At 41.9% G+C, this 112779-nt stretch overlaps 5 protein-coding genes across 5 annotated transcripts; 3 read left to right on the top strand and 2 right to left on the bottom strand.

Moving 5' to 3' along the window:
- Nucleotides 1-1395: 1395 nt before the first annotated feature.
- On the bottom strand, nucleotides 1396-9384 carry LOC119657580 (2-amino-3-ketobutyrate coenzyme A ligase, mitochondrial). Its single transcript, XM_038064560.1, has 7 exons — nucleotides 9191-9384; nucleotides 2852-3060; nucleotides 2686-2787; nucleotides 2403-2610; nucleotides 2155-2335; nucleotides 1717-2087; nucleotides 1396-1617 (listed from the first exon to the last, which is right to left on the bottom strand). Exons 1-7 carry the CDS (start codon nucleotides 9234-9236, stop codon nucleotides 1463-1465), a joined length of 1272 nt encoding a protein of 423 aa, XP_037920488.1. The 5' UTR covers nucleotides 9237-9384; the 3' UTR covers nucleotides 1396-1462.
- Nucleotides 9385-17337: 7953 nt separating this feature from the next.
- LOC119654423 (ribonuclease kappa-B) lies at nucleotides 17338-26586 on the bottom strand. The gene is made up of 3 exons (XM_038059818.1): nucleotides 26426-26586; nucleotides 26184-26300; nucleotides 17338-18156 (listed from the first exon to the last, which is right to left on the bottom strand). Exons 1-3 carry the CDS (start codon nucleotides 26492-26494, stop codon nucleotides 18058-18060), a joined length of 285 nt encoding a protein of 94 aa, XP_037915746.1. The 5' UTR covers nucleotides 26495-26586; the 3' UTR covers nucleotides 17338-18057.
- A 538-nt stretch (nucleotides 26587-27124) lies between these two features.
- On the top strand, nucleotides 27125-36642 carry LOC119654414 (UBX domain-containing protein 6). Its single transcript, XM_038059806.1, has 8 exons — nucleotides 27125-27266; nucleotides 27338-27478; nucleotides 27537-27664; nucleotides 34750-35101; nucleotides 35397-35491; nucleotides 35563-35986; nucleotides 36226-36374; nucleotides 36430-36642. Exons 2-8 carry the CDS (start codon nucleotides 27419-27421, stop codon nucleotides 36530-36532), a joined length of 1311 nt encoding a protein of 436 aa, XP_037915734.1. The 5' UTR covers nucleotides 27125-27266; nucleotides 27338-27418; the 3' UTR covers nucleotides 36533-36642.
- A 3712-nt stretch (nucleotides 36643-40354) lies between these two features.
- On the top strand, nucleotides 40355-42337 carry LOC119646665. Its single transcript, XM_038047195.1, has 2 exons — nucleotides 40355-40892; nucleotides 40952-42337. Exons 1-2 carry the CDS (start codon nucleotides 40748-40750, stop codon nucleotides 41857-41859), a joined length of 1053 nt encoding a protein of 350 aa, XP_037903123.1. The 5' UTR covers nucleotides 40355-40747; the 3' UTR covers nucleotides 41860-42337.
- Nucleotides 42338-47574: 5237 nt separating this feature from the next.
- Nucleotides 47575-111942, top strand: LOC119657789 (farnesyl pyrophosphate synthase-like). Its single transcript, XM_038064876.1, has 8 exons — nucleotides 47575-48119; nucleotides 101194-101285; nucleotides 101379-101449; nucleotides 101621-101761; nucleotides 110624-110827; nucleotides 110898-111055; nucleotides 111152-111378; nucleotides 111449-111942. Exons 1-8 carry the CDS (start codon nucleotides 47920-47922, stop codon nucleotides 111628-111630), a joined length of 1275 nt encoding a protein of 424 aa, XP_037920804.1. The 5' UTR covers nucleotides 47575-47919; the 3' UTR covers nucleotides 111631-111942.
- The last annotated feature ends 837 nt before the right edge of the window (nucleotides 111943-112779 follow it).

The following is a 112779-nucleotide window of genomic DNA, read 5'->3' as shown; positions in this document are numbered from 1 at the left end:
GTCAAGGAGTATTTGGCCCGCTTATAATATAGCCCGGTCACAAGAGCTCCTGTCCAAGACGGGTGCAAATGCATTCAAGATTGCGGGGGTCTGCACGGGGCACTGGCTTATAGGGGACCATGCCACCAGGCCCGGCATACCCTACAATTCGCATTGCCGAGGCTGCGTAAAAGGAAGGGAAACCCTCATGTACTTTCTCTGCGATTGCCCAGCTCTAGCTAGAGTCAGCCTGCGGACACTGGGTAAACCATTCTTTTCGGGACCTCAGAGAGATTTATAGCTGCGGGGTGGGGGAGCTGCTTTTCCTCGTGAATGCTACGGTCTGGTTTTTAAGATCCGAGCCGGCTAGACTCTACCTCCCTGCTCTCATGACAGCAGTCACGGTCTTCGGAGTTTGTGGCATCAAAACGGCGCACCACAGCGCTAATTGTGCTCCTCGGAGCTTCCACTGATACCTCCTACCTACCTACCCATCTTTAGCACAGCTTAGAAATTTGGCATTATAAGCAATAGTATAATACACAATTTTAGAGTTTGAAGGAAATATAACTATTATTAACAAAGTTATAGAAGGTCAAAGTTTTGTAATACACGTGCATTTATCGCAATCTACCGCGTGTCATCATAAAAAGTGAGCTCATATGAATGACGCAGTTGGATATATCAATGTACGAATGGAAAAATGTGCATAGATAATTTCTCACACAAGATGAACACTAAACCTCTATACCCGAAGCGTCGAGCTTCCGGAATTCCGAGTTGTTTATATTAGCATTTCTTAAAGTTATAATTTTACCTAAATGCAAAAACACTCCCTAGCATTCTTGAGAAATGCCACTAGGACCCTACGACTATTCAAAGAACATTTAAAACCAAAACCACGTCATTTAATCACCTTCTCCGTTTCTGAGCGAACTCAGAAATCACAAAAGACCTCCTCCTCCATCAGCAGACACGAAGCAAATTCCCTAATCAGCTAACTTGCGAGTTCACTTCCACTAGGCTGCCCAAATTTTTCCGGCACAGATAATGAGCCCAGAGTTCATCATCAGCTGGGACAACAACAAAAGCTACTTCGATTCTTTCTATAATGTATATCTAACTGGCCTCTTTCCTTTCTAGAATCTACATCTAACCGGCCTCTTTCCAGAAACGCAAATCCCCCAATTGCATTTGCATGCACAGCATTTCGCCTTAATCTGAAACAAAAACTTCTAGCATAGCACTATCAGGTCTATGGTGAGAACAACAACAAAAAAGTTAATGATCATGTTTGAAATATTTGAACATTTCTTTGTTAGTTTTTGGGGGAAGGGGGACAACAATTTACAGATTTGGGCGAGTTGGACAGATATTAAGATTTGAATCGTTGCAGAAAAAGTACAAAAAACTATAAAAAGTAATAAATGCTGTCTATTTATCAAATATACATAGTTATTTTTATTTCTTTATAAACAAAGATTTAAATGACTTTCAACTCCTTTCCAACTTCTATAAATGCCGCAATACAGTGATCAATCTCTTGTGGTGCATGAGCAGCAGAGATCTGTACTCGGATACGGGCTTTGCCCTTAGGAACAACAGGGTAACTGAAGCCGATCACGTAAATTCCTCTTTCTAAAACAAGAAAAAAAAACATGTCATCGTGGAGTACTCTTAGGTATAAATTAACATCGCTTCCACTGATTTATCATTAATTGAATCATTTAAGCTTACCCAACATTTTATCAGCAAAAGTACTGGCTAGCCTTGCATCACCCAACATCACTGGGCAAATGGGATGATCCTCTCCTGCTATCGTGAAACCTGCCTTAGTCATTCCATCGCGAAATCGTTTTGTATTGCTTTGAACTTTTTTAGAGAGTTGATCGGAATGCAAGAGCATGTCCATTACTTTGATACCAGTGGCGACAACCGGTGGAGGAAGTGAGTTCGAGAAGAGATAAGGTCGTGATTTTTGTCGCAATAGATCAACTAGTTCTTTTGGACCGGTGGTGTAGCCTCCAGATGCACCACCTAGAGCTTTACCTAAAGTTGAATTGATGATATGGACACGTCCTTGGATTCCTTGGAATTCTTCAGTACCACTGTTTAAAAAAAAAAGGAATTCTTAAGAAAGGGATTCATATAAGTTTAAATTCCTCGTAAACGAACCGTCCTGTGCTTCCGAAGAATCCAGTGGCATGGCACTCATCTATGAATACCAAAGCGTTGTATTTGTCTGCCAAGTCACAAATCTTGCGAAGGGGTGCAATATTGCCGTCCATCGAAAACACTCCATCAGTAGCAATTAGTTTAATGCGGGCATCACAGGATTTGAGTAGATTCTCCAGATCTGTTTGAATATTAGCCTCAACTAGAACATATTCTCCCAAATCTTACGATAAAGGTTCATTCCTTACCATTCATATCACGATGCTTGTAGCGGAACTTCTTCGCCTTGCACAATCGAATTCCATCGATAATGGATGCATGGTTCAGTTCATCGGAAAGAACAGCATCGTCCGGAGTCAGAATAGCTTCGAATATCCCAGCGTTGGCATCAAAGCATGATGCGTATAGAATGGTGTCTTCTCGCCCATGGAATTTTGAAATTTTTTGTTCAAGTTCCTATGAAATTAAAAAGTGGGGAGGAGATAGGGGTTGGAGTTATAAATCAATTTTATTTAAAGCAAAGTTAGCCACCTTGTGAATATCCTGAGTTCCACAAATGAACCGAACAGAGCTCAACCCCGCTCCATATTTATCCAGAATGGATTTACTGTATGCAACAATTCCTTCATTACTCTGCAAATTAGATCTTTTTTCATTATTATGAACTTCATTTATTTGCCAAATCCTAAAAACGCACCGACAGTCCCAAGTAATTATTAGCGCAAAAGTTCAAAAGACGTGTCTCTCCCCCGGCAACTGTAATAGATGTTTTTTGCGGAGACGTTATTATCCGTTCATTTTTGAAGGTTCCCGCCTGTCGAATGTCATCTAATTGTTTTCTTAAAATATTTCGGAAATCTTTTGCGGCTGCTGATGTGCTGGCAAAGCATTTTTGGCTTATGCCACCTGAAGAAAAATGGCAAAAATATATTTCTTTTTTGTGGTGGTTTCAAGTCGTTTAAGTTATTTGTTATACTAGAACATGAGCGAATTCTAATAATACATTTAAAATGCTTCAAATAAATATTAAAGTTGGTCAATAAATATGAGGAGTTGCGTAGAGAGAGAATATTCATTCTGCACTGAAAATATCTGTCTAAGTTTGAGCTGTAGTTTGAGCGATGTGGAAAATTTTAAGATAGAATTACTGACCACACACAAAAGGACAAGAAAAAAGCGTCCCTCACTCAACGTAGGTTTATTATATTAAACAACCTTGGGCCTCTCTATTATACTTGTCAATAAATCAGGAATATACTTCCAATGAGCCAAGCCTCTGAAGTGGTCCTCATGACTCTCAAACAAATTCTTGGTCTGGTAGTCGAGATAACGAACAATAACCCGTGCCACTCTTTGATGTATCAACAACTCGGGAACCGTATTCTGGGCGTTTGAGGTATGAAAGGTTTTGTGGATTTTTTACGTAAGAACATTTGAGCACACGATGATCCCATAGCTCTTAGTGTGTATGCTGGGAATATGCCCGATTTTGAATTCGATTTGATACTGACGTTTCCTTAGGAAGCAGTAATTTTACGCGAAAGAGACAACCTTGACCTACTAACCTAAAAGTAATAATAGGAGGTCAAAGGGTAGCGCGAAACGTAGATTAGTACTCATGATGGAGCATAAAACCTGAGAAACGCCTGCTGAACCAACACCAACAGCTCTACTACTAAACCCTATCTCCACCTCCACATTTTGACCGCTGGGAGCCCTTTCTTAACAAAAAGTTGCAGACGGAGAAGAATGGAGGCGAGTCCCCCGCACCCTACACGGAAAACCAACGTTACGAAGCGACAGAACGAGCCTCAGACAGTATGGACTTTACAACGGCGAACCCGGCAACGACAAAGGAATAACGATTTGCGCATTTTCTCATAGAACGTGCGCTCCCTGTACAGAGATGGGGCTGCCAAGCAGCCAGCCGATACCCTGTCCCAATATAGGGCTGATGTAACAGCTTTGCAGGAGATGCGTTGGACAGGGACCGGTTTCCTGGAGAAGAGTCACTACACCATATATTATAGTGGCCATCTAGTAAACCATATGCTCGAAGTAAGTTTCCAAAAAATGAAACCTGCTGTTATCATAAGTAAAAGGCTATGCACACTGCGCTGGCGTGGAAAATTTAGAGACACAAGCCTCATAAACGATCACGCCCCTACAGAGGAGACTGTAGAGTCGGAGAAGGATACCTTCTACGAAGCAGTTGAGCGGACTCTCGAAGCCTGCCCCAAGTATGATATCAAAATCATACTTGGAGTTTTCAACAGTCAAGTAGGGACAGACTCCGTATCCAGACGATACGTCGTCCCATAGCTTATATAGGGATACCAATGATAACGGACTGGTTGTTGGAAGTACCTGGTTTGCGCGGAAAGCGGTCCACAAACATACATGGACCTCTCCAGATGGGACCACCTTCAACCGAATTGACCACGTATTGATTGAACGCCACCTTTCAACCTTGATGAATGTAAGAACATATATGGGGGCCAATATAGACTCGGATCACTATCTCGTTGGCATAGTGCTTCTAGCTCGAATAACAACCCCACCCAGAATCCCCTCTGACAATCAGATGAGAGTTAACACTGAAGTGATCCACAACACTGCCCTCCGCAACAGCTATAAGAGGGAAATGGATGCGCAATAACTGCAGTCAACAGAGATCCTGGAAATGAAGTATCAACAAATGATCTTCACAATCACCTGAAGAATGTTATCATAAATACGGCCACAAACAGACTTACCCCCAGTTGCAAAAAGAGTCGGAACGGCTAGTTTGACGATGAATGTAAGCTAGCAATGGAACGGAAGAATGTTGCTTACCGAGTAATGTTGCATTCTCAAAGGACGCGGGCATGCGCGGAGACTTATCACGAACTCCGGTGAGCGGTGACTTCACAGATGGAAAAGGAAGCCTGGGAGAACCAACAGGTCTGTGAACTCGAAAAGTACAGGGAGCAGCCGCACCAAGCGCGGAAGTTTTACCAACAAATCCGCAGGATAAAGCCTTACACACCTCTATGCCCACCTTGCCGAGACAAAGAGGGAAATCTGATTTCCGACAGAATGGGCATATTGGAGCGATGGGTTGCGTATTTTGATGAACTGCTCAAGAACCAAAATATCGTCGAGTTGCCACCACCAAGCATAGAACAGACAGTCCGTGCAATCCACTGCTTTAAAAACCATAAGGGCCGATGGAATTACAGCCGAATTGGTTAAATATTGAGGCGACCGACTACACCAAGTGGTTCATCAACTTATGCTCAAGGTGTGGGACAGTGAATCAACGCCTGACGACTGGCAACGAGGCATTATCTGGGCGTATCACGCAGTGCAGCATTTATAGATGTATCACGTTGCTGAGTACCATCTATAAGATATTCTGCGCTATCTTGCAAGGCCGGATAGCGCCATACGCCTAGAAAATCATTGGTCCATATCAAAGAGGCTTCACTCCAGGCAAATCAGCAACAGATCAGATTTTCTCTGTGCGGCAAGCGCTGAAAAAACTGTTGGAATATGGACATCAGTTGCATCATCCTTTCATCGAGTTTAAAACTACCTATGACAGCATAGCCAGGATAAAACTACACACGGCCATGAGAGAATTCGGTATCCCAACGAAATTTATAAGACTGACTAGGCTGACCCTGACCAATGTGCGAGGCCTATAAAAGCAGCACAACGGTCTAAGACAAGGGGATGCCCTATCATCACCAGGTTAAAGAGGACGCTCTTTAGAGTTTACCTTCATCCAGACCAAGCAGGCGGGGCGAGATCTTGGGCTGCACATTAATAAAGGCAAGACGAAGTACACGGTGGCAACGTCAGCGCCATAAACCAAAGAACCAACAACATCGAATCACACTGGTTAAACGAGAACGATAAAGATAGGAGACTACAACTTTGAGACCGTTGAAAATTTCTCCTCATTTCTCGATGAAATTCTCGCATGGTTGTTGGCTGCCAACAGCGCCTATTTCCGCTTACAAAAACTGTTTCGCTCGAAACCTCTCATGATGAAAGCTCTTACTCTACATGACAATGATCTTGCCAGCCCCTATGTAGCCTTGGAGACCTGGGTCCTTAGCAAGAAAAATTGCAAACTCTTGGCCGAGTTCGAGAGAACTATCCTCCGAAGAGGATGGACGATTCGGCAGTCTCTATAATGGTGAAATCTATGAACGATACCATGACCGTCTGATTGTGGATAAAATCCGGCTCCATAGGTTGCGATGGGCGTGTCACCTAATTCATATGGGTGAGGATGATCCTGCCCGGAAAGTCTCAGATGGAGCGATGGCGTAGGTCAGGACGCCAGCGAGATTTTAGAGATATCTAATTGGTAGAAATCGGCGCAAAACCAGGATGTCTGGAGTTCCTTGCTAAGGCAGGCCTAGACCAGATACTGGTTGTCGCATCGTCGCCGATGATGGATTCTTATCCCAGGCTGGGATTTCCTTTCTAAGACCCTGAATTATTTAATATAATATTTAAAAAGAATTAATTAGAAATTCGAACAGAGTGAAAAGAACTTTATGGGGCGATAAATTTTGAATTGAACACTACGATACCTGCTGAAAACTGAACGATATAAGTATCTCGAAACAATGCTTTCAACCAACGATGAACTGCACTATGAAATTGCTTCAAGTATCTGCGCAACTTGGATGCAGTGGCGTTTCACAACTGGTGATGTTTACAAGAATTTCCGATCAAAATTCTTTCCCGTTCGTTACATAATTGACCAGCTGTAACGCTCCAATGTTGGCAAGGTCATAAAGTTATTGCAGCAAACAGCAGCCGCATAAACAGATATGCTGCACAATACTTCCGCTGAAGCAACATGTTCCGCATTCCTACACACACGATCGACGACCTTGCGTGTATTTACTCCCGTATGATGTTTACATACTAAGAGAAGTTATAAGAGTTCATACTGCATAATGAACTCGGTCGTCGCAGCTTAAACCGAAAACGAACGAGCGAGTACCAACAACCAAGTTAAATAAAGTTAAATAAAAGTATTCTTTGGAAAGTGCACCTAGAAGAGTTGGTTATTATTGGTAAGAAACATATTCTAACGTGTTCCCTTTCAGCAGCGGCGTCCAGGGAGGTTCAAGAGCTTCATAAGAGAAGCTCAGGAAAACAACAGAATGCGGATGCACAATCTCAGGGCGTGAAGCTAGGCGAGATTTGCTAACGCAAATCAGGATTTTCACGGGCCGGATCAGCATTCACTACTTCTCCCAAACAGGTGATCTTGGTGGTCAACGCATCAAAAAACGCTTTAAGTAGAAAATCTGCCGCATTGCCGTCCGCAGTGTCGTCTTTTATGGTTCTGAGTACTGACCAACTACCAAAGCCAATAAACGGCGCTTCGCAGTAATGGAGAAGATGTTGCGCTTGATTAGTCGCATAACGCACTAAGATCACATCCGAAATGAGGACAAGAGAATTCGCGCTGATGAAAACTCACTACTTAAATTGACCTGATCATCGAAGTCGACAAGAAACCATCAGGGTGATTGAAGCAACAACGGTGACCTGCTACGCTAGATGGTGTATTGAGAGCCTCTCCACCTCACCCAGCCTAACCTTATGATCGAGAAAAATGGTGAATTCCATCTAGGCGAGACGACCCGTTTACTGGATAGGACCAAAGACTAAAGGAGAAGTTGGATTTATTTCGTATTTTACTGGTCACACCATTGACCCAACAGCTTTCATTTAACTGGCTATAAGTTATTTTTTAGGATAAGTGAGGGATCCCAAGTCCACATCCACTTGATGTTGGACCGGACCAAATGGAGAGCAACTTACTCACACGTTTATTGGTCCACGGATCCCTCGTTTGGGGCATGGCACCCAAGCATTTAAAAATATACAGACAAACGGTTTCGTCCAGGGCAGAGGCAGCTTGTCAGACGCTGCCTCACCTCTGCCCAGGGATACGTGGACCAATAAACGTGAGAGTAAGTTGCTCGCCATTTGGTCCGGTCCAACTTCAAGTGGATGTGGACTTGGGATCCCTCACTTATGCTAAACAATAATTTAGCTTTAGCCTAGCTTGGGCTCAAATTATTGGCGGTTTCACTTGGATATAGTGCGCACCCTTGGCGTGTTTTTCCGAAGCGCGGAGCGTTTTCCATCTGTTGCCACTCACGGTCACGCTGCTCCCAGGGCAGAGGTGAGGCAGCGCCTGACGAGTTGCCTCTACCCTGGACGACACCGTTTGTCTCTATATTTTTGGCTCCAAGTTCTTTTTATTCTCGTACATGAATTGTGAACTATATAGACAATGATTGCATAATGCGATTGATTCCATGCCGCACTCAAACTTTTACTAGAGTAGGAGAATTGTTAAATTAGTTCAAGACGGTGCGAAGGTACCCGCCTAATCGTAAGGGAGAATATGTTAAACACAAGAAAACTATTCCCAATGATAAGCATTTATCTTCATGTGTTATTTTGGATATGTTACACATATTGATAGTCGAGTACATAAAACGCACAAATCAGCTCACTTTCACGTGACTACTACTTCCAACTAAATTAATGTAAGAGCTGTCTATACAACCCTTTCCAACCTCTCACAATCTATCATCCCTGATAAACAAACCACGTGGATCAATATGCATTTGAACATTTATCAGTGGAGATAACATTGGCATAGTTTTTACTCATCCGCAATCAACTGGACAATATCCCTTTTGTGTCTCTGCTACGAACTTAATAAGGATAAAATAACTCGAGTAGTTCTGATAAGGGTGCACCCTCCCAGCACTTCGAATTTTAGATTCATTCTTTTGAATATCAACGAAGTCAACTTAGAGTTTGTTGACCCACCGTGCATCAAAACACTTCACTGCATAGTACACTAAATTGGTTGCTTCCGGCCAATTTAAACGACAAATTCTCTCTGGAACATCTCATCTCGACTTTAGTGCTGAGTATCTTTCTTAATAATAATGAACACAAAACGCCAATTAGCGAAAATTATAATAAGAACTTGCTTGACCTTCAACTACGCCACACCAAATTTTCGACAGAAGCGGCATTTGCATTCACTCTGCTTATGACTTTCACTTTCAATAAGGACTACAGCAGCACAACGTCTGTATGGCGGTTCGGACACGATTATGACTTCTGCGTTCCTCCCACAAGTTCCCCGATTTCCTGGCACCAGAATGCATGCGTGCGGAATCATGGGGGCTCGCCCCGCACAATCGAGTATTTTGCGTTGCTGCCTACACGTACAGTCACATCTCGTCATGTTAATTTATTTCTAGCTTGGGGAAGTTCGTTTCCATTGTGATATGTCCACCTCAAGAATCACAAAATATAATATTTGGTTTTAGGGTAGTATCGCGTGTAGTTCACGCACGTCTCGTCAGATATTTTCGTTTTGAATTTTTTGACGAGTTCATGGAAATATATCGTTGCCAGGGAATCTATCATACCTTATGGCAACGTGAGGTATTTTTGTAGTTATTGAGAGCTAAAATATGAAGAGAAGATATTTATTAGGAAGCATTTATCTTTTTGGCTTCATTTCAGATCTTTGTTGAGAAAAAATGATTTTTGAGGCTTTTTTACGAGTTAATCCAACTTTAGCAAGAGTGCGTGTGATCAAGCCGGCAGAAGAGAGATGCGGACTCCCTCACCGCTGGCTCTCCACTCTCGTGGCAAGTTCTAGAAAGGCCGCGGAGAGCGGCGGCGGCATCATCCACCCGCTCGTATCAACAACCTTCGAAATAAACTTCGAATTCTGTTAATCTTGCCGCGCCATATCACTCCACCTTCAGATGAAACCTAGGGGGTTTCAGCAAGAGAACCCGGAACTACGTTCTCCATCATACCGCGAAGCGAACGCGACGTTCTTTTGGGGCGCACACGGGTTTCAGCCTGGATAGGGAGACCGCCTTTTTGTGTCCTCCGATCTCGAACTGAAAGAAATGATCTCCCCGCTCGAGAACACGATACGGGCCTTCATATGGATGCTGCAGCAACTTCCGGATGGCATCCGTCCTGACCAGGACGTGCGTGCACGTGTCCAGTTCCTTGGGCGCACAGGTAGGTGCGGACAAATGTCGGGTGGGAGGTGTAGCTTTGATGTGTCGAAGATTGTCCCTCAGCAGACGCAGCAATCCCGACTCTGTGAGACCCGATCTCTTGTCGAAGACCGAATCACTTGGGAGCCTAGGGTTCTCCCCTTTTACCAGCTCCGCGGGGCTGGCAGCTAATTACTCTCGGCGGGTTGTTCGTAGGCCGAATAGGACGAGAGGCAAGACTTGAGTCCAGGACGGATCGTCGCGAACCATAAAGGCGGGTTTTAGCGTCCGGTGCCAACGTTCTAGCATCCCATTGGATTGCGGGTGGTATGCCGTAGTCCACTGGCGTTTGAAACCCAGGAGTTTGCCTAACTCCGAGAAAAGGGTGAACTCAAATTGCATTCCCTAGTCAGTGATAATCACCGCAGGGATGCCTAAGCGAAGGATCCACTATCGACAAAAGGCTTCGACACAAGATTGCGCAGTACTGTCGTTCAGAGGTATTGCCTCAGGCCACCGCGTAAACCTGTCGATGATTGTAAGGCAATACTTGTAACCGTGCGAGTCTCGCAAAAGTCTTACTACGTCGAGGTGTATGGTGTGGAACCGCTTGGTAGTGCGGGGGAATGAGACCACCTCTTTCCTTACATGCCTGGTAATTTTACACTTCTGGCATGCGATGCACTCTCTGGCCCAGGAATTGACATCCTTATTCATGGAGGGCCAAAAGTATTTCTCGGTGACTAGCCGATTTGTTGTCCTGATACCTAGATGCGCTAAGCCGTGAACCGCGTGGAACATTTCTTTGTGAAAGGTGGCCGGAATGTATGGCCGGGGTCCCTTTTCCGAGTATTCGCAGTGTGGAGAGAGAGGTTCGAGCCGAAGATGGGCAACTCCCGAAATTTGTATTTGGGGTTGGATTTGAGGCTCTGAAGTACTGTGTCACCCTCCTGCGCCTTGGCGATAGCCAAGTCGAGTGAGGTGGGGATGTTACCTTCGGAGACACGAGATAAAGCGTGAGCAACTATGTTGTCCCTGCCGGACACGTGCTGTATGTCGGGTGTGAACTAGCTTATAAAGCTCAGGTGTCGAAACTGACGAGGGGACGCTTTGTCGGGCTTCTGTTTCAAAGCATACGTGAGAGGCTTATGGTCCGTGAACACTGTGAACGGCCTGCCTTCTAAGGAGAAGCAGAAATATTTAATGCTCAACGGCGAGCAGTTCTCGATCGTAGGCATTGTAGTTCCGTTGAGCAGGGCTTAACTATCTGGAGAAGAAGCTCAACGGCTACCAGACTTGGTTGACCTTTTAGTGAAGTGCAGCACCTACTGCAATGCCAGAGGCATCAATAAAAACGGCTAAGCGTGCATCTTGTCGAGGAAATGCCAAGAGTGTAGCATCAGCCAGTTGTTGTCGGAAGTTGTGAAACGCGCGGACAGCCTCTTTAGACCACACAATCTCTCGTGTGTCTTTTGTTTTGGGCCTAGACAAGTGCGCGTTCAAAACGGAATGGAGTTGGGCGGAATTGGGCAGGAAACGACGATAGAAGTTTAACATTCCCAAGAACCTCCCCAAATCCTTCACGGTTTTCGGACGCAGGAAACTTGAGATCGCTTGCACCCTGTCTGGATCGGGCTGTATTCCGTCAGGGGAAATGAAGTGGTCTAGAAATCTCACCTGCGTCTGGGGGAACTTGCATTTTTCAACGTTTAGGACTAGACTAACCCGGCCTCAAGAAGACGTTTAAAAATGCACTCGAGATGGGCTAAGTGCTCAGACTCAGTGGAAGAAGCGACGAAAACATCATCCTAGTACACGAAACAGAAATCGAGGTTTCGCAAGACCGAGTGAATGAACCTTTGAAAGGTTTGCGCCGCATTGCACAACCCGAAAGTCATGCGCGTGAACTCGAAGAGTCCTAAGGTTGTGCACATTGCCGTCTTTGGAATGTCTTCAGGAGCTACAGTGATTTGGTGATAAGCCTCGGTTAAATCTAAGGTCGAAAAGATGCGGCAGTTTGCGAAATGATGCGCAAAGTCGTGGATGAGTGGAATAGGATATCGGTCTGGAACAGTCTGCGCGTTTAGCCTTTTGTAATCCCCACAGGGACGCTATTCGCCATTTGGCTTAGGGACCATATAAATTGGGGAAGACCAACAGCTGTCCGAACGTCTGCAGATACCCTGTTGCATTAGTTGTTCAAACCGTGCAATGGCCAGCTTCTGGGGTGGTAGGGGACGCACCTTCGAGAAGATCGGGGAACCAGTGTTGTTAATGTGGTGTTGCACATTGTGATTCACTGGTTTAGAGGGACTACACTTTTGGAGAAGTGGTAATGTCTTCTAAAAGTACGGAAAGGTTGTTACCTGGGTGAGATGCCATTTGGCCTCACGAATTAAGGTTGGTCGTGGGATCTATAAGAGACTTGTTTTGTAAGTCCACCAGCAACCCATAGTGACACAAGAAGTCTGCGCCTAGTATGGGGAAGCTGACATCCGCCAGGATGAATCGCTACGACAATATCCGTACAATTGGTGGCTTTCTCGCCGAATCTACGATGGTACCAACAAATACTTCAGTCCGTAGGTTGTTCTGACGACCTACTACCCGATCGCCCTTTTCGAGCAGAAGACCGCGAGCGAACTGGCGACCTGGCGCCCGAACGCTGAGCGTCCAGCGTCGCCCGCATTTCAGTCATACTGGCTGCTAAGGCGGCTATCTCACGCTTCAGCTCGCCAACTTCGTCCGATGGCTGCTGAACGGCCGCTATGGTCGGGCGTGCGTGCACCTTGTCGGCCGCAGCTGCCAGTGCCTCCAAAGTACCGGAGATGCACGCGAGGACCGCTTGGGCGCCCTCCGGGAGTCGACGCAGCCAGAGAGACTTGATATCAAGTCATCGTCGATCTTGTTCCCACCCAATTACCTCATTTCGCAAAGCAATTGGCTGGGAGTTCGATCGCCCAACGTCAAACCTACCAGCAAGTGATCCAGCTTAGCTGACTCACTTACCGACAGACGCTTGATTAACTCAGTGTTCAGAAGAGTGTAAGAGGCAGACTTTACTACGTCGGCCACCAGCAGGATGGACTCCTCATCCAGACCGACTATCGCGTAGTCAAACCGAGTCGCGTCCGCCGTTATTCCGGACATCTGGAACTGTGCTTCCAGATGGACGGACCACAGCTCCGGGTTCCGCCCCCAAAATGGGGAGACGCACACGGCGAGGGCGGTCACTTGAGGGGCCGATGGGCCTGCCGCGTCTTTATTGTCCACAGACATCTCCAAAAGCTAACGCTTCGACGCGAGTTTCTTTCCAAGACGCGGCAATACCGAATTCTGCAAAGCCCTAATTTGACCACAGCAGGCCGCACCCACAAATGTCCGCATGAGCGAAAAAGAAAAACCAATGACGCATCCCGCAGCGGACGCTTAATGCGCAGACCGAAAAGAACAACAGCTCGCTAAAAGAGTGGAAATCCCGCGAAGAAAAATTCCAAAAACACGTCGACACCGTCTCTTGCAGCGGTGTAATTTTTATTCTTATATACAGTCGAACCTGGATATAAGGAACTTGGATATAAGGAAAACTTCTTTAAATGGAACATTTTTTCGTGCACCTTCAATTTTCAAAGAAACAATAACATTTTTCAATTTTTCGAACTTCTATATATGGAATAGAAAACCTCTTTATAAGGAATTCATTTTTTTTCCGGAGCCTCTATAAATGGAAATTTTTATGTTATTCAGTTGTCATGACCTCTATATATGGAATTTTCCCCTGAACGACAAAAAGGGAAGGTCTTTTTTTTTTCTTAGAATCGTGCAATTTTCTATTGTGACACGTTTTGAAATTTTTTGTTTATTCAAAGTTTAATTTGAAACTCGGTGATAGTGGTGACGATTCTTTCACTTGCAAATTAAACCTTTTACTGTTCCTTTGCCGCTATAACTTTTGTTTCTTTTAATAATAAAAGGCTGTCATGTCCGAAAACAAGAGAAAAAATTTAAGTTTAAGTGAGAAATTGAAATTGATAAAGGAGTTTGAAAACGGAAAAACTCGGAATGCAATATCCGCGGAATATTTCGTGCCGCTGTCGACATTGTGTCGTATTTTAAAAGAAAGCGACAAAATCAAACAAGAGTGTTCTGAAGGACATGGCAAAATAAAAAGAAATCGTAATTCGGAATATCCGAATCTGGAACAGTGTTTAGTGGAGTGGTTGAAACAGTGCCAAAGCAAGAATGTACCTGTAAATGGACCGATTTTGAAAGAAAAAGCTGAAGAATTTGCTAGGAAGTTGACGATTGGAGGTTTTTGCGCCAGCAACGGTTGGTTGGATGGCTTTAAAAAAAGAAATGATCTTATTTTTAAAAAAATTTCTGGTGAAAGTGGTGCTGTAGACATCAACGCATGTAGCCAGTGGATAAACGATCTTCCCGCTTTGCTGGGAGATTATTCTCCTAACGACATTTTCAATGCAGACGAAACAGGGCTCTTTTTTAAATGCTTGCCAGATAAGACCTTTACCTTTAAGGGAATTTCGTGTCATGGTGGGAAGTACAGCAAGGAACGTGTCACTATTCTTTTATGTGCGAACATGACTGGCACTGAGAAATTACCCGTTTTTCTTATCGGCAAGTCAAGGAAACCCAGATGTTTTGCAGGTGAGTAAAAGATTCTTCGTTCGCTGTTACTATATAAATGACATTAACAGAATAAAGGTTATGAGTCGATAGTTAAAATACTATAGATTTTTTTCTGTTTTAGGCGTGATAACTCTTCCTGTTGAATACAAAAACAATAGCAAAGCATGGATGACTGCAGCACTTTTTTCGGAATGGCTTAAGAAAATCGATATTCAGATGCGCCTCGAAAATAGGAAAATTTTACTTTTTATCGATAATTGTACTGCCCATTACAGCTCAGATGAACTACAACACATAAAAGTTGTCTACCTACCTCCAAACTCCACCAGCAAGCTGCAGCCCCTAGATCAGGGAGTGATTCAAAATTTTAAAATTAATTATCGTCGGGAGGTTGTTCGCCATATTTTAACAAATCTCGAAAGCAACGGTAGCTTGGAAATAAACGTTCTCATCGCAATGAGATTTGTGAAAAAAGCATGGTTATCTGTAACCCAGACCACTATAGCTAACTGTTTTAGGAAAGCAGGGTTCAGGATAAATGGTTTACAAGAGCCCCAATATTCCGAATGGGACTCTTCACATGAGGAGTTACGGCCTTCATTCCAAGAGTGGTCTGAATTAACTTCCAATGCCGGTGAGAGGGTACCTAGCTTCGAAGATTATGTAAACGTCGATGAAAATATCGAGGTTACAGGAGAGCAAACAGTCGACGACATTGTGAGCACCCTCCAAATGTGTGACACCAATGAAAACGATAGTGATGAAGATCACGGCGATACTCTTGAAATAAAACTTGTAAAGAAGAGGGAAGCGTTAGAGGCACTGCATACTTTAACAAAATTTTTTGAACAGCGTGAAACCGAACCAAAGATATTCGAAAATATTATCGCTCTTGAAAGAAACGTTGAAAATGTGGTCACTGATAAACAAACAAAAATATTTGATTTTTTCAAAACTTAATATCTATGAGATAGACACTCATTCCATTTATGTATTCGACTGATTACAGTGACGACTTATGAAATAAAGAATCTTTGATATTGATATACTCTTTTTAATTTTATTTATCATGCGGATTATTTATTTGTATTTAAATGAAAACTCAAAGTTGCTGTAATACTAAATACACCAGGTGATTTTAAAAACCTGGATAAAAGGAATTTTTTGCTGAAAGCCTCTGTATAAGGAAAACTGGATAAATGGAAAACTTGTTTATAAGGAATTTAAGTGAGTTTCCCTTGCAATTCCTTATATCCAGGTTCGACTGTAGTAATATTTCTAAGGACTACTTAACTAGCTCTACTAACAAGCGAAGTCAAAGAATACATAATCTAAATACTTTTTACCAAAAATATCAACCAAAATCCAAGAAAAATTGCGAACTCTTGGCCGCGTTCGAGAGAAGAATCCTCCGAAGAATTTTTGGCCCCCTACATGAGGATGGACGATTCCGTAGCCTACACAATGACGAAATCTATGAGCGATACCATGACCGTCCGGTTGTGGATAAAATCCGGCTCAATAGGTTACGGTGGGCGGGTCACTTAATCCGTATGGATGAAGATGATCCCACCCGGAAAGTCTATAAGGGCAATATCTATGGTAGGAAAAGAAGACGAGGCAGACCCTGCCTAAGATGGAGCGATGGCGTGGGCCAGGACGCCAGACAGCTTTTAGGGATATCGAATTGGTGGACCTCGGCGCAAAACCGGGATGTCTGGAGTTCCTTATTAAGGCAGGCCTAGACCGGATACCGGTTGTTGCGCCGTTGATGATGATGATGATCAACCAAAATCTGGTGCTGTTGCAGCCGCTGATACCGATCCCATAGCATCCGGTTTTTTTTTCCTCTCTTGTCTCACTCCAGGTTTGGAGCAGTTTCAGATGACGTGAATGCCGGCGACAGGCGCGGGTGATTCGATTCACCGGGGCGGAGTCTTGCGCTTGAGATCTGGGGCTGCCACGGTGGAATTGGAGAGTTGATTCACTTGACCAGCCAGTTCCAAGGGGTCACCAATTTTCAAGTTAATCCAACTTTAGGTAAATTCACTAACTTTAGTGTTAATCCTCTATTCCGGTTCAAGTCACTTTTCGGATTAATTCTACACCGAAAGAATTCTAAATGCGTTGGAAAAACAATATCTTTTTTATTTCACAAAAATGAGAAAAAAACTATTCTGGTTCATGACGCAGAGCAGACTGCGCTTTTTTTTAAATTCACTTGATATCTTTTAAATTTCATTAAGCAAGAGTGCGTGTGATCACGCCGGCAGGCGGACTCCCTCACCGCTGGCTCTCCGCTCTCGTGGCGAGTTCTAGAAAAGCCGCGAAGAGCGGCGGCGGCATCATCCACCCGCTCGTATCAACAACATGCGAAATAAATTAATGTAATAAATGTTAATCCGGATAAAAAAGCAAGCAACCACTATTTGTGGCTACAAAGTTGGCAAATAAAACTCCAGCGTTATTTTCTAAATATGAATAACATTTATTATGAATATATCGCTAAACAATTTACATCAGTTTCTTTTATTTTCAATTTAGATCTTCCTTGAAGTGTTTCGTATGTCCATACTCATGACTTTTTACAATTGCAAAACGTGATATAAGAGGAATGTGGCTGCACAGATGATTTAACGTGTTACGGGATGAAAATCAAACCAAAGCGCATAACAAACAATCAAAACAGTCGAAAGATAGATTAAAAGATTAAAATAGTTTTTACACCTTAACTTATTCTTATGTGCTGATCATGTGAAACTACCAACGCACGGGGACAAACAACAAACCATAAATAACTGATAATACGTGGAAACTTTGTGTTACGCTGCTTCATAAATACTCGCATTAAATATCATTTCCAATATACATGTTGAACGCTGTATCTTTTATATAAGGGCCTCAATAAGGACATTAGTTTAACCGATCCTTGTAATTTTTTAATGCATTTTTAACGCAGTGTTTGGTGCGTTTACTCCAACCCCTACCATACAGAAGCTATCATTGGAAAATTGTTTAAAACTGCAACAGGAGTAATAATAATCTTAGTTTCCGGTTGTCTTTGGGTTCCTTGCAAATTCAAAAAATGTTTGACACGTCGATTGTTACGGTGTAAGGGTAATTTTTTAGCTTCTAACTTTTCCTTCTATTTTGATATCTATAATTAAAAATACTTAGGAGGAATTTTTTAAGCGGTGGAACTACGACTGTTTGCGTAAAATTGTTGTCCGGAGAGGATCAATGTAAATACGTAGATACATGCTGCAATCCAACAGTTGAAAGCATTCTGAAAGATAAAAGGAAATTGGAAGAAGTTTTTAAGAATGTGTTAAAGATTTATACGGTTATAAAATACAGTAATGGGTAAAAAAATTCGGTCAGTTAAGTGTGCCCTACTTGATCTCGCGTAAGTCCGTCATTTGAATGTGAATTGACAAACAGCTTTTTTGTTGTATAAATACAGATGTGAAGAAAGCACCGTTAGATTGTAGTTTTTCGCAGTGGTTCTGAAGTGCATTAATTAAAAATAATGGCAAAAACGCGTAAGATGAATGATATCGACAAAGGAGAAATAATTGCCTTATTCCATGAAAAATATAGCACACGATAAATAGCGGTTGTTGTGGGCTTTAGTCAGTCCTCTGTAGCTGACTTTTTGAAAAAATTCCGGGCCACTGGGTCTACTGCCTGAAAACAGGGTTCTGGAAGGACGAGACAGACTACATCAGCCGAAGACAGACTGATGGGGAGATTCTGTCTGCGCGATCGGTTCAAAAGTTCATCGGACATTAAAAAGAGCTCAAGGATACCATTGGGATAGAAATTGATACATCAACGGTTGCCGTTCGCAGTGTCGTTCTTTATGGCTCTGAGTATCAAGTTAGTTCAGTGGGGAGTGTGTATTCAGACCAAAGTACGCCAGCCGGTGAGCAGGATGATCTGCGGCTGCTATTCGTTTTATGATGTGGAAGGACTTTCATTAATTGATGAAATACTCAATGGTCCAGCCTATAAACGAATTTTGGAGGAGCATCTGATATTTTATTTAAGAGCAATATCAGTATTCAAGTGAGGTCGTCTTACAGGACGATTCTGCGCCCTGTCACAGGTTCCACATTGTAAGTAATATTTTTTTCCTTTCTGTAGCTGTTTTATACGAAATATTGAAAGTTTCCCAATTATTTGACCAGTTTTGCTTTGGAGGTGCGCAACTTTCTGGCCGAAAACTCAGTAAAGCAGCTGACTTGGACCGGGAACAACCCGAATTTAAACCCCCTAGAAAACTCGTGGGCACTAGTGAAGAAAAAGGTAGCTAAATAGAAGCTGAAAAGTCAACATGAGCTGGATTTTATCCTCTTAAGGACGTGGAATGATGAAATTGACCTACAAATTCTGCATAATCTCATTTCATCAACGCCAGCGAGGATTAGAGCCGTAATTACGGCAAAAGGAGATGCAATGAAATTCTAATTAAACTTTCATGAAGTTATTGTTTAGTTATTAAATAAACAAGAAAAAAATATTGTGATACGAAGAGTTTTGTGATTGATATTATATGAAACATAAACCAAATTCACCTATTTTTCGTAGAGTAGACTAATTTTCAATAAAAGTCCTTCCTGAAAAATTTTACATAGGTTTTTTCTCCAAAAACTACTTTTAATACGAAATATCAATACAAAAAACTCTTATATTTATTTTTTTGACTAGCTCGATATTTTTTCTCAAAAATCAGATTATCTTACTGATCGGATTTTTTTGCCCAATACTGTATATACACAATTCGCTATCCTAGTTACAGAATTTTAAAATTGAGGATATGAAAGTCAGAGTGGTGCAAACCTAAATTCTTGATAAACTGAGATAACCAACAGAAGAATCCGGCAGACTTTAACAATACTTTTTTTTTTACCAAAAACTCTGGTGAAAGTATAAAGTGTACCGAATCCTTGCTGAGAGAGGCATCCCTAAACATGGGCCTTTGCTGGATGTTTAGATGTTCGCTTCAAAATCGTCTCGTCTTGACCAAGTTCACTTCCGGCAATTGCTAATTGTAAAAGTCGATTCGTCTTTTTCCTTGGGCCCGCTTATGCGTTTTTCGATATGCTTCCCTGACAGTGCAGATTTCGTGGTCGTACATTTGTGAGAAATATCAGATTCTCGAAGTCTTTGCTTGATTGTGTGTATTGACACCTCAATGTCTTTTTCCGAAATTTTTCCCTTGCTGTATGCAAAGATAATGTTAGAACAACCAGAACATCGAGGAGTTGGAGATCCCGTCAACTGAAGACGACGGACAAATGCTCCCACCACCAAGCATAGAAGAAACAGTCCAATCTACTGGGTTAAAAACCATAAGCCGCCAGGAACCGATAGAATTACAGCCAAATTGATTAAATATGGAGGCGACCGATTGCACCAAGTGGTTCAACGAATGGTCAAGGTATGGGAGGTAAGGTATGCCTGACGACTGACAATGAGGCATCATCTGTCTCATACATAAAAAGGGGGATATCATGCAGTGCAGCAATTATAGAGGTATCACGTTGCTGAGTACCATCTATTAGATATTCTCCGTTATCTTACACGGCCGGATAGTCCTATACGCTCAGAACATCATTGGCCCATACCAAAGAGGCTTCACTCCACGCAAATCAGCAACAGATCAGATCTGCGGCAAGGGATGGAAAACTGTTGGAATATGGACATCAGTTGCACCATCTCTTCATCGAATTTAAAGCCGCGTATGATAGCATAGCTATGGTAAAACTGTACATGGCCATGAGAGAATTCGGTATCCCGACGAAATTAATAAGACTGACTAGGCTGACCGTAACCAATGTGCGAGGCCAGATAAAAGCAGCAGGATCACTCTTGAGACCATTTAACATCAATAACGGTCTAAGACAATGGGGTGCTCTATCATGCGTCCTCTTCAACCTGGCCCTGGAGAAAGTGATTTGCGATGCAGATGTAAATGCGAGAGGCACCATCCTCTTCAAGTCCATCCATCTACTGGTCTACGCTGACGATATTGACATTATGGGAAGAACAAGCCGAGTGGTACAGTCTACCTTCATCCACATCGTGCAAGTGGCGCGAGATCTTGGGCTACACATTAATAAAGGCAAGAAAAAGAAGAACGAACAAACGAAATCTTTTAAATGCTGATGGGGGCTTAGTTAGTTCATATTAAGTAGAAACGACTTGTTTGTACATTGATTGTCTTTATTATTATTCTATTTCTTTTTCATTTAAAAAGAAGGAAAATTATTCCCTTGAATCAGTGAGCTATTACTTATCCTATATGCACATTTCAGTAACAATTTGCTACCTTCATCAATGGGCTGTGAAGCTATTTAGATACGCGCTCTTCAACTTCCTCTATCCTAAAACATTTTTTCGCAGGATACCAACAATTTTGGCAGTCACATTATGCGGCCCCGGAAAAGAATTGAAGAAGGACTGAATACAATTATTAAGATTTATGTATCCAGAATTGGATGATCAATTCTGATACGCACCTAATTTTTAACAAGAAATAAGATGGAGGTTTCACATATTGACCTAAAAACTCAATATATGACTGGCTAAGACATCGATTTCTTTTATCCTGTATTTGGGGCATAAGCTCAGACAGGATCGAAATGGAAATGGTTTCGACGTACGTAACATAGAAGCGCATTGGTTATCACTTTGAAAAATGACAAAACACTTCACTCAAAGAGCGCGCTCACTAGGAACGACACAGCAGATTAGCTAACGCCCACAGGCAGAATATTGCCAAATTTATCTCGGAAAAATGTTTGTTTCAAAACAAACATGTGTCAGAAACAAATTCTTTGTTTGTCTCCGCCAAGATCAACAAAGCTTCCAATTTTTTACATTCAACGATCCGCCTACACGTTTCCGTATGGATAGAGATACAAGTGGTCACTCCGAGAATCCTAATTAGCACAGTAATGCGTCGTTTTGATGCTATAAATTCCTGAGACGATGGCTACCATATGCAGACACGGGAAGCAAAGAGACCCGAAGCTTTTACGAGGGAAGGCAGCTCTCCATGAAATATCTGATGGTCTCCCTACCTCTCCGCAACTTTGAACATGCCAATCTAACGTATGCCGAATCTGATATTTTCATAATCAACCAGGTCTTGTACTGCCCTTTTCTTCATCCACGCCAAAAATAAAGGCACTTCTGATGGTGATCCAAAGCCCATCAATATTCTCGGACAAGTTGTTTACAGCGACTGTCGTTTGCGCAGGAAGAAAATTTTGATACTGATAGACAGCAGAATCTTTCGTGATGTGGTATACACTTCTGAAATCCTTGCGTTATGCGACATCTTCCGCTTACCTGGCCAACGCAATAGCAAATTCACTCATGTCATGGCGCTCTAGTGAACTTCTCGGGATTTCGTTCGGTGTAGAAGTTCGAGTCATCACGCTCGCCAACACTCGCAGCGAACAATAGAGCCTTCGACCTTTTCCGTTCATCGATCCGCAATCAGCCATATTCCGGCGACCTGTGCAGCACCCAAGAAAAGAGTATTTTTAATGGCGGACCAACCCTTATCGATACTCTCACGCGGATCACTCATTATATCTGCCGTCCGATAAACAATATAGCTCTCCCACTGTCGAGCGATAGCTGGGTCATACAAGCGGTCGACGTTGAACTTAGGGGGAACTGCTCCCCAACCCTGCGAGAAGTGGCTGACGCAACACGCAAACGAATGTAAGCGACCATTAGATGGTGATCTCTTTCCAGGCCGATGTCAGCGTCTCTCTTGTTACGCACATCCAACAGACAACTCCAAAATTGACTGCTGATGGCGTCGGCCAGTTGAAACCAAGCAAGGTGTTGTCAGATCCTGATTCTGCAGCAAATACCCTCAGACTTGTGAGAATTAACGATGAGGGCCCACCGACTGAAATAAGCAATGACCCTATTGGTTAGGTATTTGAGAGAGACAGGCTAGTAGGGGCCCAGTGAACAGGGGCTGTACAACAACTGGCTTGATATATTGTTGCTATTAAGTGTTGACAACGCTCCCCGAATGTTTGAACCAGAAACACGGCCGTTACTTTTCGGAAAGTTCAAGCAAGTTCCATAATTGGATTTTCTGAGAACACACTGCCCCGGATGGGCGAAAGTTAGGGTCGTCAGATGTTTGTCGAAGAATTTCCATATGGACGCAAGACCGCACCTTTAGTGGGCGCTTCCTTGATGAACACCAACAGAGACACGAAGCGATTTTGATACATCCGCCACAATTCAAACTTTACTTTTCGAAGCGTGGTAGAGAAATTGAGTGAGCATACCAAATGAGTTCGTCTGGCAGTGGATGCAAAGCCTTTTTAACACCTTTGTCGTAACTAAGAGGTACGGCAACCGAGGTGTACAGCGCAACTTCACGCTTGAGCTCTGACCGCGATGTAGGCATAACCACAACCACCATGAAACTCCCACAAGGGAGCCACCGCAAATAACCGCGCCGAGAATACATTCTTCAGGAATTCTCCTGGAGCATATGCTCTCAGACGGCCATTGCGGTTCCCATGGTACCAGATAACCTCCGGTGAGGCTTAGTGCTAAGGGCCACTTCAGATGAGTCCCTTGAAGATTCGGGTCTGATCGCCCCCCTCGAGTATGTGAGGACGGCACTCCCCAACAGGCTGACTGAAATTAGCTCGAAGCGGAGAACCGCAACGAAACCTTTCCATCAGTGAGACGTCAGAAGACACTAACACCAAACACACAACACTGGTGGCTGTCTACCACAGCCATTCGCACATCATACTGTAGGCGAAGGCGTCGAGGAACGAACACATTGAAGTGCATCACTGCCAGCAAGGCACTAGCTAAAATCATACATACCGTTCACCACGTGAACGCTTATGCCGTTTAGATTGCGTATGTCACAGTACGCTGTACAGACACAGAGGACATGGAACCAGCCCTCGGAGTCAACCCTACACAGAACACAACCTTGACTGGAAGCAAGGTTCCGCGAGAAGCTACCATGCCCCGTCAAGAGGAAGCCCATCTCAAGCCCGAAATCCACGACGGAACTTCCTCTGACAGACACACTTACTAAGCCTGTTTGCAGCAAAGCCGGACTACCTCCAGGTCAAGAGGAGGAACACCCAACGAGACCGTACGACATACAGGAAAACACGCTAACAATGCTACTCACTGACAAGCATAGAACAATTTCCTGCCCTGTGCCGTCATCGCAAAATCATACAACATAGGGGACCCGTACGTAGAACATGCAAGGAAGAGTCCCACAATATGGATCTTGTAGCTCTCTTGCTTAGACCCCAATCACACCTCAACATACACACCAATTTAGTCACTCGTGGATTGAGCTCACGCAGGTGCGGACCCAAGGACATGTGTTCTGCGACCGTCACTCCCAAGTATGTCACTTTCTGTCGCTATTTCAATGAAACTGTTCCATTGAGTTTAACCAAGGGCGGACGATGTAGGCGGCGTTTCAGCATCATCGCGGCTGTTTTATCCATTGAGACCACGACACCGACTTTAAGAGACCACGCGTTAACGATGTACATGTACTCAGAACCCCGCTGCTTGAGCTCAAGTCGACTGTTCCCCTCAACAAAAATGAGGAGATCATCCGCGACGCAACACATTCAACAACTATGGAAATGGACCTGCGATAGACCCCTGTGGGCAGGCGCGCTCCACATTCACCCACGCATACAAACACTATCACGCCAAGTCAGCATAAATTTACCGTTCACTTTGATGTCGACCATGTCGTGACTATGTTTCCCTCAGCATATCCGGTAGACCCTTCCCCAAGGGTCATCACTACTCTCACCAACGAATCGCGTCCAGTCTTCTTCCTTAGACTGCCTCAACAGATCTTTATAAGACGAGACACCTCGCCGCGGCGCGGCTTTTCGAATCTTTTCCTCAAGCGACGGACTTCCCTCCGCTTAATAGGAAGAGCATTCGTCCACCATGTGACATGCTTTCGAGCTCTTCATTCGGGATTCGTAGACATACAATCATTGACGCTACACATCCACTTATTCAACTGTTCAACCTTTTTATCCACAGACAAGAGGACAAACTCAAAGAGGGGAGAGCGGGCGGGTAAATCCTCCATCCGAGCAACATATTCCACCCAGTTACACCCACGAGTATTCCAACGCGTCAGCATAAGTGCGGGGGGTCCACATTCACATTCGCACCCCTATTGACCAGCACGACCTCAATAGGAGTGTGGTCACTAACATTACACCCATCCAACAACCTCCATGACTGGACAAACGCCTTTCCTGCTGCATTCACACACGTAATGTCTATATCACTGAGTTGCGCTTACAAGTGGAACTGCTCCAAATGTCGGCAATGATTGTGGAAGTGAAGGATGAGCAAATTCTGCAGTTGAACTCTACTCGAAATATTCTCGCCATCTATCCATCGCAGCTCGACAGTTGCTAAGCAAAGTACCGTTCTTGTCATTAACGCAACAGAAGTGTTCGATATCCTGTGTGCGTTCGTTTCTGCTCTTGGCAAGTCGATACAAATCTCTCTCACCATCCCGAGTGTCCAGTTTATCGTAAAGATTTTTATAATGGTCCGCTCGGGTGACAGCGATCGCTTTCTTTGCTTCCCAGTTGGCATTCTTATAAATGTTCCAATTGGTCAGCGTTTTATCGTCGAGTACTAATCCATTAAAACAAAATCAGTATTGACTGAGATAACCGAATAATTGAAAATATATCTATTTTCGATAAGACCTTTCGCCAATCTTAGTGAAGAATTGCTCGCGCTGGAGGAAGAAGTTTTCAAGCTTAAACTTTTAAGGAGAAAGTCACATCCATTTTTACCGGCTATACGTACGACGATTTTGCAGGGAATACACCCTTGATGAGATTATATTGTGTTAATGTTCATGATTCATATATTGAACAATCTTTCCGACTTTACATCCAAAGACTGCAATATTCTAAGTTTCTCATCTCCATAAATCACATCACGTGTATTTGATTATCGAGAGAAGTTGATTTGAATGGAATCAATGGGAGAACATCGCACTTCGAAGCGATACATCCCAATCCGATTGGATATAAAAATTATCCAACGTGAAAATCGACTGCAATAAAAAGCGACTCCACAACGTTCAATATGCCGTGACTATTCTTGGGCAAGTAGAAAGGGGACGATTCCCGATACTACAACGACCACGATATCGAGTACAGCCTACTCCACCAAAAACCCAATTTCTTCTTATCGAAGGTCGAACTTATCTAAAATGGAACTTCCACTCACCTGATTGTATGCATTATTTACGTTCGTGTAAAACTGCTCCGGGTTCTCATACTCGAACTCAGGCAGGTCCTCAATCAAGGCAACGCTATGAATGTAGTAAAATACACCCATCAAAACCTGTAAGATTTCAACCGAAGGTTACTAAAATTGTACAAAAAATTCTCATGTCTCCGTCTTAGTCATGACGTCCGGCGGACATAAAATCCTCAATCCGCGACTATAGAAGCAATAAAATAGCTTACCAACTGCACTATTCCCCAAACGGATACGATGAGTCCGCAAAGTGATAGTTTTGGACCACAAATTTTCATTTTGGAAGGGATTTGGGTGTAATTTTTCAGCACAGAAGAAAAACGTCCGTCCGTCACAAGGTATCGAAACGTCAGGCGGAGAATTGATCATGTGACAGTTGGTGGAAATTTTCGGTGATAGGAGTGAAGTGGTTTGCGAGTGAATTGGATTCCAATTGATTGGGTAATGCTACTTTCCCTACTTTCTTTGTAACTTTATACAAGAAGATATATTCATAATAAAGTTTGTAAATTGGAAGGAAATATGTCCAGGTTGACATTTAATGTGGATTTGACCAATATGTACTCCTTTACATAAATATAAATAACTCCTTCTGTTCATCAATTCACGGGCTATTCTGACACCTGTCCTGATTGTGAATACCCCCGCAGTGGACTTTTGTTGAAATCTCTTGGATTTACCTCATTTTTTCTCTAAATCAAAGTTCGACTGTTAACACCGTTGTTTTCATTGATTCTGCGATTCGATATAAATCACCAATGAATTTAGATGTTGTGTATAATTTGATAAATTTGAATTCAACCCTTGACGCTCTGGGAATTTACACAGAAACAATTTTGGGTGCCGTTCTAAGCGCGAGTTTGTCACTGAAATCGACATTGCTATCAGCTGTCCGTCCGCTCAGCAGCTCTGTTCCGATTGTTGAGTTTACGGAACTCCAGTTTACTCTTCTGAAAATCATAATTAGCATTTTCTTCTTGAATATATTCCTAATTTTGGTGTATTGGCGAAAATACGGAGAGATAATTACGGATCGATTTATCAGGCCGAGTATGTTGCGTATCGCATTGATCACCGATTTCGTATCGCGAGGACATGATGTGAAATTCATTTATTTGCAGGCACCCTAAAGGAGATCGAGGAGCTGAAGTTATCTGTCGCGAAGCTTAAACTACCGAAGGAACACTCGCCTCGAATTTAGGATGTCGGCAGAGAAGATAAAGCGATTTTTTCAGAAGAAAAAGGAGGAGGCGAAATTCAAGGTGTGCCTGTGACCATATTGTTTATTTTTCGAATAATAATAGTTTTGTTTGGATTTAGCTGAGTATTGGAGGTCAAGGTCATAAACTCAACGCTCCGCCACCGAATCCATCCACGTCGCAGTCGCGCAGAACCAGCAAAGATGCTTACAAGCCACCAAAACGAAAGGAGCTCAGTGCGGAAGCCAGGTAAGTGCTGTCCCGAATTTATTTCGTATTCTGCATGCCTTCTTGCGTAGATCGTTTATTATCATCAACAATTAGTGGGTAGAGATTTCTCTCAGCGTTTGACCTATTGCAATTATTTGGGAGCATCTTTTCTCTGGAGAATATTGTGTTAAAGTTGATTTGTGTTTCGAGACTATGAGTCACGTCACCAGCCACGGAATATATAAGCTAAAGTAAATTGAATTAATATATTGCTCTGGAATATCTTACTAAACGTTTCTGAATCATTGACTTGTTTATTTAGCTGCTATGGTTACAACTTGCAAGTCTGTTCTTGTTACTTGCAAACAGAGTTGGGCAAAATCGTAATCATGATTATGATTACGATTGTAATCAGCAAGTGGGAATGATTACGTGATTTTAATCATAATATATGATAGTAATCACGGCGACGGAGACGGTGTTACGTTTTACTTCCTTAAACCGCGTACCACACATTGATTATAAAGGAGGAGGGTTTGAGACAACGTACTTCGTACTATCCTCAGTAAAACCAAAATAAAACGCTGACATCAGATAGAGATAGATAAAGTACAGTTCGATTATGCTAAATCCTACTTGATATCTTTTGGTAACAGCTGCCGCGACAGGTCCACCAAGAAAATCTAGCCAATGTCGTTAAAAACAAAATGATCGGATCGAGTAACAACGAGCCTCGGAGAAATGCCAGTGCGTCCACCTCAGTCGACGCGGCAGGACGGGCCCCAGTCCTATCGAGAATTGCCCATTTCGCATGACGCGTGGACGGCATAAGGGCGTAATTAAGTTACTCCGAGCAAAACCAATACGTGCCTGCATGCTAATTATTATGCATGCATATTAGAACCTTCACTGGAAAGACCGAGGAATTCGCAAGAGCTGTATAATGGTACTTTCCGAACCCGGATTGATTTTGGAACCAGAGACCAGAGGACTTTGCTTCATGGAGCGATTTTGCTAACTTTTTGCAAACAAAAAAGGAATTCCTTCTTAAAAATTATGCACAAACAATGCCGGCAAGAGCTCCTACATATATAATTTATTTAATATTTTGGCACTGAACCTAAGCGACACCACATTTTTCTCATATTTGGGTTGCTTTATCAGTCTGCAAACGTAAATATTTTCTATAACGTCATCAAACTTTTAGCATCCCAGCTGCTGATTCTGAAGTTGGTTTTTTTTAATACACGGAGGTGCTAAACAATTTTAGAAAGACACATCCATTCCAGCTCTCCGGTGCGAACGTCAAAGCTGACATGGATGTAGCGTGGGATTCACACCCACCAAAAAAGCACCCCCACCTATCCCCTGCCTTTGCCCCACGGGACCACCTTTTTGGCATTACTTCGCTGGGCGGGCTTGCCTTCCGCAGGCCTTCTGACTCTTCTGACTCTGCAGTCTTCTTTGCTTCCTTCAGCAGCTCCATTCTGTCTTTAGGGCACAACCTCTCCATTTCTTTGCGCCCTTCAGAGTTTATGAGACTCCTCTCTTGTCGTTCGTCGGTGATCTGCTTACGTTCCTGATGGGCCCATCTGCCTCCGTCCATACAGGCATCACATCTCTCTCGCTAACAGGTCAATAGGGACCATTCCCGCGATTACGAACACCGCATCATTCAAACTAGTTCGAAATGTGCTGCATACCCTCAGGCAGAATTTATCTTCCTTCAGTTCTGTATGTTGTCCAAAGCCTCAGTCCATACAAGCGACGCGTACAACAATATGGACCGCACGACCCCAACTATCAGCAGCCTGCTACACTGTTTTGACCCACCTACGTTCGGCATCATCCTGGACAGGGCCGTGGTGGCCTTTGCAGCTTTTTCACAGGCGTACGATATATGCCCTTTGAAATTCAACCTAGCATCGAGAGTCACGCCAAGGTATTTGATGGTCGGCCTTAAGACGAGCATATGGCTTCAAACCCGCAAACTGATCGCCTTTCTTTTCGGGCGATTTGTAATGAGGATTGCCTCCGTCTTTTCCTCCTCCTTAGTCCGGCTCTCTGGAGCCATGATTGTCTCGGTGGGGTAAACCTCCACATCCTCCCGGAGTTTTGAAACGATCGCTATCATCATCATCATCAACGGCGCAACAACCGGTATCCGGTCTAGGCCTGCCTTAATAAGGAACTCCAGATATCCCGGTTTTGCGCCGAGGTCCACCAATTCGATATCCCTAAAAGCTGTCGGACGTCCTGACCTACGCCATCGCTCCATCTTAGGCGGGGTCTGCCTCGTCTTCTTTTCTACAATAGATATTGCCCTTATAGACTTTCCGGGCTGGATCATCCTCATCCATACGGATTAAGTGACCCGCCCACCGTAACCTATTGAGCCGGATTTTATACACAACCTGACGGTCATGGTATCGCTCATAGATTTCGTATTTATGTAGGCTACGAAATCGTCCATCCTCATATAGGGGGCCAAAAATTCTTCGGAGGGTTCTTCTCTCGAATGCGGCCAAAAGTTCGCAATTTTTCTTGCTAAGAACCCAAGCTCCGAGGAATACATGAGGACTGGCAAGATCATTGTCTTATACAGTAAGAGCTTTGATCCTATGGTGAGACGTTTCGAGTGGAACAGTTTTTGTAAACTGAAATAGGCTCTGTTGGCTGACAACAACCGTGCGCGGATTTCATCATCGTAGCTGTTATCGGTTGTGATTTTCGACACTAGATAGGAGAAATTATCAACGGTCTCAAAGTTGTATTCTCTTAACCTTATTCTTCCTGTTTTGTTGGTTGGTTGGTTTTCGGTGCTGACGTTGCCACAATATACTTTGTCTTGCCTTCATTGATGTGCAGCCCAAGATCTCGCGCCGCCTGCTCGATCTGGCAGTTTGTACGTCACGGGTCGTTCTTCCCATGATGTCACCGATATCGCATAGGCCAGTAGTTGGGTGGAATTAAAGAGGATCGTACCTCTTGCATTTATCACGGATCACTTTCTCGAGGGCCAGGATATAGAGGACGCATGATAGGGTATCCCCTTGTCGTAGACCGTTGTTGATGTCGAATGGTCTTGAGAGTGATCCTGCTGCTTTTATCTGGCCTCGCACATTGGTCAGGGTCAGCCTAGTCAGTCTTATCAATTTCGTTGGGATACCGAATTCTCTAATGGCCGTGAACAGTTTTACCTTGGCTATGCTATCATAGGCAGCTTTAAAGTTGATGAATAGATGGTGCAATTGGTGTCCATATTCCAACAGTTTTTCCATTGTTTGCCGCACAGAAAAAATCTGATCTGTTGCTGATTTGCCTGGAGTGGAGCCTCTTTGGTATGGGCCAATGATGTTCTAGGTGTATGGGATTATCCGACCAGGAAGATAGCTGAGAATATCTTATAGACGGTACTCAGCAACGTGATACCTCTATAATTGCTGCACTGTGTGATATCTCCCTTTTTATGTATGAGACAGATAATGCCTCTTTGTCAGTCGTCAGGCACTGATTCGCTGTCCCATACTTTGAGCATCAGTTGATGAACCACTTGGTGTAATTGGTTGCCTCCATATTTAACCAATTCGGCGGTAATTCCATCGGCTCCTGGCGACTTATGGGTTTTAAGCCGATGAATTGCACGCGTTCTTTCAGAATGCAACATTACTCGGTATGCAGCATTCTTCCGTTCCGTTGCTAGCTTACATTCATCGTCAAACCAGCCGTTCTGACTCCTTTTGCGGTTGGGGCCAAGTATGTTTTTGGCCGTATCAATGATAACGTTCTTCAGGTGGTTTGTTGATGCTTCATCTCCAGGTCCTCTGTTGACTGCGGTTATTGCGGCATCCATTTCCCACTTATAGGTGTCGCGGAGGGCTGTCTTTAGAATGGCTTCAGTGTTAACTCTCATCTGATTGTCAGAGAGTATTCTGGGTGGTGTTGTTATTCGAGCTCGAAGCACCATGCCAACGAGATAGTGGTCCGAGTCTATATTGGCCCCCCCTATATGTTCTGACATTCATCAAGGTAGAGAGGTGGCGGCGTTCAATCAGCACATGGTCAATTTGGTTGAAAGTGGTCCCGTCTGGAAAGGTCCATGTATGTTTGTGGACCGCGTTCCTCGCAAACCGAGTCCGCAGTCCGTTATCATTGGTATCCCTATGTAAGCTATGGCAGCCGACGTATCGCCTGAATACGGGCTCCGTACCTACTTGGCTGTTGAAATCTGATGTTATGATTTTGATATCATACTTAGGACAGGCTTTGAGGGTCCGCTCAACTGCCTTGTAGAAGGTATCCTTCTCCGAATCTGCCGTCTCCTCTGTAGGGGCGTGTATGTTTATGAGGTTATATTTTAAAACTTGCCTCGCAAACGCAGAGTGCATAGCCTTTCGCTTATATTTTTCAAGCCGATAACACAGGTTTCATTTTTGGCTGACCAAGAAACCTACTCCGAGCGCATGGTTTACTGGATGGCCGCTATAATATATGGTGTAGCGGCTCTTCTCCAGGAAACCGGTCCCTCGTATCTCTTGTAACGCTGCTACATTAGCCTTATATTGGGAAAGGCTATCGGCTAGCTGCTCAGCAGCATTTGGTATGTACAGGGAGCGCACGTTCTATGAGAAAATGCGCAAATCGTTAGTCCATTGCCGAGTTCGTCGTTGTAAAATTCATCCTGCCTGAGGCTCCTTCCGCGGCTTCGTAATATCGGTTTTCCGTGTAGGGTTGTCAGTCCTACCCAACCCCCAACCTGGAGGACCAGTTGGTACATTTTGTCCCGTCTGCAGTTTTTCATAAAGAAAGAACTCCCAGCGTGCAGGTTGAGATAGGTTTTGGCAGTAGAGCTGTTGTTGTTGGTTCAGCACGCGTTTCCCACGTTTTATGCTCTATCGTGGGTACCAATCCACGTTTCGCCCTGGGACCTATACTACCCTTTGACCGATCAATATGACCAGGTCATCTGCAAAACCGACCAACGTGGCCTTCTCTGCTACGGTTCCAAAGCAGAGGGCCCAACACCGCTGTGATGAAGTATTCATTGGGCCCGTCGTCCCTCCCGTACCAGAGAGCTCTTTGCGACAGCTAACTCTCGATTAGCTTAGCCAAGTAACCAGATGCATTAATTCTGGCCAATGGCGCGAATTGAATGTATTTTTTACATCCACCGTTGCCACGGCACAACATTTGCCAGAAAGAATTGCCTCTCGAGCCAGGTCCACCACTCTTCCCACCGCGCCAACAGTAGAGTGAGCTTTCCGGAACCCATGTTGTTCAACCGCCGATTGGCGTGGATGACAGAAATGGTGTCTTCCACGCCAATCGTGGAAGCTGGATTCTATCTAATGGATCTGTTGCTCAGCATCCCCAGTGCATCTTCGGCAATGGATATCTTCCTCTCTGACTGGAAAATCCCAAGACATGTCACCGTGGGACACACAGGTTAAAATGGATTTGATAGATCACGTCCTTGCTACGTAGAGTGCAAAAATAGATCCTAATGATTTGGAATGGTAGACGGCACAACACCAGGGTTATACAGAGAAAATGCGTGGAAATGATTGGACGGTGTATTTTATTGTTTTCTTCAGTGCTATATGTCTGGGACGTATAGCACGATATATGCATAGTAAAATAAAGTGCTACACTTCTGCATGGTTTGAACCAGACTCTGTGAGAGTCCCAGGACATCAAGGGAAGCCGTAAGGAATTTAGGTACAATAACTGTAACTGACAATATTATGGGAACTTCTTCTTCACATATTTCCGTTCAATGTTACTATTATTGGGGATAGCAACATCAATAACGTACGCGGGACGACCCGTTTTGTCAATTAATAGCACGTCAGGCTTGTTGTGCGATATGTGGCGATCAGTTAGAACTTGCCGGTCCTAATACATGCTGTAAGCAGAACTATCAAGCACTGTTTGCAGCTCATATCGGTAAACCGGACATGTTCTCGTGATCAGTCCATGCCTGTATGCAATGTTTTGACGAATCACCTTACATACTTACATACTGCATTACGCCTGTTGGTGTATTGCATCGGTGCCATAACAGTGCAGTCAGAAATGAGATGGTCCAACGTCTCTAACGCCGAACCACATATTCTGCACTGGTCGTTCTCCACCCGCTCTTTCAAGATGAGTTTTTTATAACCTCGGGTGACGAGGACGCCGTCCTAAATAGCACACATGAATACCTCCGCCTCAGCAAAGAGCTCCCCAGCATACAGCCATCTGTTCGACAAATGCAAATCCATTCGACTTCCATTCATCGATCCGCTCTTGGTCCGACTTCACCCCACTCATAGGATTGAAAGATCGATCCTTAAATTCCACAGTCTACCTTACTCTAGCATCATTCAGTAGCCAGGATTCAGTGCTATTCAAAACTAAAGGGGACTCAACGAATCCCCCTGGAAGATACCTCTCCGTATACGGATGGGCTGTGAGGTATTGGCACCCCCAGATGAACACGCTGATGGTGGTATGCCACCTTTCCATGGCTGACGCCAAAAACTTTATTAGTTTCGGATCAATGCGATACAGGCGTAAGAGATCGATAAGCTAGGTATGCGGTACGCTGCCGAAAGCCTTGGCATAATCGTTATAACAACTAAAGAGTGTCTTTGGCCTCTAGATGCTTGTCTTACAACTACCGAGTCGATAGTGAGTTGCTCTTTGCAACCCCTTAACCCAACTCGGCAGCTCTTCTGCTCCTCGGACAGAACGTTGTTGGTCTCGGGGTGCGCATTGACCTTTCCACTAATAATAGACGTTATGAATTTGTAGAGGGTTGGCAAGCAAGTAATCGTTCTTGTGTCGGCGGCGTCCTGAATTGTTTTGGGACAAGGTAGATAATTCCCACAGTGAGGCAGGGTGGAAATTCCTCTGGCGGACTAACGATCTTATTTACGCTATGTGCCTGTAAATTTACAAATGTAACACGTGTCATTTGTTACCTCCTCCAGATGATTCATTACTATATTTTTACCAGTTGAGCATAATTCATACTGTGTGTGGGCTGCTTTGTTGTTTAGCGTCGTATTACCTTTCAAGCTTGCAAAAAAAAGCTATACAACCTTTTATACAATAAATCTATTTCTCCTCATTTCCAGAGCCGCTGCCGAAGCTGCGATGGCACGTATACAAAAGAAAGATACCCGCGAATTCAATACATCTTTAGTAGCGATAAAAGCCCAAGTAAAACGTGAACTGGAAGCTGAACGAAAACTGAAGGAGGAAGCTGCAGCAAAATTGGCTGGAGAATCAAAAGATAATGCCAATCAATCGGAGAATAAGAATCTTGCTTGTCAAGGTGTTTTCTTCCGATGTCCCTTAATAAGTGAAGAAATTTTACCTAAGAAAGAATGGAAAGCCAAAATTAAGGAGTTTCTATTTGAGCAGCTGGAATTAGAGCGAGGTCTGACGGCATGTTTGATTATACAAAATTGTAATGTGAAAGAGAAGGTAAGAAAAACTCGAAATGTTTCTACTCAGGTGCTTGTCTTAAATAATAATTTTATTTGACACTATACACAGTGTTTCGTAACTGGCTTACGAGCTAACTTCTGTTGAAAATATAACCTACGTTGTCCAGGGCAGCAATTATAAGATATCTCTGTGGTATCATTTAACGAGTCACACTGATACTGGATCCATTTTTTGTAATCACTGGAAATATAGTTTAGGGATTGATGAGGGAATCTCAATTAAAATTATCCATGAAAAATCAACTTCAAAATGCCCCATTTTATCCTTTCAGGCTGAAGCATGTGTGGAAACATTAAATAAGTACGTTGAAAATTTGATCAACCATCCCGACGAGGAGAAGTTCCAAAAGATTAGGATGAGTAATCGGTACGGATACATTGTCTTCCCTTCTGCGTGTAATTCACAGCTTCACTAACATTTTACTACCCCTTCTACAGGATATTCTGTGAGAAAGTTCGGCACGTTGAGGGTGCCATTGAATTCCTCAACGCTGCAGGATTCATCGAGAGTGAAATTGATGGGGAACCATTCTTTGTTTGGTCATCAGAAAATATGGAAGGTGGCATGGATTTATCGGTCCTGCAAGATGCCCTCAATTCAGCTGAACCAATCGCTTTAGAACTAGATCGTAACATTCAAGTCCTTTTACCTTCCCAAGCTCGACGCTGTGAGCTTCCAAATGATTTCTACCGTATTACACCGGAAGAAATTAAACGCGAACAGCAATTGAGATCTGAAGCAATTGAAAATGCTCAAATTCTAAAAACAAAAGCAATGCGTGAGCGAGAAGAACTGCGAACTATGAATAAATATCGGTTCGCATTGATACGCGTTAAATTTTCAAATGGGGTTTATCTGCAGGTGAGTGATTTTGGAAGATAACATAAAAAGTTTAGTAGTTTTGGGAAAAAGTTCTCATAGTTGATATTAAAATCGAAGCGCACGGAGCCTTAACCGCAATGTCCAATAAGATTAGGAAACAGTATTTTTGTTTCTATTCTGTTCCGCAATTCGACTGTACAATTACTTAGAAACTATATATCCTTCTTTTCCCCGTTCCCAGTGTTCAAATTGTATATCAATCAATCCTTTTTCCACAGGGAACATTTAATGTCTACGAAAAACTAAGTGATGTCTATGAATTCGTGCAATCCTGCTTATATAATGAAGCGATAGAGTTTAGTCTGAATGCACCGGCAGGGATTAGATTTACAGACGATGATATCGATAAATCACTTTTTGATTTAAGGTAATTCGATTCCATTTTGTATCCGATACGTTAGATAAATAACTTTCTGTTTCAGGCTGATTCCAAACACAGTTCTCATTTTCACAAGTGATAGTCCGCCTCAACAAGACGGTCATTATTTGAAAGATGATCTGCTTATGCTTATACAATCTATATAATTGTGGCAAATTGCAGAAAACCTATGTCATGGCCGTGTTTGCATTTGGTTTAATACTTTTCTGTTATCCTTTTTTTTCAAATGCTGAAATATATTTATTCCATTTATAAATATCGTCGTCGCACTATCAAATTTGAAATATACTTATTTCACTAAAATACGATTGTGTTTTTCTTTTTAATTTGTTTATTGATTTATTAAGTAATATAATTCATTACATTAATGCTGGGTGTGATGTCGTTTCATTTCGTAGCGTTCAAGTTAGATAGCCTTAGAAAACTACCAACTATCGCAAAATTTGAAAATATGGGTGTTGCTAAGTTGCTTCGACTACTACTCGTTCAATTATAGGTTAACGGTGGTTGATATCCTAGTACTCTGCCTCCTTGGATAAATTAGTTGAGCGTTAATTCTTGACTAAATTATTTAGTAATATTGCTTTAAAGAAATAATAAAATGAGAACGCCACCTTTTCCGGTCTTTCTGATACTCGTTTCTCTGTGTCCTCCTTACAGGCTGCTTCGCTTCACCTTAGTATCTCCACGGATAGAATGAAGGGAGGTTCCTTAATAACTGCCGTGGGTCGGGTATGACCGTTGCGGCAGTATGATTCCGCCTGCGCGATTTGTTTTAGCCAACATCACAATATACCCGACATGACTTAATTACGCACTTGTTGGGCCGGTTGAGCAGATTATTGAATTTGCGTACGACGTGCTCGAGGACGACTCTTACAAAACGCTGAAGGAACAATTCATTAAACACCCGTCATTGAGTGAGGTGGCCAAGCTTAACCACTTACTTACAGGGCTAATGCTTGGTGCCTGTACGCCAAGCCAATTGCTATGCGAAATTAAACAGTTGGGTGGTGACAAAGTCGGCCCACGCGTTACCCGTGCTACGCAAGGTGTCTGATAAGGAAAGCTAGGTGGCTCTACTGCAGCAAATGTTGGCAGCGCTAAAAGCCACCGTTTCTAAATTGACACAGGAAATCGGTGCTTTGCGCGTGGAAAATAGCGGAAGATTACGGTCTAGGTACGCCTCCCGAAAAGCGCAATCGGGTAGTAGGTCATCACTACCCTCAGTAAGTACCGGGGTACGCTACTATCACCGTATATATGTATATATTGCTGCCATTTACTCCTCAGTGGGGTACGGCGCTTTAATCCCACGTACAGGCCGTCGTTCGCAATTCACTGAAATGCGGTTCAGTAGTAGATCTGCAGAAACTGCAAATCCAGCAATGAATAATTCTGCGAAAAAACTTCAAGATTCCGTTTGAGTGCTTTGATGGCCGCAATGATTTTTGCTTTTCCTGCTTGGAGGAACACTCCGTATCCGCATGCTGCGATTACTAGCCATCTCATGCACATCACCGAATCCACATCGTCAGCTGATCTTAATCGTGGATGATGAGTCGATCATTAGCGTTCTTCACAGGACCATCGAAGGGTTTGCGACTACGTGCACCTTCCTTGGTGATGCGGTATAAACTCCATCATTGCGTTCTGCAGCATCTTCCGCTTCGCTCACCAGGGCAACCACAAATTCTCGTTTGTCGCGGCGCACATTAATTTGAAGTTTCCGGTATTTCGCAGGGTTTCACAACTCGAGCGCATCACACTCGTCAATACTCGCAGCAGACCCCAATCCCTTCTGTTCATCGATCCGCTTCCAGGATTCCGTAGTCAGCCAAATTTTGTCACACCCCTTCGAGTTGTTGCCGATGACTTGCGTAGCACCCAGGCGGCCCAATACTCATCAATATTCTCAGACAGTGTTTCTGATACCTGATCAGCAAGATAGCTCTCCCACTGTTGAGCTGGATCATATAAGTGCACCGTTTTGATGCCCCAAACCCCTAAAATCATGATTGCTGTGGAAAGAGTAAAGGTGCAGAGCCCAGCCGGCTCAGATCTTCAGAGCGAGCCCGTAACATTCGCGGAGGTAAGCTCTCCCACCTTGAAGCTAGAGATTTCCTCAAAGAATGGCTTACCTATGTACCTCGAGGGTTTGCCAAGAGCCGAGTCCCGCCTGACCCGCCTCTATGCCTATGCCTCTATGTTCCTATGATCTGAAACCCAGAGGAGGGTGACCTTGAGCGTGCCACCCAGACTGTTCAGGGCGTTCCTGTACTGCCCCAGCTGGAGAATGTCGCTACTTAGTACAAAGCCTTAATGGCCGTTTGTCTGTCGGTGAGAATGGCTTTATTACGCTTGGGGCTCGGGCAATGCCCAAATGTCGTCATACGGGAGGAAACCGTACGACTCAGCTGCATAATAATGTGTTACAACCTTGAAACACGTCGATGGTCTTCCACTCTGCCCTGGTTGGAAAGTCTACAGAAGAATACTCGTGAAGTTCGGCTTGTGTATGGCGTAGTCAGTGGGGGTTGTCCTGAGTTGCCGGGATGCTTTGTCTAAGAGGTCACCCATACTAACTACCTCGTGGAGACCGGTTTCTGTAGATTTGTCTTTGAAGTAGTTGCGCTGAGACTTGGAGAAGGACGTTCTTTTCATAATCGTCCTTAAGTGTATGTTCAGGACGCGCTCTAGGGTCTTCAAGACGAAAGAGGTGAGTTTGATTGAAAGTCCAAAGTCCTTCGTGAACTGATGGTCGTAGTTCAATATGAAAACCGGGACTGGCATTATGTCACCCGAGCTCTGATATTTATATGCAGAGAAGCTGTTTATAGCCCAGCCGAGTTTACTCTCGGTTATTACCTATTTAATAGTCTCATATGACTGGGACTGCATATCCTTAAAGCAAGGCTCTGACCCATAGTCCTCCTCGATGGCGGAGAACTGCCTCTGTACCAGCAACTAAAGGGTTTCACCAGGAAATTTCGACCAGGAGCCTTCCGACTTTTTAAGAAAGGATGGGCTCCTGTGTCCGGATAGCTGAGCGGTTAGAGCACAAGGCAGCAGTGAGATTTGTATCGGTATTGTGGTTTCACGTCGGATACCAGTCGACTCAGCTGTGAGTGAGTACCTGAGTCAAATCAGGGTAATAATCTCGGGCGAGCGCAATGCTGACCACATTGCCTCCTACAGTGTACCGTTACGGTCTTGAATGAAGTGCTCTAACACACTTCAAGGCTCTGATCCAAAATGGATTGTTGCGCCAACAATTATATTATTATTATGGGCCCCTATGTTCCTTAAATGGAATCTTAATAGATCTCGCAGATTTGCGGGTACTTTCAATGTTCTGACAATAATCCAACTAGGACCGCCTGTTCCTCGATGGCCGACTTGTACTTCTTTAAGCAGTCCTAGTACCACCTAGACCACCTCCTTGGTCGACTTCCTGAGGCTGGACAGACCCTCACTTCACTACAATGGCAATGTCTCCTTGCTGCATTTAGCAGTGCACGAGACTTTCAAGGTGATTTGGAATGCCTTTTCCAGAGTCCCGACCTCCGACTCCGGTTCGCCTGATGTACCAATGTTACCAATTTGCGCACCGGAAAGGTTTTTCTTGCTAACTTGCCCAAACTTCTTCCAGTCGATCCTCTTGGGGTCCCTGGAAGGGTAGGAGATCAGCATGGTTTAGACTGAAAAGTATCCAACTGTCATCTGGTAAGGATTTCTATTCAGACACTCTCCCTAAAAATTTCATTATTACATAGACAAGATAGATTTTGCAGTATCTTTGTTTGGTTCTGACAGGAAAAATTCTGTGTGCCAGCATTCCTTAGGGAAAGCCTGCTCTCAGATATTCCATTTTAAATATATCTTCCCGCCCATCAGTCGAACCACACTATTCACTTTTCGTTCCACATCTACCATTGCTCAGAATCACCACCGGTCGAAACGTCAAACCTTCCCTTCATCCACTGTCAGACGTCATATCATTGGCAAATTTGTTTTGTTTGTGCTGCAGTCACTCATGTTTGTAAACAATTTCGTCAAGATTTCTGTTGATTAATTTCGCGCAATTCCTAACTCATTCTATTTACGTTTCAAGTTGTAAGTTCCTTTCTAATCACCGTTGACGTCATTGAAACTTTGGACACTGCCATTAAGGCGGAATTGCCGCGATTCGTGATTTTCGTCCTAAAGCAGATGGAATTCGAAGGCGGTATGCGTTTAGTTGTAATTTTCGGGCTTTTCTTGTCATGCTGTAGTAGGAAAAGAGCTTAAAATGAGATGATTGGCGTGCGCAATAAAGTATAAAACGAGAACGTTCCCTGCGCGCAAAATTCTAGTGAAACATGGACGAGGAACTTATCAAGGAAGTGGAGCAGCACGCAGTTATCTACAACCGGCAGAAGTACTTCCTGAATAACGTTGGGCCTGGACAGTATGAGACTAAAGACGAGGCGTGGAGTACAATCGCTCATAAGTTGGGAACAGACGGTACGGCGGGTGCGGCTAACCTTGTTAAGTTGTAATCAGTTTTATGTTTTTTTTTGTAGTTGAGACCTGCAAAAAACGATGGAAATATCTGCGCGAACGATACGTGCAGCAGCTCAAGCAAGGCATCCCGCCGACCTACGAACACCTTTCCCGCCCTTATCTTGAGAAAATGAAGTTTCTCGACCAACACATTCAACCGAGGAAGTCATATAGGAACATGTCGAGCTTTTTGCCGTCACCGAATGCGTCTTTTGTCGAATATATGGATTCACGGTCGAATGGCTCCATGCATAACAACAGTACCCCATATCCAAACTATCACGAAAATATGGTATCTAATATTAAGGTCGAACCAACAACATTCCAAAACTTTGCATCTGCAAGCAGCGGTACCTCCCCCACGGATCAACATAACCCACCATCATCTCATCATCCCCCCAATTCGAGCACTGCTTCGTCAGCAACCCACCCAAACCCGCAATCTAATCATTCCGGTCCGCATTCCAGCGATAACCGCGAAAACGATGTCATCCCACGCATTCCATCGTCATCTTCGTCCCTTAAATCCCCACTGTCCTCGCCTCAAGCGTCCGGTCATCAAGATATGAATGAAAGCATGAAACGAGCGCGGTTAGCTACGAATCCGATTCCGCGACGAAATGAAGATCCAGACGACTCGTCAGATAACGATGAAGGTCCTCCGCACCCATCGCTTCAGCAACGACAGCAGCAGGAATTGCTCATGAATGAAACATTGCGACGGAGGAACTGCCGGAATGATCCCTCACAGCCACCGAGTAATGATTTCCTCTATTCATTTTACCAAAGGTTCATGCCGCCGAATCAGATGAGATGTTCGGAACAACTTCTCGGGGAGCTAGTCACCTCAGAGCTCCTGAAGATGAGCAAGGAGAAGCGCAAGATTGCGCAGCGACGCATTCTGGAAGTTTTGTTTTTCGATGACTGATAGCGGGGGAACGATATCAGTTCTGAGGAATTTGATATGCAAATGATTAGGCACACACAATTCAATTGGTCACAAATGGTTTGGAATCGTCCCAACGAGTGCACGTTGGGTTTGTTTTAGTCCTTGTTCATGCGGGTGGGTTTCAAACGTTATTCCGCGCGATCTTATCACGTTGTAGATTTCCATTCAGACTTTTTTTCCGTTAAAGTATTCTGCACCGCTTTTATTTCGAATTGTGTGAGAAAATGCTCCCCAAAAGTTTACCATATTTAAATGAAAATTAGCTTTGTTACCGTCGATTTCGTTCTTTATTCGATTAAGTATGTATTTTAGGAATAGCTGAAAGTGTTACAAAAATGTAAAAGTCAGAAATATATTTAGATATTGTGATGATTCTTGTGAATTAGGTTACATATGAACATATATGTGAAATGCGACAGACATGTCGAAATAAAACGATGAAAGCATTTTATACAAGGCTTGATTCATTTTTAATAATTCGGCCCTAATCATGGAGCGAAGATGCATTCAACTTTCAAGCCTATTAATTGGAATTACACGCACTCCTGCGGCGGTCGAGTGGATAAGGTACTACTTTCTCAGAGCCCAGGACTCGTCCTGTGTCTTCAGCGTGCTTGGATGGCTTCCTGGTACGATGAGTGGCGCATTTTCAAAGTGATCAGGATCAGGATGAAGTCCCCGCAGCATTTTTTCAAGCCTCACATCTAGTGAAATTCGATGCAAAATTTCGGAGCGCCAAAATAACCAGCACCTAAAGAAATTAATATATAAAAAGGTACTTCAAGAGACAAGAAAAGAATCAATTTCTTCACGGAAAGAATTTTTTATTTTAGTACAAAATTATGTATACGAAGCAAAGCAATGAGGTTAGAGTTTTCAAATTGGGTGACAGCAACAATATGGTTCTGCCCATTGAACTGGGGTTTAATTATTCACTCAAAGTATTCCCTGCTTATCGTACTAGCCCCTAAAAAAGAAAAAAAAAATAGGGTTAGCAATAAATTAAGATGTTTTTTTCTTGCTATCCAAATGTTACCAACGTCAATTGGCACATTTATAAGAACGCCAACCAGGAAGCAAGGAAAGCCATCACTGTTACCCGAAGAGCCCACTATAGACATTTTTATGATAAAACTGAACATTTGAATCGACAAGAGAGATTTCTATCGATTTATCAAAAACCAGTACCAGGGCACAATGGATGTTGAACATCCCTATTGTGCTTATAACAAGAACGGTACATTGCCTAATAATCAACAAACCGCGACAGACAGATGTCGGAGATACTTCGAGCAGATTTCAACAGAAAAATTTGCTCATCCAGCGCTTTCCCCAAGCATCAATGACATTTGGAGAAAGTCCATCTGTCAGTGCCAGTTTTAGTGAAAGAGGCAATCAAAGGAACGGACACGTCGCAGCTGATTTCTGGAGATCAAAGAGCTGGGAGTCAATACTCTGACTTAGTGAGTTCTTTAATCGCATCATTTAGGGATTAGAACACCATCTGATTGGCAAGAAAGTCATACTTTCCAATATAAAAAATGAAAAGCAGCCCAGCACAAGTTTCTAATTACTACAACGAGAGGAGTCCCTGGTCCATCCGCCGGTCGAGTTCAATCGCGCAACAGGACTACAGCTGCCATAAATTTCACCGTGCGTTCGGTTCAGCCACGGGTCTAAATTGTCGATGAGCCGCGCGGTCCATCTGCCCCTTTGCTCATTTTGCCAACAGTAACGGTAAGGGTGCGTTGACGTTCTTCACATATTCGCCCTTACGGAGGTAGATAGCTTTACACTGCTTGGCGAGGAGGGCATCAGAGATCGCGATCATCATCACGGTCGGTTCTGAGACAGTGCGATAAGCAGACGCCACTCGCAAAGCTCCCGTCTCGGCACTTGAGCAAGGCGTATACGATGCACCTCCTTATCAACCGCATCAGCCCATACCTCCGCGTCATAGAGCAAAACCGGCTGCCTTGTTCCCATACATTCGCCATTAGTCGACTTAAAGCCCAGACTCCAGCTGCAGCCCTGTCCGCGATTTGCTCGAAGAAATTCATCTTCGAGTCGAGCATTAAACTAAGGTATTTAGCCACTGGTTTTGACTCTATAGTCAACTCGCCGATCGAGATGGGACGCAGGATCGGGATACTCTTTCTAGTCCAGATGATTACTTCGGTTTTTTCTAGCGCAAGGCTGAAACCATGAGCACTCATCCGCCTGCTCATCCGTCGTATCATTATGCCAAGTCTGCTTCGCGCCGTTTCAACAGTGCGTCCGGCAGCAACGTCGCCTGCATAACCGACCAGGCGCGACTCTTTAGATATGTCGAGTCTCCGCAGATCATCGTAGGAAGCGTTCGAGAGGTCCGACCCTAAGATGGAATTTTGTGCTACTCCCGACGTGATTTCCTTCCTTCTCTGGCCCTTTAGCGTCTCATAGAGCAGATAATCCCTCAATATCCGCAAGAGATAATTGAAATGTGATTTCTGATGTGCCTAGCATATCTGTCCATCATCCAATTCAAGGCATTTCTGCCATCAAGCGTTATGAGGAGCACTATCCGTCGAGATCAGTGGCTGTTCTTGTTTTTCATAGTGAGAACCGCTTCTTCGAGCTCTCTCATGAAAAGGGGCAATCCTCAACGCTTCCCGCGCTATTGACATCAACCCGTACAAGATGTCTGGGGAATAATGCCCGTACAATGCGGTCCATCTCGTCGGTACTTAGTATGCAGGGTTTCCGCATAGCCCCGATTTTGCGGGTGACAACCTTATAGCCAAGTCCCCACGGGTCCTAATTCACCTCGTTGACCAGGTTCTGCCAGGCGTGAGTTTTGCTCCTTGATTGATACTGTGCCTTTGTGGCGTATGTCTCCTCGTTGGCGTGTAAACGTTGTGCCAAACAGCGGAGCTTATGACACTCCCTCTGTAAGACGGCAATTTCTGCCGCCCACCACTACATAGAAGGCTTGTCACGGCTGGAGCCCCTTCGAGGCATGGAAACCTCACACGCCGTTATTATCAGGTTCATTCCCTCTAGCGCGGCTCCGCTTGCTCCAAGAGCTTCGACGAACTTCTCGATGTTCGCCCTCGTAACGTTCCACAGGCAGGGGCAGCTACGGATTGGTGCCCGCCGGAAAGTAGCATCAACTACTGCAATGTACTGGTGATCACTTTCCGTCCAGGACTCGCCACCCGTCCACCAATGGTGCCAGAGATTCCGACGCAAAAGTGATGTCAGGGATGATTCCTTCAAAACCTGGGCACCGAAACGTTGGCGTGGATCCGGTGTTTAAAGCTACGACCCAGATTCTTGCCATTATTTCCAGAATCCCTTTCCCTCTGGAGTCTGGTTGAGGCATGCCCCATTCAAGGGCCCTAGCATTGAAATCACTGCCTACCAAGATTTGCCCCTCCGTGCTCGAAATGGCGTTCTCTAGAACATCAGGCCGCTGCCGAAAGTCCAGCATCGTCTCATTCGGCATTAGGTAAATGTTAAAAAACGTTATTCCTAAAGACCGAATCCAAACAAAGCCATTCTCTCGGCCTTGGGCAAGAACACGAAGTCGAACGTCGTCCCGAACCCAGATGGCAGCGGTACTCGATAAGTCGAGATCCCATGAAGCCGATTCCCTCTTTCGGTATTGGTCGCTTTAGCAGTAGATCAGCGAACTGTACTAGCAACTGTGAGCGGTTGCACTCCGTTGTAAAATGCGGATCATGCCATTCGCGCCCTAGCCCTTTCCAGTTCTGCTCTAACGATTGGACACCGTCCTGAGCCCGCGGTCTACGCGACGCTCTCACCGGACGCGCTAAAATCCCCGCAGAGAATGCAACTTTCCCTTTCATTGTAGGCCTTCGCTTGGTGAACTACCACGCCGCATCTCCGGCATGCTGCCCTCCTGTCCGGTCCCTTGCAAGTTGCTGACGTGTGTCCATGGTCCAGACACCTGTAGCACTTGATGGGATCATCCAATTTTGCATTTCTCGCTGCTAACAACCACAGCGAGTTTTTGGCCTCGAAAATTTACAGAAGTGATACCTATCCGGGCATTGGTTACCTTTGGACATTCATGCTTTATGGCCTCCTCCACTTCGACCTTTTCTGTGAGGCAGTCAAGATCTCATATTTCCAGAGAGTACAAAGGCTCTAGGCTAAAAACAAAAGCCTGCTACCCCAATAACTCCTTGATCGCTTCGCAGAACGCACTCTTGCTAGTCGTCTTCGGGCCTAGTTTAACGAGGACTCCGCCACCCCTCGTTTTCCGTATGGAAGACCCCTTTGCTCCGTTGTCTTCGGATTTCATTATGTAGCACTAAGGATTTTCGCAAATGTCTTGCTTTCCGTCGGCTTAATGAGCAGAGCCGACGGTCTAGTCCTTCTTCATTTGCTCGTCTTTTCGGCTACTGGCTTTTAGTTTGCAGCCTTCTTATCTTTGGACAGACGAGTCTCAGGCGGCGTAGTCAATTGTTTCCTTTTATCCTTCTTCACCTTCTTTTTTTAGACCGTGAATACTACTTTGATAAAGTCTCCTTTAGGCACACCGTTCCCGCACCGTCAATCGCACCACTTGGTAAAGCTTCCTCTTTATTTGGGAGTCCCGGTGTCACATCGGGTATGTCAGCTCTCGCTGCTTCTTTCGTTGGTCGCGCATCGTGTGCAAGGGAGCGGGCCGGAATAGTCAGGAACGGGGGACACAGCCCCTACTCCAGTTCCCTGAGGCCTGACCTACGTTTAACTGATCCCGGAATTCACAGACGAATCAGCGCTCGCTCGGGGCAATGCGGCCTACTAACACCGGGTCAATGCACACTACGCGATCAGGGTCCCGAAGGGGCTGGCTCCTGATACACGTCACAACTACCACCTTGGCAGAGCTAGGTTCACATCACCCCATCGACGTCGACAAAGAGCTATTGACGGCTCCGGAGACTCCCGGTGTGTCCCGACGTGTACTGGTCAATCGCGATTCACTCTTTACTGAGAGGTTTCCTCAAGGCTACTACTTAGGACGCAGGTACACTGTCAGCTAGGGGGTGTCGCCCCGCCGACAACCCGTGAGGGCAAGTCTGAAGGGGTAGTGGTAGAAAAAGAAGACTTAGTAGACTCTGCATCAGATGGAACGATGGCGCAGGCCCTGGACTCTAGACAGTTTTTAGAGATATCAAATTGGTTGATACGGGCAAAAACCCGGATGTCTCGAGTTCCTAACTAAGGCAAGTCCAGACCGGATACCGGTTGTAGCGCCGTTGATGAGGATGATTCAATCGAAGTTGAGCTGAGTGTTAGCAAATCACAGTGCAAATTCTAATAGTGATATTTAACTTGAAATATCTAGAAATCGATCCAAATATACTGAAATTATGCTAAACTCCCCATCTCAGACCCCCACCCCATCTATCATCTATAAGAAGTAAAACACGTATGTGTTGGCTGAATAAATTATAATTAAACTCAATTAAATATTTACAGCCTAACAGCATTAAAACCTAAACAGGAACGTAAAGAAATTCAAACAAATAAATCTTACTTATGATGAAAGCACGATCGTATAGAATTATTCAAATTCAACCACCACAGGGAAATTCCCCAAGAGTACCAATTCGCGGTTGGCACGCCTGTCAACAAAATGTAAACAACAATTATTTACCATCTGGCACTCCACCTGATCGGCTACTGCGAAACTGACAAAAGTCGGTGAGTGCGGAGGAACAACAAAAGTCGTGAGTCGCCTCCAGTGGAAATCAGACCGCAATTAGATTCGAACGGAGACCAGTCGGAGAAAACCGGGTCGCTATTTTTAGCAGTGAATGCCTAGCACAAATCAATCGAGTGGACGCAATCGTGATAAGTGAAATCAGTGCAGCGACGTTTTTGTGTCATCTTTTCAGAACGCAATTTGCTCAAATTTTTGTGATAAGAAAAATACAATTGGCGCCCGCGATAGTACTTTAAGACCTGTCGGAACATTTTCTGGAGCGACAAAGATTCCCGAGTCGTAATTTAGTTTTCTCGTCGCTTTTTACTTCCGTAAACATGTTGCTGCGAAGAATCAACGTACAGCAGGCGGTTAAGTCGTTGGTGCAGAATCGCGAAGGGTTTGCGGCGGCCGCGGTTAACGCGAAACGTTTCATTTCGACCAGTGAAGGTGTAAATTCCGATTTCGTTACCAAGAAAGAGCCGAAAATTTCACCGAGTGAACTTGATCAGCGCCAGAAGCTGAAGAAAACCATCAGGTGAGTCTGTGTCCGGTTGGCATTCGGAAGCATGGAACCGATAGATTCTGGGTCGGACGGCGGGTTTCAAGTAGAATTTGTTGTTGTCGTCGGCATTCTTGTTGTTGCTCTTGGGCGACGGCAAATCAGATGATGGAGGTGTGCTTGTTACAGAAAATCCATCAGAGCCATGTCGCTGATCACGTAGGCCACTTTATCTCGTCCATTAAACTTTCCGCGATAGATTTGCGCTAGTAGTTTTATTCATGGTGGTCATCCTGAGATTATCTAGAACTTGGAAATTTATTTAATGAAAGATGACTGAGGGGCAAACGAAAAGTAAAAGTTCTGCTTGCAATGCAGTGGCGGAGTGAGTGATTGCCTCAGACTTCATTTGGGGACCAGGGCAGGCATGTCTTCACTAACCAAGGGCTCCCTTCGAAGGGCTTTGTATAGTATGAAAAGGAATGAATTAAATTCATTTATTCTCTTTTTGAGAGAGGCTCATAACATCCGAGATTCTCTGGAAATTCTGTGGACTTTCTACTTTAGTTACCCCCGAATAATAAATATTTTTACTAAGTGCAGACGAAAATTTCTGAGCATATTATCTGAAGGTCGCGATTTTTTGGTCCAAATCATGATATTGACATTATCAGGGTTATCTGCGTATTTATTTTATGATGATGGCATTGCAAAGTTGATAAACATCGAGAACCGCATTTGTTTATATTTAGGGGCCTCACCGAATTTATGCTAAAAAATGTTTGCTGCGATCGAAATTTGAGTTTCATAAAGGTAGGAAAATATTTTATGATCAATTCGTGGATGATCTGGTGTTCTGGAGGTTTGATGCGAGACGAAGTTCATTGAATATTTGAGTCTGAATACCTTCCTAAGATGTACAAACGTGGAAGCCCCGGAGAATTTCTATAATTGTATTAGATATTTCTTTTAAAAAGTTCCACTGCTGTTTTTTAATATTTAAATTTGAAGACAATGAGTCCAATACCCAATGACTTATTTCTTTGATCGAAGTTAGTAGTAACAAGCCGGCAAACCGGAAGCTTGACGCTTCAGGTATAAAAGGTTTTGTGTTTCCCTATGTGAGGAGCATAACGTAGTTCTCCATTGGCTTATAGCATTGACCCGAGATGTTGAAATCGCTCAGTTCTGAGCAGGTTACTGCCACTGCCAGAACTGAGCCATTTAAATATCTCGAGGGGCAGGTTACTGCCATTGCCAGAACTCAGCGATTTAAATATCTCGAGTCTATGCTATCTGCCAATGGAGAACTGCGTAATGAAATTGTTTCACACATTAACGCAACTTGGATGAAGTGGCATTCCCCAACTGTAATCGACGTATCAGCGCACATCCCAAATCTAAAATTTACTGCAATGTCGTCTGGCTGCCGCTCTCAATAGTTCTGATTGTTGGCCGACTATAAAGGACAATGAACGGCGTCTTGCGGTAATGGGGACGAAGATGTTGCATTGCACTGGTGGCGTGACACGTTTTGATCACGTCTGAAATGAGAATATCCGCGATCGTTATGGGTTTGCACCGATCGTGGAAAAACTGCGAGACAGGCGTTTTCGATGGTGTGGTCACGTAATTCACGCTAACGAGAATTCAACAACGAGTATTGGTCAGAACATCGAAGTCAATGGTAAGCAAACAAAAAGCCGGCCAAAACAACGGTCGCTTGATACACTGGATGGGGATTTGAAGGTCGCGATTACATCTGGATCAGGCATTTGATAAAATAAAATGACGAAACCGATCACGACGAGCCGACCCCGCTTGTGAACTGAAGGCTGAAGAAAAAGAAGAAGATGTGAGGAGCGATGAGCCTGACAGTTCCGTGTCACATAATTAAAAATTCTATTGGCATCTATTTTTTAGAAAGTAATTTAAATAAATCATTTGATGGAAAGCACTGTATTGATAATAGTCAACCTCGTATGCTTCACACTCTATACTAGATATTGTTCTCTATGCGGGTACGAAATTCGGAAGTCCTAAGATGATTTAAGAGTGGTTTTTCAGTAAATTTCTAAAAGTTGGTAATATGCTATTAGTAAGTGTATTTGAGCAGATATCGGAATGGGCGTATTTTCAGGCCTAGATTTCATCTAGGCGCACCACCCTGATTTTTTTCGGATTTTTAGGTTGGGTAGTTTCCAAAAATGAGTCCTGTCTCACTTTAAGTGCGGACATTTTGGCTCCTTACTCACGCACTTTGCAATTCACGCCAAAACTAATGCCAGTTTCGAAAAGTACAAATGGAGACCTTTCATTTGATATCCTATGCGACTATATCCGGTGAAAAAAAATTTTGAATCTCCCCTTTACATGTATGGGGAGCCCCCCTTTAAATTCCACCTAAATTCATGCCACTCGCTGTATGCGTGGGTTTTCATAGTTCCCATCCGTCCACCAAATTTCGTTCGGATCGGTTTAGCCGTTTTGGAGAAAAATGCGTGTGACAGACAGACAGACATTGAATCGATTTTAATAAGGTTTGTTTTACACAAAACCTTAAAAAGTCTGGAGGAAATTATCGTTTCCTCGTTCGCGTCACTTAGGTGCTCGCTGAAAGGTAGGCGATGGTCCAGCATATATCTGGACTCTATCATATGCTCTCCCGTACGAAATTTTACAACTTCTTCCAAGGTACGACCAGTAGCCTCAGTTTTATACTCTGCTAACTATCCCCCGTTCCTTGATCAGTCTGATAGATGTCTGACTTGCCCAGGCAAGGTCTTCAAAATGTTTTTCTACTACTACAAAAACGGCATAAAGTATGCCAGCTGCTCCCCCAGGTTAGAGGTTGGATCAGGCTGATAACTCTACATGGGAAAGCTACCTGTTATGAAGCTGCGGAAGGAGCCTCGGACTGGATTGACTACGCAATGGATTCGGAGAAGAAAAAGGACAAACGAGTTGTCCAAATTCTCAAAGAACATTTGGTGGCTTATCTTGATTCGTATTTCCGGTCAAATCAATAACCGATTTGCTGGTGTCAATTGGCTGTTTTGTCGATAGTTAGACAACTTTCCAAAATTCATAATAACAAGGACGAACGATTTGTAGAATTCTCGTTCCAGTATTAATCCTTAATTTTCGAAAGACGCATGGGTCTGTACGGGAAAAGTTGAAGTCTCCATGACAAAGAAAAGATTCCATCATAGTTCAAGTCTCGGGTAACTTCATTAATCTTTCCGGTCTAAACTCGGCTCTGCTACCTTATTTTCCATTGCGAGGGATCCACCATAATACTGATATCGTGTCCACTGTCTTGGCCTAAGCAATCCTTCATAAAGGTTACTTATCCGTTGTTTCAGCAGATTACCCGGGCATCTTCCTCATTTTTGTTTATTCAGATCCCCAGTCTGTGTAACCTACCCTTGCCTGCCTGTTTTTTGAAATTGAGGGTGGCTTGAGTTCGCCATTCATTTGATGGAGGACCCTGCCAATTGGCTTCTCTTTTTGGGCTAGCAACCAAAGTTAAAAAATATGCAGACGACTATGGTTTTGTCCAGGCTTTGCTGTCTCGTGTCCGTCTCTCTGTCACACGTATTTTTCTCGAAGACGGTTATAGCGATTCACACCAAATTTGGTGGAAAGGTGGGAATGTGAACGCTCGCGCATACAGTGAGTTACATCGTTCTACATTGAATTTAAGGAGGGGGAGGGGGGGGGGTCTCCATACATGCAAAAGGGGGATGTACATTTTTTACCCACCAAATATAGTCATGTGAGGTATCAAATTTTGACATGTGTTGGAAAAACGGTGGCTTGATACGCTGGATGTGGATTTAGAAGCCTCGAGATTGCATCCAGATCAGGCATTCGATAGAGCCAAATGGCGAAATCGATCACGACGAGCCGACCCCGCTTGTGAATGGGACAAAAAAGAATATTTACATAGACTTTTTAAGGACTTCGAATCGGTTAACTACCCTCCTCCCCTTTCGGTAGACACACTGGTTCACTGGTATTCTACAAATAAATTAGCATTAAACATTATCTCCCACTCTCTTTGTTTTCCTCCACTTTTGGTGTCCATGCTTTATTGTGTCGGAGATTCATCCATCGGCATAACTTTTGACCATAAAATCCATTTCGATAGATAGTGTGGGCATATGTAATCGCGCTTCCACGATGTCGGGCTTCATATTGGGTACCTCCTCTGACTTTGACTCGGTCCAACCCTCCTTAGCCCTTTGCGACTTTCTTTAGTATAGCATTCTTGAGTAGTGCTCCGTCATCTGGCCAGGGTCCCGCAACTGTGATTGTCTTGCCATAAAGAAAGTGCAAGGCCATTTCATTTGATCTCCTTTTTTTTAAAAAGGAACTTCCTTGATCTATCCTGGCCGATTCCACTTTCTTAATCTTAAAACTCTGCGAAGTTTGAAGTTCAAGTATGAGATGCCTTTTGTATGTATGTGTATACTGTATCTAAAAGCTAAGACCAGTTTTTATTTATTTCAAGATGTATTCATTTATTCTTGTAAATATGTTTCCTCGCCTCTAAATTAATCCCCTTCTGACACAATACACTCACGCCAACATATTTTTCAATCCTCGAAACGAGAATTAAAGTGGCCTAACGAGATGGCTTTCAGAACGCGTTTTGATGGTCACCGAAGGCATTCTTTATCATCCTGAGTGTCTCAGCACTTAAAATTTTGCATTTATGCTGACAAAATTTAATGCAATTTTTTGCTCAATAGGGTTAGACATTGCAAAAATCGCAGAATGCACTTTTAGCGTTGTACAAAACTAAGCGTAAAACAAAAAGTAATGTTGTTTAGGAGAGTGCGGGATCCTAAGTCCGCATCCACTTGATGTTGGACCGGACCAAATGAAGAGCAACTTACTCTCACGTTTCTTGATCCACGGATCCCGCGTTTGGGGCATGGCACCCAAGCATTTAAAAACAGGGACTAACGGTTTCGTCCAGGGCAGAGGCAACTCATTAGACGCCGTAAGGGGCAACAGATGGAAAACGCTCCTTTATGTAGTAATGATTGCTTTGATGTCCGGTTTATCTGAGCGGTTTAAATTGATAACTGGCCCTACTTTTTGGAGACAGTAGTATACCCTCTTCCTCGTTTGAAGATGATCCAAAATGGTTTCAGCTTCCTGTTTTCCAGAGCGCAATTGTAATGTCTTCAATTCGTTTTATTAATTCTCGCCTCGCGTTGGCCGTTGGTATTGGTAGAGGGAAAAATCGTCTAGTTTATATCTGTGTTTCCCCGACGTACCTATTTAGGTGACCGGCTATGATGAGGACCCCATTCATTATTCCATTTTCAGTAAAGCATCTTCTGTTACGTGTCACATTATTGCCAGGGACAATTAGGATCGGGTAACATCTAAAAACGATTGGGAAATGCTTCATGTCAAGACTCCATATACACAAAAGTTCTATTCAAACTTAATTAGAATTAGAGAGAGCCTTGAATGTAATATCTTCAAACAAAATGACTCTTAATGACTCATCAAGGCTAATCCAAGCGATCAAATCTCCTCTTACTCAAATTATACTCCTTTTGGCTTTGTCCTTTTCTTGGAAAAGTGTATCATAATAGTCAAATGATTACGCAAGCTAAAGATGTAGGTTTGGACATATAGGATAGTGAGAAGCTGTTATTTTCTATTTTGTATGCGAGCCCAACTTTCCTTCCTTTTGAAAGGTTTATTAACTTTGTAAGAGTTTTTTTGCGAGCTTGCACGGCTTGGAGCTGCTACCGACATTGTCTCGTTTCATCGTCCTCAAGCTAACCCTTTAAAATCGAAGAAATGTCCCCACCTAAAGACTTCATCTATTAATGTCAGTTCTATTGACAAAGATTTGAATTTAGGGGATTTAATTAATTTGGAACCCTATCTTCTGCCTCGGTCGGTTTAGTTGCCATCAGCAATTTGCAAAAAAATATTGAACTGGAAGCAGTTGGGGACAATGACAGCAATGTTGGGGAAGGTTGGGGAAAGGAGGAAGGTGTATTGTGTATTGTAGTTATCTGTGAATTCATTAGAGTAGGAACACTGTTGGACACTTATTAGGAACTAATCTGAGAGTGCTCTTTAAAATTTGGGAAAATAAAATTGGAATTTTTCATAAAGGATATTAAATTTTAATTATGAATTTGCAAGGGCTGGATTTAAGATAAGAGCCGCAAATTAAAGAGTAATAAATTTGTAAGTTAAGAATTTACTGATAGAGTAGATTTTTAAGGGAATTTTAGCAGAAAAAAAAATGTTGCTGGTTACCTTAATGCTTAGCAGATTAAGAAAATTCCGTCGCTGCTGATCTTTTGTCCTTAGTTAAGAAAGACAAAAATGGCTTACCTGGCAGTTTCTGCTGGTACTAAGGGTACATCAATCAATTCTGTCGCCTGAGGTGTTAGGTAGACGCGTCTAAATCAAATTCGCAATTCGTCTAGGCCCTATAAGCTGCTCTGCCTTCTTATCATTTTCCACCGACTTCGATTCCCAGGCTAATCTTAGCTAGTGAGTTCAGCTTAGTGCGAGTAACATCCATATTATAGAAGGCGCCTCTCGCAATCCTTCCAAGATGGCACTCATTAATAAGAATGTCGAATGATATTGAACTTCGATTCCAAGGTAAAAGCAGATTCAGCCCCAGGATCTGAATTTCCAAGCAAAATTCCATTAAATATAGATTTGCGGAAGCATAATTCGTCTTCCTGTATTATTTGGGCTTCGAACGTGGAGCAATGAAAAAAGACGTGTTCTGCGTCCTCTGCAATATTTGGGCACTTGGGGCAATATGGCGAATCATCACGCCCAAATCGATGCAGATATGCTCGATAGCCTCCGTGTCCGCTCAAGAATTGAGTTAGGACAAAACTTACTTCGCCGTGAGGTCGCTCAATCCATTTCCGGAGTAGGCGTGCAACAACCGTCACACCAATATCGTCTGCGAAACCAATGGAGGCCACACCAGCAGGAAGGTCTATGGTCGTACTTCGTTATACATAATAATCCACAAGAGTAGCCTTAGGACAGACCCTTGTGGAACTCCGCATGGTATGATTTCGTTCCTTCATCTGATTCGCATCATAGAATCCTATCGATTAAGTCGGCAACGATAAGCACCCGGTACTTCGCCACGCCTAAGGTGATTGAGGACTCAAGTATCTTGCTCCATCTAGCGGAATTGAAGGCATTCTTCACATCAAGTGTAATCACTGCACAACATTTGCCCTCGTCAAGTGCGGTCTTACCTGTGTTAGCTACTAGGACAAGTGCATCTGTTGTAGACCTCCTCTTTCGAAAACCGAACTGATTGTCGGAGAGACCATCGGCAATTCGAAGTAATCTGTTATAGATTACTCGTTCGAATAGTTTGCTATTAGAAGGCATATTGGCCTGTAAGACGAAACTTCACCCAAAAGTTTGTTTGGCTTGGGGACTAGTATTAATTTCTGCTTCTTCCATTGTGTAGGAAATGCTTCTTTAAGGCATGTGGAGAACGCCTCGGCAAACATATTTGGAGCTGTCTGTCTGGCTGCCCGTCATACGCATTTTTCTCGGAGACGGTTGTAGCGGTTAACACGAAATTTGGTAGAAAGGTGGGAACTGTGAACGCTCACCCATATAGTGAGTTACATCCTTTACATGCAGAAGGGGGCCCCCCCGGTGTAAATTTTTTTTCATCAAATATAGTCAATCAAATTGAAGGTCTCGGTTAGTACTTTTCGAAACCTTAGTTCAATCTAAGTTTTGACATTTGTTGGAAAGGTGGGGAGTGCGGAGGTTTGAAAGTGATTATTTCATTAACGGAGCCATTCTCAGAAAATGCTTAGCCGAAAAAATCTGAAAAAAGTCAAGAGGCTGCCACTGTATGCCTAAGCCGCAAAAATACCCTCCATACCGATACCTATTCAAATAAAGTTAATAATAGTACATTATTATAATTTTTAGTAATTGTCAGGAAAACCCCCCTTAATTTCCTCCTAGAATCACGAAATTTTGCAGCCATGTAGGCTACAGCATAGAGCAGTTCCTACCAAATTTGGTAAAAATCGAACTATTACTAACAAAGTTATAATAGGTCAAAACTGTCGCTTCCTTGCAAATTCAAGACTTTAATGTCAATATTACTTGAAAGTGGAAATTCTCACATACTATAATATATATACGTGCTACGTACTAATGGGACAAATGCACACTCAAATGTGTTTCTACAAGAAATACACAAAACCTTTCATACCTGAAGCGTCTAGCTTCCTGTTTCCCGACTTGTTATTCATTAACGAAGGATATTTAACAAACTGAGGAAACACCGATGATTTCCTGTTAGCTAACTTGGCGTTTTTGAACTGCATCCAAGTCCCCAAGCGATTTTCAAAGTAGTAGCCTATAAATAACGCCAGAAGGAAGTGAAAGAGGAAAGCCAACTTTTCGCTAATACTTTACGATTCTCATGTTAATAAAATTCAAACTAGTTTTCCATTTTGTGTGCCCTCGATTCCGGTTAGGTAGACGAATGCATACTAACAGCTCAATCTCATCGATTCATCTGTTTGTGCATTGTTGTTCTGGGTTGTAATGCGCTGATGAGTTTGTTTACTTTTATTATGGTGGATTATTCTGATCGCGTTCCGCCATTCCATTTGATATCCTCAAATAACAAATTTGCAAGGCTATTATCAAGTCGTTGCTCCTGATTTTAAGAGTTAGGTCTCGTAGTGGTTATTATAGTAATGGCAGAGCTCTGAGTAGAGATCTGTTTTTGTATAACACTTTTTTGGGGACTGATTTCAGGGAGCTCGCCTCACTGGGCGCAATTTTCTGTTACATTGTATCTGTTTTTCTGCAGATAGTTTGCTTCTTGGGAAAGATTGACTCCTTCTCTTGTTGGCACATACATCTTTTATGTACCATGAATGAAGTACTGAAGCGGATAATGACTGCCCTTGGTACAAAATTTGCTCACGGTTTAGTCATAAGGGCAGAGGTAACAACCCGACAGATGCTACCTCAGCTCTGTGGTTGTGAATCATATCGGCCGGCACGTCGTAGGTTCAAACCTTAGTTGGCCTAAGACTAGATGAAATTTGTTTGAGGATTTGAACTGGTGCTGAGCCAATTTATGAATTAAAACAGTGGATACTTACCCTAAGCGAGTGATCCGTGCATTAGAATGTAGGAGAAGAAGGTGTGGTTTGCCATCAAGTAAATGGCGACTTAGGACTAATTAAAATTCACCAACAAAGTTTTGTCTGGGTAACTGATGGCCTGGAGGCTTTTCAAATTGGCAGTCTGATTTCTGCGAAGCAATCTATTGAAACCATTTGGGGTGGAGCCTACTTTTAATGCCGGACACTGTCCGTACAGCGTTGGTTGCAGCTGAAGCATTTGTTAAGATATTGTCAAAATGAAGTTTAACAGTGAGAGAACTGGTTACCGTTCCGCCAAAAAAGTTGATATGGCTGGTGTGTGAGATCAGGGGGTTCCCTACTTTGATACTGAGTTCTTCCTTTTGATGTTTGACAAATCTGATGATGCGGGACTTGTCGATGTTGATGGGGTGCACTAATTTGTTGCACAGGCTGATTAATTGATTGTCTTTCAATTGAAGTTTGCTGACTGATAATTCTCTTATTAGACGTAATGATGAGGAAGTCGTCAGCAAATTGAGAGATTGCTGCTGTGGCGTCCACAATAGCGTGTAGACTGGATGTATAGACATTCAATAAAACAAGGCTAAGGAAGCTGTGTGTGGCAATTGTCGAGTGTGCGCTCATGCAGGAAGTTTAGAATCCACGTCGAAATGTCTGTAGGGATAGGATGAGATTTAAACCTACATTTCAGTTGGTTTAGCTCAACCTTTTCATAGGCATTTTGAATGCCAAAAAATGGCTGATACGTGCAATGCTATCCATTCCTGGAGCGGATGAGGAAACGTGTTCGGAAAGCACTTTCATCAGGTCCGATAATGAGAAAGGTTGGGGTACACTAGCCCTAGTTGGTTCAGACGGAGGCAGCCGCGACGATGGATGGTATTGAGCCCTTAGCATACCAAGGTATTGACGTTTTAATCGTCATTCCATGCGAATTTTGATTGAGTTTCCTGTCAGGAGTTCCTTGAGAGGCTTATTTCCTCAATTTTCGAGTCCAGTGCTGATGTTCGGCCTCGCGGACTTAGGTCTAATCTAAAACTCCTTGGATTAGATGTAGCAGGAGAAGCTTTGTACGCTGTTTTACGTTGAAAAAGAATTTTTGGGACGGGTTATACCAGCCCTTTGGTTTCCTAGATTGTTTTTCAGTGCGAAGGGTGGCTTTCCGTACTTCAGACTGCATTCATGAGGTGATACTGTGCATTTCTGTGGGAAGTTTTATGTTTTCTAAATTGTTTTTTAGTAAACTGCATATATGTATAAAGGATTCTGACCTTTGGGTGGTAAAAGTGGTTGAGATTAGGATAGGCCTGTGTTAGCTGTTGCTGGTATTGACTGTGTATCCCACATCCATCGCAAGTTGGTTACTGACTTGACTGGAAATGCATGGATGTAAGGAATGCATCAAATTTAGCCAACTGAAATCGAATTGGAAGGTTCCTTCCGACGGATATTCGCGGTTATTTTGTTACTTTTGTCGATAGCCACTCGCAGGAAAGACGATTTTGGTACGATGGACTCAAGGATTATATTATCTCCGCGGGTGTCAAATATGTTTTTCTATTATCCCCCTATTGTGGGACAATAGGGTAAAGTGATGTACCCAACCCAAACCAAGCCGCAATTGTGGAAAATGTCAAAAATAGCATTGATTATAGTTAGAGTGGTTTTGTAACTAACCGAAGCAAAAACGGAAACAATAACATTCAATGACACTATGGGTCAGGTGAGGGTAGTGTCGAACATACTAGGTATGCGGTATACTTTTAGATTGCTCAGGCCTGAGCAGGGGAGTGGAGAATGAGGCTGGAACTAAGGGGATAATAGACGGGCACGCAAAATTTTCACCACGGGCTCAGATTTTCCCTCTACGGTCCTAATAGTCAAACTTTTTCTTAATATCTACTATATATTGCTGAATGTGGGAATATTTATACATCACGCTGACAACATTTCATACTTTCAAAGTCTCTGTTTTCGGTCTCTCATGCATGTAAACAATTGTAAAAGTGAATAGAACAAAAGAAAATATGTCATCTATAGAATAATTTAATGTGGTTAACATTAAATTATTCTTCAATTGTGAATTCAATCTATGATTTAAATTTTTCCGCGAAGTGATTGTCACGAAATCAAATCCAATTATAACCACCTTCCTGTGTTATTCACTTTATCAGCTATTATCCATAGAACCCAAAGCATGAAAATCTAATTTGCTTAACAATTCTTTTGACTTTAAATCTTTTGTATCTCATGTGGAAGGCAATTATCGTTTTTGTATCTATCGTTTAGAATTTCAGGAAAAAAAAATAAATGTCAAAGTTTAAGTGAGATTAGAATTTAGTTATGCAATTATTTTCATTTTTATTCTATAAATTGTTGCAAAGAGTAGGTCTGTATGTTGTTTTTATAAAAACGTTCCGCCAAAATCTCTATTGAACACGTTCAATTTTAAGTATGTAAGCAATAAAGCAATATTAGCAAACTATGGCAATTTATTCGCTACTGAAAACGTCAGTGCAGTGATTATTTCATTGTTTTGAATATTATCAAATTGCCAGATTATTCACATTCGAGGGAAGCTGCGGAAGCTATTTTTAATTTGCAGTTATTATGGCAACGAATTGCAATAAGATAAGGTCCATGCATAGGTCTAGATTGGCACGACAACGATAAAAAAACGGAAACTGGCACGTATTCTCTCCTAATGTGAAAGGCTCTACAATTTTCTTATGTAGGAACTTGTTATAGATTGTTATTATGCATGTGGCCATGTGATTCCTATTAGGCCACAATAGATCAGACCATTTCCTGCTTTTTTTAGACTATATGAAATTTCTACCGAAAATACTACTTTGGCTGATTGTAATAATATTAGAATTAGCACCAAATTTTCCAAAGTTGTGTATAAGGTTGGGAAGAAAGTTAATCCGGTATTTAACCTTCTAATTTTGCGTAGATGTCGGGACTTTCATGCTCAGATTGGTAATCGTTATGTGAAAGCCTGAGACTTCTAAAGCTCCTCTTACGTGAAACCCTGGGACTTCTATAATAGGAGTCTCTACACGTTGTTCTAAAAACTTGTATGAATTTCTTTGTAATCATATTTCTGTATTGCGTAGTATACTAATAGAAACTCATTCTGTAACTTTTATAAAAACTTTTTATTTGCACTTATTTATGCTAGATTTAACTGCACTCAAATTGCGCTTACGAATGACGCGTATTGCTCTAATTCTAGGACTGAAGTAGTTTTGAGAACTACCTTCGTTGAACACTCCAGGAAAGAGCTCCATTGCTTTGCTAGAAAACTACTATAATCTTGGAGCTTCTTACAGATATTCGAGTTACCTATTGTCAAATATTCTAATTCAATATTCGCCCTATTATATAATTTTGTGTCCTCGGTTACTGTAATTACTACGAATTTTAATTGGTATGAGACATCACGTTCAAAATGGGTTTCGTCACAATGCGCACCGCGTAAACTTGTTTGTCCCGAAATATTGCTGTTCAGAGGTGGTGAGGAGGCAGGCGGGGTAGCAATCTTGTCGGTTGAGTCCATACCAAATGATCAAAGGAGGAGCACCTGGAAACAGTGTATACACATCGGCTTGCTGGTCATGATGCAGCAGACGAATGCTCTGAGCCCTGAACCGAACAGACTCGCAGTCTACCCGAGATTCATCTGAAGTGGCTCCTGCCACGAAGCCTCACCAGGAATAATTTAGTACCATGAGGGCCGGGGTGGTGCTCTGGGAGTATATGTCTCGGGAGAATCCCTGGGGATATATTCTCAGCCCAATTTTTGGTGGCTGTCGTTTTGCCCATATCGCGGACAGACCTCCGTTTGGGTCCAAGCGTGGAGTTGCGCTGTACAACTCAGGCGTCGCACCAATTGTTTGCGGTAGATGATTTTTGTAGGCCTTGCATCCTCTGGTATGAATGCTGAGTTTGCACTCAGAATAAATCAGTATCGTTGTGCCAGTCCGAAGAGGACCGTGGCATTAGGTCGACATAATTGGAACTCACGTGAAACCACCAGGACTTAACTGTCCGAAAACCTTACGAGTGTGGTTTTTTAAATGGTGCTCGACTCCAAAATTCTTGCCCAGTCTGCTGACGGTTATTGATATTCAGCATAATAAAATTGTACTTTTATATTAATAGTTAAATTCGAACCTGTTTGAGAGAAACTCTTCTAAAACTTCGCTTTTCTGCACTAACTTGCGCAGCTTGCAAATCGTGCTAGCCGGAAAATAGAAAAGTTGACCCTGAACGTCGGGTCTCAGCCCACGATGTAGCAATTTTACCAATTTTGCCTCTTTTAAAGAATTTTTTAGCCTATTGGCCAACTAACAACTTTGTAATAGCTGTCGAAGTCTCCGCATGGACATTTGGTGTGGTTTCCCATTAGTTCAAGGAGAATCCTTCAACTGCTGTCGAAGAACTTCATGAAAAGAGATTCACTAGATTCGTCCGACAGACTGGTCATGGTCCCAGTATGGATCTGCTGTGCGGTGTCTGAAAAGGATGTGTACGTAGGTACACTGCAGACCGAAATGTTCTAGTAGCGTTGAGCGTGTCAAATCCTCCATTTAGAAGAGGAACTGGTTGATTGGCAAAGATCTAGAAGTGTCATCAAATACCAGCTCCAGGAGACCATACAGGGTAGACACGATCCGCTAAGAAAGTATTAAGGAGTCGTGCCTGCCATCGTAAGGCGAGGAGTCCGTAGATCCGAGCCTGTCGTAAAGTCCATATAAGGTATCGGATCCGGAACTATCATCGTCCCTGTAAAAGTTAATATTTTGTCCATCGCCATGTCTGTCGCATAATTGTGCATCATGAGTTGTTGGTTTTATAAGTTCTGAGAACGAGATCTGTTGCACTTTTCGAAGCATACATTTTAAGCCTTCACTCTCCTATGTTTCACTCAATATCAGCAATAACATCAGTTTCGAAACGTACTAATTAGGTCCTATTTTTTGGTATCCCACATGACCCTCCTTAAACTCAAGAGAAAATGGTGCCACTTGCTATATGTAAAGGGATTTATAGACCATATGTTCTCACCAAATTTCGTGACAATAGTTTCAGCCGTTTCCCAACAAGTCGGGTGTGACAGATAGGCAGACATTGAATCGATTTCAATAAGGTTTTGTCTAGGATTTAGATCTCTTTCCCTTCGAGGTATCTATCTAGTTAGCTCAATTGTAGTAATTTAAAGCTATACTTAAGCTGTAGCTTAAGAGCCAGCATTGTTTCTGCTTCCACTGAATAGTTTCGAAGCTTATGGGGAAATTATGTTATGTCTGTTTTTTTTTTTTAATAAATTCTTATCTATTTTATTAATTTCATATTATATCATATTTTTTTCGTAATTTCAGGTAAGCATCGTTGATTGAAACGCACATGTGCTTAATACATTCTGCAGACTGTCACGTTTGGCAAGTATGCATGACTTATAATTATTATATTTCTGATAACATTTAATTGAGCAATTTGTTGTACAACAGAACAATATTCTCATAAAGAAACGGTGAGGTCTTGTATTATGAAGCGATCGTGTAGTAAAATAACGAGTTTCGGTTTATCACTATAATTCTTGGGCGACTTACTGTCTTATAAAAAGGCGGGTGATACTCATTCATAATGATTAGTCAGATAGTGTGACTATCTTCAGCAGAATGTTCAAATTACCGTCCGATGCAATCCTTATCCTATACTTTCAAGATTTTTGAATGCATTCTTGACAACTGCATTCGCGACATTCAAATAGCTACGAATCAGGGATACTTTGTAGGTTTGTCAAGAACTGAAAAAAAAAAACCCATGCCCAGCAGAAACAGACACTATCACTGTTGCAGCGACCTGCTGAAAGCCAACGCTTTGGCGGAACTTGGAGAAAGTGGCGTTCCACAACCGGTAGTCTTTGTGATCGACTTATCAACGAATGTCTCAAATTCAAAATTTACGTCAGCGTCATTCGCTGACTACCAAAGACAATGAGCGATGCCTAGCGGTAATCGAGACAAAGATGTTGCGTTGAACCAGTGGAGTGACACGCAATGATCACATCCGAAATTAGGACATGGAGTTGCACCGATCGAGGGATTTTCGATGGTGTGGACATGTAATTCGGGCTGATGCGAGCACACTAGTTGAGATTGAGCGGCAAAGTCGATGGGAAACGATCATAAGGTTGACTGAAACAATAATAACTTTATGCTAGAGGGCAATTTGAGAGCCTTTCGAGTCCACCCAGGTCAGGCCTATGATCGAGGAAAATGGTGCAATCGATCGAGCCAAGTCGATCCCGTTACTGAATGGAACAAAAGCTAAATAAGAAGAACAATAAAGGAGGTTCTTGCTTGTACTTAAGAAGAGTCTTGTCTTTTCATCTTGTACTAGTTAAGGCTTTTTGACCGATTCAGTTGGAAGTTCAGTAAATGTCTAATACCGTTTTTTCCGCTTTTGTAACACGGGAACAATTTCTTGCATCCTATTATCTAATGACAGTGTTGTGGGATGAGAACAACCCCCCTCCCTAATGAAACTTAGTTGTTGTTTATTGTAGAAAAATGCACATTGTCATATCTGAATCAGTGAATTTATTCAATCAATGTCACAAAAACCTTAATCGATACTAAGAAAATGTGGTTTACTTCTAGAGCAGTTTTTAATAACTAATTGGTATCGTTATCATCTTCATACTTTTTTTCTAACCAGTTGTTCAATTCTGGCCTGATTTTAACGATGCGTTATGAATCTGTGTCTATATTTATCATTACCTACTTTATAATCACATCGAAACAATCTATTGAACTCCTTATCGCCACGTAACAAAACTTTGCATTGACAAACGCAGTAGATACCATATTCAAGTACACGTTAACCGTGTAAACAGTTCAAAGCTAAATATAAATAACATTTTGTTATTTATACACGAAAAAATGAATTTCGTCGTAGAATTTACTTCCAGAGCACATATCTAAAGGTAAGCATATTCTCCAACGTAACTTAGTCACTGTAATGGAGATTATGAACAGTTGGAACTTTAACGAGAGAATATTGAGTGACCAACCCATTATCACGTCCACATTTAAGTCATACCGTACGCATTCCATTGAATTGGCTTCTATTTATATTTGTGGGATCCATTAGCATAAATAAAAATTTGAATAAAGTCATAAGCGTGTAAGCTGCCAGGTTAGAAGTGTCATCAAGATCATGAATACAGTATTGACTGGTTGGAACTATGGAACTCGGGGGATAGGCCAAGTAAATGAATAATTGAGATTAGCTTGGGTAGTATTTTCTCCATTATGAGAGGGAATGAAGACTTTCAGGAATGATTTGTATTTTTGTTATTACTATTTTAAATTGATTTTATCGAGTATCCCTACGGGTGTTGATTAGATAAAATTGAAAATTAACAAAAGGTCTGCCTGAATATTGCTCAGAGATATCAATTTCACACTCACAGAAATCAATTTATTTATGGTCGAATATTACTAAATTAAGGTGAACACGAGTCTTGTTGCTGCCAGAGCAATCCACTGAGATTTAAGGACACAAGTTTTTGGAATCAACCAGTAGTTTTCAGTTTCATTCTGTGAACACTCTTACGTTGATCCATTTTAACTCGGTAATCAAAAGGCAAGTCAAAGAAAATAATCAGCAAAATAAATGGAGATTGTTCGAGGAATGCTTCAAAAAAATGTCCGAAAAAACGCGTTCTTAGAAAAATACTGGAAGCGTAATCGTGAAGTAGGTACATCGATGAGTGTAGGCTCAGGAATGGTGTTGCGGGGAGCACCTCTAATGAAGTGTCCAGGCGTGAGGGCAAAGAGATCATCTGGATCCTTAGTGAGAGCACTCAGCGGTCGTGAGTTGAGAAGGCTTCGTAAGTAAGAAGTGTGTCGACGATCGTTCGTTGCAGATGGTATTTTACGGATTTTACCGCTGCTTCCCACTTTCCACCCATACGTGGTGCTCCAGGTGGATTGGATTTCCACTGGGTCCCGTCATTTGCGCGAATTTGGCGCAAATGCTGCGATTTTTGTACACTGCTGTTGAGAAATTGTTGAAGTGTGACGTCGGCATCCTTGAAATTAGTGAGTGATTTGCAAATTCCACGGCGACTAGTGAAGCGGCGAAATGCCTTGAGAAATCCCTCGGTGTTGTAATCCGTGACAGTCTCGAGGTGGACAGTAGATGTTGAGAGACATATGAAGACGGTCCGAGCTCCGCGTCCTTGATAATATTTGAGAGACACTGGTCCCGCGTAGTCAACCCCTGTATGCTCGAACCTCAATGAGGGTTGTACTCGTTTCGCAGGAAGTTGGTTCATTAACTGCTGAGCACGTATTCCTCGTATACGTGTACAGGTGTTGCATTTTTGGATGAATGATTTTATCGGGGCTCTGCCTCCGATGATCCAGCAGTATCTACGAGTGTAGTTGAGGGTGAGCTGTATTCCTCCATGTAGAGTGCGAGATTGAGCGTTGGCGATGATGAGATGTGACAGTACGCAGTCTTTCAGAAGTATAAGCGGATGTTTTCTATCTTCATCAAGCTGAGAGTTTTGAAGTCGACCACCGACTCGTAAGAGTCCAGTTAGGTCAATGGGAGCGGTGAGACCTGATAGTACAAGAGACTTGGGTAGAGACTTGCCTTGGGAAAGGATGCGAATTTCTGATGAGAAGTATCCTTGTTGTGTAGTATGAATGCAGTGGGTGAGAGCCGCTTGCAAATCCGCTGGAGTGAGAGCCGAGATGCTGAGTTTGGAGTCTGGTGTCCGTTTGAAGGCTACTACCGCACGTAGTAAAGTAGCAGAGCCTGACAAGTTTTGTGAGAATGCATCAAGTTAAAAAATGATCCAATTGTAGAGATGGAGTCGATGAGACGACATGTACTGCCGACGATCGCATTTCCATGTCTTCATGAGAGAGTCAAGTGGTGAGAATGAAGGCCACTGATGAGACGGTTTGGCTAGCCAAGCTGGACCTGATCATCATAGGGAGTGTTTGATGAGTTGAGAGGGGTTCAAACCCCGTTATGCGCAATCAGGTGGAATCTGCTTGATGGAGATGAATTTCCAGACTGCTGACGGTGAGATTTCATGAGTGTCACGTACTCGATTCTTGACAAATTCCTTCCAACTTGTGGGATCACTGTTAACTCATGCGAGGGTGATTGATGAATCTGTTCACAAGGTAACTGGTACGTTGATTAAGTGGAGAGCCTTTTGCGTGGGTGGGATGAGCTTCGCGAGCAGTAATGCGGCAGATAATTCATTAGATTACGTGGAATTGTGAGACGTTTGAGAGCAACTCGAGTTTTTGCACAAACAAGAGCTACTTTTGATTGCTGATTTGGATGAGAAACTCTGATGTACACTGCTGCAGCCATTGCAGTTTGTGATGCGTCCGAAAATCCGTGTATCTCGACGTGTGAGAGGTCAGATGTGCAAGATCAATTAATTCACTCCTGAATGTCTTCCAACGATGAATTTTCTGAGGAGTTAGTGGGTCATCCCATCCAATCTTTTCTAGTCATAAGTCATGCATCAGAATTTTGGCTCGGTCAATGACTGGTGAGATTAATCCAAGAGGATCAAACAACTGTGCTGTTTCTGACAGTATGATGCGTTTCGTGATGGCTGAAGTTTGAGATGTACGGCATGTAAAAGTCAAAATGTCCGGAAAACATTTCCAGGACATTTCGCGAATTTTACACGTAAATTAGTGTTTGTTCTTAAAATCAAAATTAAAGGCTTGGTGTTGCCAAAGAGCTTTTCACGATTGAAGATTAAAGCGCTAATCGTGACTAAAGATTAGTCTAAATCATCAACGATGAGGAGCGCGAAGTTGGCTGGTGGTTGGAAGGTTAAAGGTGTAAGTTAATCGTTACTCGCGATTAATTGCGATTAATTTTCAATTATCAACATTTGTATGCTAAACTGTAATTTTTCCCTCTTCTCTTAAAAGGTAAAGCTATCATTCTTTATCACTTGCAACAAACCTCTGAAATACAAATATTAAACATTCTCTTGAAAAATGAGCGGCATATGAATAAAGCTAAACCATTCAATGAAATATTTATAAACATCTTTTTGTTTCAGTCGGGGGGAATGTCCTTACTAAAATATATTAGAACAAGAACTGAGACAGTTTATTTGAAAAAACAAAAAAAAACAAAAAAAATGCTTTTAATATACTTAATTTATAATATTAGTAACTGCATATGAGCTATGTGTTTACAAATCCGTTTTCATTCCAACGATTAAAGATATGTTCTACAGTTGTGTCAACTTTGCATCGATAATTTTTAAAGATAACTTTTGATTTTGAGGTGAGAAACTACGAATGTGAAATGCTTGTGAACATATTAATTCACTTTATTGGAATTTCCGAAAGAACAAATATACTGCATGGGATACAATGTAAATCGTTAACCAATTCACAAGTTAATCAATTCGCCGATTAAAGAAAAAGGATCAAGAGTGTATTTGATCATGAGTAAATTATGATTAACTGTAGTTATGACTTTGTGACTTTAATCATTATGAATATTTTATTGGAAAAAGAAAGATTTTAAAAAATCTTATTTTAATCAAAGAAAAGGATTTTGAAGGTTTTTGCAGTATCGCGATCCAATAGTCTGAAACATCCATGTTCTAGACTTTTATACAAATGCACAGTAAGTTTAGGCGAAATGTAGCGATTTTAAAACCTAATTTTCATAACTTCTGAGTGAAATTATGCGGTGTTTCCAACGATTAATTATCTGAAATAATAAACAACTTGTTTTTTTTTTCGTTGGTGTGGATATTTATTCTTCCAAATACCAATATTTCGGGAACCACTTGTTCCCTTCATCAGTGCTAACAAGTTTGGGGGCAAGTGGGGTTAACTCGTCGATTTCGTTGAAGTGTCGACCGTCAGGGACGCCAGTTGTGGAATACCACTTTATTCAGGTTGAACTGATACGTGAAGCAATTTACAACGTAATTCATTGGTTGAATGCGCTGATCCGAAACACTGAAAACGCTCAGAGATTGCGCTGATTTCATTGAGGCCGGTGGTAAAGGTTTATCATAAGTATATAGGTTTGTCAGTGTATTTGCAAATCAGAAGGCTTGTTGCCTAAGCATTCTTGGAATAATAAAAGCCACGCCGTCTGCAGTACTCAACGCTATCCTAAATTTGCTCCCAAGATGAAGAGGGAATGCAGCTAATATATATAGGCAGAATATCATTGGCGCTTGGAAAACCAGCTAATTATGTGATAATGCATTCGTTTGAAAATCCATGGGTTAGTATCATGCCCGCGGACCCTATGATTTCTAGATTCGGCGGAGATGTAATTTGTTATAATCAGCAAAAGCGAAGAATGGTGGTTAAACGACCACGGGCCCTTCGGTATTATGGACATAATAATCTTCTTCGACGGGTCACCCTTTTGGAAAAAATGACAGATATCACAGACGGAGATAACACGCCATCCTATCGGCAGCGGAAAAATGTTTTTGTCGAAATTAGAGGCGTTATTAGCACTGAATGACAGAACCATATCAAACTGCCGCTACTTGCTGGCTAATCTAAGGCGACTAAAGTAATGTTTCTAACGTTGGCGCAAGGATAAAAAAACATCGTTTTTAATCTGAAGGCTGGGGATCAACTTCATAATGGTGGAATCACAACCAGTTTTAGACAGTTTACTATTTATTTTTTTAATTTTAATTTGAAGGGCGAATTCGCAAATGATTGGCAATTTTTCTTTTGTAGTTTTCTACACTTTTAACGCGGATTCCCGGCTAGGAAGTTGAGTGAGACGCTAGTCTTATATTATATTTTGCTCTTTAATGTAAGATCTCTCTTATCAATGACATTTGTAGGTCCTTGTGGTTGTTCGCATTTTTTTTTGTGTCAAGGTGCACCGGACATTTTTCCAAGGAACCCTGTTTAAGTCTTTCGTTCTAGAGTTTGATCCCGTACCGGGACATACAAAACCTTAAAAATGAGAATAGTACAAACGGTTAGGATTTCTCAAAGTAGTATTCTTCTACATCTACATACTGTTGCCAGAGAGTTTTCCAGTTTTCGCACGCGTGCAGCAACGCCTGAACCGGAATGCTTTTACCGACGTGATGTTCCTCCTTGAGCGTCGAAAATAGAAAAAAGTCTGGCGAGGCCAAGTCGGGGCTGAGGCAGCATTGCTACCTTATGCTGGGTAAGATACTCCACTATGCAGAACGCTGTGTGGCTCGGTGCGCTGTCCTGGTGCAGACGCCAATTCTTGGCTGGTTGGACACGAAGAATACGTTGCCGCAGTCTTGTGAGGACTTCCAAAATCCACATTAGCTGCTTGTCCGGGAAGTAGAAACTCTTTGTAGATGACTCCATGTCGATTTGTTAATTCATGCTTTATGGGAGTATGAGAAGAAGGGTTATGCCATTCCGAACTCTGCCACTTGCCCTCCGTGATTACATTGTACAAAAAGTCGGGACCTCCATTTACACGATGAAGAAGATTCTGGCAGATCGCTTTTCGGTTGGCTTTTTGTTTCACTAACAACTTCACTGCACGTCGACAGCTTTTGTTGCATCTCCCGAGGATTTTTTACTTCTTCCGCAGCAACTAAACGCTGAACTTGGTGCGACAAAATTGTGTAAATGGCTTGTCGAGGGTTTGACCGTGCGATCTCGAAGTACCGTTATCTGTCAATACATTGTTTGGTGTTTCCAAAGTTGATTAAAATTGACCAAAACCATATATAGAGTTTGCCATATCGCTACTAGTTTTCCAAAGCGAAGAATATTCATTACCTATCGATAAACATTACACAATTCTGTCCCGCCTTGTATGAAGGACGCCAGTAGTACCAAAAGTGCACCATCATCATCTTTTGCAAAAAAAAACAGTCACCTTTTACATCATCCAATATTTTTGATCCGAATCGTCAGATCCCAGATTGATACTCCTATCTGTAAGTGGTCAAGCATCGTTGTCTTGAATTGTGGGCTTGATTTGCTACGAAGCGTATAAACATTTTAAACGGGGGTCTTGAAGTGTGTTAGAGCCCTTCATTCCAGACCGTAACGGTACACTACAGGATTACAACACTCTATAGGAGGCAATGTGGTCAGCACTCCACTCGCCTGAGATTGTTACCCTGATTTGATTCAGATACTCATTCACAGCTGAGTCGACTGATATCCGACGTCAAATCACGATACAAATTCCACTGTCACCAGTGAAATTAATTAATTAATTTGCGAGAGCAATTAGTTGCTGAATCGATTTGAAAACATACAATTGGAGAGGAGATGCAGGACAACGTCAAACGAAAATGATCAAGGAAGACTTGGACTCAGGCTCTAGAAATTGTTGCGAAACTAAGATTAATGAGAAAGGAGGTGATCCCTGATAATGAACTATTATGGGCTACTCCAATCTTGCCAGAACGATCTAGTCTTTACCATCAAGAACTAACCAAGTTGAGCGACGCAGTCGAACAGAAACCTCTAAAAATAGGGACTAACGATTTCGTCCAGGGCAGAGGCAACTCATCAGATGCTGTGTCACCTCTGCCATCGAAGCAGCGTGACCGTAAGTGGCAACAGATGGAAAACGCTCCTTTATATATCCGCAAAAATACGCCAAGGGTGCGAATTATCATATATCAAAGTGAAACCGTCAATAGTTTGAGCCTAAGCTAGGCTAAAGCTAAATTATTGTTTCGGATAGTGAGGGATCCTAAGTCCACATCCACTTGATGTTGGACCGGACCAAATGGTGAGGCAGCGTCTGATGAGTTTCCTCTGCCCTGGACGAAACCGTTAGTCCCTATTTTTAAATGCTTGGGTACCATGCCCCAAACGAGGGATCCGTGGACCAAAAAATGTGAGAGTAAGTTGCTCTCCATTTGGTCCGGTCCAACATCAAGTGGATGTGGACTTAGGATCCCTCACTGTCCTAAACAAGAAACCTCTAAATTAGCAAAATTTGGAGATTCCTTCTCCCAGTAAGATAACTCGAATTCACATACTTTTTTGGTGATTCAGCAAAAACTAAAGGAGTTTGACTGGGAGATTTTGATTCATTCACGGTGAAGCTATGCTATTGCACGTTTAGACTAGCACTTACTTCAGTCTCTTTAAAACTCCTTACAGGGGAGTAATTGATTTCGGAGAAAGAGTCTGAAAAGTGTTTTTTGAATTGTTTGACCAACTTCTCCAAATTTTATACATATGGAATCGTGAGTCTCCCATAACGAATAATATTTCTGTTAATTTTGTTTATTTGAAATAATTAAAAAATTAAATTCAAATCAGTAAAAAAATCCTAAGAGGCCAGTATTCACTTTTACTATCGAAAACGCATCCACGTAAGACGCTCATGGTGAATGCGTGACCACATAAGTGCACATTTATATAATTATTATCGCCAATTTTTACATCACATCCATATGTTCGTATCAGTAAGAATCATGCATCGGCTTCATGCTTCTTCCCTCATACAATTGTTCACGTGGTATGCGCTTGGGGCCGCATCTGATACAATTCCATCATTTCCAATTGCCTCTGCAGGCTTCATACTCCCGCACTAAGCGACTAGCAATGCTATTTCAATATGCCTACATATAGCAGGTTTTCGTCCATCTTGTCTCCGCTTGCAGCGTTTTCTGCTAAAAATAGAATTTCTTGTCTCCACTAGACGATGTTACTGATGCGTGGTGCGTCGTTACTAACACATGAAATTGGACGACGATAGTATTGTTTGTTCATTTCCAGGTCCAAAGTATCATGGGCTTATTTGCTTCACAGTTAGTGACGGATGACTATCTATTAATCAAGAAGATATAAACGTTCTGGAAATAGATAAAACAGAAGCTTGGCTACTTTCAAGGCATAGGAGCTGATTAGGGTTGGAGTGTTATGATTGGATTTCTACCGTGATTGAGATGTGGTGTTTACGACAGTTAATGTTGGTTACTTCTCATCTTACGTTATCATCAGATTATATATTTAGTATTCAAAATAATGAGTCGTAATTCTACACTAGATTAAACAGTCCTAACTCCACTTGAAGCGTATCTATTCATAAAATGCTCCGGCTCCACTTAAAATAAGGGTCAAACGCTGATATCGATATGGCCAGTGAATTTCTAACGGACTGAATAACTACGGAACAAAGCAGTTTACACAGACTCCATTCTAATAATATTCATCCAGGAGTGACGGAATCTTACTTTAGTCTTGCATTATTGAAATGCATTTTCCCTGACTATGTAACTTATGGTAATATATTCAACTTTGTATCTTCTAATTGCTCATCATTTATATCTGCCTAGAGATATCTTGTCTTGATGCGCCCCTCATTCAAGAAAAGTTTTAAATTACAATACCTCTAATAGTATAAATGTTTTTTATTTCTTGCACTAATAGGATTGTTGGTTTCTCTTCAATACCATACTGATTCATGCGTCGAAATCATCAGTTGGTACAGAAACCTCTTAGAGGTCACGTATCTTTTCAAAATTTCAATCAGACCAAGCACTTTGTATCGGAAAAATAGAAACTTGCGAGATTGTCCGAAGGCGATTGACAGCAAATCTTCAGATGCGAAATTTTTGAATTCAAATTGGGTCACGACTTTCTTCGAATTTGCACTTCCTAGATAATTATCTACTATTTTGCAACTTCTGGGTAGACGGTGAAGAAATTACAGATTGAAATACTTTTGTATACGATAGGAGCAGGCTAATGACCCACTGGCTAACGTGAATTCCCCATTCACTTCCAAATGAGGCAAGCACTCTGTAAGGTAATATAGTAAACTCATATGCGATAGGTTTACAATATAATACGGTTCAATCAAGGTAATTTTTACTTTCTCAGCAAAATTGAAAACCATGAAAGTCATCTTTTTTTGTACTGCATGAACATGACCAAGCTGAATCTACTAATTCTATTTTAGAGTTCAAGGTTATAAGCAGGAACAATAAGCTTCACTAAACCAGCAGACTAATAGCTTTCTCGGTGCACAACTGGTTTTGGATGATAATTGAATGGCGCCATTGTTAAACTTGGATGCTGTGTTGCGCTACTTTGGACTGAATTTTGAATGCATGTCTGCAAAGTCTACTTGTACTTTCATTTACTCATTTATTAGATAATTACAACTAGCTGGGTAAAGGTTGATTTTGCTGATGTCAAGTACAAGGTAGACAGCTGGAACAAGAAATGACAATGAGTTTTCTTTACGTAAATAAGGGACCGTCTGATAGCATGAGTTGGCAAGAGTGAATATTCCGGTGAAGACTATCATATGTCGCAGATCCATCACTTATCCCCAACAAGTCTATTTTCTGCAGATTTGGAGGAGCGGGGGGTATGCATTTTGGAAGCACTTCTCTATTCTGTTTTTTGTTACCACATTAACACAAAGGTTGACATGCGTTTATTACGTTTAATAATTTTCTTTTTTTCTGGAGTTCCCCAGGGGTCAATACTGGTCTCTCTATTAATTACTTTTGTTTTTTATCGACAAGAGAAAGTCATATTGTAGGCTTTTCTTGGTACTTTTGTTTGTTCTTTCCAATTAAATACACTTTTAGTGGACAATCGGTCGTTTTATTTGAGTAACTTTTGATGCCTTTGGCCATAGATCGCTTCACCTTAGTGTCATAGATCCCCTTTTGGGGTCAGTTTAAAAAGATGCATGATAGAGCATCCCATAATCCGCGTTTTAGACGGTTAGATATGGCGAAGGAGAATGATTTTGGGGTTTTGATCTGGCTTCGCACTGGCCATAATCGGCCTTACTAGTTTTGCTGAAATATCGAATTCCTTCATGACTGGTGTAAAGTTTTACTTTGGCTATGCTGTCGCCTTAAAGTCAATGAAAAGATGATGCAATTGATGGGAATATTGTTTGTATCAATTGCTGTAGAAGGCAAAGTGATCCTCTTTGCCAATTATCAAGCTTCCAAATTTCGAGTGTAAGCTGACGAACGCCTTGGTGTGTAATAATGAACCGATTGGCGGCCAGTAAGTAATATCGCAGAATCGCTTCAGTATTTATTCCTTGATTCTCAGGGGGGTTTCCAGGTAGTGTCGTCATGCGAGCTCATTATCTTCACGTGCCACGTGCCGAAATAGCAGTATGTGATTATGTGGTTAATTTGTTTGAAAGTGGTTCCATTTGGAAAAACTTACGTTTATTTGTAGACCTCTCCGTACAAACCAGGTATTTGCAAAGATAATTTTATGTCTCACTGTTAGTTCGATAATTCGCAATTTCTTGTCATTGGTTTATAGTCGGGTTTTACTATTTATTTTATTGGTTGTAAATTTATTGTTAGAATATTTTGCGTAAATCTTACGCAGTGGCAGATTCTGTTACAGCGGTCTCCACAGCACTTCACCCCCAGCTGAAACCAGGGGGCTTCAGTGAAAGTCTGAGGCGTAAATTCTTCAGCTCGGCAAGTAGAACTGGACGCGCCGTTCGCATTTTCACCTTCCCGGAAAAAATGTTTTAGGCGAGCTATTGAGACTTTCTTGGACGCGCCTCCGACGTTGAGGGTATGGTAGTGCGGACTTCGCTCCAAGACTTTGTGATGTCCCATCGTATGGTGGTTGCAATCGTTTCCGCGAAGCCTCGCTTCTTATTAAAACGTGCGTGCACGACTCAAGATCGCTGAGCACGCTGGCGACGTTTCTCGGATGGTTAGTTAGTGTCGCTGGTTTGATCCGGCTCCTCCCCGTACACAAGTTCCTCAGGATTTGCAGGAAACTCCTCGCGGCTGACTGCCCGTATGCCAAGTAGGATGAAAGGCAGGACTTGCGACCCGGAAGGATCGTCTTGCGCCATTATAGCGGCCTTTGGTGTCCTGTATCATCTTTCGAGCATCACGTTAGGCTGAGAGTGGTGGGCAGTTGTCAGATGGCGTTAGAAGCCAAGGAGTTTGCCTAACTACGAGAAAAGATAGGATTCAAACTACATTCCCTGGTCAGTGATGATGATCGTCGGCACGCCAAAGCGTGGAATTCACTCTCGACAGGCTCGGTACATGATGCCGTGCCGTAAAATCTTTTAGACGAATCGCCTTAGGCTGCCCTGTGAACCTATCGATGATTGTGAGGCAATACCTGAAACCGTGTGATTCTCGCAATGGGCCAATGATGTCGAGGTGAATGGTGTGGAAGCGCTTGGTGGACCTGGGGAACCCATTTACTTCTTTTCTCACATGCTTCGAAGTTTTTCACTTCTGACATGCGATGCACTACCTGGTTCAAGAATTGATGTCGTTGTTCATGGACGGCCAGAAACGTTTCGCAGTGACTAACCGGTTCGTTGTCCGGATGTCTGGGTGCGCCACATCGTCAACTATAATACATTAAATACTCGCTTGCGAAAAAGAGCCGGAATTTATGGACTTGGTCTCTTTTCTGAGGTCTCGCAGTATAAAGTAGAGGTCAAGCCGAAAATGGGGAACACCCTGAAAGTGTATTTGGAATTAGTTCTCAGGCTCTGAAGTACTGTGTCGTCTTTCTGTGCCTCCGCGATCGCGGGGAAATCGATTGTAGTGGTCCGTCGTGAACACTGTGCACCGTCTGCCTTCTAGGGAGTAGCGAAAGTATTTTATTCCGAGATTCGCGGCTAATAACTCATGATCGTAAGTACTGTAGTTCCGTTGGGCGGGGTACAACTGTTTCGAGAAGAAACTCAACGGCTGTCATGTTTAGTTCACCTTTTGGTGAAGAGCAGCATCTAGTCAACGACGAAAATGGCGTTGAGGAAATGTCAGAAGCTTGGCATCGATCAGCTCTTTCTTGGTTGACTCGATTGATGGTGGACGGCCTTGGGCAAAAAACGACGGTAGAAGTTTCGCATGCCCAAGAACCTTCTCAGATCTTTAACCGTTTTGGGAGCGGTCCGGTTGGATACCATCAGGGGAAATATTGTGGCATAAAAATCTCACCTGCGGCTGGAGGAATTTGCACTTTTCAGCGTTGAGAACAAGACCGGCCTCAAGGAGATATTGAAAAATGCACTCGAAGTGCGCTATATGCTCAGACTCTGAAGAGGAGCCGACCGGCGGTATTTTTGAAGAACTGAACGAACGAGTGGGTCGACACTGTCTTTGAAAATGATGGATAGAGTATCGGATGGGCAGGTGGAGGTGACGTAAGGCTGGTTGCAGATCGAGCAACAAACCGTAGTGATTTAGTTTGTTTGTCTCATTTACTCCTTTAGTATGTCTTAGGAGCCCTGCTCCCACACGTCGAAAACGAACCCAACAGATTCCTCGTCTAACCCGACCAGCGAAAGCGAAAACTGCGACAGCGGAGCATCGGAGCTTACACCGGCTCTTGCGGTGAGTCTGCTTTTCTTTTATTGAATTACCAACTTCAATTAAAATAAACAATTCAAATATTTCAATTTGTTTTCGTTGCGGTGACGAAGAGTGCCTGGCTGCCGACGCCTAGCCGTTTCCTAAAAGTCCGCTTTTGTAGCTTCGTCGCCAAGTTGCGGGGGATGTGCACTACAGCAGTTCGGCCGATATGCATAGCGGGTCGCGATTTCTTTCTGATTCAAGCCCCTCTCGTCGTTGTCTTGGCGTCTTTGGCCGTGTCCGTTGAGCTGCAACGCCGTACTTGATGTTCAGAATCCAGCTTCTTGTGGGCTGGGTGACAATCCAATACTGGGGTGTAGCCGTTCGAGATTTGACCCGGGGTGGTTGATCACGATGACTTGGGCGGTGAAGGCAGCAACTTCGCGTGGTGGGCTTTTATTATTTATTTGATTTGGTATAAATTTAGTGCATGCGTAAAAACTTGATTAACAATATGCTGTAGTCTATTTTTTACAAATTTTTAATTTTGCCAATCGGTCCCGGTCCGAACATGTGCTACAATATTTTGCGACTGTGTCGTTTCGCGGTTTCGGACCGGATTGTGGTCAGATCTAGCGGTGCAGCCTCACCGCTATATCCAATGCATTTTTCTTCGCCAGATCGGCCGTTTGAGTGCGCGCCGTTTTAGTATTCCGCTGTAGGCCTATCTTACCCAGCGGCAGATTCTGTTCCAGCGGTCTCCACAGGTTCAATATGGGGTCTGTCTCTATTTGACATATCCTTGTTTGTTCTATATCCTTGTCGGGTCCATCGTTGCATATTCAATCCAATCCGATGTGATTTCGTAACAGGAAGCTTTTTGTGGTATGGCCGTAAACCCTAGTAGTAAAGCTAATCCCTGTTTTTTTCAACGACCGAAGCTTGTCGGTGTACGTTATTTTGGAAGTGATAATGAATTTGGGATGTATTCTCCTTTTACATATAACTTTCTCTTTGTGTCAACGTTTTTTAGGCCTCTATGATTTCTTTTTGGGGCTTTACCTATTTTGCATTCGTTGATTTTCGCTACTTTCTTCGATTGTTTTGATCATGTCTTTAATGGCCTGGTTCTTATTGTGTTTTTCCTTTCTAAATTCTGGAGACTTATTTATTCCTCTCCGAAAGATGATTCTCCTATACCCTGACACTGTCTTCTTTTCTATTTAACGTATAACACGTTAAATAATTGTTATTATTTGGTGCACATATGTAAACAATCAATACTATGTCAAATTAAAAATTAGGCATAAAAAAGTTCCAAGACGAAAGTTTTTTTTTAGCTAGCTGGAAATTGTTGTACATCACTTTACAGTCTCACTCCAGCACCGAAAGGGCTCTATTTAATCAAAATCGGCTGGTGGTGTTCGAAGTTGAGCGTTCTAGGAAGTGGTTCATTCTTAGATAGGGAACATGGGACATTCAATTTTCATTTTCCATTTCATTTTCCAAAATTCTTCAGTTAATTGCGTGTGACAGACAGACAGACCGTGAATCGATTTTAATAGGCTTTTTGTTTTACACAAGATCTCTCTTTTCGATCACTTAAGGACTTTTGTAAATCTTTTTTAATTTTGAGCTTCTGTCTGTCGAAAGGAGTGGGTTGACTAAAAATATAGACTTTAAAGAAACAAAGTGATAATATAATTTTCACACCAACCCGCATTTTTCCTTCATGGCTCTGCTTGTCTGCCTCCTTTTCTTTCCCCCATTTTTAACAACTATCATTAACTTCATATACCCACGAGTCCAATTTTCCATTTCTTCCTAAAATTGTACAAAAGGACCATAGTAGCAATTGATGGAAACAGTTTTTATATTTCATATCTTTAAGGGAATTTCCACTTGACGCACTTACAAGTCATTCGTACATAATCCACGTGCGTTAATCTGTTTTTCTATTTATATTTAGATCCGATTATCGCATTTCATTTCCCCTTTCAGTGTCAAAGCAGATCATCGGCATTTAAATACTGAGCTCTGTACTTTATGGATGATAATTCAGTCGCACGCGATAAGCATTTCTCGTGATTGATTCGTTCAATTTTTCATAATTTAGCTGACTCCATCGAATAATTCATATGTGAATTAGTTTGAATACATTCTATCACTAAGACCACAAATTGCCATTAGAGCAGTTAGAAGCAGTAAACAAGTTTAAGTTGAACTGATTTATTTGCAATGATTAGATTTGAGTGGCTTCAACTTAAATATTTCTGTTTATATAAAAGACAGTGTCGTTGGCAAAATAAGGACATTATATCATATACACATGTCATTTTGTTATTTAATGCAACACTTGATAGTAGCTCGAATGGCGTTCCCCAGTGACCCATACTCAATTTGCATTATCCACCATTCTTTGCACTTGTTCAGAATATTCAATGAGATGGAATTGAGTCTAATTCTGTTGACCTTTACTTTCAAGCTCTCTCCATAAACGAGGCAGAATTAGTGGAAAAATCGTTGATATTTATTAAGCTTCAATTGAAGTACCCAACGATTCCATAGGCCCAGTCGCCACGTACTTTCTGAGGCTGGTGATTTAGATTTATTTGTGACGTTTTCCTCACATGATCAATTTGATCTCATGCAAAGTGTTTCAATATTGCTGGCATACATACCATGATAACCTTTGATCGCGACCCCCTAGTGGTTGGTAATCAAGGTGTTATCTTATTTGCTTTGAATTATCAATTTATAAAAAGTGACTTTTCCAAAAATTAGAAATTCAACAAATTGAAAATATGTTTTTAGTTTTTCTTATCTTGAATTCATATTGATCCACTCGCCCCATATATCTATCTTCAGTTTTCCTTATCTAACACTGATTGAAATGAGTCAAGGATTATAGTATTCAAGTTTGTTGTTTCTTGTATAATTTATGAATTGGTAGTATTCATTGATTTGCTCTTTGGTTTGAGATAAGTTTAAGCACACGTGAAGGCTATCAATTGTTTACGGATCAGATATGCTTATTATATATGTTTTTTTTTAGTTCCTAATATTAATATAATAATAATCGTTGGCGCAACAATCCATATTGGATCTAGGCCTTGAAGTGTGTTAGAGCACTTCATTCAAGACCGTAACGGTACACTACAGTAGACTGTAGGAGGCATTGCGCTCGCCCGAGATTATTACCCTGATTTGACTCAGGTACTCATTCACAGCTGAGTCGACTGGTATCCGACGTCAAATCACGATACAAATTCCACTGTCACCAGTGAGATTTGAACCGCGACCTTCCGTACGGTAGCCTAGTGCTCTAACCACTCAGCTACCCGGTCCCTAATATTGGCAGACTCAAAACAGACCATTAAGTTTTTTCAATAAATACGTTTAAAGTTACGTGCTCCAATTCATGTCAGGACTTCTAGAAAAGTTCAGAATCCTCTTCAACTTTGAAAAGTGATTGGATCGTCCTTTTTCGGTCGCTTGCTAATGCATATTTTGTATAATACTGCTTGCGTTCTTTAACCAAATTGCCTACTATCGGATCTCCCCTATACACAGTTCTTTTTTAGCATTGACGTCCTAAACGAAAGTTGACACAGGCATGATGTATTCCAATGACAATGAGGTCATGAAAGTCCTGGGGGTTTAACGTGAGTACCTGTCGTGTAGGCATAATCCCACGGTCCTCTTCGGACACATTGATTTTGGGACCACAATCAGAGCCCCGCCATGCAAGCACAACGGTCCTGGTTTATACTGAGTGCAGGCTCAGCATTCATACCAGTGGATGCGAGGCCTATCTAACACCTCTGTCGCAACTAAGGGGTACGGCACCCGATTTGTGCAGCGCAACTCCACGCTTGAGCTCTGAGGAGCTCTGCCCGCGATGTAGGCATAACCACAACCACCATGAAACTCCCACTAGAGGGTCAACCGCAAATAACCGAGCCGAGAACACATCCTCCAGGAATTCTTCTGAAGCATATGCTCTCAGAGGGCCATCCCGGTTCCCATGGTACCAGATAACCTCCGGTGAGGATTCGTGGCAGAGCCACTTCAGATGAGTCCCTTGCAGACTCGGGTCTGATCGCCTTCTTCGAGTACGTGGGGGACAATGAGGTCATGGGAGAAGCCACTATCACGAGACATCTTGAGTTCAATCTTGATAGATTTAAAACCCTGTATGCATCGTGCAGTAACAAAATTGTTGCCACGTTCCGAAGAAATCACACTACTTAGATTATTGTTGTAATACTTTAATTGTAGTTACTTAAAGCGTTCAATTTTTCGCCTATTAATGTAGTTAGGAGAAGTACGATTACATGTCAGATTAAGTAACATTAACTTGATCACTATCAGTTCACTCTTCCTATCTTGATTCTTGATTGATCATCGATTGATTGTAAGACTAGTATCTGCACAATTGTGGTCTTTGCTGAAGGTATATATTGTTTATTCAATTTCTTCCCGTTCTTAGAAAGATGAAGAACGAACGCCGATCACGAGAAACAAAATATATATTTTTCAACAATTTCCTTATGGGTTCTAGGTTTGCACTAGTTGCGCTATGCGGGAAGCATACAGATAGATCTCTAATTTCGGTTCTCAGTTTCGTTGCCATTTACCGTTACTTTATAAAACATTCTTGCCTTGTGTTCCTTGAAGAAGTATCGATTACAACTTCAAAGTAGTTGGGGAAGTAAATCTAAAGCTATTACAGGGCTTACCATAATAATGATAATCGTTGGCGCAACAATCCATATTGAATCAGGGCCTTGAAGTGTGTTAGAGTACTTCATTCAAGACCGTAACGGTACACTAGGAGGCAATGTGGTCAGCATTGCGCTCGCCCGAGATGATTACCCTGATTTGACTCAGGTACTCATTCACAGCTGAGTCGACTGGTATCCGACGTCAAATCACGATGCAAATGCCACTGCCACCAGTGAGATTTGAACCGCGACCTTCCGTACGACAGCCTTGCGCTCTAACCACTGAGCTATCCGGACACAGGGCTTACCATACATGAAATAATTTTATTCTGCTTGGAAACATTGTTGGCTTATTCGATTTAATTTTTGACAGAAAAAATACACATATTTCGAACTTCCAAAGCTTTTTAGGGTTTTGTGTCAAAACTTTCTGTAGCATATTGTTGAGCGCCTTCATTAGTAGATATTTCAGAGGCTAGCACGTGGTCCACGATGTTCTTGGGTGACAACTGCACTCCGGCAACAATTTCCGTGCACGAGGCGGACAGTTAAAACCAACGTGTTTTACATTCTTCTGAATCATATCACATTTCGGCCAATATGGGGAGCTGTCACGCTCAAAGTGGTAAATACATGTGCGGTATCTTCCGTGACCGCTTAGGAACTGAGTTAGGTCGTAGCTAACCTCTCCATGGCGTATTTTAATCCCCTTAGTGATATCTGGGGCCCATCTGTAAGTCCACCGTCCTTTAAGAGAATCGTCCCATCTCTTTTTTTACTCCAGTATTGCTTCAGTTCGTACTAACTGTCGACGATAGGCGTAGAATTCGCCGATTGAGTATGTTGGGTCGTAGCGGCGTCGATCCTCGTTCGCCGAGATGCTGATCGGGATCATGTTTGCTATAACGCATGCGTCAGATGTACTACTATTTGCTTCGTGTTGCAATGCCGAGGCCCAAATAGGAGCTCCATGAAGCAAACTCCAGCTAAAAATTCTGAAGATAAGTAGCCGATGGCTTTGATTTCGGCGCCTACATTCAGTAATATCTTTGCCAATCATGTTATAAATCCGGGCTTTCAAGATGTGGCTTGAAATTTAATTTTTGGTCAATCATGACTCATATTTCCCCATATTTGAGGTTGTGAGTGTGAGTGTGTTCACCAATCCTAATCTTCATCGTGCTTCCCTCATTTGGGGATGAGAACTACCTCCGTTTTATGCTCTAAAAGCGCCAGACCAGCGCTTCTAACAAGGATTTGATTTCCTTTTTTCCTCCTTGATGTCTTGTGCCACGATAGTCATTCCGATATCATCTGCGAAACCGACAATGGTCACTCCTTTGGGGAACTGTAACCTCACAATACCAGCGTCTATTATTATCCACAGAAGAGGACCGACAACCAATCTTTGTGGAACCTTATAGGTTGTCCGGTGTGTTTTAGTTCATCATCCAAATCGTAACATATTAGCCTCTCGCGGAGAAACTCTTTGACACTGCGCACTAGGTATTTGGGAGTGCCTATTTTGGCTAAAGCTTCAATGGCTGCTTCCGTAATATTCGTCACCGTACTGATCGCATTGACAGTAGATCTCGCTTTTTTACTTTTACTAATCCCAACTGCCTGTCGGAGGGGCTGCCGTCCTTTTTGTGATCGATACAAGCTGTTGTAGATGACCCGTCTGAAAAGTTTGTCGATGCCGTTTAATAGGCATATAGGCTTATAAGACGAGGGATCGCCTAAAGGCTTATTCGGGGAAGTCCTTCCTTTGAAGCATGCTGGGAATATGTGTATGAGCCAATGTGGAACTGTCTTGACTGTCACTAGTAGCGCCTTGTTGGGGATGTTGTCCTAGACTGGCGTTTTATTTTCGGCAATCTTTTTGGCGGCGTCAAGAACCTCTTCTGTGGTCACCTCGGGAATTTCATCAAGATCTATTTACTTGGACGGTGGGTAGGTTTGAGTCACTTGGGACTTGTGGGAAATGGGTACTAACGATATCTCGCATGAAATTAGGATTCGTGATTGGTGGTGAGCGTTTATTGTTGATTGATGCCATGACTGCTTTGTACGCACCTTCCCATGGGTGGTAGTCTGCTTCCCTGCATAACCTGTAACTTTCTTAATAATAGTTGGATTTTCTTCAAACTTGACCAACTTGTGCATTATATTCGTTAAGGGGGGTTGCCGAATAAATTTCTAAAATGTGAAAATATACTATTATTAACTTTATTTGAGCAGATATCGGAACCGGATGTATTTTGAGGCCTAGATTTAGTAGAGATGCACCACTGTGATTTTTTAAGATTTTTCGGTTGGATAGATTCTGAGAACGAGACCTGTTACACTTTTTGGGGGTCATATTTTGAGCCCTCACTCCCCTATGTTTCCCCCAATATCAAATATGGAACCAATTTCGAAAAGTACTAATTGAGCCCTTTCGTTTGATACCCCATATGGCTACATTCTGTGAAAAACAATTTTGCAGCCTCCTTTCACGAGTATGGGGAGCCCCCCCCTTAAACATAACATAAAATGGCGCCAGTTGCTGTATGTAAAGGGAACAACAGATCAGAGCATGTGAATTTTCATGACAATCGGTCCAGCTGTTTCCGAATAAATTGGCTGTGACAGACAGACAGACATCGACACGATTCTAATAAGGTTTTGTTTCACACAAAACCTTAAAAAAGATAATTGAATGTCATATAAGAAAGAAGAAATGATGAAAATGATGTTTTAAGGACAACTCCCAAAACGTTCAACTCCTTCCAGTCAATCCGTGGAATTAACACACGGTAAAATGTCAGCTGAAAAATTTGCGGACAAAGTGCAAAGAAGAAACATCTGGTGAGTTGCTCTCCAACATAGATAAACAAATCAAACAAAAGGGAGAACAGAGTGAGGGTGAAACATTGGGGACGGAATAGGCAAAGCTTAAATCAGCTACCTCCTCAGTTCATACCGACGGAGAAGAAAGAATAATGAAAATTGTCCAAATCAGTTGAAGAAAGAGATCATTGACCACACAGGTAGGAGAGGACACTCCTCAGAAGCTCTGGCGGCAATACCTTTTAGGATATAGCTGCGAACGCTGATGAACCCTGTGACTTCTGTACTTTTCAACGAGGGCTTTTGACAGTTTTAGATCACTAGTTTTTCCAGAGTTCTCCAAAAGGGAGCATCAAACAATAATCCGAAGGATCAGAAGAAGATTACACTCACTCTATCAGAGTCATTTGAGTTCCCAGCTCCTTAATTTGTTCTTATGCTTACTTAGCTTTTGGGGAGAGTATTTTGAGGCATGGTTGACAAATAGATTCGAACCGAAAGTTGGTGAAATTTCTGTCCAATGTCCATCGATCTGACTGGAAAAGTTGTTTAGCGTTTTCTTCTTCTCTGAAAGATGGAAGAGAATTGGGAATTTTTCTAGGATATCATCGACTACTTATCATTGAAATTGGAATTACAATTGGTGGTTGTCCACCAGCTTCTCGATCTCGTTACTCCGAATTCCAGTTGTCATGGACGTTTATGGTCGTTTTTGTCCTACCTCACTTGCTCAGCAATAAGTGCGATAATGATGAAACTGGAACTGGACCGCCTATTTAAAAACTGAAAGGAGTGGAGGAGTTTTGAAGAAGAGACAATCGCGTAAGTTCGACAGTCTTCGCACACATCTAGATGGCAATACAGATAAATTTGGAGGGCTCAATCAGCGCTAACATTGTTCAGATTGTTTCATTTGATATTGTTAATGCAAATTTTGTGGGTTTGGTGACACAGATGTATAGGCGAGGGGTGACGATATAAAAGAAACTTTTAAACATTTCAAGAAAGTTGCTGTGCCCGACTTTTATTTATTAGAATACTGAAGTACTTGTATACGGAAGCCTAAGGAGTTTTCAGAAATATTATCCAGACCGACCGAAAAGTCTTAAGTTTATAATCTCTTGAGAGTCCCAACATCATCTTAACACCTTAAATATGTTTTTTTTTTGTATCATGCATCATGCGTGAAAGTTCATCGAAAAACTGGAAAGAAATCTGATGTTCTGCCGACCATCGCCTAAACCTGATTTCGCTCCAAATAACTTATGATGAAAAACAAGAGTTACGTAATAAAAGTAAATGGTTTGCAAGCTGCGTTCGAATTCGTTAAAAAAAGCATAACAAGGCAAGTGTATCATAATAAATATGTATGCTATTATATACCTTATGGGTCAGACAGATATCACTGTCAGACATGGTATGCTGAAGTCCAGAAGAGAAAAACGCCCCTTTCAAGCCCCCGCGGCTAACAAACATGGACTTGTTGTTCCGGTTGCTCGTTCGGAACTCATTTTATCTTAAGTCGCCAATTTAGATGCTAAGCAGTGTATGGTGGATATACATAGATATAACGTAAATATTTTGCCGGCAAGACCAGTATACAATGCACGCATATGTTTGTTTGGGTTTTTGGCATAGGTCAATGTCATAAGATTGGCAACGCAGATATTCTTGGAGAAAAGATATTTCTAAGGAATATGCGCATTAAACTTCTGAAGCTGGATTAGTTCTGCAAAAGGAAGCTTGGGGGGGTTGATAGTTGTTTGTTATCTGGAGTTTATAAATAGCCTTGGGAAGTAATCCAGTTTATTTACGCATAGCTGAATCGCTAAGTTTGATGGTTTAGAATCATTCTTTTTATTTGGATGATGAAAAAGTGATCTTTGGTTTTCGATCATGTTGCCGCAGTGGCTATTTACGTTGAGCGTATTGCTTTTGCAGAAAAGTTAGTTTCATAATCTTGCGTTCCAATTTTCAATTTTTTGCAAATCCGAAAAGGTTACTTTTTATTTATAGGCCACAGAAAATACAAGAAGGCAATGTTAATTGAATGAGTAAAAGCAGAAATCAATACGAAAATCTTCCTCATAATTCTAACACCACAAATAAATAACGTGATGGTAAAAGGCAGGCTCAATATCTCGTTGCCCCAAATTTGAATCCTGGTCGTCATGGATGTTTGTCTTCCTCTTTGTGCTTGGCTTGCTGATGCGATGATTATGAAGTTGAACCATAGTCTCACTAAAACTAAAATAAAGGACAAACATGCAATAAGAATGAAGTTTAATGAATATCCTTATTTAAGGTTAAGCAATTCAAGGTGGAAAAAAGTGTCATTAGGATTTCGAGGCAGCTCCTTTTTGAAAGCGAATAGAAAACGAATGATCCCTACCGTACTTCTGTCTGCGTGTGCCAATATTTACACTTAACTTATTGATGAGATCCTTATCGGTCACAGAGAAAGCGTGACATCCGAAACAGCCTTAAAAAGCTGCCATATCGATGTGTTTTCTATTCTTTTTTCCGAAAAGTAAAAGATCCTAGTGTCTATTAAACCTTTTCCATTGAATTTGTCATGGTCCGATTTTGAAATCTCAACTTTGAAAGATGAAAAAAATTAAAATCGTCCAGCATCGAAAAATTTAGTTTTACACTTCAAAATCATATTTCTATGAATATTTGTTGAGCTCCTATTGAGATATGGTACTTTGAAGAAAAATTAGGCACTACAGTCAACTTCCCAAAAAAATGATTTGTTGAAGTAGACGAAGTCATCGTTGTGCTCGTTAAAAAAGTGTGCTGAACGTATAGTTTACGGCAAAAGTATGGCGGAATTTGCAAAATAATGTTATCCATTCTGACCAAAAGGCAATAAAAACCATTTGTTAGATAAAATGGTGAAAATTTGCTCGAGTATCTACTAGTTGGTCGAAAAATATCCAAGCTTCCTTGACCAGATAACATCCTCCTCAATATTCGATTTTATGATGAAGACATACTTCACATATATCTATCGGTGTCCGACTTGAAGATAGTAACCTTAGAACTCGGCAAACCGTAATTTTAATACCAAAGTCATACAGCCACTTACAATCACACACACTGGCACAAGAATAACAATTATCGTAGTGACTTTTTGGTTCCTTTCATATCCTGGGTACACCAAACCTCAAATGGTTTCGTTTTCCAGTTAAAAAGGGGGGGGGGGGGTTAGGTGCTTACTGCACAAGTTAGAATCAGATCCTCAATCTTTATCTTATCTCCATATCTTACAGTATAATTAGTTCCATGTATCTCTGAGATGTAACTTGCTGAACTGAGCTGATTCTCCAACTCCATACAGATGGGTTTTACCCAAAAAGGGTATTTTATTGGTTTGCAAGGATTTATAAATAAATCAGTATATTTGTAGATAATCATTAAAATGGTTATGGTTTTGGCGTTATTAAATCTGCCTATTTTTCAACTCGTAGGAAAATGGCTTACATTTTTGTACAGGTCCTCAACGTCCTTTAAAGCCCATTAGTTCGTTGATCGTGCAGATACTGTGTCTAATGGCGTGTGTAATTGTTAATAAAAAGCTTTCAAATATTACCAATTAGTGACAATTTGTCAGATTTGTCACATTCAGTTCTCGTGTCAAAGAGTAAAAGTATTATAATGAATTTGAATCTGGTCATTGATATGGCGGATCAATAGCATGTGATTCCGATTACCTAGCTTCAAAGGGCTACTTCGCCCATATGACTATTTTCCCATAAGGTAACACGATATAATATTGAAATAAATACCTTTATCTCCACTAAAATAGTGTGGTGAAGTTACGTTAATACGCTTATATTTTTTGTGTCGACCGATCATATCTACATAACGTTCGTCGATTTCGTCATTCGTTTGCTCGAGTGGAACTTATAATATCTGCTTATTTATCAAAAGATCCTAAAATTCCAGGACACTGTTTGGATTCGTTGTTGAAACTGGACTCGAAGTAATAACTTGTTCTCCGTTTATTAGAAGTTCTAAATGAAAAGTTAATTTTTATGCCAGGTCTGTTCAGAAAATACCCAGGCTAAGGTCACAAAATAAAATGTATTTCATTTAAAAGTTACATATCTGGGTTCCCTTCAGAGTACTCTCCTCCTCGACGCACATACTTATTCTATTATAATTGCGTTTGTTGAAACAGTCCTGGTAAGTTTCTTTTATAATATCTTTCAGTTCCTTCTTCATATTTACCTTGTTATCGGAAATCTTCTTGCTTTAAGGGATCTTTTCAATTTGGGGAATAGGAAAAACTTACATAATGCAAGGTTACATGACAAGAGGGGGAGGAAGAACAGTGATGAACTGTTTGGGCAACAAATCACGATTTGTTACCGCTGAATGGACTGGAGTGTTGTCATGACAAGACGTTCAGCATTTCGGTAAAGTAAGTCTTGTTCTTCAGGAAGATACTCGTGGTCAACAAAACCCTCAACTTTAGAAAAAAATTGTTAGCATCACCTTGAACTCGGCGAGTTTTTTGGATCTTGGTGGGTTTCATCCGGCCACTGAGACGTCAATTTCTCACATCAAGATGTTCATTTGGCGATATGCGAGTGGTCGTCCAGGAGAATCATCGCCTTGAATTGACTGTCATCCTAAAGACATTTATGGCACTTACAACATGCTGTAGGCTTCATACAACTATCACTATAAGCTGCATAAAAAATGCAGCTTCCATGTTTAGCGTAAAATAGAACAGCTAGTCCTGGCTCCATCAGGTTATTCATTCTAAAATCTGGTAAACGGAAAAATCTCACTTTATTGGAAATCCCGTAGCAAAAGCCATTTGCAATCGAAAAACGGGGCTATCGTTTTTTTGTACAAAGCTAGTGACACCAGGTTAATGTCTCTGGAATAGCTCTAGCGCTCAATTTAAACAATCAGCGTAGCCTAAATTTCTGGAAGGGGGATGTGGAAAAATGTTAACTGACGGTTTTGTCCAGGGCGGAGGCAACTCATCAGATGCTGCCTCACCTCTGCCTTGGGAGCAGCGTGACCGAAACTAGCGACAGGTGGTAATCGCTCCATTTATATATAATCCCAAACACGATATGAGTGTGGCGCGGCAGGATCTGCAGCATTCGAAATTTATTTCGGATGTTGCGGATGCGGACGGGTAGATGGCGCTGAACGTGGAAACTCTCCACTCACGCGTTTTCAGAACGCACCGGGTAAGTGGAGAGCCAGCGGTAAAAAAGTGCCGTTGGTTGGGACAGTAAGGACCGCATGGAAATAAGTCGATCTCTTCTGTTCCCAACCGCGACACGGAACACTTCAGCGCGCTCATTAAAAAAATATTATAATCAAAAAAGGCTCCATCGGTCAATCTCCTACAAGTGCGGAAAAAGACTATTACTAAAGTTGTTCGTTATTTTCTTATACCGTTTTTTGATATTAAGACTGAATGTACAGAGACTGAATTGGAAGTGTTATTTCATTGATTTGATATTATATCTAGTCATAAATATGTGGACATTTAAAATTTTTATTACTAAAGTGGTGACCCCGACGAGAGATTGTGTGGTCTGAAGAGGCTGTCTGCGCGTTCAATAAATCCAGACAGCAACTGGCTGATGCTACACTTTTGGCATTTCCTCATCAAGATGCACCCCTAGCCGTTTTTGTTGATGCCTCTGACATCGCAGTAGGTGCTGCCCTTCACCAAAAGGTGGACCAAGTTTGGCAGCCGTTGAGCTTCTTCTCGAAGCAGTTGAATTCCGCTCAACGGAACTACAGCACCTACGATCGCGAACTGCTCGCCGCATACCTGTCCATTAAATACTTCCGTTTCTCCCTAGAAGGCAGGCCGTTCACAGTGTTCACGGACCATAAGCCTCTCACGTTCGCTTTGAAACAGAAGCCCGACAAAGCGTCCCCTCGTCAGCTTCGACACCTGAGCTTCATAAGCCAGTTCACGTCAGACATCCAGCACGTGTCCGGGAAGGACAACATTGTTGCTGACGCTTTGTCTCGTGTCTCCGAAGTTAACATCCCCGCCTCACTCGATTTCTCGGCTATTGCCAAGGCGCAAGTGGATGACGCAGCACTTCAGAGCCTCAAGTCCAACCCCAAATACAAATTTCGGGAGTTGCCCATCTTCGGCTCAAACCTCTCGCTCTGCTGCGAAGACTCGGAAAAGGGACCTCGGCCATACATTCCGGCCACATTTCGCAAGGAAGTGTTCCACGCAGTTCACGACTTGGCGCATCCCGGCATCAGGACAACAAACCGGTTAGTCACCGGAAAATACTTCTGGCCCTCCATGAACAAGGATATCAATTCCTGGGCCAGAGAGTGCATCGCATGCCAGAAGTGTAAAGTCTCCAGGCATGTAAGGAAAGAAGTGGGCTCATTCCCCCGCACTACCAAGCGTTTCCACACAATACACCTCGACATAATAGGGCCTTTGCGAGACTCGCACGGTTACAAGTATTGCCTCACAATCATCGACAGGTTCACGCGGTGGCCTGAGGCAATACCTCTGAAAGACATTACGGCGCAATCTTGTGCCGAAGCCCTCTGCCGAGAGTGGATACCTCGCTTTGGCGTCCCTGCAGTGATCATCACTGACCAGGGAATGCAATTTGAGTCCACCCTTTTCTCCGAGTTAGGCAAACTCCTGGGTTTTAAACGCCAGCGGACTACTGCATACCACCCGCAGTCCAATGGGATGCTAGAACGTTGGCACCGGACGCTGAAAGCCGCCATTATGGCACGCGACGACCCGTCCTGGACTCAAGTCTTGCCTCTCGTCCTACTCGGCCTTCGAACAACCCGCCGAGAGGAATTTGCTGCCAGCCCCGCGGAGCTGGTTTACGGGGAGAACCCAAGACTCCCAAGCGATCCGGTCTTCGACAAGAGATCGGGTCTCACGGAGTCGGGGTTGGTGCGTCTGCTGAGGGACAATCTCCGACGCATCAAAGCGCCATCGCCCACTCGACACTCGTCCATACCTGCTTGTTCGCCCAAGGAACTGGACACGTGCACGCACGTGCTGATCAGGACGGATGCCGTCCGGAAGCCGCTGCAGCCTCCATATGAGGGCCCGTACCGCGTTCTCGAGAGGGGAGAACATTTCTTCCAGCTCGAGATCGGTGGTCACAAAAAGGCGGTCTCTTTGGCCAGGCTGAAACCCGTGTGCGCCCCGAAGCAACGTCGTGTCCGCTTTGTGGATTAACGGCGAACGAAGTTCGGGGATCCGTCGCCGAAACCCCCTAGGTTTCGTCTGGGGGCGGAGTGATGTGGCGCGGCAGGATCTGCAGCATTCGAAATTTATTTCGGATGTTGCGGATGCGGACGGGTAGATGGCGCTGAACGTGGAAACTCTCCACTCACGCGTTTTCAGAACGCACCGGGTAAGTGGAGAGCCAGCGGTAAAAAAGTGCCGTTGGTTGGGACAGTAAGGACCGCATGGAAATAAGTCGGTCTCTTCTGTTCCCAACCGCGACACGGAACACTTCAGCGCGCTCATTAAAAAAATATTATAATCAAAAAAGGCTCCATCGGTCAATCTCCTACAAGTGCGGAAAAAGACTATTACTAAAGTTGTTCGTTATTTTCTTATACCGTTTTTTGATATTAAGACTGAATGTACAGAGACTGAATTGGAAGTGTTATTTCATTGATTTGATATTATATCTAGTCATAAATATGTGGACATTTAAAATTTTTATTACTAAATGAGTGTGAATTATATTGGAGTGAAATCCGTCGTAAGTTCAGACCTAAACCAGGCTGAAGTAAATTTTTTTTGTTAAGGATGCTGGGAGTCCTGAATCGGCATCGACTTGATGACGGACCGGACAACTTGGAAAGCAACTTACTTCTCCTCTTGTGGTCCACCGACTCCTCTTTTTTGGGTTAAACACCCAAGTTTTTCAAAAAAGTTGACTGACGGTTTCGTCCAGGTCAGAGGCAACTCATCAGACGCTGTTTCACCTCTCATGTCGTGCTTGCGATTATGTATAAATGGAGCAGACAAATTGGTAATTTATCTACCTGTCTATCACAAGTGATTTATTTAAAAACGGTTCAGGTTTATTGATACGAAAATCCCTGCGAAATGACGGAACATTCGACTTTTACGCACAAAGTAAATGGCATGCTCTTGAGGTGAGTTTCAAGGGGCCCCCCTGCATATAAAAAAATAATCTCAATAGTTGTTGATATTATTTTTATTTTCTGGTGGGCAGACAAATTTTCGAACACTTGTAGAGAGCATATTCTAGTACACCATATAGTAAGTTGATGAGTTTCAGGAGGTAGCTCTGAATCTGCTGATAGCAATAGACTTTCCATTTCTAAATTGGTCGGGAAAATATTAGATTTTTGATTTGGTGCGCTAATATTTGATAGCAAATGAAGAAATTTCTAACCCTGTGAAATTCAAAAGTCATATAATTAACCTGCGTACGTGCGGGTAGCTAAAACACTATCCTGCGTTTCATTATGTAAAAACAAACTTGGTGCGCAAAATGGCGAATAGTGCCCATGCAATTCCACCAACTTCGCAGAATTGAACGAGGTTTTTTGCTGATAATGGCACTATATGTACATTCGTGGTTTTTCGCAGTTTGCAGATCATTTCATTAATGTAATTTAAATTATCGTTTTAATTCTTATAACACTCTCCTCTTTTAATTTTTGGAAACCCTAAAGTCTATTTAAATATTATTCAAATATAATACTGAAATTCTCAAAAAGCAAGAATGATCAGTAACATTTTTATTGTTGGCTTCTCCATAAATTAAATTACTGGGTCGTATATATGTCTGTGTTTTGTGCTAGCAGTGTGGTTATCTCGTGACAGAGAGGGACAACTTTCGGCCAATAGTTGGCCTACCAAACTTTCTTGCGTTTTTGCTTTGCTTTTTCTTAAATATTTGGATATTGAAAATTATAAATTATGTTCTATGGTGTAATCGTATGTCCGAAAAGCGCGTGTCAATCGGACGCTTCAATGGGGCTGTAGTATTTGCAGAAAGTCCTCCACAATCAGCATTGCCATTTTCTTAGGCTGTCGTCTTAGCTCTGCCCTTTTAGTTGACTTTGGTCAATTCGAACTGCCTTTTGGCCATCGCACAATCGAATAAGTCATTTCATGGTTTTCAAAGTTTTTCTGGCTGCCTCAAAACCAGTTGTAAACAACCGTTTCTACCAATTTTTTCCATTCACTTTTCCGACTTGCAATATCGGCTCCATGTGGAGATCGAGAAGGTTTAGATATTTACGAATAAGTTTTTTTTTAAGTTTCAATACAAAATTGAAAACGTGCTTTAAGGGCCAAGAATGTTCCCCGAGGGGTTACATTATACCATTTTGCGGCTCTCCTTTACTTATTTCTCAGGCTTCCACGTTAAGAACTGCCTCACGGAGTTCCTATTCGGATCAACTTGCTCTGATGCTTGCCATCGCTAATTTTTTGCAACGCAAGCGCAAATGCCAGTCGCGCAGATTTTCTTTTTTTAAATTTTTGTTTTTCTAAAAAAGGCGACTCAAGGTTTTGTCCAGGGTGGAGGCAACTTATTAAATGCTGCCTCATTTCTGGCTTGGGAGTAGCGTGACCGAAAGGGGTTACACGGTATTTTCTGCTCTCTCATATACATAAACAAACACGGCATGTGTGTGAATAATATTCAGATAAAAAACTACCCTGTTTTGACCTAAACTTTGCCGAAGTAAATTTTCCCATTAATGATTGATGACGACTGAACAAATTGGAGAAAAACTTTTTCCCATATCTTTTGGTTTAAGAACCTTTCTGTTTGGGCTCAGCACTCCGTAAATTGGCGTCATTGTGCTGATTTTGATCGCCTATCTTCTTGTAATCGATATACATGTATTGTGTCTTGACTATGGACACTGTCACACGGGATATCCAACGTCCAGCGCCCTATTCACTGCTTTATGCAGATGATGGTTCCCTAGCATCTAAATGACCTCGAGCAACTTGTCCAAACATAGAATCATTGCATCATACAACACGGTTTCAGATTGAATCTAAATAAAACTGAATTTTCGACGACTGATCCCCAGCGAAAAAGGCGCAATCAACTTGGATCAAGTGGCATTCCACAACTGGTGTTCTATCTGATCGACGTTTCAACGAACGTCTCAAAGCTAAAATTTACCCGCCCTGTGGCCTTCTTTGGATATGAGTATTAGGCGACTATAAGAAACAATGAACGGCGTCTTGCGGTAATGGAGACGAATATGTTGCGTTGGAATAGTGGCGTGACATGTTTTTATCACATGCGAAATGAGAATATCCGCCATCGATATAGAGTTGCACCAATTGTGGGAAAATTGCGAGAGAGGCGTCTTCGATGGTATGGTCACGTAATTTGCGCTAAGAAGAATTCACTTGCCAAAATTTGTGTAAACATCGAAGTCGATGGTAAGCGACCAAAAGGCCGGCTGAAACAATGGTGGCTTGATACGCTGGATGGCGATTTGAAAGCTTAGCAATTACATCCAGATCAGGCTTTTGATAGAACCAAATGGCGAAACCGATCACGACGAACTTCTTGTGAACACAGGTCAAAAGAAAAGAAGAAGAAGAAGAGGATCTTGGTTGAAAAAAGAGATCTATGGTGGAACTATTGATAGCTTTCGACCTTCTGTTCTTAATTTCGTTTAAAAGATATTTGATTCTAAACTCGTTGAGAAATTATTTGAGGGCCAATTAATCTTCCAGCTCTGTGTTTATCGCTGTGTGTATGTAGACACGATTAACAGCATGCGCGGAGCATTCTGAATATTGAAGATAGGAGAGAGAAGAGAAAAGATGGATATTCAATTTCACATGTTGTTGGTGCTACGTAGGTAATTATAGTCTGCTAGATCCAGACAATATGAACAAAGCTTTACAAGCAGAACCACAAATATCAAGAAATATTTGACAAATTTTTCAAAATAAACGGAGACTTCTCGGCCCTTCTTCAACAAAGGACTATAAATATTCGCTGAATATAACGCCGTAACAAAGATAATGCCGTTTGTCTACACTTTAATTACCTATTATGTCTGGTAAAAAGATTTTAGAATAGAATAAGATTAATATTTATTATAGATTAATTCACCCTTCCTTTTTCTTATCTTTAATTCAAACATTTTTTATTTAAGCTTTAAATTTATGATAAGCAAGAATAATTATGTAAATATGATCAGGTACGTTTACATAATTCATTACCTGAAAAGCATCTTTGTTAGATGCATTTAAGATTCAAATAAGATTTGTCTGAGTGGGTTGAATAAATTTAACAGAAGATTTATATTTTGAAGTAGATACATTTTGTGCTGGCATGCATGTAGGCAGTGAATTAAAAAGCCTAGAATTCCTAATATAAGGCTTCCATTTGGGAAATTAAGTTCTTTTGTTTGAATTATAATTGCCTTAGTAATTATAATTGAGTGCTAAAATGCAAAATTTCGAATTCGAATTCGAATCTTCACTATCCATGGAGAAGATGAAAGTATTTTTTATCTCTTCTGTATCTGCCGCCTACAATATTTTTTATATTATATATATTATATGAGAGTTATGTAACTCATGTAAGCAAACTATAGGCCGCCTCTGTTACATTAATGCGGGTCAAGCTCAAGCCTGTTATAATGTCTTGCAAATGGTCATTTTCAGCCTTGGAAGTTGTTTTTCCATTTCAATTAAATGCTAAAAAGTAATATGCAAATAATAATGTTTTTGCAGTTAAATGAAAATAAACAAACACAAATATTAAAAACAAAAAAGATCGTATGACTTAGAAAATGAATTATTCATTATGCTCTGATGTTTGAATAAATTATCAATAAATTCCTTTAAATGCGTTTAATATAATTTTCGATACGGAGTTGGAAAGCCGAGTGCAGAGTCAACTTGAATTGCAGTTATAATGAACAAGTTTTTAAATTAATTTTCTTGTTTGTTTTTATGTTGCGTGGAAAAATATGGAAATTTATGTTATGCGACACAGGTACTTTCCATTGCAAAGGATATTTTGTTTACGGTTCAAAATTCATGTTTAAGGGGATAGTGTAATTTAAGAAAATCGGAAAATATGATTTTTTCGGGAAAAATTGAAAATGGGGACACAATTCACTTCGGAAACTACCAATCCAAAAAAAAAATCAGAATAATGCAACAATATGAAATGTAGATCGCAAAATAATCCTCATTTCGATATCTACTCTAATTTTTGAAATTGATTAAAAAAACTCCCTGAAGCTCATGTTGGGAGGAGGGAAGACCGGGACAAATTGTGACATTTTGAGTTTGCAAATTTTTCCTGATTAGACTAAAAACTAGTCGGGAAACCAGAAGCTTCAGATATGAAAGGTTTTGTGTATTCATTCTATAAAGGCATTTGAGTGTGAATTTGTCCCATTAGTAGGTAACACGTAATATACGCATATATAATATTATGTAAGAGTATCCACTTTCGGGTGATATTGGCATTCATAGCCTTGAATTTGCGAAGAATTGACAATTTTAACCTACTATAACTTCGTTAGTAATAATAGGATTTCCACCAAACTTGATAGAATCATTCTCTATATTATAACCCACATTACTGCAAAATTGCATGGTGTTGGGATGAACTTAGGGGGGGTTTGGCAGCCATTACTAAAAAGTATAATAATAATAATACTATTATTCACTTTATTTGAAAGGCTACCGATATGAGGGGTATTTCGGAGTCTAGGCACAATATAGTGGCAGACTCCTGAATTTTTTCATATTTTCCGGTTTGGTGGTTTCTGAGAATGGGTTCATTATAGATCACTTTCAACCAATCTCACTCACCACCTTTTCAACAAATGGCAAAACTAAGACCGGGTTCGGAACCTAATAATCAACACCTTTCATTTGATACCCCACATGACTATATTTGAAAAAAAATTACACCCTCCTTTTGCATATATGGGGACCCCCTTAAATTCGACCTAAAATGATGTAACTCACTGTATGCGTGAGCGTTCACAGTTCCCACCTTTCCGCTAAATTTGGTCTCAATCGCTACGACTACTTCCGAGAAAAATGCGTGTGACGGACAAACAGACAGGTTTAGTGTAAAACAAAACCTTTACTGTCTGTCTGTCTGTCCGTCACACGCATTTTTCTCGGAGACGGTTGTAGCGATTGACATCAAACTTAGTACGTCAGATTGACTAGTACGTTAGATTGACAAAAATGTGACATGGTGCGATTCTGCTTTTTTTGAACGTGATTTCTGGAGCTGGACTTGTCCAGATTAACTGGTAATTTAAACGCACCACATTCGTTAAAGAAGTTGTTGACTTGGTCCTGCAGAATTTTGTCGACACTTATGTGCTGCTAGTAACAGAAAGTCATCAGCATATTGGTAGATATGTACTGATTCATGTATTTTGTTATGGAGAGTGATTTTGTATAAATTGAAGAGTGTTGGGCTCAGAACGCTTTATGCACGATGTGGTCGATCTACTTTTTTGTAGACATAGCAGTGTGCCTCAGTTTCCATAAACGGCTATGTTCTTGACAGGGTCAACACATTTCCTTAGTGCTTTCTCCACTCTTTTGATTGACTCTGGTAGAGGATTTGTTCTTAGTTTGAAGAATTTGCCGTTATTTAGTTTCCGGAGTGCCAAGTCTTCGTAGGCCGTTCGGTCTAGTATTACCAGTTTGTTACCTTTATCTGCTTTTAGGTAAAAAATTAGGTTTCTGGTTTACGTAAAGTCCACAAACGCAGAAAGTCTAGAAATATTAGGTTGGGGAAAAAGTAATGTCGTATTTTGTCAATAGATGGCGACACTTGAGCATATCTTGTGTTGTACTTTCTCATCGGGTCATACTATACGGCGGTTTGAAGACGACAATCTGGGCTACAGGCTCTCTTTGACAGTTTTATGATCATACGTTTCAGTCTCAAGTTATAGCGCGTCAAAGATGGAGTCCACCAAGGAAGAAATTCGTCATATTTTACATTTTTACTACCTGAGAGGTAAAAATGCAACGAAGGCGGCCAAAAAAATTTCTGAAGTTTATGGGTCCGATACTGTAACGATTCGCACAGCACAGCGTTGGTTCAATCGATTTCGTTCTGGTGTAGCGGATGTCGAAAATATACCCCGTACTGGTAGGCCAATCGTCGTAGAAACCGATAAAATCGTCGAAATCATCCAAGTAGACCGGCATGTGAGCATTCGCTCGATTGGCCAGGAACTGGGTAAGGACCATAAAACCGTTTGGAACCATTTGCAGAAGATTGGATTCCAAAAAAAGCTGGATGTTTGGGTGCCACACGAGTTGATAGAAAAAAATCTCTTGGACTGAATCAACGCCTGCGATGCACTGCTGAAACGGAACGAATTCGACCCATTTTTGAAGCAGATGATGACTGGTGATGAAAAGTGGATCACGTACGAAAATCTCAAGCGAAAAAGATCGTGGTCGAAGCACGGCGAGGCAGTCCAAACCATCGCCAAGCCCGGATTGACGGCCAGGAACGTTTTGCTGTGTGTTTGGTGAGATTGGAAGGGAGTCATCCACTATGAGCTGCTCAACTATGGCCAGACCCTCAATTCGGTCCTCCATTGTGAGCAACTCGATCGTTTGAAGCAGGCAATTTATCGGAAGTGGCCAGGATTTGTCAATAGGAATGGTGTTGCGTTCCACCTGGACAACGCTCGGCCTCACACATCTTTGATGACCTGCCAGAAGCTACGGGAGCTCGGATGGGAAGTCCTATCGCACTCACCGTATAGTCCGGACCTGGCACCAAGTGATTACCATCTCTTCCGGTCCATGCAAAACGCTCTTGGTGCTGCTAAGTTCACCTCAAAAGAGGTTTGTGATAACTGGCTTTCTGAGTTTTTTGCAAATAAAAAGGGGGGCTTTATAAGAGGGAGATAATGGAGTTGCATTCTATATGGCAACAAGTTTGTGAACAAAACGGCGCATATTTGATTTAAATCGGTTTAATGGGGTGGTGAAACAAATCATTACAAAATAAGCACTGAAGAAGGACACATGTTGTGTCCGAAACACGTGTTTGCTATCTCAAAATAAATAAAATTCTATAGTCAAATTGGAAACCCTTCCTTTTAATAGTTTTTAGTTATTTTTATATAAGTTTGTTTTGTGTTATATTCTGTTGTTTAGGCGGGTAGACCTGCGGAATACAACCGATTGGGATAATTTTGTGGGGGATATTGCATTGCAAGTTTTATGTACCAGCAGTAGGATCTTTCAATCCTTTTCGCTTGATCCCAGTTAAGCCGTTGGGGAGTGCCTCCGTCATGTGTTCGAGGAGGGTGATAAAATCCGAGTCTGCAACGAATTCGTTTGAAGTGGCTCTTGTCAAGAATTCTCATTGGAAGTTATCTGGTACCATAGGAGCCGGGACTGGGAGAATTCCTGGAGAGGAATAATTCCTCTCGGACGATTTATTTGCGGTTGACGTTCGTGGTGGTTTTTGCGGGCAAAGCTCCTTGTGGGCTCCATGCGTGGATTTGCGATTTACAACTAAGGCCTTGATCTTTAATTGCTGCAGAGGTGTTCAGTAGGTTTCCCAATCACACTTAGTACGTATGGTGAGCCTGCACTCAGCATAAAACAGGACTGTTGTTCGGGGCTCTGATTGCAGTAGATTATGCTTACTCGGCAGGTGGTTACGTTAAATCGCCAGGATCTTCATCCTTTTACAATGATCTTGTAAAGTATTAACCGCGATATATGGATAATCAATTATAAATTAAATTTCCGTTCCTTCCTTGTCTTGGATTCGAATGCCGACTGTCCTGTGTGTTTAGATTTGTCTTTGTGCTTGTCTTTGCTGTGAGCTTATCATTTGCACGGCGTTACATGTGACGAGAAGAAAATTGAAACATACTTTTATTAAAAATAAAGAGGGGTAAATATAACGAGACTGTGTGGATAGCCTATATTCTACAAAGGAAGGGACAAAAAACATAAAATAAATACTGCTCGTTACTAACAAGTTTTGAATTTTATTATTCACCTCCACGACAACAGTCTGTTCGATATTTAGTAGCATCAATTTCAAAGAAGTGATATTAACTTTCTAGATATCTTCCAAATAGGTATGCTGTAGTTACCATTTTTTTGGCCGGGATGTTACTCCCTGACTATTTTACGGATTTGCATATCCATTTTATCCATCAGAAGAACACACGTCAAAATTATGCGGTAAGGGAAAAATAGGGCTGATATTAGGTAATGGATTGGCCTGGCTATACTTACAACTAACAAACGCTGCAAGGTCAGATGGAGGAGTTGAGTAGCATGAAGTGAGGAACGTTTATGAAATTTTAATGATTTTTTAAGGTTTTGTGTAAAACAACGGAAACTGCTCAACCAAAAAATCTGAAAAAAAAACACGAAACTGCCACTTCATGGCGCCTAGGCTCCAAAATACCCTACATTCCAATATCTGTTCAAATAAAGTTAATAATAGTGAATTGCTATAATTTTTAGGAATTGGCTGCAAAACCTCTCTTAAGTTCATCCAGCTATGACAAAGGCTATAACATGGATGATCCCACCAAATTTGGTGGAACTCGCATTATTACTAACAAAGATATAATAGGTCAAAGTTGTTGCTTCTTTGCAAATTCAAGTCAATATCATCCGAAAGTGGATATTATCACGTAATATATGCATTTATTACTTGCTAGGTACAAGTGGATACTCATTCGTCTTTATAAAAAGAATACATAAAACCTTTCATATCTGAAGCTCCAGCTTCTTAATTGGGTGATGTTTTCAAAACAGGATCAATTCTGAAGGACTTCAATAATTATCGAAACATTCAATAAAGTCGGCTACATGAAAAAAAATCTGAATTGATGCTAATTTTTATTGAATTATTATTATTTAACTCTTTTCACTGAATAAATTATAACCCTTCTACAAATACCCAAATTAAATGGGAAATGTAAACTACAATCATAAATCAACCATACTTTTTCTTTCATTTCAGAACTTTATCAACACTTAATCATTCGGTACCATTGGCTGCTCGTGCATCTGTTTCAAAAGATGAAAGCCGTGAATTTATGGCCGTGTTTCCAGGTGAATTTATTTGCTTATTTAATAAATAGCTATATATACTTGACAAAAGTTCACAAATGATAAACAAACTTCTTCTATTCTTGTATTTTTTAGATCTTGTTCGCGATTTAACAGAGGCAATTAGCAAATATGATCCAAAATTTGCGGCCAAATGGTATGCAAAGGTAAATGCGTGAATATTTAATAATGGTAATGGTTTCAGATCTAATAAACATGCATTTGAAAAGTCTTCAACTATGTAAATTAAATGTGGAACATTCTTATTAGTCTGAAAACATTTTCTTTATACCCCGAGCAAAATTAACTTTTTTTTTTTCACAACATTTATTTTTCAGGCATTACAATATAATGTTCCTCGTGGCAAGAAAAATCGTGGCTTAGCCACTGTCCTCACATACAAACAACTTGTGGATAAATCAGAGTTAACACCTGAGAATGTCAGGTTGGCTCAATATGTTGGATGGTGTGTAGAAATGGTGAGTAATTTCTATTATTAAATTGATTAGTTGATTCCATTTGCGCAATTAAGCATAATCTTTAATAATAAAGCAATTAAATGCAATATTGGCGTCTAATTATAATATGCTGCCGAGCAATAACAAAGTCCTATGTTATTTACTAAATATAAAATTCCAGTTATCACGACAAAAGTCGTGCTTCCACAAAAGAAAGTGTTGACAAGATGCTATCTTGAGGCATATTAAATTTCAAAGTGACGCAGATTATAATTGAATGAGTTCTCAACTGTCTATTGGTTTCCTTGTTCCAACAGCAATTAGAGTGTGCATACTCGTATCAACCAAAATGAGATAAAATGAGGAGATACCCTAAAATAAACAGTTTCACTATTGCATAAACAACTCGAGGAAAAACGAGCCTGTTGTCATGTCGCCTACTGTTTACATTTTATTTACAAAATTCTACCAGATATCAGAGTCTTTTATCTCCCTAGGCTCCGTATGGTTCGACCGCTTGTTACGCACATACTTTTCGCACTCCTTCAGATAGCAAATTGTAAATATTTATAAGCGGTACATAGACTACAATGCGGCTGAAAAATATTTACAATGTTTTGTGACACATAAGTGATGGGAAAACATGCCAGAAAATAGATGGATACAAATCGTTTCGCCTTTGAAATTCTTTCTTCCTTGTAATTGTGATATTTAAAGACATATTAGCAATTTATTGCTAATTCAAAATCATGGTGGCAAATTGAATTGATTCTACAATATCTTTATAGAAGGATCATATGATCCGAGTGTAAATTGCAAAGTAAATGTTTTCGATTAGTTAAAGCTTTTATGACTATTAAGCCTTCCCAGGGATGGCTGCATTTATTTGCCTCGTTATTCATAGAACTGAATAAAAATAGAACTAAGGATGGACCCCAAGTAAAATGAATTGTTTTTTTAACAAAATATTTGTTATGCAAACTGCGAAATTAATACAGCTTCTAGAATAGTTCTTCGTCTACAGACTCAAAGATTCCCTCTAGTTCTCCAATTGGTGAATCTTATATAGCCCTTCTATTCGGATAGACCGTATCTTGCCAAGAGTCCTCAATTTTGTTGGCAATCATATATGTTTGTTTCATGCTAGTGGATTGAAGGAAAGCGAACCAAACTAGAAATCATAATTCTTCGTATTGAACCCTAAGGAACTCTGTTCAAGAAGTGGGTTTGGAATAAAATCGATAGAACTTTCCAAAAAACAAATTAATCAATAACAAATCGGGAAACCGAAAGCTGGACGCTTCAGGTATGTTGTTAGTAATAGTGCGATTTCCACCAAACTTGGTAGGATCAAGCTCTATATTACAGCCTACATTGCTGCATTTCGTGGTACTAGGATGAACATAAACTGAATTCTACAGCCAATTGCTGAAAATTAGAGTAATATGCTATTATTAACTCTATTTGAAGGGATATCGGTATGGAAGGTATTTCGGAGCCTAGCCACCATATAGTGGCAGACCTTTGGTTTTTTTTTTCAGATTTTTCGGTTGGGTAGTTTCTATTCTTTCTGGCCCCGTTAAATAAATTATCACTTTCAACCCCCCGCACTCCCCGTCTTTCCAACAAATATCAAAACTAAGGTCAGCTTCGGAAAGTACTAACTGATACCTTTCATTTGATACCCCACATGTCTATATTTGTTTAAAATGAATTTACACCGCCTTTTTGCATGTATGGGGACCTCCCCTTAAATTCGACGTAAAATACACTTCCCACCTTTCTATCAAATTTGGTGTCAATCGCTGCTGCAGTCTCCGAGAAAAATGCGTGTGACGGACAGACAGACAGACAAACAGATGGACAGACAGACAGTAAACCGATTTTAATAAGGTTTTGTTTTACACAAAACCTTAAAAAGGAGAATTTTCCCTGTTTGAACCGTATCAAATCGTCCGTTGTAGGTCTCTTTAGAATTGAGACGGTGGAATATACCTCCAGAAGTTTTCATTGGAATTTTACTGGGGGGTCGTACGACTCCAGTTGCTGTTCTACAAAAGTACTTGCCGACACGTACTACTATTGCACATCTTTAGATAGTTTGAAAATATGAGCGACGTCCTTGGGACAGTGGGAAACTAATAAATTTTCAGAGTTATAATTAGCAAGGATAAATAAAGGTACACGAGGAACTTAGCCTAGAAAGAAGTTAGAGATGTTATCTCTATCCCGCTATTGAAAATAAAGTTTGAAGCTATAGTGGGCTTTTCCCACACAATCTGTCGTTCTCGGATATTATATTGGCTTCACTTATAATAAATATGGGCTCTATACTGGGGAGGCTAGTCAAATTATTATCCCGAGTGGAATTTTGCCAACATGTGCTGTGAGATTTTTACCTGTATCCCATCCTGGTTGACAAGTCACACAAGACCTGACCCAAGCGTTCAGGCTCTTCAGTTCCTTTCAAGAATTTTGCTCTTTGATTTAATTTGAGCCAAAACCAGTACTCCGAAGTGGCAATTTTAGCTTGGAAAACATAAAGAAGGTAGACATAGTTCGATGATCAATAAACGAAGCAATTAAATGAGAAACGAAGCTGACAGACATTAGTTATGAATTTCTTTTAATAATAATTATAGAACCGCCGGAAGAGACGGCGATATATATTTTTTTTTTAAATTCACCGTTGGTGTTCTCGTGGTCGAGTTTTTATTTTTGGTCTGCCCTTCAAGCGTCCGCTCCGGGGTGCATCGATGGATTTTGCTGAAGTATGTTTTTCTTTTGCCTTTCGTACGGGCATTTGGGGGTGCAGTGTGCCGTCATCAAATTAGAGTCTGTTCAAATTCGGTACAGCCGCGTCCTCGACTCATCTCGCACCGTTTAACTTAGCTATTGTCATGTCTCTGGACAACAAAGACGCGGCGGGCCCATCGGACCCTCAGGTGACTGCCCCGCTGTGCGCGTCCTCCTTTTTCGCGGGGGAACCCAGAGCTGTGGTTCGTCCATCTGGAGGCGCAATTCCAGATGTCTGCAATCACAGCGGACGCGACCAAGTTCAATCACGCCATTGTAGGCCTGGATGAGGAGACCATCCTCCTGGTGGCAGACATTGTCAAAACGGTGTGGGCATTATAGAACGCTAAATGCGCAGACTGTTCCTGACCGACATCCCATTTCACTCATCCACGACTTTGCGCATCATCTCGCAAACTGGCACATCCTATCACCAAACATCCCAAAGATAGCAATATGCACACCCTTTGGACTCTTCGAGTTCACGCTGATGGATTTCGGGTTGTGCAATGCGGCGCGAACCTTTCAAGGGTTCATCCTGCATCGGTCCTGCGAAACCTCGACTTGTGTTTCGTGTATTTTGATGATGTTTTGGTCGCTCCTTCCACTGAGTCTGAGCACTTAGCGCATCTCGAATGCATTTTTTAACGTCTCCTTGAGGCCGGGTTAGTCCTAAACGTTGAAAAATGCAAGTTCCTCCAGACACAGGTGAGATTCCTCGGCCACTTCATTTCTCCTGACGGAATACAGCCCGACCTAGAAAAGGTGCAAGCTATCTCAAGCTTCCCGCATCCGAAAACCGTCAAGGATTTGTGGAGGTTCTTGGGCATGCTAAACTTCTATCGTCGTTTCCTGCTCAAGGCCGCCCAACTCCAGTCCGTTTTGAACGCGTACTTGTCTGGCCCCAAAACAAAAGATACACGAGAGATTGTGTGGTCTGAAGAGGCTGTCCGCGCGTTTCGCAAATCCCGACAACAACTGGCTGATGCTACACTCTTGGCATTTTCTCGACAAGATGCACCCCTAGGCGTTTTTGTTGATGCCTCTGACATCGCAGTGGGTGCTGCTCTTCACCAAAAGGTGAATCAAGTCTGGCAGTCATTGAGCTTTTTATCTAAACAGTTGAACCCCGCTCAACGGAACTACAGCACCTACGATCGAGAACTGCTCGCCGCTTATTTAAGCATGAAATACTTCCAATTCTCTCTAGAAGACAGGCCGCTCACAGTGTTCACTGACCACAGTCCTCTCACGTATGCTTTAAAACAAAAGCCCGACAAAGCGTCTCCTCGTCAGCTTCCATACCTGAGTTTTATAAGCCAGTTCACGTCCGACATACAGCACTCGTCCGGCAAGGACAACATAGTTGCTGACGCTTTGTCACGTGTCTCCGAGGTAAACATCCCCGACTCACTCGACTTCTCGGCTATCGCCAAGGCGTAGGAGGATGACGCAGTGTTTCAGAGCATCAAATCCATCCCCAAATACAAATTTCGGGAATTTCCCATCTTCGGCTCGAACCTTTCTCTCTGCTGCGAGTACTCAGAAAAGAGACCCCGGGCATACATTCCGGCCACTTTCACAAGGAAGTGTTCCACGCAGTTCACGATTTAGCGTATCCAAGCATCAGGCTAGTCACCGAAAAATATTTCTGGCCCTCCATGAATAAGGACGTCAACTCCTGGGTCCTCCAGAAGTGTAAGGTCATCAGGCATGTAAGAAAAGAAGTGGGCTCATTCCCACGCACTACCAAGCGATTCCACACAATACACCTCGACATCGTAGGCCCTGCAGTGATTATCACTGACCAGGGAACGCAATTTGAGTCTACCCCTTTTTCGGACAGGCAAACTCTTGGGATTCAAACGCCAGCGAACTACTGCATACCACCCGTAATCCAATGGGATGCTAGAGCGGTGGCACCGGACACTGAAATCCGCCGACGGGCTGAGACATGCATTGTTTGGAAGCTAGTTTTTAAAACGTCTTTAAAGAAGGACTTCTCTCCTTCTCGCTCTTCAGTTCCCTATATGAAACTGCCATCATCGACCATCATAGCCAGGGTAAAACGGTACACGGCCATGAGAAAATTTGGTATCCCGACGAAATTGATAAGACTAACTAGGCTGACCCTGACCAATGTGCGAGGCCAGATAAAAGCAGCAGGGTCACTCTCAAGACCATTTGACATCAACAACGGTCTACGACAAGGGGATGCCCTAACATGCGTCCTCTTTAACCTGGCCCTCGAGAAAGTGATCCGTGATGCTGAGGTAAATGCAAGAGATACGATCTTCTTTAAGTCCACCCAACAATCGACATCATGGGAAGAACGACCCGAGACGTACAAACTGCCTTCATCCAGATCGAGCAGACGGCGCGAGATCTTGGGCTGCACATCAATGAAGGCAAAACAAAATATACGGTGGCAACGTCAGCACCGAAAACCAACCAACCAATAACATCAAACCGCACTGGTCAAACGAGAAAGGTAAAGGTCGAAAATCACAATCGATTACAACTACGACGATGAAATCCGCACACGGTTGTTGGCAGCCGCGATACGGTCAAAGCTCTTACTGTACAAGACAATGATCTTGTCAGTCCTCATGTATTCCTCGGAGACTTGGGTTCTTAGCAAGAAGAATTGCGAACTCTTGGTCACGTTCGAGAGAAGAATCCTCTGAAGAATTTAATGAATGCTCAATAAAGGACTCTTGTCACAATTATCATGTTATCTTTATTCAATTCAGTTTAACTAGTCCAACGTAGTGTGCACCGTGACACAAGGGAGTTTGTTATTGCGCTGGTCAGGGAATCGGAGCTGCCGAGTACAATCTCTGTTATTAACGCAACAGAAGTGTTCGATATTCTGTGTGCGTTGCTGTCGGCTTTTGAAAAGTCAATACAGATCTCTCTCGCCGTCCCGAGCTTGTAATTTATTGTAATTATCTTTATAATGGAACGTTCAGGTGACAGCGATCGCTTTATTTGCTTCCCAGTTGGCATTTTTGTAAATTTGCCAATTGGTCAGCGTTTTACCGTCGAGGAACTTAACTCAAAGCCAACTATCTTGATGAGTCACTTACCTGGTTTGGTAACCCCGAGGGTTGGATACGCCGCTCTGTAGATCGCGTCTTTAACTTAGTTCCACGATTCTTCCACATTCTTAATGACTGGTAATCGCGTAAGTGAGACTAGTTCTTCTTTCTTCACACGAAATCGCCACTATTTAATGAGCGGCAGATCAATGCGTTCCTCACGCTTTTTCATCGATGGCTTAATTCGCAGGACCGCAATCAATGGCCGATGTTGAGGTGCGATGGTCTCATAGGGAACAGCTTTGCAATCAGTGACGTTGGCAAAATGTCGGCATTTTATGATAATATCGTAGATTTGCGTTCTACTGTTCCCGCTAAAAGGTGTAGGAAGATGGGACAATCGTTTGATGAACCATGTATTCATGTATTAAAGTCGCCTGTAATGATGATATATTCATAGGCAGGCACGCTACAGGTCTTTGTATCATCAGTTGACAGAAGGCATCTTTCTAGACATCAGGTCGAACTGTTGTTTGTCGTGCGTACGCGGTGAAGAAGTGAATAGTGCGATTAGCTGATATAATGGTTAGTTTCATCAGCCAGCCATCAAATCGTCCGAGTTTTTTAATGTCATCAGGGAAATCCTCAGAGATCGAGTGTGTGGGCTACCAAAATATAGAAGTTTATAGCCATTTTTACGGCGTTCGCGTTCTATGTTGCAACTTTTTGCACCAGACCATCGGATTTCTTGTAGAGCGCAAATATCAATGCGCCTTTTCCGAAGGGCTCTTGCGGGTTCTTCGGTCTTTTCAGTGAGGGTGCCAATATTTTGCGTTCAATACCCGGACTTTTTTCGATAATTTTCACTCCGGCACAAGTTTTCTCTAAGTATGTTCTTGCGGTGTATCTAGCGAAAAAATGAGTAGAAATGATTGGACGGTTTTTCTTTTTCGATAGTATTTTATTTTAATACGCATATATCGTGTTATACGTGCCATACGTATAGCACCACTGAAGAAAGCAACAAAACATACTGTCTAATCATTTCCACAGATTTTCCCTCTACAATCCTGGTGTTATGCCGTTTACTATTCTAAATCATCAGGATCTATTTTTGCACCCTACGTAGCAAGGACGTGATCTATCAAATCCAGTGTAAGCTGTATGGGGGATGCTGAGCAACAAATCCATTGGATAGTAGTTTCGAATTTACGTGCTCATCATTTAGTATGGATGTTTGCCGACAACTCTTCTATTTGTGTCCGAGTATTAAGGAAATGACAATAGGTTAATCGGTTAATAGGTTAAGGTTAATCCTTCCAATACATTTTCATGCAAAGAAAATTTGGTCAAAAATGGTTTGCTTGTAACCAGTTCGCAGAAATGTGAAACATGCTTGTCTGCCACGAGTGTTACGCTGAGGTATGCATCGTTAAGGGGCTCATTTTTTAAAACCTCTTCAAAGAAGGACTTCTCTTTCTCAGTCTTCAGTTTTCTGTTTGAAACTTCCATCTTCCAGATCCCAAAGCTAATCCCACAAAGCAAATGAAGAAATTTCGCTAAGCAATTGTGTTCGCTAAGCATAGTGTGTCGTTATAGAGAGAAAATTCGGGTCATGTTTTAGCCGTAGCCTAACCAATCAAATTTTTTTAAAGTTCAATCAAAACTCGGGTCCAAGGAGAATCGCTCCTTTCCCCCTCTCCCATTCCCTATTGAGGGAGCTATATCTAAACATTGATTTAATTTTAAGTTCATGCCTTTCGAGAAGATATTCGATTTTATTTCTTGGTAACGCAATCAAGTGTTGATTTTTTTTATACCAACGAGTGTGTGACACTTATTTGGTTGTAGCAATGCACTTTTTTAATTTGGAAGGCAGTTCAGGATCGTTATCTCAAGAGTGCAAGTAGACTAAAGATTCATTATCAAAATTTTCACGTCCAAGCACCTTTGCAAAAGCAGACCTGATCAAAGTCCAGGAAAGAGGTGATCTTCCTCTAGGCTGGGAGTTTTCTCGGGAGTCCGGAATGTAGTAACAAAACTGGATAGATTTTCCAATTTGAAAGAACGCATAAATTTCAATACTGGTCCAGAGTTTTTTTTTTGAAACAGAGAAACAATAGGCTGGGGTTCCGACATTTTCTATTTACAGCCCTGAACACTGAACTCAATTATATTTTTTAACCGGGCGTCATAATAGAGGTGCTTGGGACATCAACTTCCCGATCTCGATCTTGTTGCCCGAGTTACAACTGTTTCTATCTGTCTAAGGGGCACAGATGTAAAGACTATGGTTCCCCTCTTTCAAAACAAGTATATATAATTACTATAGCTTATGGTAATTCCTAAAGATCTTCAGAATTACAAGTGGCTGGGACGCCAGAAATTATATTTGATGACGTTATAAAAAATATTTATGTTTGCAGACTGATAAAGCAACCCGAATGAGAGAAAAATGCGGTGTCGCTTAGGTTAAATTCCAAAACGTTAAATAAAGTATATATGTAAAAGCTCTTGCCGGTGTTGTTTGTGCATAGAAGGAATCTTTTTTTTCTGCGAAAAGTGGGCAAAGTCGCTCCATGAAGCAAAGTCCTCAAGTTGGAACCGCCAACCTGTAGTTGTAGACAGTGGGATTCTGGTCGTACTCCCAAAATTAATCCGGGTTTGGAAAGTACCGTCTAATTTTGTCTACATGTGATTTGCTTTATCGTGTTCTCTTCAACATACAGATTGATGAGCACTTGGATGAATGAAATATGTCGAACTTTTATTAATTATTTGAAGCAATGCTTTCTGTTTTCTTAATCTCAAGAAGGTCTTATCAGTTTTGTATTCACGCAAATGCAAATTCTACGCAAATTGCATTAAGAGATTGAGGTCGAATGGACAAAAAATATTTAGATAGATCGATGACGGAGATAGAAATTATAACGGCCGGTCTCTGGCCTAAATCGCTTCTTTTGTGGACGCTACTCGCTAATTTTATGTATTTTGTCAACATGCTGTATGTCACGTTTCGCTAAAAAAATTTCTTGAAAATTTTCAGCTCCAAGCAATGTTCCTAGTTTTCGATGATGTGATGGATGGAAGTACAACCCGTCGTGGTCAACCTTGCTGGCATCGTATGGATGGTGTCGGATTGATTGCAATCAATGATGCGCTGATGATCGAAAATGGAATTTATCATATTTTGAAGAAATATTTCAGTCACACAGAATATTACACAAAATTAGTGGACTTATTCAGAGAGGTAGGTGAAATGTTAGTTTGTTGCTGGATAATGGATTTGTTCATTGTTGGACTTTGTGTTTCTTTTAAAGGTTACACTGATCACAACTACTGGACAATCCTTAGACGCACAAATGGCTAACAAAGATCCTACACATTTTACAATGGAAAAATACAAGACAATAGTTGCTAATAAAACTTCATATTATACATTTTATCTTCCGGTCGCGGCACCGATGCATATGTGCGGGTATGTAAAATGAATTATTTAATTCCAAACAATTTTCCGAATCAATCGTGCTAGAAATATTCATTAAAACTTACATCTTTGCAAAACCATTTACAGATTTACAGATCCCGAAGTATTTCGTCAAGCCAAAACCATCCTTCTCGAAATGGGACACTTTTTCCAAATCCAAGATGATTTCTTGGATTGTTTCGGTGATCCCGCCATAACTGGCAAAGTAGGTACTGATATCCAAGAAAACAAATGTTCCTGGCTAGCAATTGTATGCATGCAGCGGGCATCAGATGAGCAGAAAGCAATCATGAAAGAGTGCTACGGACAGAAAGGTGAGGACCTCAACATTCCCTAAAATCCAGTACTTTTGCATCCACTAACTGAACTCTTTACTTCCTCCAGATCCAGCTAAAGTTGCACGCGTCAAAGAGCTGTACAAAGAATTAGGCATTCCCAACACATACGCAGTGTATGAGGAAGAATCTTATAATATGATTAAGACACACATCCAACAAACGTCCCGGGGTGTGCCACATCAGATATTCTTGAAGATTTTAGATAAGATCTATCAAAGAGACTCGTAAATAGGTTTCTCCCCGTAAACTTTTAATTATTCTATTTTAACGCATTTTTTCTTTAATTCATGGAAGGAACGTTCTTTAGTTAGTGCAAGTCATTATCTATTGCTATTTTTTAATCACGATTTAGTCATTGTATATTCGATTATATTCCTCTCAAGAGGGCGAACTGAACAAAGTAACTTAGTCAGTCTACACAATTGGTTAACATTTAATATCGCGGTTTCCTGTCAATTCGATCGAACTGAGTAATGATATGGTTATAATGAAAATATAATATTTGTAATTTTATAGTGTTAATAAAATATATTTTATACGGAGCCATTGTGTTCTTTCTTAGCTTCTCCTTTCTAAGGTTTAACATAGATACAAGAGCTGAATACCCTTTACAAATAGACTACCTGTGTGGTAAGCGGTTAGTTTTATATTCGGTTGCCCTTTGCTAGTGACCTCATCAAAGAAAGCTCGAACACTTAAAACTGATCAATATCATTTTGAAGGATGTTTCCAGAAGCAATTCTACTAGGGGTGTAGAGGATCAGGATTCGCAGAACGTTAAAAAAAGCTTTTTTGAGTAGGCTACAGTCAATTTTGTAATGAGGAATTTATTACTTGGTTCTTGACCCCCTTTTACTATTGTTTTTACGGAAGGCGCTCAATGTGGGCCACTAGAAAATTATTATATATACTTGGAAACTTCGTTCTAGATAGAGATGGAAGGTGAGTAAGAATGGAAATTATTGATTATTATAACCTCTAGATAAGTCACATATCTAACACTATATTTCCCGCTTTGCTCCCTCTTGGCTATATAAACACTATAGCCATAAGTTCTGTCGTTAAATTGCGAAGCTTCATAGCGAGAGACGGAAAACAGTGCTAACGCTCTGAACGTATAATATAGGATCCCGTCTCACTCGCACTTAAGTTTCAGATCGACACAGGTAGTTGTTTGTGAGCAGCATAACCATGAGGTTCGGCAAGTACGAAAAACGCATGGCCATTGCTGCCTTATACGAGTGTGGAAAGACGGGCAAAAAGATTCATAAAACGCTTAAACCGATATCCATAAGTGAATGATTCGTATACCGAATGTTACAACGGTACAGAGAAACTGATGACATCGAAGATCGGCCGAGAGAGGGCTGTTCGTGC

Source organism: Hermetia illucens, chromosome 1 (genome assembly GCF_905115235.1).
Source record: "Hermetia illucens chromosome 1, iHerIll2.2.curated.20191125, whole genome shotgun sequence".
Taxonomy (NCBI): domain Eukaryota; kingdom Metazoa; phylum Arthropoda; class Insecta; order Diptera; family Stratiomyidae; genus Hermetia; species Hermetia illucens.
This window is presented reverse-complemented; position numbering and strand designations above follow the sequence as displayed.

Excerpts from the sequence above, each read along its gene's own strand:
- LOC119657580 (XM_038064560.1), bottom strand. The coding sequence starts at position 9,236 with ATGCAAATGCCGCTTCTGTCGAAAATTTGGTGTGGCGTAGTTGAAG. Across the intron at positions 2,611-2,685 it reads GAACTCAGGATATTCACAAG|GAACTTGAACAAAAAATTTC; the intron begins GTGGCTAACTTT and ends TTAATTTCATAG. Across the intron at positions 1,618-1,716 it reads TTTTGCTGATAAAATGTTGG|AAAGAGGAATTTACGTGATC; the intron begins GTAAGCTTAAAT and ends TTCTTGTTTTAG.
- LOC119654423 (XM_038059818.1), bottom strand. The coding sequence starts at position 26,494 with ATGAAAATTTGTGGTCCAAAACTATCACTTTGCGGACTCATCGTATCC. Across the intron at positions 26,301-26,425 it reads TTTGGGGAATAGTGCAGTTG|GTTTTGATGGGTGTATTTTA; the intron begins GTAAGCTATTTT and ends GAAATCTTACAG. Across the intron at positions 18,157-26,183 it reads TAAATAATGCATACAATCAG|AATGCTTTCAACTGTTGGAT; the intron begins GTGAGTGGAAGT and ends TTTATCTTTCAG.
- LOC119654414 (XM_038059806.1), top strand. The coding sequence starts at position 27,419 with ATGTCGGCAGAGAAGATAAAGCGATTTTTTCAGAAGAAAAAGGAGGAG. Across the intron at positions 27,479-27,536 it reads AGGAGGAGGCGAAATTCAAG|CTGAGTATTGGAGGTCAAGG; the intron begins GTGTGCCTGTGA and ends GTTTGGATTTAG. Across the intron at positions 35,102-35,396 it reads ATTGTAATGTGAAAGAGAAG|GCTGAAGCATGTGTGGAAAC; the intron begins GTAAGAAAAACT and ends TTATCCTTTCAG.
- LOC119646665 (XM_038047195.1), top strand. The coding sequence starts at position 40,748 with ATGGACGAGGAACTTATCAAGGAAGTGGAGCAGCACGCAGTTATCTAC. Across the intron at positions 40,893-40,951 it reads TCATAAGTTGGGAACAGACG|TTGAGACCTGCAAAAAACGA; the intron begins GTACGGCGGGTG and ends TTTTTTTTGTAG.
- LOC119657789 (XM_038064876.1), top strand. The coding sequence starts at position 47,920 with ATGTTGCTGCGAAGAATCAACGTACAGCAGGCGGTTAAGTCGTTGGTG. Across the intron at positions 101,762-110,623 it reads TTGGATGGTGTGTAGAAATG|CTCCAAGCAATGTTCCTAGT; the intron begins GTGAGTAATTTC and ends GAAAATTTTCAG. Across the intron at positions 111,379-111,448 it reads AGAGTGCTACGGACAGAAAG|ATCCAGCTAAAGTTGCACGC; the intron begins GTGAGGACCTCA and ends TACTTCCTCCAG.